Here is a 118999-nt window from a genome sequence, read left to right as displayed (position 1 = left end):
TTAGCTAAAGAAATTCCTGTTCTAAGGGGATGTCCTTCCATTCTGAGGCCGTGCCCACTAGTCCTAGACTCACCTTTCTGTATCAATGGTAACACACTCAAAATGCTGGAGGAACTCAACAGGTCAGGAAGCATTTATAGAATGGTTTTGGAAGCCTAGTCTTTTCAATATTCAATAGATTTCATTGAGATCCTCCTCATCCTCTTAAACTTCAGCGAGTACAGGCCCAGCACCATCAAATGCCCCTCATACATTTACCCTTTCATTCTTGGAATCATTCTTGTAAATTCCTCTGGAGCCCCTTTCTCAGATAAGGGACTTGGACACTATTCACATTGACACTACACTTGTACAGCAGTGGTGGTAACAATCGGTGAACAAAAACACACTGGATCAGACCACATTGCAGAGGCAAAGGGACAGAGTTTGGGGGGTGAAAGGTGAAACAAGATGAAGAGGGAATGGGGGAATGATGAAATGAGGTGTGGGAGGCTGTAGAGTCTAGGGTGATTTAAAATGGGAACAGAATGAAAGACCATGGGCGGACAGGCAGAAGGCAGAAAGGAACATGGGTGGGGGTGGGATTGGTACCTGAATTTAGGAAATACGGAAGGGACAGAATAATGGTTCACCACAGACTAAGTGAGTTGAAGGGCCCCTTTCTGTACTGGAGTGCTTTATGACTTCCAGGGCAGTTTAGATTATTTGGAATGCTTGTCTTCCTAGGCTGAAACATCAAGCTGCAAGGGTCCTGTTACAGTTATACAAGACTTTGGTTAGACTACACTTGGAGTACTGTGTACAGTTTTGGTCACCACACTACAGGAAAGGTGTGGGAGCAATGGAAAGAGTGCAGAAGAGATTCACTGGGACATTGCCTGGAATAAAGGGCAGAGATTATGAGGAGAGGTTTGATAGACTGGGGTTGTTCTCACTGGAAAATGGGAGGTTGAAGGCTGAGTTTATAGAGGTGTAAAACATTACAGGGGTATAAATCTGACCTCAGGTGTGGCACAGTTAAGGTGAGAGGGGAGATATTTGGAGGAGATGTGGAGGGTAAGATTTTCATAGAGAAGGTGGTAAGTATCTGTAAGTCAGTAAAACTCCATCTTCCCAAAACATACTGGTTCATTTCGACACTGACAGACATAGAGTATCCTCGCATCAGCCATTACTCTCACAATATGCAAAGACTACAACGAACTGTCAGGTCATTGCCTGCGGTCTACAATCACCGCAGGATGTGTTTGTGTCCAGGACAAAGAAGTGGGCAGGAAAATCATTGTGGACCCCACCCACCCTGCAAACTGCCCTTTACAAAATCTCCCTTCTGGAAAGCACTTAAAGGCTATTGAAGCAAAAACTTCACACCTTCTTAAGTTTCTTCCCCCACCATTCTAGTCAGCCTCCCCCGGCTTCCTTCCAAATATTATCTCAATCACTGTACTGCAAATACCAAAACTACTTTTTATAATGCTACCTACATTGTAAATAAATGCAAGTATTTTTGCACATTTTATTCATATCTGTATTTTAACATCAAACACAATTTTTATATCATTCTTTATAATTGTTAAATATTGGTTTTTGTTGAGCCTTGACCAAGCTGCCAGAGGAGGAAGTGGAGAAGATAGTTACAGTGTTGAAAAGGCGTGTGGACAGGTAAGAGGGTTGGAAGGAACTTAGAGGGTCATTGGCATAATCTTTCCTTATAACTCAGGTACTCCAGTCCTGGCAACATCCTCGTAAATTTTCTCTGTACTCTTTCAATCTTATTTAAATCTTTCCTGCAGGTAAGTGACCAAACCACATACAATACTCCAAGTTAGGCCTCACCAATGTCTTATACAACTTCAACATAATATCTCAACTCCTGTACTCTATACTTTGATTTGCTGATCCAGTTTACCATATTTTCTTCTAGATTGTTGATATAGATGACAAACAACAATGGACCCAACACCGATCCCTGCGGCACTCCACTAGTCACAGGCCTCCAGTCGGAGAGGCAACTATCTACTACCCCACTCTCTGGCTTCTCCCACAAAGTCAAGATCTAATCCAATTTACTACGACATCTTAAAAGCTGAGCAAATGAACATTCTTGACCAGCCTCCCATGCGGGATCTTGTTAAATACCTTGCTAAGTTGATGTAGACAACAGTCCTTCCCTTAATCAATTTTCCTGGTACTTTCCTTGAAAGCTCTGTAAAATTAGTTAGACGTGACCTACCATGCATTTTGACATTCCCTAATCAGTCCTTGTTCATCCAAATACTCGCATATCCAGTTCCTTAGAATACATCCCAATAACTTTCCCACTACTGATGAGGTCACCGGTCTATAATTTCCTGTTTTATTTTTAGAGCTTTTCTTAAACAGTGGGACAATATTAGCTATCGTCCAATCCTCCAGCACCTCACCTGTTATTAAGGATGAATTAAACCTCTTTGCTAAGGCTCCTGCAGTTTCTGCACTTGCCTCCCATAGGATCCAAGAGAACACCTTGTCAGTTACTGGGGGTTTATCAACATTAGTTTTCTCCAAGACAGCAAACACCTCCTCCTCTGTAATCTGTACAGAGTCCATGAAGTTGATGCTGCTTTGCCTCACTTCTATAGACTCTGTGTCCATTTCCTAAATAAATACAGATTTTTTAAAAATCCTTTTAAGATCTCCCTAATGTCGTTTGGCTCCATGGATAGATTACCATTCTGATCTTCCAGAGGGCTAATTCTATCTCTTGCAATCCTTTTGCTCTTAACATAACTGTATAATTCCTCAGAATTATCCTTCACCTTGTCTGCTAAGACAACTTCATGCCACCTTTTAGCCATCCTGGTTTTTTTTGTAAGTGTTCTTTCTGGTATTACTTATACTCCATAACTACCTTGTTTATTCCTACCTGTCTGTTCCTGCTATATATCTCCCTTTTTTCTTAACCTGGGCCTCAGTAACTCTTGAAAACTAAGGTTCCCTTCACTTGTTATCTTTACCTTTTATTCTGACTGTCACATATAAATTTGGTACTCTTAAAATTTTACTTTTGAAGGCCTCCTACTTACCAAGTACTTCTTCGCCAGAAAATGCCTGTGCAAATCCACACTTGTCAGATCCTTTTTGATAACATCAAAATTGGCCTTTCTCCAATTTAGAATCAAAACCCACAGACCAGACCCATTTCTTTCCATATTTACTTTGAAACTAATGGCCTCATGATCACTAGATGCAAAGTGTTTCCTTACACAGACTTCTGTCAGTCTTAATCGCCGATCAAGTATCACACACTCTTTTATCGGGACTTCAATGTATTGATTAAGAAAACTTTCCTGAACATATTTGACAAACTCTATCCCATCTGGTCCTTTTACAGTTTGTGTTCCCAGTCAACATGTGGAAATATATGCAGCTTAGGATATTAGTTGCACCATGCTCAACTTTTGATTCCTAACTTTGTCTTGAGGTCTTAACAACATCTGTCTCCAAAACTGTGGCACAGGTAGCAATCCTGAGATCACAACTTTGGAGCTTCTGCCCTTTAACTTAGCACTTTGAACTCCCTGAACTCACTTTGCAAAACCCTGTCACTCTTCCTACCTATGTCATTGGTACCTACGTGGACCATGACTTTCAGCTATTCACCCTCCTATTGAGGTCTCAATCTGAATAGTTCAGGAGCCTGGCTCCTGGGAGGCAACATACCATCTAGGAATTTCATTCTCATCCACAGAACCTGCTGTTTCCCTAAGTGTTTAATCCCTTTTCCCTTCCTGACCATCACCCAGTTTCCAGTGTAACTACCTCTATATGTCCTATTATACCCCCCAGCCTCGCGAATGATCCGGAGTTCATCCAGATCCAGCTCCAACCCCTTAACGTGGATTGTTAGAAGCTGCCACTGGATGCACTTCTCACAGTTGTAGTCATCGGGGACACTGGAGGTCTCCCTGCCTTCCCATATCCACCAAGAGCAGCATTACACTAACCTGCCTGGCATCTCCTCTGTCTTAACTGAGAAAATATAAAGAAGGAAATACAATAGACTGTGGGGGAAAAAATGACCTGCAGCTTTTCGCTTTCTCTGACTGAAGCCTCAAAGAGCTAAAATCTCAAAATCCCCACTCTAACTCTATCCACTCCAACAGCCCCTGCTCAGAACACCAAAGTAGAAAGGGTGAGCAATTTCAAGTTCCTAGGTGTCAATATCTCTGAGGACTTGTCCTTGGCCCAACGTGTTGATGCAGTTACAAAGAAGGCCCTGCAACAGTTAGGAGGAGATCTGGCGTATCACAAACAACACTTGCAAATTTCAACAGCTGTACCGTGGAGAGCATTCTAACTAACTGCATGACATTCTCATATGGAGAGGGAGCACTGTACAGGATTGAAATGAGCTGCAAAAAGTTGTAAACTCAGCTCCTTCATGGCACTGCTATCAGATTTCTGAATGGCCATTGAACCCATGAACACAACCTCACTACCTTTTTCCCCCTATTTTCCACTACTTATTTAACTTTTTAAATATACATACACCCTTACTGTAACTTACTGTACTTATGTGTTATTATGTATTGCAATGTACTGCTGCCGCATTATAACACGTGCCAGTGATATTAAACCCATTCAGACTGATCAGCTCATAAGATCCATCCTTTTCTGCAGAATGGAAATACAATAGTCCACTGCTAATTAAACATGTCTTTAACTGATCAGTTAAGTAGGGAGAGGGAGTCTGATTCAGCCACACCACTTTCCCACCATAGGCATAAGATGTATTTTCAAGCCAGGCAGCTTTAGCTAGGTGAGGAAACCAACACCAGTCCCATCACCACTTGACAGCCACGTGTTAACAGGTGGGAGAAACGCAAAATCAGAGGAAGCCCATCATCTCTTGGGCCGTGACTTGGGTCTACCCATGGTTCTGTAACAGTCAAAGAAACTCTGATCAGTCACTCCACGCTCTCCGTTTCACACTCCTCTTTACTTCCGACCACATCACACTGTGCTGGGTCCCCTTCCTCTGAGTTCTCACTCGCCCCACAGAGAAGGATCTTTTAAACCTGACGAGCTTCCTCACCCGGTTCTCCGTGGCTCCTGTTGCAAAAGTACCTTCCCAGTAGCAGTTACACTACCTCCAGCTGCTGGGAGCACGTACCCCTGCCAGTTATCCCCACTTAGTCCACTCCAGACTCCGGACCAGGGTACCTTCCCTTGACAGCAACAGTGGGAGTTGAGTCTCCACTCATTCACCTCCTCTTCCACTTTCAACTACCATTTTCTTTTATCTTTGCTTCAGTAAGTACTTTCAGTTCTTCTATTATCCAGGTGGACTTTCATGGTTGTTTTCCAATGAATTTGCTGAGATGATTGGAACAAAGAGCAGTACAGTTCAGGAACAGGCCCTTGTGTCCAACTAATTAAGCTAGTAATGAAACGCCTATCTTAACAGTTCCCTTCTGCCTACATGGTGCCCACATCCTCCCATTCTCTCTATGCCTATCTTATGAACCTCCTAAACACTTTGTACCTGCCTACTCAACTACCTCTAGCAGTAAGTTCCAGGCACCCACCAAACTTGCTCTGCACATCTCCTTTCAACTTACCCCTCTCTAAGTGCATACCCTCTGGTATTAGACAGTTTGACTCGGGGGGGGGGGGAGGGGAGAGATACTAGCCTCTCATAATCCTATTAATATCTATTAAATCACTCCTCAGCCTCCACCAGTCCAGGAAAAACAACCCCAAGTTTATCCATCTTCTCCTTACAGCACATGCCTTGCTCCAGACAGCATCTTGGTAAACCTGTTCTGCACCCTCTCCAAAGCCTCCAATTCCTCTCCACATCAGAATGCAACACTCCACAAGTGGCCAAATAGAGTTCTATAAAGAAATAATATAATTTCCTGACTTTAACTCAAAGCCTCAACTCAGTAAGGCAAGCATGCCATATGCTTCCTTTACCACCCTATTAACCTGTGCAGCCGCTTTCAGGGAGCTGTCAACTTGGACCCCAAGATCCCTCTGTGAATCAATGCTGTTAGTGTATTGTCATTTTACATTTTATCTCTGAAGTGCAACACTTTACAATTGTCCAGATTACCATCTGCCATTTCTCCACCCACCTCTGGCAATCTTCTATACTATCCACAACGCCACCAATCTCTGAATTCACCAACCCACCTGACCGTATTTTCAAGCAAGTTGATTATACTGTTATGTACCCCTAGGGTTCATTTTTTCTGTGGTCTGCCACTTTAAAATGCTGGGAGAATGAGACTGACTTGTGCTCTATTGGATTTCTACTGACTACAGTGTGCTTGGACTTATGTAAGGACACTGCCTGCTTCTGAGTTGCTATGGCGAAGAGAGATGGAGTTATTTGATGGACAATCAATATTATGGTTTCTCTGCAGCTTGTTTACATTTTTCTTGCAGCTTGTTTTGAATATACAAAGACAAACAGAAGTATACAGTTAGAGTCAAGATGGATTCGGTCAGTGGAAGACACCAGTGAGTCGGTCACTGGTTTAAACTTTCAGTAGCCCAAAAGGGGTGAGTTGAGATCGATCCTGAGTATTGATAAATGACTCTCACAAGTTTTCTGCAACTAGAACAAGATTGCAGGGAGAGAAGAGAGGAGAGGTAGAAACCTAGTGACAAAGAGATCACTGTTTGGACTCTCTCTCTAAGTAGCCCGTAAGGTGAGTTTGTTTCCATTCGGCTATGGAAGTGTGATTGTAACTTAGTTAATCCACAGGAGTGGGTTCTCTGGTGAGGGGAAAACCTTTGTGAATACCACGTGTTTGTTTACCCTTTGTCTGGGTGTGGTAGTTCACTCCTGTGGCAAATCACTGTTGGAGTTATTTCCTATGTTGGGGAACTGGATAAGTGGCTATCATGTTATGTGTTTGAGGTAACCTTGTTGAATCTACCGGTGTGTGTTGACCCTTGCCTGGGTGGTGGTTCCCTTGAAGATGGTCCCCTTTGTGATAATCCATACGTGGATTTTGTTTGAGTATCCTGTGGCCACCACTTTCAGATGTCCCTTAGCTGAATTCTGGTGTGGTACCACTTGTGTTGAAAGGATATTAGTTGAAGATCACTGTCAGTGATGCTTCATGTGTGTAGAGTGGAACAACTTCGGAGATAAAACCTACTGCTATTGTTATTTTGTATTGCTGTTGTGGAATCTGTGGAATATCAATGTAATTGCCTTCTCATAACATACGCCTTTGGATTACAAATCTCTCTCTCCTATTCAACTCAATATCACGAACTGAACTGACTTCGTACCTATACCATCATAAGACTGTATCATTTACCACCTAAGCTCGAGGAAGTTTGGGGTTTTATATTTACACACTTACATGTGCATATACTTTGCTAACTTATTAGCTTTATCTTGTTTTATATTTATTACATAGATGCTAATAAAATAGTGTTTGTTAACAGTAGACTGACTCAGACTCCAGGTGTGTTCCATTTCTGCTGGTCCTTTTAACCCGTTACGGGGATGTAACAATACACATCACAACCAGCAGAGGTCTGAGCACAGATCTCTGCAGAAGATGACTAATTATGGACATCGCCCTCTTTGGGCAAGGCCTTTTGAATCCAAGTAGCAAATTCACTGCATTTTCACCTTGTGGATGAGAGACCATGTCAAACACTTTACCAAGACCTATGTAGACAACAACCACAGCTCTACCTGCATCAATCACATTCATCACCTCCTCAAAATCTCTATCAGGTTAGTAAGACATGACCCAGGCTGCATAAAGCCATGCTGATTGTCCCTAATTAGGGATATGGACCACGTGTGTACAAGCAGATGTGGTGTTAACCTGCTATTACGGTTTGGGCTGAAGGGCCTGGTTCTGAGCCCCAGTGGTCTTGGCCCAAAACGCCAGTTGTTCGTTTCCCTCCATAGATGCTGCCTAACTTGCTGAGTTCCTCTAGTACTGTGTTCGTGTGTGTGTCTAGATTTCCAGCATCTGTAGAATCTCTTATGTGGGACTGTTTCTGTTCCCTGTTGTGTACTTAGTGTAGTGGCAGTGACATAAGAGAAGTCTGTGTCCAACTGTGTAGAATGAGGCAGGAAACTGTTTCTCTTCTGTCCACACCCCCCCCCCCCCCACCACCCCAACTTCTGTAGCAGATCTGCATGATCCAGTTAAACTCATTCAAGGGTGGAGGTTCATTATGCACAGACTGGAACAGCTTTCTTTAGTCCTCGCCCTGCTTCGACCCTTACTTGGAGGAGCTTCCAAACCAGCTCAATGGCTCGCAATGCCAGGAACATCTGGCTGCGTTTGGGGGCACTGTTCCCAGGTGCACAGTAACTGAAATGCTCCTGCACACACAGCCTTCATTGCTGCACAGCTGGGATTTTTTTAATATAATGTGGTGCACAGTTTTCAAGCCGTGTAAAAGCTTCCTGCAGTGGTCAGTCTACTCAGTTGTAAATAAAAATGAGAGGGTGTGTTGGTCGGGGGTCAGTGGGAAGAGCAGAGCCCTCTCTCACTCTGCAGCTCTCGATCCTGGGCTTGGAGAGGTCCAGCCACTCCTGGGTTTCCAACAGGGCCACAGTTCAGGAACCAGAGCTGTTGGTCATTGTTATTCCTGCAGATTCAGTGGGTGGGATCCCATCCTGTCAGTCTGTCAAGGGGTATTACAGTGATTCATGTGTCCAACGGCAGGCAAGCGCACAAGCAAACGGAGAAGTTAATTCAATGCCCTCCTCATTTTACACAGTCTGTTACCTTCCCCTACTCCCGGGCGCTTAGCTATGATTATTCACTTCACTCTGGACACTGGTGAGGGGTGTTGTCAATGACCCGTCTGGATGGAGAGGGAAATGAACATGGGGCAATGTGGAGCAGAGAGGCTCTGGGCTCTTCCCGCTGTGACTGCTGGCACCAGCTTCACCAGTGGCTGCAAACATCCCGGTGGCAGAATTCCAGGATTTCTGTGGAGTAACAGGATGGGAGATGTGTTTGAAATCTTTCCGAGGGAGATGATTATTACCCATTGTGATAATCCTGCATGAGGATGCTACCTGAGTGCGTGCAGCTGAAGACAGACTCGGCCAGGCTGACAAAAGCATCGCCCAGGATGTCAGCGTAGCTCAGGTGAGCCGCTTGGCTCAAAGACCGGGTTGCATCCTTGAAGAGCAGGTCACTCTCTTTATATTTTTTGGACTGGAAAAGCTGGAATTCAGAGAGGGAGCTGGGCCCAAAACGTTCCTGAAAAAGATGGGAAGGAACTGGTGAGCAGCTCTTGAAAGCAGTAGGTCCTGAGACAGCAGTAATATTTGTACATGGGGCAGCTTGTGTCACTGGGGCTGTTAGTATCACTCTACCAGTCCAAAACAGTCAAGTGGGCAACTAACAAAGTTTTCTGACCATATCTCAAATCTTACAAATAGAAACTTAGTACTTTGGCTCAGTTTTCTTTTGTGCTTATAAGGAGGAGGGTGAGCATATTCAAACGGAGGGGAGGCTTTGTAGGGTAGAGGTTTATGTAATGATGTATGGTCACTGGAAACAGGTACGTAGAAATCTCTTCTCTCAGAGGGGCTGGATCTCTGAAGATACAAGGCACAGAAGAATCTGGAAGTAAGGGATTACTTCTCAAGATTCAGAGCAGTCAATCTGGAATGGAGATTAGAAGAAACTGCTTTTGCAAAAGAGAAAAGAATCTGTGGGGTTCCCTGCCTAGGGATACAGTGAAGGATACACGAGACACAGTTAGACTTTTGCATAGTAGGGAATTAAGGGTTCTGGGGGAAAGGCAGGAAGGTAGAGCAGAGTCCATGGTTACCTAAGCCTATTGAACGGCAGAGCTGGCTTAATGGGCCAAATTGCCTACTTATGAATCCACCTGTTAAATCTTTCTGCTATAAAATGTACATAAAAATGCTTCTCAGGACTCTCAGATACCGCTGGTACAAGAACCTGGCACAGTTACAAAAGAGTTTGATGGAGTAACGTAGCAAAGAGCTCTCTGCATGCGAGAGTGGAGACACAGGGGAAAGTAGTAAAGATCCACTGGGGGATGTGAGACAGCCTTCCTTTCCCAGAGTGCATGGCGCAGCAGAGCAGAGCACATCCAGATGGAAGAGAGATAGGCAGTAACGTCAACCTGGCTGCATAAAGAGTGACGAGTGGAGGCAGTACATAGTTGTTGGGATGAATGGCCTTTTCCTGTGCTGTAAGTACTTTGTGAGGGTGAAGAAGAAGCTGCTTTCTCCGCACCTTAGACAGTGAGCTGACTGCTGCTTGTTCAGCCATGGGAATGTTCCTCTCTGAGATTAAATACAACAATATCTGGAGCTAAAGCATTGGGATACACCTGTGTTGTCTCTCCCGAAAACTAGGGCACCTGGTCAACCATCTGCATTGCAAACCTGCCATATAGTCAAACTCAGCTACCCTGTGCCAAAGAGTGGCTTAAACACCCACACATCATGGTACTGAGATCTGTGCTCCACAATTAGTTGCACATCTGACAATCTGGTCCCATCCACTTACACCACTGGATCTACTAGACAACATGGGAAGTTTCCCCAGGAGTGTCCTGATCACATGATGCTGGACATGTGATGCACACCAATCGTTGGCAATGTGATGACTGTGGTCATCAGAAATCAGCACTCACTCTCCAATAATCTGCTAACTGATAGCTAGTTTGGATTATTTGAGCCACTTGGCTCCAGACCTGACCATAACCTCAGTCCAGATGTAGACTCAGAGTTACAGAGACTGCTTTCACAATAGTATGCCCTGATAGAGCCAGAACACTCCAGTGGTTGGAGTCACACGTCGCACCAAGGAAGATTCCAGCTCTGTTACATCACCACTGTTCCTCAGAACAGTGTCCTTGGCTAAACTTTCCATCAGTCAGGAGTGGGGAAGTTCTATGACAATTATACAATGTTCAATTCTGTGCACAGCTCCTCAGTTCATGCATGAAAGGAAAAGGGAGTGGCAATCTCCAAGAGAGGGTTTAACCACCTTAACCATCTACCTGAATATTGAATGGTATTATTATTACCAACCCCTCGCCTTCAATATCCTGGGAGGTCATAATGGGAGAGATTTGTTTAACAGTGCATGGTTATTGACAACCGAGGTATGTAGAAACTTCTCTCAGAGAGGCTGAATTTCTGGAGATATAAGGGACAGAGGAATCTAGAACTAGAAGACATAGCCTCAAATTTCAGGGTGAGTAGACTTGGAATGGAATTGACAAGGAACGGTTTTTCCACCATAGAATAATGAATCTGTGGAATTCTCTGCCCAGGGAAGCAGTGGAGAAAAACATTCGACTGGCCAGTCATATTAACGTGGTGGCCACAGAAGCACACCAGAGGCCAGGTCTCCTGCAGCAGGTGAGCCAAGACCAGAGTGTGATGGGATTCTTTCAATTTACCTGAGTGAGTGCAAATGCAGCACCTCTTGAGGAGCTTGGCATCACCCACTCAGAGAGGGGAGCCACTGCGGCAGAGGGAAGGGCTAGAGGAAGCTGACATGTCCCAGGATGTGAAAGCAGGTTCCTTCACCCTGCCAGTGGAACAAGGCCAAATTACATGTGGTTGGTGAAACAGTATTATAGCAGGGACTGCTCAGGGCACAATTCATGCTGCCCCTGTCCAGTTGTTCTCTTTTGACCTGATAGAGGTTTATAAAATCTGAAGGTTATAGATAAGGGGGATGGTCACAGGCTTTTACTCCAGGTAGAGAGTCCGAAACGAGGGATAGAGCAGCACAGTGAGAGAGGAAAGATTTTAAAGCATCCTGACGGGCATCTTTTCCAAGCGGAGGAGTGCAGGTAGGTAGAATGAGGTGGCTATAATTACAACATTCCGACAAGTTCAAGAATATGAAAGGCTTAGAGGCCTAATGCAGGCAAATAGGACTAGCTCAGTAAGACAACCTAGCGTGAATGAATTGGGCCGAAGGGCCTGTTTCTGTGCTGTACATCTCCATGACTCTATTTTTGACTTTCTAACCTATTCATTATCCCCTCTTTTTGGTGGCGATGACAGACCTGGTCATGACAATGTTTGGAGGGACAGCTCCCAGGTTACACAAATCCCACTCTGTGAGTGGGGCACGGCTTCCACCCGGACAGAGCAGCTCGAAGTCATCGGAAGTCCAACCTGTGGCCCAGCCACTCCTGCCCAGAGCTGCAGGGGAAGGGTCACAGTTAATGAACATCTCATTTGAAAGCTGAGAAGAATTTCAGTAATTCCTAATTTCTGTCCTTCAGGCTGTGCCAACATGAAACTGTTCACAGAGGTGAAATCACAGTGAACCCCTGAAATGTGTGATGCTGGCTCTGGGAAGACATCGGCCATTAGTTCCAATTCCTGTTCACCCTGTCTATATCCTTGTTATCCTTTCCTGTCCAGGTATCTGTTCCAACATTGGAATAGAATACACCTCCATCATTCAGCCTTCAGGCTTGCTTCACATATCCAACACAGTGTGTGAGAGAAACTGTCCAGATCGCCTTTAAATTTCTCCTTACACATGTGCTCTCTTGCTCTAGCCTCCCCTCCTGTGAGAAAAAGACTCTCTATCTACCCTATCTATGTCTTTTATAATATTATAAATCTCTGCAAGGTCTCCTCTATCCTCCAACGTTCCAGTGAGAACAAACCCTCTGTATCTAAACTCTCCTTATATCTACTGCCCTACGTTCCACTGGTTCTGAACACTGTAACCCCCGTCCCAATCTGATCATCACTATACATTCCCAACCATTCACAGTTGACACATTTTCATTTTTAACCTATTTAGAACAGAAGCTGAAATCTATCTTACCCTCAATGTTTTCCATTAAGTTGTGATGCTCCAGAAAGGCGACATCTCCAAAGTTTTTCTGATTGGAATTCCCAACTAAACACCTGGAGAAACACCAGCAGTTAATCTCTCCCTCTGTTCATAGTGATACTTCTTCCCTATTCGACTTCGTGTCCTATGATCAAACTTACACTCTACCATTCAGACACCATCCACCACTTCCAGTCTGTCACAGCTCCATCTCCGGTGGCTGATCTGGGTTCCCTGGGAAGGCTGACTGATGAGCAGCATGTGGGCATGACCCATGGAGACGGAACAGGAGAGACGATAAGGGAATGAGATACAGCCCCTCAATGTCCAGTAACAGCAGAACCCCAGACAGTTGTTCTTCCCCAGCAAAACCTTAACAATGGTTGCACTGAGCTTGAGTGCATCCCCCAGCATGTCCTTATGGACATCTCGATGAACTGGAAGACCAACAGGCAGACCAAAGAGCATCTTTCACTGAGTTGAGGATCTTCCAGCAGCACCTGATGTCTGTCTGTGTGTACGTCCCTAGGAACAGCCCATAGATCAGCTGTTAGGCAGCAACTCTGGATGACTTGGGACAGGGATCCTTGCATCCCTCTCCAAAGCCTGTGGGGAGATAGACGTTAATCTCATCCCCGACGCAGCCGTTTGTGAACAGTGCGTGTTGTGGGATGAGACTTGGACAGGCATTCAGAAGCGAGCTTACTCTGGGACTGAAGGTCTATTGCCCCAGGTATAGGAGAGGTAGAGATGGCATCCGTCTATGCCCCCCACCCACGTAGGGGAAGGATTCCAGATGGAGAACTCTGATGTCTTCTCCCTATGAGGATGAGAGAAGGAGGTGGACCCAAAGGGTCAGGTTCATGGCCTCTGCATCTTTTCACTGTTCAGATTCAGATGCATTTATCACATGGACATCGAAACCTACAGTAAAGTGTGCTATTAGTTTTAACAGCCTGCAAGTGTTGCTGTACATTCCAGCGTCAACACAGCATGCCCAGAGTGCTCAGTGGAACAATAAAGAACTCAATGAAACAGAACAAGCAGCAAAACAGCAAAGCAAACCCCTTTACCACCCATGTACACAGACAGTCTTCCAGTGCCAGGGTATGGATTGACTTACAGGCTCCGATCTTCAGTATCAACCACTGGACTAACCAATGATGGGACCCCAAACTTCAGGCTCAAACTCTGGACGTGCCAATTAGACAGCCCTTGGGCTTTTTGCTAGTGTGGACTCCAAGCTCATTTGAGCTCAGGTTAAGACCTAGACTGATACCCTTCACCTGTCTGGACTCTGTCACGGAGCAGAGTGGAGGCCTGACCCCGAACCTCCCCACATTCCTGTCCCTAATCTGACTTCTAACTACTCTCTCTGTCCCAAAAACCATTCCCCTGCCCCTAAAAATAAACAACTAGCTCTGAGCCACAATCTTGATGGATACCACAACTTGGTGCCATCCTGAAAAACTGAGCGAAGACAAACAACACTTTCACGGTCTGTCTGGGTGGTCCAAGTGCTGCCCAGGCAGCTGAATTGAATAAAAACCTCTTCCAGCAGGCAGAAAATACAAAAGCCCGAAAACACGTACAATCACGCGCAAGAAGAGCTTACATTCCACTGTTATCTGACTCTTGAATAGGCCTTTTGTACAATAAGAGGGACTCTCGACCTCACAATCACCTTTGTTATGATGTTGCACCTTATTGTCTAGATGCACTGCACCTGTTCAGTACCTTTTACACGTTATTCTGCGTTGTTACTGTTTTCCCTCATACACTGTGTGATGATTTGATCGTATGCAGGACAAGCTTTTCTCTGTATCTTGGCATAAGACAATAATAAACCAATACTAATAATTTGGGGAAGGAAGTCTGAGAATCAGAACTGGAGTGCTGCAGGAGCCATTTTGATTTTTTCTTCTCGTCGGGGTTAAGAGATGAGACTGCACAGGCGTGTGACATCGGGCAGTGAAGCGTGGAAGATTTAAAAGGAACACAGCCTTATACAGTGGGCAGCATCATTTACAGGCAGCGGTGTGAAGGCTTAAGGGCTTTGGCTCAATGGGCTTAGGCAGAAACAGGCAAGGCAAGGTAGGTTTAGTTTTCAGTTTCTTCCTGTTATTCGAGGAAAGGGGGAATTATGAGTGTGAGGGCAGCTTGTTGTTCTCGGTGTCGGATGTGGGAGGTCCTGGAGTGGGAGCTGCAGCTCAATGACCTTCATGTCAGGGAGAGTGAGGAGTTGATAGAGAGGAGTTACAGGCAGGTGGTCACACCAGGGCCACGGGAGACAGACAAGTGGGTCACAGTCAGGAGAAAGAAGGGGAAGAGTCAGGTACGAGAGAGTACCCTAGTGGCTGTACACCTTGACAATAAGTACTCCTGTTTGAGTACTGTTGGGGGGCACAGCCTACCTGGGGGAAGCAACAGTGGCCGTGCCTCCAGCACAGAGTCTGGCCCTGTAGCTCAGAAGGGTAGGTAAAGGAAGAGGAAGGCAGTAGTAATAGAGGAGTCGATAGTTAGGGGGTCAGATAGGAAATTCTGTGGATGCAGTCAGGAGACCTGGATGGTAGTTTGCCTGGATGGTGCCAGGGTCTGGGATGTTTCTGATCACGTCCAAGATATCCTGAAATGGGAGGGTGAAGAGCCAGAGGTCATGGAACATATAGGTACCAATGACATAGGTAGGAAAAGGGAAGAGGTCCTGAAAGGAGAATATAGGGAGTTAGGAAGGGAGTTGAGAAGAAAGACCACAAAGGTAGTAATCTTGGGATTACTGCCTGTGCCATGCGACAGTGAGAGTAGGAATGGAATGAGATGGAGGATAAATGTGTGGCTGAGGGATTGGATCAAGGGGCAGGGATTCAAGTTTCTGGATCATTGGGATCTCTTTTGGGGCAGGTGTGACCTGTACAAAAAGGACAGGTTGCACTTGAATCCTAGTGAGACCAATATCCTGGCAGAGAGATTTGCTAAGGCTACTGGGGAGACTTTAAACTAGAATGGTTGGGGAGTGAGAATCAAATTGAAGAGTCTAGGACAGAGGAGGTTAGTTAACAAATAGAGAAAGCTTGTAGGCAGCGTGTGAGGGAGGATAGGCAGGTGATAGAGAAGGGGAGTGCTCAGACCGAAGATGTAGAGAGAAGGAAGAAAAAGAAGATAGTAAAGTTGTTTGCACTGTTAGAGATAAACAGAGAGTAAGAGGTGGAGAATTTCTTAAATGCATCTATTTTATTGCTAGGAGCATTGTAAGAAAGGTGGATGAGCTTAGAGCATGGATTGATACCCAGAAATATGATGTTCTAGCTATTAGTGAAACATGATTGCAGGAGGGGTGTGATTGGCAACTAAATATTCCTGGATTTCGTTGCTTCAGGTGTATTAGAATCGGAGGGGCAAGGGGGGAGATGTTGCATTGCTTGTCAGAGAAAATATTATAGCGGTGCTTTGGCAGGATAAATTAGAGGGCTCGTCCAGGGAGACTATTTGGGTGGAATTGAGGAATAGGAAAGGTGTAGTAAAACTTATAGGGGTGTATTATAGACCACCTAATGGGGAGCGAGAATTGGAGAAGCAAATTTGTAAGTAGGTATTTGTAGTAAGCACAAAGTTGTGATTGTGGGAGATTTTAATTTTCCACACATAGACTGGGAAGCCCATTCTATAAAAGGGCTGGATGGTTTGGAGTTTGTAAAATGTGTGCAGGATAGTTTTTTGCAGCAATACATAGAGGTACCAACTAGAGAAGGGATCTCCTGATAGGGAATGAGATAGGTCAGGTGACAGAGGTATGTGTTGGGGAGCACTTCAGGTCCAGTGATCACAATGCCATTAGTTTCAATAATAATTATGGAGAAGGATAGGTCTGGACCCAGGGTTGAGATTTTTGATTGGAGAAAGGCTAACTTTGAGGAGATGTGAAAGGATTTAGAAGGAGTGGATTGGGACAATTTGTTTTATGGGAAGGATGTAATAGAGAAATGGAGGTCATTTAAAGGTGAAATTTTGAGGGTACAGAATCTTTATGTTCCTGTTAGGTTGAAAGGAAAGGTTAAAAGTTTGAGAGAACCATGGTTTTCAAGGGATATTGGAAACTTGGTTCAGAAAAAGAGAGAGATCTACAATAAATATAGGCAGCATGGAGTAAATGAGGTGCTCGAGGAATATAACAAATGTAAAAAGAATCTTAAGAAAGAAATTAGAAAAGCTAAAAGATGTGAGGTTGCTTTGGGAAGTAAGGTGAAAATAAATCCAAAGAGTTTCTACAGTTATATTAATAGCAAAAGATTGTGAGGGATAAAATTGGTCCCTTAGAGAACCAAAGTGGACAGCTATGTGTGGAGCCAAAAGAGATGGGGGAGATTTTGAACAATTTCATTTCTTCAGTATTCACTAAGGAGAAGGATATTGAATTGTGTAAGGTAAAGGAAACAAGTAGGATAGTTATGGAAACTATGATGATTAAAGAAGAGGAAGTACTGGTGGTTTTAAAGAATATAAAAGTGGATAAGTTAGTGTAGAAATAGCAGGGGCTCTGACAAATATTTCAAATGTCATTAGAAATGGGGATAGTGCCAGAGGATTGGCATATTGCTCATGTGGTTCCGTTGTTTAAAAAGGGTTCTAAGAGTAAACCTAGCAATTACCGGCCTGTAAGTTTGATGTCAGTGGTGGGTAAATTAATGGAAAGTATTCCTATAGATGGTATATATAATTATCTGGATAGACAGGGTCTGATTAGGAACAGTTAACATGGATTTGTGTGACAAATCTTACTGAATTTTTTGAAGCAGTTACTAGGAAAGTTGACGAGGGTAAAGCAGTGGATGTTGTCTATATGGACTTCAGTAAGGCCTTCAACAAGGTTCCACATGGAAGGTTAGTTAGAAATGTTCAATTGTTAGGTATTAATATTAAAGTAGTACAATGTATTCAACAGTGGCTGGATGGGAGATGCCAGAAATGAGTGGTGGATCACTGTTTGTCAGGTTGGAGGCCGATGACTAGCGGTGTGCCTCAGGTTTCTGTAATGGGTCCAATGTTGTTTGTCATATACATTAATGATCTGGATGATGGGGTGGTAAATTGGATTAGTAAGTATGCAGATGATACTAAGATAGATGGCATTGTGGATAATAAAGTAGGTTTTCAAAGCTTGCAGAGAGATTTAGGCCAGTTAGAAGAGTGGGCTGAAAGATGGCAGATGGAGATAAATGCTGAAAAGTGTGAGGTGCTACATTTTGGTAGGAACAATCAAAATAGGACATACACGGTAAATGGTAGGGCATTGAGGAATGCAGTAGAACAGAGTGATCTAGGAATAATGGTGCATAGTTCCCTGAAGGTGGAATCTCATGTGGATAGGGTGGTGAAGAAAGCTTTTGTTATGCTGGCCTTTATAAGTCAGAGCATTGAGTATAGGAGTTGGGATTTAATGTTAAAATTATACAAGGTATTGGTGAAGCCAAAGTTGGAATATTGTGTACAGTCACCAAATTATAGGAAAGATGTCAACAAAATAGAGACAGTACAGAAGAGATTTACTAGAATGTTACCTGTGTTTCAGCACATAAGTTACAGAGAAAGGTTGAACAAGTTAGGTCTTTATTCTTTGGAGCTTAGAAGGTTGAGGGGGGACTTGATAGAGGTATTTAAAATTATGAGGGGGACAGCTAGAGTTGACATGGATAGGCTTTTTCCATTGAGAGTAGGGGAGATTCAAACAAGAGGACATGATTTGAGAGTTAGGGGGCAAAAGTTTGGGGGTAACACGAGGGGGAACTTCTTTACTCAGAGAGTGGTAGTTGTGTGGATCGAGCTTCCAGTAGAAGTGGTAGAGGCAGGTTCAATATTGTCATTTTTAAAAAATTGGATAGGTATATGGACAGGAAAGGAATGGAGGGTTATGGGCTGAGTGCAGGTTGGTGAGACTAGGTGAGAGTAAGCGTTCGGCACAGACTAGAAGGGCCGAGATGGCCTGTTTCCGTACTGTAATCGTTATATGGTTACCAAAACACAGCTGAAGTGGTACTTACCGCAGTGCCCCCAGGTTTCCATAGTAGAGTTCATCATGGTTGGCAGCACACCGCAGACCGGAAATCTTTGAACCAGCTTGCTCCCTGCCAACGCAGACTTTACAAAGTTTGCCCATAGTTCTGGAGCCAGGCATGCAGGCCTTACGGAAGTAATTTGTGTAGGCTGTGGGTCAGTGAGAGAGAGGTGTCCGGTCAGAATGTGCAGAGGGCACCTCTGGGAACGTTGGCTTGTTGAGTATGATTGAGGCTAACCATCTGGTGCCTTGGGTTTTCCCAGAGGCTGAAGGGGCAAAGTTCATTTGGTGCTTCATGCCTCCTGCCTACTGCCAACAGTACCTCTCCTGAAAGTGGCTGGATGGTATCGGGTTAATTGTGAGAATGTGGAAAGTGTGTATGTGCCCATTTCACCGCTCGGTGATTCGAATGACCAGGCCTCCTATGCACGCAAGGCTCTTATGCGTGGGTATTCGACAGCGTATATTTTCATCTCTGTGGGCCTAGTTCATCACTGCCACACTGCAAGTTGCCCTGTGTGTACCGTGGTTAACATGATTTAGTAAATGTTTAATCCTGCTTCTCCATTGCCATTCTTGCTCCAAGTATACATAACAGTAGCGTGTGTGGGTGTCAGGATAATGACTTCTGCAGTGCAACAGTCTGTATGAAGACACCCTCTGGACTCAGGGCTGGGCTAGGAATGGGAGGGGGATAGGGATGGACACAGGAGGGAATAGAGAACCTGGAGGTCTTGCCACTCCCACCCTCAAAAATGTTTACATATTCCACACACAAAATGCTGGTAGAACACAGCAGGCTAGGCAGCATCTATAGGGAGAAGCGCTGTCGACGTTTCGGGCCGAGACCCTTCAAATGGTCTTGGCCCGAAACGTCGACAGCACTGCTCCCTATAGATGCTGCCTAGCCTGCTGTGTTCTACCAGCATTTTGTGTGCGTTGTTGTTTGAAACTCCACCATCTGCAGGTTTCCTTGTGTTTACCTATTCCAACTACCTTTCACCCATCTCCAATCCAATTCCTCTATGATCAAATGTATTCGGATAAAATAAAAAAGCAGCCACAGAACCCTGCCATCACTCCTGTGACTTTACTCCTGGGTGTTTGGTATGGTGCACTGGAGTTTCACCTGTAATGCCCTGGGATGGCCGCCTGATCAGTGGACCAGGTGTTGGGTGACCATAGTCCATCCTAAGGAGCAAAAAGGCAACCGGAGTGAAAGGGTGTGGGCAGCAGCATGAGGACTCCCACAACAGTTTCTGAATTTTCTCCCCATTCAGAAAATAGTCTAATCCTTTCTTCCTTCTATCAAAGTGAATGATCATACACTTCTCTACACTATATTCCATCTGCTTCTTCTTTGCCCATTCTCCTAATCTGTCTAAATCAGGGGTTCCTTGGTTAATGGACCCCTTGGTTAATGGTAGGGGTCCGAGGCATAAAAAAATTGGAAACCCCAGTCTAAAACTTTCTGCAGACTCCTCACTTCCTAAACACTACCTGTCCCCCCAACTATCTTCGTATTGTCCACAAACTTGGCCACAAATCTATCTATTGTATCATCCAAATCATTGACATATAACGTGAAGAACAGCTGTCCCAACAAAGACCCCTGCAAGACACCGCTAGTCACCAACAGCCAACCAGAATGAGGGTGAAGTGTCGCCTCACCTGGAAGGACTGTCTGGGGCCCTGAATGGTGGTGAGGGAGGAAGTGTAAGGGCAGGTGTAGCACTTGTTCCGTTTACAAAGATCGCTCCCTATGCGACTCCCTTGTCCACTCGTTTCCACCTCCCACCCCATCCCTTCCCACCAATCTCCCTCCTGGCACTTATCCTTGTAAGCAGAACAAGTGCTACACCTGCCCTTACACTCCCTCCCTCACCACCATTCAGGGCCCCAGACAGTCCCTCCAGGTGAGACGACATTTCACCTGTGAGTCGGCTGGTGTGGTATACTGTGTCCGGTGCTCCCAGAGTGGCCTTTTATATATTGGTGAGACCCGACGCAGACTGGGAGACCATCTCATTGAACACCTATGCTCTGTCCGCCAGAGAAAGCAGGATCCCCCAGTGGCCACACATTTTAATTCCACGTCCCATTCCCATTCTGATATGTCTATCCATGGCCTCCTCTACTGTCAAGATGAAGCCACACTCAGGTTGGAGGAACAACACCTTATGTACCGGCTGGATAGCCTCCAATCTGATGGCATGAACATTGACTTCTCTAACTTCTGTTAATGCCCCTCCTCCCCTTCTTACCCCATCCTTGATATATTTGTTTTTTTCTCTCTCTCTGCCCATCACTCTGCCTGTTCTCCATCTCCCTCTGGTGCTCCCCTCCCCCTTACTTTCTCCCTAGGCCTCCCATCCCATGATCCTTTACCTTCTCCAGTTCTGTATCACTATTGCCAATCACCTTTCCAGCTCTTAGCTTCATCCCACCCCCTCCAGTCTTCTCCTATCATTTCGCATTTCCCCCTCCCCCTCCTACTTTCAAATCTCTTACTGTCTTTCCTTTCAGTTAGTCCTGACAAAGGGTCTTGGCCCGACAGTGCTTTGCCCTATAGATGCTGCCTGGCCTGCTGTGTTCCACCTGCATTTTGTGTGTGTCATGTGTGGCACCTTATCAAAGGCCTTCTGAAAATCCAAGTAAACAAAATCTACTCACTCTCCTTTGTTTATCCTGCTTGTTATTTCCTCAAAGAATTTCAGCAGATTTGTCAGGCAAGAATTTCCCTTAAGGACATGCTGTCTTTGTCTATTTTATCATGTACCTTGAAGTACCCTGGGACCTAATCCTTAATAATGGGCTCTAACACCTTCCCAACCACTGAAGTCAGGCTATCTGGCCTATAATTTCCTGTGTTTTGCCTCACTCCGTTATTAAAGAATGGAGTGCCATTTACAATTTTCCAGTCCCCTGGAACCACTCCAGAATCTAGTGCTTCTTAAAAGATTACTAATATCTCTTCAGCTACTTACACACACAAACACAACTCTATCTCATGAGATACAGAGACAGAGCCTACAGAGTTCCTCAGGGCACCCTCACCTTCATTGATGTCGCAGGTATCCGTGTCGTTGTGAGAGCGAACAGTGAACTTTGCCAACAGCAGCCATCCAGCAGGGCTGTACACGTGGCTGTGACAGCTTCGCCTCCCCGCCAGGTTAAATAAGTTCTCACCCCTGGACACCTTCTTCACCACTGAGACTGCGTAGACAGGAGGTGGACCTACAGTGGGATGCCAAGGTAAGAGAAACATAGAACAGTAAGCACAGGAACAGGCCCTTTCACCCACTGGTCATTATACTAGCAGCGAGAAGGGTAACAACCATTACCACTACCTCACCCTGTGATGGGCACCTGTCATCAAGCACTGACTCACCTGAATCAGCAAGTTATCTGCCCACTTTCAGTGCTCTGATATGTCAGTGGCTCCTCCATCCTCAGCCTCCCACTGACCATCCACCAGCCCCAGCTCCCTTCTCCTGTCATCATTGCACTGTATCCCACCTTTCCCTCTGTGGACACCCGGCTGCAGATGATCCTGCCTTTGCACACCAAGCAGCTGTCAGAAAGCCATAGAGTATGGAAACAGGCCCATCAGCTCACCCCCTTGGTGCTGACCACCAACACCTATTTACACTAATCTCAGGGTGGGCTGAGCAAGCTAAAACTTTTCTCTCTGGGTGATGGAGGATGAGAAATAGAAACATAGAAAACCTACAGCACAATACAGGCACAATACTGGGCTTACCCATAGCCCTCTATTTTTCTGAGCTCCATGTACCTATCCAAAAGTCTCTTAAAAAACCCTATCGTATCTGCCTCCACTACCGTTCCCGGCAGCCCATTCCACACACTCACCACTCTCTGAGTAAAAAAAACTTACCCCTGACATCTCCTCTGTACCTACTCCCCACCACCTTAAACCTGTGCCCTCTTGTGGCAACCATTTCAGCCCTGGAAGAAAGCCTCTGACTATCCACACGATCAATGCCTCTCATCATCATATACACCTCTATCATCCTCCGTCGCTCCAAGGAGAAAAGGCTGAGTTCACTCAACCTGTTTTGGCATGCTCTTCAATCTAGGCAACATCCTTTTAAATCTCCTCTGTACCCTTTCTTAAGAAATGTCTTAACAGAGGTGTGCAAGATGATCAGAGCCACAGATTGAGTGGACAGCCAGAGATTTTATCAGAGGGTGGAAAGAGCAAATAGGAAGGGCATAATTTTAAGGTGATTGGAGGAAAGTATAGGGAGATATCAGAGCTAAGTTCTTTACACAGAGAGAGGAGTGGTGGCAGAGGCAGATACACAAGGAACATTTACAATTATCTCAGATAGACATATGGATAAAAGAAAACTGGAGGACTATGTAGGTTAGATTGATCTTGGAGTAAGCTAAAAGGTCAGCAAAGGGCCTGTACTGTAGTATTCTATGTTCTATGACACACCGAGTAGTTTTGATGATAGAGAAGTTCTGGATATACAGGCAGTCTCTGAGGCACTGAGCATTTTGTATTTATATTCAATGTTCTGTTCATTTTGCATCACGTCGGGAGGAAAGAGCTGAAGAAGGTGATGAAGCACAAGGAGAACATGGACATCTCTGAGCAACCATAAGCTGGAGATATTCCAGTGAAACTCCGCACGAAACCGGGATATTGTCAGAGAGGATAGGAACATCCATTATACATAGAACACTAAAGCACATTCCAGGAGCTTCAGCCCATCATGTTGAGCCAATCTTATAACATAATTCAAGATAAATCTAAGTTTTCCTCCTACATCCTTCTACCAATCTAAGAATTGATTGGCACAATCTATCACCACCCCTGGCTGGGTGTTCCATGCCCACACCAATCTGTGTAAAGAACTTACCCCTGACATCCACCCTATAACTTAAAATTAGGCCCCCCAGTATTAGCCATTTCCATCCTGGGAAAAGGTCCCTGACCATCCCCTCGATCTATGTCTCTTATCATCTTGTACACCTCTATACAAGTGGGACTTCAGCCCACTATACCTGCATTGGACAGTTTTGCTGCATAGTCAAATGGGACTCATTGAAAATGGTAAACAATGAGTCAAAGGCAATGTCCATGTTACTCAAACATTCAGGCTCAACATGTATAGTATATAATTTAGATTCCCCAAGTACTCTACCTTGTCAACTTCCCTGTTGATCTCACTGGCTGATGCACAGCTCCCCCAGAGAAGACAGAAGCAGCATCCTATTAACAGTGAATTCTCGGAGTGGGCACATAATCGGGAGCCTTTACACATGACTTACTTTGCTGCCACTCTGTCTGATATGTTAAGGTGTTCTTTGTGAGAATGTACCCATGACACAGAGCTATAGAATAATTAAGGGCAATCAATAATTGGTATATTCTTGTCACAGGGACCAAGAAATTGCATAAAGCCTTTGTCTGCATACCATGCAAACAGATCATTCTGAACATAGGTACAAAAAATAACTAGAAAAGGGAAAACAATAACAGAATGCAGAGTTACAGGTACAGAGAAAGTGGAGCACAGGCGTTTGACAAGGCTGACAGAGAGATCAAGAGTTCTTCTTTTACTATACGAGAGATATGTTCAAGAGTCTGATAACAATGACTGAATTTTTCATACAGGGGGTAGTGAATATCTGTAATGACCTGCCTGAGAAGAAGGTAGCGGCAGATACAACTACATTACCAAGGCATTTGGACAAGAACCTAGATTGGAAAGGAGTCGAGAGATATTGGCAAACATGAGGAAATCTGCAGATGCTGGAAATTCAAGCAACACACACCAAATGCTGGTGGAACGCAGCAGGCCAGGCAGCATCTATAGGGAGAAGCGCTGTCGACGTTTCGGGCCGAGACCCTTCGTCAGAGATATTGGCAATTGGGATTAGCGTGTTAAAGTCAAAGTCATGTTTATTGTCCTCTGCACAAAAACATGTATGCACCAGTGCAATGAAAAGCTTACTTTGCAGCAGCATTGTTGGCACAGAACATTACAGAACAGTAAAAGCCCTTCAGCCCATGATCTTATGCAACCTTTAAATCTATTTTAAGATTCCTCACCTTTCTCTCCTTTAGAGCCCTCCATTTTTCTATCATCCATGTCCCTAACTAAGAGTTTCTTAAATGTCCTTAATATATCAGACCCTACCACACCCCTGGCTGGATGTTCTATGCATCCATGTTGAGTGTGTAAAAAATCTAAAAAATCTACCTCCGAGATCCTCACCATACTTTCCAGCAATCACCTGAAAATTATGCCCCCTTGTATTAGCCATTTCTGCCCTGGGAAAAAGTCTCTGGCTGTCCACTTGTTCTATATCCCTTGTACTCCTTCTCTCTAAAGAGAAAAGCTTAAGGTCACTCAACCTTTCCTCACAAGACATGTGCTCTAATCCAGCCAGGATTCTGATAAATCTCCTGTGCACCCTCTCTAAAGCTTCTAAATTCTTCCTATAATTGTGCAGGGAGGAGGGATTTGGGGGTTGATAATCATGCTGCCATTCTTTTCTTTCTTGGATTTGTGGCTATCTGGAGAAGAAGAATTTCAGAGTTGTAATAAAGTAACCTTTGAACCTTTGAAATACATTAGACATTAAAGTCAGTATGGGATAGGTGGGCCAAAGGGAAAGCTTCAGTGCTGTGCAACTCCATGACTCCATACTCTTCAGAGTATATAGATCCACACACTTCATTCTAGGGGGAATGGTATCAACCTGGAATCCAAGGTCTCTGCTCTGCTCTATGTATGTACTTTGTACAGCATAAACCTTTCAATCTCAATGTGCCTCATGTTGATGTCATTCACAGTTCAATTTCCACCACAGCATGCACTCCCCATTCTGTATATACAGCTCCTAATCTCAATGAGAGCTGGTCACTCTTCTATCTGTTAGAAAATTGTAATATCAATGTAATTGCATTCATTTGAAGAAGACTAGAATATAAAACCAAGAATGCAATGCCAGGACTTTATGGGCATTGGTCAGACCACATTTGGAGTATTGCGAGCACTTTCAGGCCTCACATCTAAGAGAGGATGTACCGACATTGCAGAGGAACAGAGGATGCTCGTGAGAATGATCCCAGGAACGAAATGAGGGAGCATATGAGGAGCATTTGTTGGCTCTGGGCCTGTACTCATTGGAGTTTAGAAGAATGGGGCAAGGGTCTCATTTCAAGAATCACTAGATTCTGGATTAGTTCCAGAAGACTGGAAAATCGCAAATGTAACTCCACTCTTAAAGGGAGGAAGGCAGAAAAAAGGAAATTATAGATCAGTTAGCCTAACTTCAGTGAAGATGTTGGAGTCCATTAATAAGGATGAGGATTTAGGGTTCTTGGAGGAACATGATAAAATAGGCCAACAGCAGCATCGTTTCCTTAAAGAGAAATCTTGCCTGACAGATCTATTGGAATTCTTTGAGGAAATAACAGCCAAGACAGACAAAGGAGAGTCAGTGGAGGTTGCTCACTTGGATTTTCAGAAGGCCCTTGACATGTTAAATGTCAATGAGTTGGATGATGTAATTGATGGCTTTGTGGCTGTTTGACAATATGAATTCTGGTAGAGGAACAAGTAGTATTGTGGAAATAGGGAGCCTGCAGAAGGACTTATAGAAGTTGGGAGAATGGACGAAGAAGTGGTAGTTGCAATATAGTGCAGCAAAGTGTATGGCCATTCATTTTAGTCAAAGGAATAAAAGTGTAGACTATTTTCTAAATGGGAAGAACATTCAAAAAGCAGAAGTGCAAAGAGACGCATAGGATTTCCTAAAGGTTAATTTGCAGATTCAGTTGGTGATAATGCAAATGCAATGTTTGCTTTCTTTTTGAGAGGACTAGAATATAACGGCATGGGATGTAATGCTGAAACTTTAATTAGACTGCATTTGGAGTATTCTGAGCAGTTTTGTACCTCCTATCTCAAAGGTTTGGTAGCATTGGAGAAGGCCTACAGGAGGTTCACAAGAATGATGCCAGGAATGAAAAGATTAACATATGAAGAACATTTGATGGCTCTGGGCCAGTATTTGCTGGAGTTTAGAGGAATGGGGAGGGGTAGAATCCCATTGAAACTTATTGCATATTGAAAGGTCTAGATAGAGTGGATGTGGAGATGATGTTTCCTATAGTGGGGGAGTCAAGGACCAGAGGGCCTCAGAGTAGAGGGACATTCATTTAGAACAGAGATGAGGAGGAATTTCTTTAGCCAGAGGTAGTGAATCTGTGGAATTCATTTCCACAGACGGCTCAGCAGGCCACGTTATTGAGAACATTCAAAACAGAGGTTGATAGGTTCTTGATTACTCCAGGTGTCAGAGGTTGTCAGGCCTATACAGGCAGGCAGCACCCGGTCTCCACCCAGCTAACACGTCACCTGCCTCTTGTTTTCAACTCATCACCTTCAACCTATTTAAACCCAGCTCCTATCCACAGTTCTTGAACCAGCCAGCCTCAACCAATTGCTCCAAGCCTTCAGTTACCTTGTGTTAATATCCATTCTCTCTTATCTTGTGACCCCTCATGGCTTCTTATTTTGCATTTTATTGGTCGCTCGCTGCTGAACAGTCTCTGTGGCTCTGCTTTGGGGTAAGCCTCCTCTACATTTCCTGATAGGATGGGTGAACTAGCAATTGACCAAGCAGAGTTTGCTCACCTAAAGGAAGTCATCTGCCTTAATGAGTATACAAACCAGAAGCGGCAGGAGACCATCGACCTTCTGTTCACCACTCTCAATCAACCTTCCATCTCATTACAGCAAACCCTCACCAGTCAGCCTCCTCCCTCAGAACCTCATACTGCGGTGCCCGAACATTTCAGCTGATCCTCAACCCAATGCTGCAACTTCCTGTCCCAGCGCATCTTGCACTTTGAGATGCAGTCATCTCTGTGTTCTACAGACTGGGCCAAGTTTGCCTTCATCATTTCTCTTTTAACTGGGCAAGCACTGATTTGGGCCACCACTAACTTGGAACAATTAAAGTATAATCTGCAATAAGTCAGGAGCTGAGATGTGCCAGGTTTTTGACCATCTGGGAAATGGAAGCGAGACAGGAGGTAGGATAGCTCACCTTCATGTATGGAGCTGGATTGCGCCATAGAATTCAGGACACTTATGGCGGAGCACGGCTGGAGCGCAAAAGCACTCCTGGCCCATTACCATCACAGCATCTCTGAGTCCTTGAAAGATGTGCTGTCTACACCAACCATGAAAGCCTCGTCACTCAGGCCCTCCGTGTTAACAAATATCATATTGAACGACCGTCCAGGTCACCAGCCAGAAGCCCAGTTCCATTTCCCAAACCATTTCAGGCTGCAGGTCCCATGCAGTTAGGGAGAGCTCCCTTATCCTGCTCCTACCTCCCAGGAGTGTGAGCATTGGAGAAACAACTTGTCTGCTTACTGTGCCCACTGCATCTGGAAAAACAGCATCACCAGGTTCCAGCCAGCCCCTCGTTCCAGCACCATTGTCCAACTCGCTTTCTCTGTTCTCCTCTACACCCCAACTGCTCTACGTGCACAGGAGGCTCTGGTGGGTTTCAGCACAGCAAGCAACTTCCTAGACTGGACTCTGTGTGTGCAGTTTGGACTCCCAATTGAGCCCATCTTTCACCCTGTCCACATCACAGCCATTGATGGACATCCCTTGGGGTCTGGGATGGTCAGAGCATGCACATTGCCTGTGCACATGGGCATCAGGGAGCACCACAAGTCCATCCAATTCCTCTTGATTGACTCACTCAACACTCCTCTCATCTTGGGTTACCCCTAGCTCTCCACTCACAAGCCTCACTTCAACTGGTCATTCAGTTCACCGCTGAGTTGGACACCCACCTGCCTGCAACCTCTGTCAGCTTCAGCTCATAAACCAGTGGAGACAGAGCTCACCAAACTCTCGCAGGAATACCATGACTTAGCCATCGCCTTCAATAAAGGCAACACCCTGCCACCTCACACACCACACCACACCAGCTAGTGCACAATTCTTCTTTGTCAAAAGGAAAGGTGGGGGACTTCGTCCTGGTATTGACTACAGTGGACTCAATAAAATCACCAGTAAGCACTGCTACCCTCTCCCCTTGACAGGTAGCACATTCGAAAAACTCTGCTGAGCCCAAATCTTCACCAACCTGGATCTACAGAGAATTTACAACCAGATTTGCATCCACTGGGGGGGGGGCAGGGGGATGAGTGGAGGACAGGGTTCATACACACACTGGCCACTAAGAATACTTGTACTTTTGTACTTTCCAACAGTCCAGTGTTCTCCAGGCTTTCATTTACAAGATCCATCATGGCATGCTACACAGCTATGTTTGTTTACCTCAAATACATCCTCATCTTCCCTAAGGCCATATCTGTCACATCTGCTCGGTCCTTCAGCATCTCCTCGAAAACCAGCTGTACTGCAAGATAGAGAAATGCCAGTTCTACACCCCAGTCATTTCCCGTCTGGTTTACGTCCGTAAACATGCGGAAAAGTGAGAAAATAAGCATATTGTAAGTTGCAGAGAAAGGGAAAGGGATGCAAGGAATATGTGGAATAGTGTCAGGTCCAGGGTTCTGAAATAAGGAGAGTAAAAGCTGACAATACTCTAAGTATGATAATAAACCAGGATGCCATTTAGAATCTACACTCTCATTCCCTCCATTATCTCTGATGACCAAACAGACTTTATTAAAAACCGTTTCCCTTTTTTTAACATTCGGCGTTTATTTAATATCTTATACTCACCTCCAACTGGGATTCCTGAATGTGTTATTTCCTTCGATGTGGAGAAAGCATTTGATCATATAGAGTGGAACTACCTTTTTGCAGTTTTAGAAAAAATTGACCTTGGCCAAAGTTTCATCTCTTGGATCCAATTGTTGTACCTGTATCCTACTGCCTCTGTTTTAACCAACTTTCAGAAATCCCAAGTATTTAATCTCAAACGTGGCACCCGCCAGGGATGCCCCTTAAGTCCCTTTCTCTTTGATTTGGCTATGGAACCTCTGGCAATAGCATTTCGAAACTGCCCTGAATTGACTGGGATTTGGAGAGGGGGTGTTGAGCATAAAGTTTCTCTCTATGCTGATGACTTATTACTCTTTCTCTCAAATCCGTCTACATCAAAACCTCTAATGTTTTCACTTCTTGACCAGCTTAGCCAGATCTCTGGCTATAAACTTAATTTACATAAGAGTGAACTTCTCCCAATTAATAAAGAAGCACAAGAACTAACATTTCATGATCTCCCTTTTAAAGTAGTCCATAATCAATTTACTTATCTTGGAATTACAGTCACAAAGAAGTTTAAAGATCTCTTTCGTGAAAACTTTGCCAATCTTTCATATGCTATAAAACAGAGTCTGGAACAATGGTCACCTCTATCTATGTCTTTGGTAGGTCATATTAATGTTGTTAAAATGTATGTTCTCCCCAAACTTTTATACCTATTTCAATCTATCCCAATTTTTATTCCTAAATCTTTTTTTGATTCCTTAGACTCTATTATTTTGTCATATCTGTGGCAGAATAAGCGCTCTAAAATTAATAAAATCCATCTCCAAAAATCTAAAAAAGAGGGTGGCATGGCTTTACCTAACTTTCATTTATATTATTGGGCAGCTAATATAAGTTGTGCTACCTTCTGGTCTTTCTTCCATGGCCAACCCGAGTGCCCTAACTGGGTGGCGATGGAGCTGAGCTCCACTAAAGAATTATCTATCTCTGCACTTCTTGGCTCTGCACTCCCTAGTAGTCTGCCCAGATCAATAGCTAATCCTCTTGTTAGACACACTTTGCGTATATGGGCTCAGATCAGGAAATGCTATGGTTTCCAGGGGTTTTCCATTTCCAGCCCTATTGCTCATAATCACTTTTTTTTACCTACTACATACGATTCAGCATTCCAGGTTTGGTATAGGAAGGGCATTAGACATTTTGAAGATCTTTTCATTGATAATCGCTTCGCTTCTTTTCAGCAGCTCTCTGTTAAGTTCAATCTGCCCAATGCTCATTTTTTCAGATATCTCCAAATCCGACACTTTATTGCTCCTTTAATTCCTAACTTTCCTGAAAGGCCTGCGAAAAATGCTATGGACCTATTTCTTTCCATGAATCCACTAGGTAAAGGCTTAATATCAATCATCCGAGATAAACTAGCAGCCTTACGACGGGCCCCCATGGATAAAATCAAAATGGCCTGGGAGCAGGATTTAAATATCTCCTTATCTGAGGAGAGCTGGGATTCAGTTCTCAAATCGGTTAACTCAACCTCTCTTTGTGCTTGCCACTGCCTTTTACAGTTTAAGATTGTTCATAGAGCCCATTTGTCTAAATCTAAACTATCTCGATTCTACCCTAGCGTTAGTCTGCTCTGTGATAAATGCAAGAGGGGCGTGGCCTCTCTCATCCATATGTACTGGTTCTGTCCGAGCTTGGAGAAATTCTGGAAAGATGTCTTCACTACGTTATCGTGTATTCTGAATCAGCACCTAGAACCAAACCCCTTAATTGCTCTGTTCGGTTTTTGGGGCGAGACAGATTTATGTCTGGGTCCGACCAAATGCCGAATACTATCCTTTGCCTCTCTCCTGGCTAGACGCTTGATCCTCCTCAGATGGAGAGATGTTGCCCCGCCCACTCATGCTCAATGGCTTAACGACATCATGGCCTGTTTGGACCTCGAAAAAATTCATTATTCAGTTCTCAATTCGGATCTAAAGTTCCATAAGTTCTGGGGACCTTTTATCGAGTACTTTCATAACCTTCTTGACTAGGTTTTTTTTTTCTTTTCGGTCCCTTGCTTTCAGCTCCTTTTTTTTTCTAGTAGAAGGCATTATCACCCTCTGTTGCTGAGTGTATTCACAGTCTGGGAGTTTGGCTGTCCTGACTTATACTCTCTATATTGTGTTGTGGTTGGTCTGGAGTTGCTGTTGTTTTTTCTTGTGTTGTGGGGCTTGGGGAGGACACTAAGCTTACTTGTCTTTAATTCAGGTGCTTTTTTTTTTGCTAAATTCTCTTCCTTTGTAGTATATTGTTATTGTATGCTTAATTTTGCACTGTTTTAATGTTCCTCATTGGGATTTGGGGTTTTTAATTTGTAAAATGTTTTGAAAAACTAATAAAAAAAATTTAAAAAAAGAATCTACACTCCACTTCTATGTTTAAATCATTCATGCATGCTGATAATATGGTGCCTATAAAAACTATCCACTCCTCTTGGAAGTTTTCATGTTTTATTGTTTTACAACATTTAATCACAGTGGACTTAATTTGGCTTTTTTGACACTGATCAACAGGAAAAGACTCTTGTGTCAAAGTGAAAACTAAACTCTATAAATTGGTCTGAATTTATTACAATTCTTAAACTCAGAATAATTGATTTTGTAATTATTCATGCCCTTCAAGTCAGTATTTAGTAGATGCACCTTTGACAGCAATTGTAGCCCTGAGTTTGTCTGGATAAGTCTCTATTTGCTTTGCACGTCAGGATACCACAATATTTCCCCATTCTTCTTTGCAAAACTACTCAAGTTCTATCAGATTGCATGGGGATCGTGAATGAACAGTCCCTTTCAAGTCCAACCATAAATTTTCAATTGGATTGAGGTCTGGACTCTGATTTGACCCCTTCAGGACATGAATTTTGTGTTTAAACCATTCCTGTATAGCCTTGGCTGTATGCTTAAGGTCACTGTCTTGCTGGAAAACAACTCTTCTCCCAAGTCGCAGTTCTCTTGCAGACTGTATCAGTCTTCCTCCAGAATTTCCCTGTGTTTTGCTGCATTCACTTTGAACTCTACTTTCAAGCCTCATCCACGAAACATCCCCGCAACATGATGCAGACACCACCATGCTTCAGGGTAGAGATGGTGTGTTTTTAATGATATGTGGCATTTGACTTACACCAAACATAACATTTAGTCTGTTGACCAAAAGCTCAGTTTTGGTTTCAGATCAGCTGATTCCAGAGTCTCCCACATTCCTTCAGGCAACCTGTAGCTGAGATTTCATTTGTTTTTCCCAACAGTGGCTTTCTCTTTGCCTCTCTCCCATAAAGCTGTGACTGGTGAAGCAGCCAGGCAACAGTTGTTGTATGTGCAATCTCTCCCATCTCAGCCACTGAAACTTGTAACTTCTCCAGAGTTGTATGAGTCTCTTGATGGTCTCCCTCACTAGTTCCCTTCTTGCACAGTCACTCAGTTTTTGAGGATGGTCTGTTCTAGTCAGATTTACAGCTGTGCCATATTCTTTCCATTTCTTGAAGATGAGCTTAACTATACTCCAAGGGATATTCAGTCACTTGGAAATTTTCTTGTATCTTGTGCCTTTCAATAACCTTATCGCAGAGTTGCTTGGAGTGTCCTTTTGTGTCCATGGTGGAGTTTTTGCCAGGATACTGACTCACCAGCAGCTGGAGCTTCCAGACACAGGTGTATTTTTACTCCAATCAGCCCTGACTGCACACAGGTGATCTCCATTAACTAATTATGTCACTTGTGAAACCAATCGGCTGCACCAGTGATGATCTGGTGTGTCGTATTAAAGGGGGTGAATACTTATGCAGTTGATTATTTTGTGTTTTCTACTTGTAATTCATTTAGAGTTGTTTGTTATATCTCCCCTCTCGTTGGAAAATGGAGTCACCTCTTTCTCCCTTATTAGGAAAGAGTGAGCCTGCAGCATGTTGAATTACTGCGTAAATAATGTAGCGTCTGGGGTAACTGCAAATCTGTGTCTTTGCTATTACTTTGCTCACGCTTGAGTGCTGGTAGCGGGTGCACTTTAGTTTTGCTGGTGGAGGGAGGGGAATCGTTGCTTGCTGCCACTTACACAAGGGAGGGAGGGGAGCTGGGGGGACTTTGGGGTTCTAACATTTAAGTATCATTCATTCTTGGGGTACTCTGTTTTCGTGGATGTTTGCGAAGAAAAAGCATTTCAGGATGTATATTGTATACACTTCTCTGACATTAAATTGTACCTTTGAGATTTCTTTGTAGAAATCTGTCAAAAACGTCACCTTGACATGAAAGTGTCTTTTTCTGTTGATTAGTGTCTTAAAAAAGCCAAATTAAATGTAGTAATACAATAAAATACAAAAACTTCCAGGGGGTGGGGTGAATATTTATTTAAACACTGTATATTTTATTCCACATTTGTAATTTAACATCTAACTTTGTTTTTATATAATTCTCTATTCTTTATAATTTTTGAATATTAATTACGTGTTTACTTTTTTTTACTATTTACACTATTTGTCCTCTTGGTCCTTGTGTGTGGTTCCTCATGGATTCTATTGTGTTTCTTTATTTTGTGGCTGCCTCCCAAGGCTGTATATGATAGACATACTTCAATAATAAATTTGAACTTTGAATGTTGTTTTTTGTTGCATGTTGCACCCTGACCAACTCACTACAGCAATTTCCTAATACATGTGGTGCAGAAAATTGATCCTGGATCCTCCAGCTCAGTCCAATGGTTGCGTTATTCACAAGTATTTCTTGTCATTGAGGGAGTTTGTCAAAGGGACCAGTTACTCACCGTAGTTCTCTGTTACCACAGGAACCAGACCACATTTCCCAGCGATGTAAGCATGAGTAGCATCAAAAGAAGCTGCGTCCACCTCATCCCTCTGGAAAACAGAAGGAAATTCTGTGGCTAACAGTTTCCCAGTCTGGGGGAAGGCATTTTTCCACGTAAATAGGAATCAAACACTACACATGCTGGAAAGCCGAGATAAAATCCAGCCAACATCTGTGGTTGGCCTGGAATCATTCCTGGAGAGCGTGGCCATGGTTATTCCTGGCATGCAAAAGCCGTGAAGCATACACTGATGGATGAACTCTGCTGGCAGGTACCTGGATAAGGCAGCTTAGGTCCAGGCCCCACAGGATGACAATGCCAGGCTCCTAGCACTGGCTCAGTGAGACCTGCTGCTAACTAGAGACTGAGTGAATGACATTAAAGGGAACAGAGGCAGTGTAGTGGGTAAATTACTGGTAAACCCAGGCAGAACATCACAGGACCCAAGTTTAGATAGTCGGGGGAACGTAACAAAGTTTCCCACAATGAAAAAGAATTCTCCGATGACTCATGAGGGGTTGAAACCAGGAGAGGGTCTCTCCTTGGTGGGTGGGATGCAGGGGGTAGATCTGAGGAATAAGTTCTTTGGAACCAAGAGAACCTTACGGAATAAGAGTGAAGGATGAAATATTTAAGAGGAACCTGAAGAAGAACTTCCCCACTCAGAGGGTGGTGTGAGTGTGGAATGAGCTGCCAGTGGAAGTGGTGGATACAAGTTCAACTGCAATTCTTAAGAGAAGTTTGGATAAGTACATCGATGGGGGATGGAGGGTATGGAGGGCGATGGTACAGGTCAAAGAGACTGGGCAGAATAATGGTTTGGCATGGACTAGATGGACTAGGGGCTGAAGGGCCTGCTTCTGTGAAGTCATGCTTTATGACTGTATGTGCAGAACTATTTTCATCAAAGTGTGGTACAGTACACTTATGAAGGCGTACCACAGGGTCCTTTAGAACCAGTGGTGGATGTTGCATGGACTAAATTACATTCTCAGAAGTCAGTACCTTTATCATTTCTATGCAGTGGCTCGCTGATGTTGCTCTGATGCACACCAGGAGTGTGGATTTTGCATTCAGAGCCCAGTTCTCGCACTTGCTTTGCTCCGCTGTGCTTATACAGCACCACCGTACAATGCTGTTCTCCAGAGAGCTCCCTGACAAAAATCACAGCACAAGGTCACCATCAGAACATGCTCCACACAGCCCTCAGGCCACCAGGCTGACCCACAGCAATGCCCTCCCCCAACTGCTAATTCTGGCTGTATGAACTCCAGGCAATTCCATCATGGGATGTCCTCCCCACCCCCAACAAGTCTAGGGCATACACAATGATTGGTAAGACCCCAGGTAAGACTGAGTAACTGATTGGTTAGCTCACCTTGTATCCCATATATCAATCAGACACAAAATCAGTTTGGTGAAAGGAGTCAGAGGTGTTGGCAGGGGGTTCTTTATCAACTTGTCATTTGAAGTCAGAATACAGGGTTAATGGCAGGATTCTTATTAGTGTGGAGGAACAGAGAGATCTCAGGTCCACGTCCACATCCCTCAAAATTGCCATGCAAATTGATAGAGTGGTTAAGAAAATGTATGGTGTAGGAGATTTGAGTTCAAGAGCAATGAGGTTACATTACAGCTCTATAAACCAGACATGGAATAGTGTGTCAGTTCCAGTCACCTCATTATAGGAAGGGTGTGGAAGCTTTGGAGATGGTGCAGAGGAGATTTACAAGCTTACAAGAAAACAAAGAATATTTTCATTTCAAGGTTCAGAAATCCATTTTTTTGATAATTTTCCATGTGAAATTGTGAAACAATGCACTGCTTTTGGTCCTTCCATGAAACTAGCTTTTCAAAAGAAGCTTTTTCCATCACTACAGTACCCAGCGAAATTAAGGATCATTATTAAAAATTCTGGAATTCATATTTTCCATGATCCAGACGAAGCATTGCATTTTATTAACTCTTTGTCTGATGAGTCCGATGGTGAATCTGAAGTTTGAAGATTGAATGATTTATAATGGTTTGATGGTCTCATGGTGTAAAGTGAAGAAATTGAAAGATTTGATGGTTATAAATGTTTTTACCTTAAAATGTATTTTTATCTCTGAAAAAGTCTGGTTTGGAGGGTTTTAACCGAAGATATAGCGGGAGAACTGTTGAAAGATCGTAGATAATTCTGAACCATTTAGACCTTTCTTTCTGTAGCATCTAAATGTACCAGCTTTTTTTTTGTTTCGTATGCTTTTAAAGTTTCTTTTAAGTAATTATCTGGATTTTCTTATGTTTTAAAGAAAGACTGGACAATTTAAAGATAGTGATTTTTTTCTTCTGTGCAAATATTTCAATGACAATGAATTTGAAGTCTGAAGTTGAATGACTTATAGTGGTTTCAGTGTCTTGCAGTGTAAATACTGATAAAATTGGAAGATTTGATGGTCACAGAAAGTCTATTTTAAAATGTATTTTTATTTTTGAAAAAGACTGGTTTGGAGGGTTTCAACCTTAGAAGATATAGTGCGAGAACTGTTGATAGGTTGTAGTTAAGTTTGAACCATCTAGAACCTTTTTTTTGCAGTATCTAAATGAATCAATTGTTTTTTTTTATTCCGTATGCCCTATTGAAGATATTTTAAAATAATTATTTGGATTTCCTTGTGTTTTAAAGACAGATTTGACAATTTAAGAATGGCAATTGTTTTTCTTTTGTGAAAATATTCCAAGAATTGTTTTGGATATGTTTTTCTTCCCTTATCTAATATTATGAAGGTTACTTTCAAATTGAAGGTTATTTGCTTTCACAAGAAAAGCACTATCCTTCCAAGTTAATTATACTGAGATATAGGTTGACTGAAATGAGATTTATATTCAGTAGAGGGAGATACAGATTACTTTTTAAAAAATTTTTTTACTCAGCTAGGAGGAGCTGTATTCGCGACTATGCTTTTCTTGGGACTTGCGTCGATTGACATTGACTTGTTTCTGGGCTTTGTAGGTTGGGTGGTATTTTTTTTCTTTTTTTTAATCCCCATTATGGAATCCCAGAGAATACGCAAATTATTTTTATTGTTGTTCATCTCCGCCATTTTCGATCACTTTATCCTGACACGAGTCAAGCTACTTTTTTTAGATACGAAGTTTCATGATGACATCTAAACCATTAAATGTTTTAACTTGGAATGTTCGTGGTTGGAATCGTAAGAAAACATTTAAGGTTATAAATCAATTCCAGCTTGATATAATTTTTGCTCAAGAGACACATATCAGGTTATGTGATAAAAATCGATTTTTTTAAATTTTGAAAGGACCCTCTATTTCATGCAAATTCACAGAGTAAAACTAGAGGTATCTCCATTTTTATCAATTCTAATATTCCTTTTAGTTAGGAGGATATTATAGCTGATATTAATGGTAGATTTTTAATTGTTAAAGGAATAATTTGTAATAAGAAAATGGTTTTGGTTAATATTTATGGACCAAATGTTGATGATCCCTCATTTTTAAAAGCTGTTTTTGCTCTATTACCTGATTTAAATGAATATATATTATTAATGGGTGGTGATTTTAATACTTGCTTAAATCCTTTAATGGATAAGTCATCATCCAAACATCAACTTCCTAACTGTTCTGCATCACTTATTAATTCCTTTTTAATTAATTATGGTTTAATTGAGGTCTGGAGGCATATGCATCCTAATGATAGAGAATTCCTTTTTCTCACATGTTCATAATAAATATTTGAGAATTGACTATTTTATAGTCGACCCTCGACTTTTATGTAATGTTCAGAAATGTGAGTATGATGCGATTGCTATGTCTGATCATGCTCCTTTAAATTTAATAATTGAAAGATGTTGTTTCTACCAGACCAGTTTGGCGTTTTCCAGAACATTTTGTTACAAAGTGCAGAATTTGTTGAGTTTATTGAAACTCAGATAAAAGCGTTTTTTCTCTTTAATAATACAGGAAACATCTCCAAGTTATTAATTTGGGATACATTGAAAGCTTATTTACGTGGTCAAATTATATCATATATAGCTAAATTGAAGAAACAAACAAGAATGGAATTAAATAAAATTTCTAAACAAATTAAAGAACTGGATAACATTAATGCAATTTCTCCAAATGTTGTTTCATTTAAAAGAAGAGTAGAACTATAACCACAGTATAACTTATTACTAACATATCCTATTGAAGGATATTTGCTTAAATTGAAAAGTCAATTTTATATCTCTAGGGATAAAAATAATAAGCTCTTAGCTTCCCAACTAAGAGCAGATAGATCTAAAAGACAAATTTTAAAGATTCGTAAAAACAATGGAGATATAGTAAGTAACTATGAGGATATTAATAATACTTTTCAAGATTTTTACTCTATAAATCTCAATTTCCTGCAGATTCCTCCAAAATGGAAGCTTTTTTACGTATTAAACGTCCACAAATTTTGATGAAAATCAACAGAAGCTTGATGCTCCAACTTCCGAGCATGAAATTCAGAAAGCTATTTTATCAATGCAATCAGGTAAAGCTCCCAGACTTGATGGTTATTCGGTGGGATTTTTCAAAAAATTTGGAAGATTACTTTCTCCATATCTTTTGGAAATGTTTCATGAATCCTTTGAGAAGGGTAATTTACCTTTTTATGAAGCATCTATTTCCTTAATTCTTAAAAAAGATAAAGACCCTGTTGAATGTTCATCATATAGACCTATTTCACTATTAAATGTGGATGCAAAAATTCTTTCTAAAATAATGTCTAACCGCTTGGAAAATATTTTAATTAAAATTATCTCTATGGACCAAGACGGGCTTTATTAAAGGCCGTTACTCTTTCTCTAATGTTTGGAGATTGATGAACATTATTTATTCACCATTATCTAAGCAACCTCAATGTGTTATCTCTCTTGATGTAGAAAAGGCATTCGATAGAGTTGAGTGGCCATACTTGTTCAAAGTATTAGAAAAATTTGGTTTTCGTAATAATTTTAATAGATGGATTCAAATGATCTATAAGAACCCTATTGCTTCGTCATTACTAACAATTAGAGGTCTTCTTTCTTTTCACTTTCTCGTGGTACTAGACAGGGATGTCCATTAAGCCCTTTATTATTTAATCTTGTATTGGAGCCTTTAGCTATAACATTATGGGAGGCCAAAAACATTCATGGTATTTCTATAAATGGAACCATACATAAGATTTCTCTTTATGCAGATGATCTTTTGATTTTTATTTCGAATCTTGAGGAATCAATTCCTAATCTTTTGGAAACACTTAAAGATTTTGGAAAATTTTCAGGATATAAACTTAATTTGAATAAAAGTGAATTGTTTCCATTAAATACTTCTGTTAGTACATATAGTGATATTCCTTTTAGAATTGTTAATACATTTAGATATTTAGGTATTATAATTACTAAAAAATATAAAGATCTTTATAAAGCCAATATAGTTCCTCTAGTAGACTCCATGAAATTACTATTTTCTAGATGGAATCCACTTACTCTTTCTTTAATAGGTCACATCCATGCTGTGAAAATTATGAATTTACCTAGATTTTTATATATTTTCCAAAATATACTTATCTTTTTAACTAAAATATTTTTTGATCAAATTGACTCTCTTATTTCTTCCTTTATTTGGAACAATAAGAGACCAAGAATTAACAAATACTATTTACAAAAACCCAAAAAAGATGGTGGACTTACACTTCCTAATTTAAGACTGTATTATTGGGCTGTAAATATTAGACAATTATGTTTTTGGTTATACTGGCTTGATAAGAGCCAAAAACCACTTTGGGTTGATTTGGAATTAAAAGCTGTTAAACAATTTTATTTAACTTCAATATTAGGAGCTCCATTACCTTTACAGCTCTCTAAAATTCCAAATTTAAATTTTTACCCGGTTATTAGACAATCTTTATGGATTTGGATTCAGTTTCATAATTTTTTAAATTTTAAACAATTTAAGTTGTCTAGTTTTTTATATCGAAACTTTTCATTTAAACCTTCAATAACCGACCCCATTTTTCTCCTATGGAAAAATAAAGGGATCCGTTTCTTCACAGATTTATTGTATAATGGTTGACTGATGACTTTTGAAGAGTTAATTAATAAACACTCTCTTGCTCATACACATTTTTTGCAATATTTTCAGGTTAGACATTTTTTTACAACAATATTTACCTAAGTTTCCATACTTACAAGAAACTGATTTGTTGGATACCATGTTGAAAGTGAAAGGTTCCATTAGCAGAATTTATAATTTACTCTTGTTACAAAAAGAGAACCTATCACTAAAGATTAAACAAGATTGGGAGAGAGAACTTAATATGACCTTTGAGAATGAAGATTGGGTTCGAATTTTGAAAAATGTAAATTCTTCTATATGTGCCAATCGCTGTCTAATTCAATTTAAAATTGTCCATCGTTATTATTTAACAAAGGAGAGACTATCTGAAGTATTTCCTAGTGCAGATAATTATTGTGATAGATGTAAAGCAGAAGTAGCTACTTTGTCACATATGTTCTGGTCATATTCATTAAAACTGTTTTGGAAATCTTTATTTTCTACAATCTCTAAAGCTTTGAAAATTAATTTACAACCTAATAGATTAACTGTTCTATTTGGAATAGTTTCACATCATATTCAGGGTATTTCATCTTCAGATCAACATGTAATTGCATTTGTTACATTGTTGGCAAGAAGGGCTATTTTATTAAAATGGAAAGATATATCTTCCCCTACATTAATTGAATGGTTTTCTCAAGTAATGTTATGTCTCAGCTTGGAAAAAATTAGAAGTAGAACTTTTGAAACTCGATTTGATTTTGAGAGAAGATGGGGTTCTTTTGCCAAATATTACTATTTAATTTGAATTATTCTATATGGTTTCCTTCCAATTTTATTATCTTTTTTAAAAAAAAATGTGAACTGGCAGTTGATGAATTTTTTTCTATATATCTAGAAGATGGTTAAATGTATTGCTTCTGGGGGTTGATTCTTTTTCTCAGTTAGATGGGGTTCTTTCTTTTCCCTTTTTTCTATATAATTTTATTTTCATTTTTATATATTATGATTAGTTTTTTCTTCAGCTCTATTAATTGTATTCATATTAATTTGTTGAAATTTTGTATTATTCTATAGTTGTAGAAGATTATGTATTGATAAAAAGATTTTTAAAATGAAAATGAGATTTAAAAGGATATTGTCTGGATTACAAAACATGTCTTATGAGAATATATGGAATGGGCTAGGGTTTTTCTCTCCAGAGCGAATAAGGATGAAAGATGATGTAATAGAGGTAAACAAAATGATTTGAGACATAGTTTGAGACTTTTTCTCAAGGCAGAAATGGCTAATACAAGGGAGTATAGTTTTAAGGTAATTGGAGGAAAGCATGGAAGAGGGGAGAGTGTCAGAGGTAGGTGTTTGACACAGAGTAGTGGTGCCAGAGGTATTGGTCAAGATAGATATATTAGGGATATTTAAAAAACTCTTAAGTAAGCACATGGATAAAAGGGAAAAGGAGGACTACCTAGGGCAGGAGGGCTAGATTGATCGTAGAGTAGGTTAAAAGGCTGGTACTACATCACGGGCCAAAGGGCCTAGACTGTGTCGTAGTGTTCTATATTGGAGACCTGTGACCGGTGGTGTGCACAGGACTTGGTACTGGTGCTTGTCTACATATGATCTATTTGGATGAAAGTGCAGGTGTAATGTTTAGTCTGAAGCTAACACCAGAATTAGTGGAGTCATGGACAGTGAAGAAGATTGTCTAAGATTCAACCGGGGAATTTGGGCAAAGAAATGGCAGATGCAATTTAACTCTGACAGGTGTGAAGTGAAGCATTTTCAAAAATGAAACCAGGACAGGTCATACACGGTAAATGACAGGGCCCTGGGGAGTGTTGTAGAATAAGGAGACCAAATGGTACAAATACATAGTTCCTTAAAAGTGGTGATACAGGTAGACAGGGTGGTAATGAAGGTGTCTTTATCAGACAGGGAATTGAGTACAAGAGTTGGGGCATCATGTTACATCTATTCAGGATGTTAGTGAGATCACACAGCCTAGAAACCAGTACTTCACCCCAACTCATTCATGCCAATCAAGATGTGTATTTAAGCTCGTCCCATTTGCACGCATTTGATCCATATCCTTCTTATCCATGTATCTACCCAAATGTCTTTTCAATATTGTTGTACCTGTCTCAATTCTTTCCTCATTCCAATTACATATGACCCTCTGTGCAGAGAAGCTGCCCTTCTGGAGTATGGTGTACGTTAGTGGTCACCATACGTTGGGAAGGATACGATTAGGCTAGGGAGAGCACTGAACCAATTCATATGGATGTTACCAAAATTATCAGGGGCATACATATAGTGGATGATCACAGTCTTTTTCCCTGGGTAGGGGTAATCTAAACGAGAGGGTGTAGGTTTAAGGTGAAAGGGGAAGAATTTAAAGGGGACCTGAGGGACAGAAGGTGGAGAGGAACAGTATATGGACTGAGCTGCCACTTGACTGAGAAGCAGGTTGAAAGACTTTAGGACAGGTACATGGATAGGAAAGGTTAAACATGGAAAACGGGAAGGCACCTTGGACAATCTGGGCCAATGGGCCTGTTTCCCTGCTGTATAACTCCCTGACAGCAAGGACCAGCCAACACAAGATAAAACCTCCAAGGAACCTTGCCTACGGATGAACCATTCTGCTTTAGTGAGGCTAGAACTCTTTCCAAAGGATTTCATTTCCAGCATTTACTAAATGGGAGCGGGAACCTCAGCAATAGGACCAATAGGCCATTGGATAAAGGTAACAGTATCGACCTTCCACTCTGCCATCCACCAGCATGGCTGAAATAACCCGTAACACCCAGTCCTCTCCGAACTGCCTCCTCCCCAGGTTGCAGTCTTCTGGTTCTTTGGTACCTGGCTTCAATGGTATGAGGTCATAAGGCAAACAGTTCCAATCTTTATAGATAATACAAGAGGCAATGTTTGGTCAACACCAATGGCATTACCTTGATGGCCCAAACCCTTCAAGAGAGTGATGTAGTCTAATCCCAACACCTGGCTGATGTCTGTGTTGTCGGCAAGGAGCATCAGCTTCACTGTGGCATCCCGAAACATGAGGTTCTTCCTGTTGAAACCAGCTGAGCTGAACAACTGGAAAACTTGTCGGTGCTTTCCTTTCAGGCCGAAGAAATACTGCAGTGGGGAGTGACAGTTCCCAGTATTATTCATTTATTCTCATTATTTGCATAATTTATCTTCTTTTGAACATTGGTTGTCTGTCTTTATTATTTATAGCTTTTCATAAATTCTATTGCATTTATTTTCTTGTAACTGCCTGCAAGAAAATGAATCTCAAGGTAGTATACAGCAACATATATGCACTTTGATAATAAATTTACTTTGACAGATTCAAGGCAGAAGACTTGCGTCAGTGCTGCCTCCTCACCACTCTGGAGACCCAGGTTTGACCCGACCTCAGGTGCTCTCTGTGTGGAGTTTGCATGCACTTCCTGAGTGAGATTCCTATGGGTGCTCCGGTTTCCTCCAAATTGTACAAGTCAATAGATTTAATTGTGCGCTGTATAGTCCTCGTAGTGTGTGGGTGAGTGGTAGAATCGAGGAGGAGGGTGTGGGGGCCAATGAGAATGCGGGGAGAATAAAATAGGCTTTGTGGACAGTCGGCACAGACTCAGAGGGCTGAAGGGCCTGTTTCTGTACTCTGTGACTATATGGACCATCATAATTCCCCCCTCCACTGCAAATTCCTCACCATCCCTGAGGTTCATCAGGCTGGCAACACACTCATTTTTAAAATATTTCTTATTGGAATTTATAGTATTTTTTATGTCTAGCTCTGTACTGCTTCACAAAACAACAACGTTCACAACATGGTCGGTGGCAATAAACCTGATTCTGATCACAGCAACTAGGAACTTAAGGAATATTAACTGTCCTCCAAAATGGCTCAACTGCTACAGTACAAAGGAGAAAGAATAAAACAATGTGGATCTTCAGCATCAACCTCACCGCTGGATAGTCACTTCTGAGACATGCTTAACTCGATCAACTTCGCAAATTAATTCTCATCAATATTTGGGGATTGATAAGTAAACAGAATTACCCTGAAAGTGAATTAAGCAACATCCTGGTAAACTCAGATATGTTGGACCAATGTCATCACTATGACTGGGCACTTGGATTTGACAGCTTAATGATATGCATGTAGGAAGGGGTTCCAAGCATGCATTAGGAGTCCCTCAATTACTATTCAATTAAATCACAACTGATCCATTTGCAACCTCAACTCCGCCACCCTAACTTCCCATGGTAACCTTTCTCGATTATAAAACATCATGTATTCCTGCCTCAAAAGTATTCAAAGACTTGAAAGATTCAGCTCCCTCTGATTTGATAAAGAGTTAGAAAACCCAATGTAAACCAAAGAAATGAACTGCAGGAGTGATTGCTTTTGAGATCAGGGCACCACTTGATGGCTCAACCAATGACAGATGGTGCCTGAGAAGGGGGCATCCATCACAAAGAATCCACCACCACAAGTTTCTGGATGGTCCATCAAGCCATGAACACTAATTCATTATTCCTCTTTTGCACTATTTATTTTTGTAAATTATAGTCATTTTTTACATCTTGCATTGTACTGCTGTCACAAAACAACAAATTTCATGACATTTCCATTCCCATTCAGACATGTCAGTCCATGGCCCTCTCTACTGCCATGATGTTTGGAGGAGAAACACCTTGTATTCCATTTGGACGGCATGAAAATAAAATTCTCTGGCTTCTGGTAAATTTTCACTCTTCCTCCTTCCCTCTTCCATTCCCCACTTTGGCTCCCCTCCTACCACTTCTCTTCACCTGCCTATCACCTTCCCCTGGGGCCCCTCCTCATCCATTGTCCACTTTCCTCTCATATCAGATTCCTTCTTCACCAGCCACCTTTCCTAGCTTCTCACTTCAACCCCTCTCCCCCACCCACCTGGCTACACCTATCACCTTCTAGGTTGTACTCCTTCCCCTTCACTACCTTCTTATTCTCCTTCTTCCCCCTACCTTTCCGGTCCTAATGAAGGTTCTCAGCCCAAAATGTTGACTGTTTATTCATTTCCATAGATGCTGCCTGACCTGCTGAGTTCCTCTAGCATTTTATGTGTGTTGCCCTGGACTTCCAGCATCTGCAGAATCTCTTGTGTTTAAAATTTCATCAGTGATTATAAAACTGATTCTGATTCTCACACTGAACAGCAGACAAAATGTGGTTTGAGGATATTTTAAAAGAAAAGGGAGAAGTAGAGGAAGGTGACTGCGAGGGCTTTGGTCAGTGACAGAAGGTACAATCAGCCCATATATGGTAATATCCAGGGAAAGGGTCTCACCCTACCCAGCCAACAAGCCCATGAACACTACCTCAGTATTTTACCCTCTCTTTCTGCACTACTTATTTCATTTAAACACACACACACACACACACACACACACTTCTTCTTCAGCTGTCCATCGGAATCTGATGACGACGTCCACTCCTTTAACGGTGAGATCTTTTATGACTATACAGTCCTATCCTGGACCCTCAAGTTCTATTGCAGGTGGGACATGTATATGTGGTAGTCATGGTCGTGATGGCAACCATGGCTGCATTTCTCCTGGCTCTCTTCTTCTGTCTTCTGGTTGTTCTTTCCATCTCCAGAATACAAAAACCATCCCTACACAGCTGTCACCAAGTGTTACAGTCAGCAGCAACATCCTCCAGGTTGTCAGGTCTGATCTTGCACTTCCTTAAAGCATTCTTCATCTGATCCTTATAGCACTTCTTCAGCTCTCCAGCTGACCGTTGACCATGATGTAGCTGGCCGTATAACACTCTGCGGGGTAGCGGACATGGGGGCATCCTTATCACATGCCCCAGCCACTGCAACTGTAATCATGGCCTCAATACTTCTGCAGTTGGTTTTTACTAGTATTTCAGTGTGAGGCACCCGCTCACACCAAGTAATTCCCAGGATGTGCTGATGGCTTATGTGGAAGCACTCCAAGGACTTGATGTGATGGCTGTAGGTTACCTAAGCTTCACAGCCATAAAGGAGGGTGGTGACATAGACCACATGGTGTACAGCGACCTTTGTGGAGGGACGAAGGCTCCTGTTCTGAAAGATTCTATGCCAAAGTCTCCCAAAGGCAGTTGATGCCTGCTGAATGCGGCTCTGGATGTCGTTGTCAATGCCGCTATCCTCAGAGAGAATGCTCCCCAGATATTTGAAAGAGACAATAGACAATAGACAATAGGTGCAGAAGTAGACCATTCGGCCCCTCGAGTCTGCACCACCATTCTGAGATCATGGCTGATCACTCACTATCAATACCCAGTCCCTGCCTTGTCCCCATATCCCTTGATCCCCCTATCCATCAGATATCTATCTGGCTCCTTCTTGAAAGCATCCAGAGAATTGGCCTCCACTGTCTTCCGAGGCAGTGCATTCCAGACCCCCACAACTCTCTGGGAGAAGATGGCATGACTGACAGGTTTCCATCACCAACAGTGAAGGCAGGTAGGGTGGGTGGGACACTAGTACTCCATTGGCAAACCACTTCTGCCTTGGTGGTATTGACAGTCAGCCCCCATCCTGCTGTATGCTCTCACTGCCACAGCAAAGACAGTCTGAAGATCCTCCGGAGTATGGGCCACAAGAGCACAGTCATCTGCATACTGCAGCTCCAGGACTCGTTCTCTATGGAGCTTGGTGGTTGCTTGGAGCCTCCTGATGTTAAAGAGGTTGTCATTTAATCTGACTTCCACTGCCACATCGCGGCTAACCTCAATCTCGTTGTGGAGAAGCTTGGTAACACACAAGAGGAAGATGTTAAAGGGCACTGGTGCTAGCACACACTCCTGCCACACCTCCGTGCATAGGAGGAAGGGCTCGGACTTTTGTCCTCCTATGGTCACCCGAGCAGCATGGAACTGGGAATGTTCACACACACACACACTTATTTCAATAAACCTGATTCTGAAGTTAAATAAAGTGGCTCTTGAGGAAATATGGTCTGCCTCAGGAATTGCTGCTGCAGTTCTACACTGCAGTCATTGAGTCTGTCCTGTGCACCTCCATCACTGTGTGGTTTGGAGCCGCCACCAAGCAGGATAGAACCAGACTACAGCGCACAGTGAGGACTGCCGAGCGCATCATTGGAGCCTCCCTGCCCTCTATTGTGGACCTGTACTCTTCCAGGTTGAAGAAGAGGGTGGGGAACATCATAAAGGACTCCTTCCATCCTGCGCACGGACTGTTTGAACTGCTTCCGTCTGGTAGGCACTTCAGATCCCTCCAGATTAAGACTAATAGGCACTGGAGAAGTTTTTTCCCTACTGCAGTCGCTTTGCTGAACAGTTAACTGCCGGCTAACTATTACTTGGATTGCACTACCTGTATGTATAATCTATATTTTCATTTATATTTATCATTATTATTGTTATGAGCAGAGAGACAACATCTGCCGGAAGTAAATTCCTTGTATGTGCACAGGTACTTGGTGATTAAAGTCTGATTCTGATTCTGATTCTGATTGAGGAACAAGTGCAAGTTTTCAGAGTCCAGTTATTCTGCAACAACAAAGGCAGATACAACAGAAGCATTACATGAAGGTGCAGAGAATGTAGAGATATGGACATTGTTCAGCTAGATGGGATTAGTGTAATTTGGCATTATTAGTTTAATTAGTTGTGCTGAACATGGGCCTGTTCATGGTCACTGTGTTCACTGCATTTACTAACATTTACCAGACCCCTTGCATTTTCAGAAAACAGTGCAGTTGTCCTGTGCTGTAAGCCAATCAATCATTGATCAAGGAAATAAAGTCCACTCACATATGAATCAGTCTGTGTGTCTGTGAACAGCCCAAGTCCTGTTGCCTAGATGGGTTTAGATATCTGAGTCAAACAGTCCCAGATGTCTAAACCCCTCAGCAGATTAATGACAGTCCTCAACAGATTAACAAAACTGACTCCAATGCGTGAAGGAGCATGAGAGGTGACTTGCTAGAGATATACAAGATGGTAAGAGGCAGAGACTGAGAGGCCAGAGAAACTTCCTATTCTCTCGGTTCTAATGGGCATCTTTTTAAAGTGATTGGAGGCAAGTCAAGGGGAAATCAGGGGTGCAGTACGATTTTTTTTTTACACAAAGAATGGTGAACACTTGGAACATGTTGCCAGGGATGGTGGTAGAGGCAGATACATTACGGACATTTAAGAAGACGGATGATAGAATAATAGAGGGTTAGATTGATATTAGAGTATAAAATTATTAGAGTACCAGGTTATAAGATCAGCATATCGTGGGCATTTACTGCACTGTGCTATGTTCTATATTTCTATAACTCGGTCACACATGGGGGCAGCAAGTGAATGAAATAAAAACATCTAATCTAAACGGAAAATGCTGGAACCACTCAGCAGATCAAGCAGCATCTGTGGTAATTGTTGTTTCAGGTTGAAGTTTGAAGTTTACCCTGTTTCTCTTCCCACAGACACTGTCTGATCTGCTGAGCATTTCCAGCATCTTTCTAGTTTTACATGACACAGAGGAAGAGATGGGACCTGGGCCAGGGCGAGGAATTTCCGAGTGCTCTTCCGGGCGTTGTATCTAGTCACGACTGCATTCCCAGGACCGCGACCCAGGTGGCATGTTCTCCAGTCCGTAACGTTGGCCTGTGTTCCGTCGGTGCACAGCAGTCTATACTTGGCTGCTTCAGATACTGAGGAGAACAAAGGAACAACACTTTGTTAGGTCTAGAAGGCATAGCACTGTTGTGGAAATACCTACAGATGATTGTAAACAACTGTGGTGAATTACGTGTGCCTGTCTGGACACACCCCCTGCTGACTGCTCCTGTGGCTCCTCCCACAGGCCCCTGTATAAAGGCGATTCAGGTCTAATCCTCTGCCTCATTCTCCAGGATGTAATATGATGGTCACTCACTGCTGGTTCCTTCTTCAGTCAATAAAAGCCGATATCTCGCCTTACGTCTCAGAGTGAGTTATTGATGGTGCATCAACAACTTAATCTCCAGTCAACCTGATCTCTACATTCACCTTTGTGTCCCAATTACACCCATGTCACCTATTAACCTACTGTCCCTTATGTGTCTGAAATATGGGAGGAAACCCCTGTGGTCTTGGAGAGAAAGTATAAGCTCCCTACAGACTGTAATTGAATCCAGGTGTTATGGTAACTGCTACACTCTCATGCTGCCCCTAAATAAATTTGGTTTATTATTGTCACATGTACCAAGATACAGTGAAAAGCTTGACTTGCATGCTGTTCAAGTCATCAAACAGTGCATTGAGGAAGAACGAGGAAAAGCAATAACAATGCAAAAATAAAATGTAAAAATGCAACAAAAGTGAGTGCAGGGAAACGATAAAGTTCAAGGTCATAACGGGGTAGATTGTGAAGTCAAGAGTGCATCTTATCGTTCAAGAGGTCCATTCACAAGAGTCTAACAGCAGGAAAAAAGCTGTCCTTGAGCCTAGTGGTATGGCTTTCAGGTTTTTCAGGTTCCAACACTGCCCAATGGAAGAGGAGAGAAAAGTGAATGTCTTTAGCCCTAGATAAAAATGTGGAAAAATTCAAGGAAAAGGAGGCAAGCTGTGGTGAGTAGCCGGTATTTATCCAACACTTAACACTACAGAACTATTACCACGCATTGGGCCCCATTGGGCTTCCAGACAGACAGCAATTCTAAACAACTCCAAGGGATTGAGATGCTGGGACATGCTGAGTTTAGGGAAGGTGCAGGACAAATGTAAACCATTTTTGCCTCTGGAACGGTGCCTTGAAGTGCTGTTCCCTGCAGTATTAGGAAAACATTTATCCACTGTATCTCATTTACTAACAACTGATGGTGACATCTTAGTTCCTTTTACTACTACAACAGTGCAATGGTGAAATTGACCTCACCAACACTGCCATAACAGATACACTATTGAGAGCACCCTGACGGTTGCATCATAGACTGGTACAGCAGTTCTAAAGCACAGGAGCCCAAGAGACTGCAGAGAGTAGTAAACACAGCCTGGTTTATCAGGGATGCAACCACCTCCATCACCGACAGCATCTGCAGGAGGTAGTCCCTCAAGGAGGAGACATATGCCATCAAGGACCCTCACTATCCAGGCCATGCCCTCTTCTCACCATTATCAGGCAGGAGGTGACGAGGCCTGAAGTCCAACACCACCTGGTTAAAGGACAGCTACTTCCCTTCAACCATCAGATTCTTAAACTGAACTGCACAACCCTATCCTTCCCTCAGCAAAGGGCCAGCTTTTGTACTATCATGGAATTGTCTCTGATTGTATTTATTTTTCACTAGTACCTTAAGGACAACAAAGAGGTGATCGCAGGAGGCAGAGGAATGGCTACAAATCGATAGACCTGGCCTTGTTCAAATATCAGAGGATCTGAACAACTATGCCATGGTTGTCATGGACTTCAGATAAAAAAAATGTCGAAGACGAATATGTCCCACAAAATCATTCAGCGTCTTCCCCAATTAGAAGCTCTGGATGAACCAAGAGATCCACAATCTGCTGAGGGGCGGATCAGTGGCATTCAGGTTTGGTGCTCAAGTACGATGCAAGTGGTCCAGATACACTCTCCAGAATGTCATCTTACTTGCAAAGTGGCAATTCTGGACCAAATCTGAATTACTGAAGGATATTTGGCAGCTGTGGCAGGGCTTGAATGCTTCCACCTCCAAAAGAGTGAAACCAAGCGACACAGATGACAGCAGGGCTTTGCTCCCAAATGAGCTCAATGCTTTCTATGCACATTTTGACCATCAAAACATGGAGGAATCTTCACAAACTGCCACAGCCCTTGGTGACCCTGTGCTCTTAGTCTTGGAGGCTGGTGTAAGAGCAACCTTTAAGAAGGTGAGCCCACGGAAAGCATCCGGCCCAGATGGGGTACCTGGCTGAGTACTAAACACCTGTACTGATCAACCGGCTGGAGTGTTCACCAATATTTTCAACCTCCTGCTTCGGCAGTCTAAGTTACCCACCTACTTCAAGCAAACTTCAATTTTACTGGTGCCTAAGAAGAACGTGGTAACCTGACTCAATGATTATTGCCCAATAGCACTTACATCCACTATGATAAAGTACTTTGAGAGGCTGGTGATTAAACATGTCAACTCTTGCCTGAAAACCAACTTAGATTTGCTCACTGACACAACAGGTCAACAGCAGAAGCCATTTCATTGGCTCTTTACCCAACCCTGGAATATCTGGACAGTGAAGACACATACATCAGGATGTTCTGTACAACTACAGCTGGGCATTCAACACTAACATCCCCTCAAAATGAATCAATAAGGTTAAAGACCCTGGCCTCAATGCCTTCCTTCTGTAATTGGATCCTTGATTTCCTCACTTGTAGACCCCAGTCAGTTCAGATTGGCAAAAACATCTCCATTAGCACAGGTGCATCACAAGGCTGTGTGCTTAGCCCCTGCTCTACTCGCTTTACACCTATGACTGTGTGGCTAATACCGCTCCAGTGCTATATTTACATCTGCTGATGACACCACTTTTTTTTGGAGAAATTAAAGGTGATGATAAATCAATATACGGAAGGGAGATTGAAAATCTGGCTGAGTGGTGTCAGAACAACAACCTCTTAACCAGTCAGCAAACCAAGGAGCTGATTATTGACCTCAGGGGGAGGAAATTAGAGGTCCATGAGCCAGTGCTCATTGGGGGATCAGAGGTGGAGAGAGTCAGCAACTTTAAATTCCTCACTGTTATCTTTACAGAAGACCTGTCCTGGGTCCAGCACACAAGTTCCATTATGAAGCACAGCAGTGTCTCTGCTTCCTTAGAATTTTTGGAAGGTTTGGCATGATATCTGAAGCGTTTACAAACTTCTATAGTTGTGTGGTGGAGAGTGTATTGACTGGTTGCATCATGAGCCTGGTATGGAAACACCAATGCCTTTGAAAAGAAAACCCTACACAAAGAAATGGATATGGCCCTATCTATCATGAGTAAAGCACTGTCGCAGGAAAATTGCATCCGTCTTCAAAGACATATCCCACCCAATTTCGAGGCCATGCTTTCCTTTCACAGCTGTCATCAGGAAGAAGGTACAGGAGCCTCAGGATCCATACCACCAGGTTCAGGAAGAGTTATCACCCCTCAACCATCAGGCTCTTGAAGCAGAGGGGATAACTTCACTCATCCATCACTGAACTGTTCCCACAACTGTCCCCACGACTCACTTTCAAGGACTCTGCATCTCATGTTCTCAATATTTGCTTATTTATTTATTGTTACTTTGTTTTTCGTTTTACTTGCAGCTTCTTGTCTTTTGCACATTGGTTGTTTGTCGGTTTGTTGGGTGCGATCTTTCATTGATTCTACTGTGTTTCCCGGATTTACTGTTTTTGCCTGCAAGAAAATGAATCTGAGGGTTGTACAAGGTAACATATAATACTTGATAATAAAGTTATTTTGAACTTGTTCAGCAGTCTTTTTCCCCCATGTTCTGTGTTGTTTGAACCTAAACACTGAATATAAATTGTACATAATAAAGAATATAAATTATAAAATCATAAGACCATAAATATAGGTTCAACAGAACCACACGGACAAGACAAAACAACAACAGCAAAACAAACACCATTCCTCCATCACACCAACTTGATCAGCATGAATGAAACATAGAATCATAGAAAACCTACAGCACAATACAGTCCCTTCGACCCACAGAGCTGTGCTGAACACGTCCTTACCTTAGGAATTATCTAGGGTTACCCATAGCCCTCTATTTTCCTAAGCTTCGTGTACTTATCCAAGAGTCACTTAAAAAGACCCTATCGTATCTGTCTCCACCACTGTCGCCGGCAGCCCATTCCACACACTCACAACTCTGCATAAAAAATTTACCCCTGACATCACCACTGTACCTACTTCCAAGCACCTTAAAACTGTGCCCTCTCGTGCTAGCCATTTCAGCCCTGACTATCCACACGATCAATACCTCTCATTATCTTGTACACCTCTATCAAGTCACCTCTCATCCTCCGTTGCTCCAAGGAGAAAAGGCCGAGTTCACTCAACCTATTCTCACAAGGCATGTTCCCCAATCCAGGCAACATCCTTCTAATCTCCTCTGCACCCTTTCTATGGTTTCCACATCCTTCTTGTCATGAGGTTACCAAAATAGTACTCCAAGTGGGGTTCGACCATCCATCATGGGATTGAGTTTAGGAGCCAAGAGATAATGTTGCAGCTATATAGGACCTATCTCAAAACATGTGATGTGACTACACCTATAGCAAAGGACATACCTGAAAAGAAGGCCAATGCACCGTGTGCCTTCTTAACCACAGCATCAACCTGCATAGCAGTTTTGAGTGTCCTATGGACTCAGACCCCAAGATCCCTCTGATCCTCCACACTGCCAGGAGTCTTGCCATTAATACTATATTCTGCCATCACATTTGACCACTTCACACTTATCTGGGTTGAACTCCATCTGGGATCCCTTTGGATCCCATGCCTCCTTACTTTCTCAATAAGCCTTGCATGGGGTAACTTACCTTACTAAAATCCATATACACTACATCTACAGCTCTACCTTCATCAATGTGTTTAGTCACATCCTCATGTCACATGTTATGAGTGATGGAGATGAACACTGCATAGCCTTTGCATTGCATTACCTTACCACTGCAGAGAAAAATTACACACAAATTGACAGAGAGGCCTGGAGTCTGCTTTGGGATGTAAAGTGTTTCAACCAGTACTTGTATGGGAGAGAGTTTACCCTCATTATTGACCATCAACCATTAGTGTCCATTTTCAATCTAGAGAAAGGTGTTCCACTAACAGCAGCAGCACGAATGCAGAGATGGGCTCGGTTTTTTGGAGGACACAATTACAAATTCAAGAGGACAACTAAGCATAGAAATGGCAATGGATTAGAGTTTACCCTTAGAAAAGGAAATACCTGAAATATTTACAAAAGAGGACACTCCTCTTAATGTGTTCTCTCTAATGCAAATCAAAAGTCTCCCTTTTACAGCCAAGATGATCCAAAGAAAAACCATAAAAGAACCCACACTGTCTCAGGTCTACCTTGCCACCCAAAATGGCTGGAATGTGCAGCAGAAATTCCAGTTCCCCCATTTTTACCAGTGCCAGGATGAACTTGCTCTTGACAGGGATTGAGAGTTGTGGAGATTGAGAGTTTTTCCACCATCCATGCTGAGAGCCAAAGTGATGGAGGAGCTACGTGCAACATTTAGGTTTGATCAAAATGAAAACATTGGCTTGAAGCTTTGTCTGGTGGCCTGGGATAGATCAGCAGATCGAGCAGCTTGCCATGAACTGTGCGGGATGCCATCAAGCCCAAAAGATGCCAAGAGCAACACCTCTCCATCCCTGGGAATGGCCTCACTGCCCAGGCAGAGGATTCATGTGGATTTTGCTGGATCATTCATGGGCACAAATTTCTTAGTAGTAGTGGATGCAGCAACCAACAGGTCAGAAGTGATCCCAATAGCCTCCATTACAACCTTGTACACTGGTGATGTGTTGAGAAGCCTCTTCTCAAGGAAAGGTGCTCCAGAACACTTAGTCAGTAACAATGGGCCACAGTTTGATGTGGAACAGGCTCAGTCATTCTTGAAAATCAATGGAATAAGACATAATACATTTGCACTGTACCACCCAGCTACGAATAACTTGGCAGAAAGGGTTGTCCAGAGTGTAGAGAATGCACTGCAAGCAACGTCAGCTACACTGACACTGAATCAGAAGTTCACCATTTCCTCCTTGCATATCACAATGCAGCACCCTCCACAACCAACAACTCACCAGCTATGGGTTCTGGGTTCCTATGCTTACCCTTGTGTTCACGCTTGGATCTCCCCAAACCCAATCTCAGGAGTATGCAGGAGAAACAGCTGAGACAAACTGAGGGCCACTCAAATAAGATTCAAGGTTTCACTTCAGGACAAGAGACGGACTACAGAGGTGATCAAAAGTGGGTACTTGGAAAGATTAAGGACAGAACCGGACCACTCTCCTACACAGTGGGAAGTGCATCTGGAAAGAATACATTGGTCGATTGAGGAGAGCAGAGTCAAATGTTAGAGAAGAAACGTGTCCAGAGCTGTCAGAACCACTTCCTGCAGACCCAGAGTCAATTCCCACAAGCACCACAGAGGAGGCCCCATGACCTGAGATTGTTTCACAGCCATAAGTCTCACCTGCCAAGCAGAGTGACCCCCACCCCCGCCAGCCAGGAGAGACATTATCTACAAGAGAAATCCTCCACTGTGATTAAATCTTTAGGGCTGAATGGGATAATTAAAAATTGGATGTCTCTATAGTAGCTGAATTATGCAGTATACTGTATATATACGTATATAGATTGAGATGCATTCTGGAGTTTATGACTAAGCAGGGAGGATTGCTGTGTATTTAATATTTCAGTAGTATTTGAGTAATATTGTAAATATATTGTTCAATTAAACATTCTTTCTTGTTTATATAATTCATTACAGATTATATGAATAGTATAGGTCATTATGCCCCCATCCTCACTAAAAGTAAAAAAAAGTTTACACGCATTGATTAGTTTTATGTTTTGAAGTTACAAAACATAACACTTTCACATAACCCTCCACCTTCCTTGCTTAGGCCTGCTTCTGTCAGGTATGACACTATGAAATCCGCCATTCAGAAGCAGAGCTTCAGACGTGGTGTGACCATGCTTTCTGCAGCAGAGTGGCAATCTCTCACTTCAGCACTGGCAGGAAGAACACGATTGGTGGGCACGTTTCTCCCTCTTCATTCTTCTGCTGTCATGGCAACCGTAGGAGAAGCAGACTCACCGCTCATGCTGGCAAAGGCCGAATTGTCCAGAAAAGCCACGTCACTGGTCCCCTGTTCCAAACACCTGCAAGGAAACATTAGCACGTCTTAGAATGAGGCCCGTCTGCCCAAACTCGCCCACCCCTGTTGAAGGCCTGTTGCGTGCAGGGTTGCCATCTTGGTGCTGTGTTACTATGGTACTGGGCCTCCGTGACAATTTCTTGCCCCAAGTTTGGGTGCCTCTTCTCCTTCGTGGCCTCCCTTCCAGTTCTGGAGGAGGAGAGAGGCCAGTAACAGAATGAACAGCTACTGAGGTAGGGCAGACAGTCTATGTCATTGTCTCACTGAGGTCTGACACCCCACCCAATAGACCAGGACTCAACCTTGGCATGTAGCTCTGCAGTCCGACAGGCTCCCGGGATCAAAGACCCTTTATTTGCCATATACATTTGCATGTATTAGGAATTTGCTGTGGTGTTCTGGTGAAGAAGGCAACAGGAAGAACAATATCCATCAATTATAAAGAATAAATTATATACAGTACACTATAAATAAAGTTAGAGGTTAAATACCAATATGGAATACAATGTGCATAAATAACAGTGTGTATTTATAATGTAAACAGCATTATACAAAATTGTTTCAAGTTTTGACGGTGCATTGACTGAGATAATAGAGTTGGGGGGGGGGGAGAGTTAACTAGAATGTGATGACTGTGTTCTCTGACTAAACAGCCTAGGAGTGTGGGTGGGTTTGTCAGGTGAGGTACTAGGTCAAGCTGAAAGCATGATGGGTCCAGGTGAGGGATAAAGCTTTCTGTAACATTTCAGTGTACGTTTGAAACTGACTGCTTCACTGCCACATGAGTGGTAAGGTGCCTCGTGTAAAACTAGCAACTTATAATAGCGCAGAAGACGTCGGACTCACTCAGCCCAGGATCTGGAGGGAGAGACAGGCAGAATGATTCTTTCACTTTGTTTGTCACGTACATATCGAAACACACAGTAAAACCATCCAAGATTGTGCTGGGGGCATCCCCCATGCTTCTGGTGCCAACATAGCATCCCCACAACTCATTTACCCTAACCTGGCGTGTGAGAGGAAACTGGAGTATCCAGAGTGGACCCAGGCAGTCACAGGGTGAATGCACAGAAAATGAGGATACCAGAACCCTGCTTGGTGATTGCGCTAACCACTGCACTACCCTATCGTGCATCGAGACTGTGAAGAAGAGGCAGGGTCACTCATATCTCCCTCAGCCTCCTGCATGATGATTCACTGGCCTGTGTCCACATGAGGAACCCCAAGGTCGAAGGGGTTAACAGTCAAGTATTTGTGCATGGACAGTGTGGCACCCAGACTTCATCCAGAACAGAGTCCAGTAGTAAGAGAAGGAAGGATGTTTACAGGAGAGGAGGAGAATCTAAGGCAGAAATTGACTGTTTTTTGAATGAGAAGGGATTTATGAACTATGGGAAGAAAGTGGGAGAATGAGGTCGAGAAAACAAAATCAGTGGAGCAGATTCAACGGGCCAAATGGCCTAATTCTGCTTCTATAAGATCCAAGGCCAATGGTCTCATCCACTGTGGCACCTAAGATAGGCTATCTGGGTTTCCCCACACTGTTTGACACCCGATACGCTTTCATTGGGTGGTCAGTGTGGTAACACAGAGAATGTAGCAGCTGATGTGTGCACAGCAAGACCTCACAAACAACGGTTTGATAGGTTTCAATGACTAGATTATGTTGGTTGGGAGAATTATTGTTCAGGATGTTTGGGGGAGTATTTCCAAGTCACTCTTCAAGATCTCTCACGTCCACCAAGGAGACCATAAGACTATATGAACAGAATTAGGCCATTCATCCCATTTGCTCCTCCATTTGATCATGGTTGATTTATTATCCCTCTCAACCCCGTCCTCCTGCCTTCTCCCATAACTTTTGGTGTCCTCACTAATCAAGAATCTATCAACCTCTGCTTGAAATATACTCAACAACTTGGCCTCCACAGCATTCCGTGGCAATGAGTTCCACAGATTCAACAACCACTGGCTAAAGAACTTCCTCTTCATCTCTGTTCTAAAGGGTTGTCCTTGTATTCTGAGACTGTGCTCTTAGGTCCTAGACACTTCCACTACTGGAAACATCCTCTCCACATCTACTCTACCCAGACCTTTCAATATTCGACAGGTTTCAAAGAAATCCACCCCTCCCCCCAATTCTTCTAACCTCCAGTGAGTACAACCCACAGCCATCAAACTCTCCTCATACATTAACCCTTTCATTCCTGGGATCATTCTCATAATCTTCCTCGCCAATGCCAACAAATTAGACTCAAAACTACCCACAAGACCTCAAGTGCAGTCTGATCAATGCCTTTTTAAAGCCTCAGCATTACATCCTTGTTTTTATATTATAGTCCTCTCAAAATGAATGTTAATATCGCATTTGCCTTCCTCACCACCGATTCAACCTGCAAGTTAGCCTTTAGGGAATCCTGCATGAGGACCCCCAAACAAGAGAAAATCTGCAGATGCTGGAAATCCGAGCAACACACACAAAATGCTGCAGCAATTCAGCAGGCCAGATAACTTCTATGGAAAAAAGTACAGTCCTGCCAAAGGGTTTCAGCCCAAAACATCGACAATACTTTTTTCCATAGATGCTGCCTGGCCTGCTGAGTTCCTCCAACATTTTGTGTGTGTTGCAATGACTCCCAAATCCCTTTGCACCTCTGTTTTCTGAATTTTCTCCCCCATTTAGTTCAGTGTCTGATCCCAAACTGGTACTGCTGGAGACGTTCCATTTGAATCACTGGACAGAGAACAGACCTCGGGGAGGAACTCAAAAACTTGCAGGAGCTGGAGATGGGAAATAAAAACAGGGAAGTGCTGGCAAGCTCAGCAGATCAGGCAGCATCTGTGGAGGAAGAACAGAGTTAATGTTTCAGGCCACAGCAGATCAGATAGCACCTGCGGAGGGAGTTAATGTTTCAGGTCACAGAGCCTTTTATTAAAACAGGGTAAGTTTTAGGTTGTAGAGAAGGTGGCGGGGATGGAGAGATGGGGCAGTATCTGAGATAGGGTTTGCCCGATCATTTATTTTACTGGGGACAATTATGTAGTAACGCACATATAGGTGCTCCTTCCTATTGGACAGAGGAACACCACCCCCATCACCAATATTCCCTTTGTCTTATCCATTCCTTTCCTGGAGCTTGAAACAGCACTTTCTGGATCCTCCCTTCCCATTTACGATGTACTCACATCGCCCAGTAGCACTCACATCAACAGTGATGAAATGCTTTGAGAGGTTGGTCATGACTAGACTGAATTCCTGCCTCAGCAAGGACCTGGACACATTGCAATTTGCCTATTGCCACAATAGGTCAAAGGCAGATGCAATCTCAGTGGCTCTCCACACCGCTTTAGACCACCTGGATAACACAAACACCTATGTCAAGATGTTGTTCATCGACTATAGCTCAGCATTTAATACCATCATTCCCACAATCCTAATTGAGAAGTTGTAGAACCTGGGTCTCTATACCTCCTTCTACAATTACATATCCTCCTCGCTGACAATCAACACTGGCACACCCAAGGTTGTGAACTTAGACCACTGCTCTACTCTCAATATACACATAACTCTGTGGCTAGGCATAGCTCAAATACCATCTATAAATTTCCTGACGTTGTTGGTAGAATCTCAGGTGGTGACAAGAGGGCGTACAGGAGTGAGATATGCCAACTAGTAGAGTGGTGCTGCAGCAACAACCTGGCATTCTACGTCAGTAAGACTAAAAAGCTGATTATGGACTTCAGGAAGGGTAAGATGAAGGAACACATACTGATCTTCATAGAGGGATCAGAAGTGGAGAGAGTGAGTAGTTTCAAGTTCCTCGGTGTCAAGATCTCTGAGGATCTAACCTGGTCCCAATATATTGATGTAGTTATAAAGAAGACAAGACAGCAGCTATACTTTATGAGGAGTTTGAAGAGATTTGGATATGTCAACAAATACACTCAAAAACTTCTATAGTTGTACTATAGAAAGTATTTTGACAGTCTGCATCACGGACTGGTATGGAGGGGCTACTACACAGGACCAATAGAAGCTGCAGAAGGTTTGGAAATCTAGTCAGCTCCATCTTGGGTACTAGCCTACAAAGTATCCAGGACATCTTCAGGGAGCAGTGTCTCAGAAAGGTAGCGTCCATTATTAAGGACCTCCAGCACCCAGGGCATGCCCTTTTCTCACTGTTACCATCAGATAGGAGGTACAGAAGCCTGAAGGCACACACTCAGCGATTTAGGAACAGCTTCTTCCCCTCTGCCATCTGATTCCTAAATGGACATTGAATCTTTGGACATTACCTCACTTTTTAAAAATATACAATATTTCTGTTTTTGCAAGTTTTTAAAAAATCTATTCAATATACATAATTGATGTTCTTGTTTATTTATTACTATTATTATTTTCTCTTCTAGATTATGTATTGCATTGAACTGCTGCTGCTAAGTTAACAAGTTTCATGTCACGTGCTGGTGATAATAAACCTGATTCTGAAATGTCAGCCGGTTCTCTCTCCACAGACAATGCCTGACCCACAGAATGTTGTAACAGTAAGGACCACAGGGGATGGCTGACACATTATGTGGGAGAACAGTTGGGCTAATCAGAACAGAGCCAGGACCAGTCCCCTGGGTATGGAGACACATTCAGGAAATTCTAACCTGCAGGGAGCAGGTGGCAATGGGTCAGGTTTGGATCCGGACCCTGTCATGGGTACATACCTGAGAGCCCCTTCAGAACCGTAGTATGGCTCATTGTCGGTGGCTTCACAGAAGTAGTTTCTGGCCATGTTGTAGGACTTTTGGCCCCGGCAGAGTGCACAAAGATTCGGGAACAAGGCACCGGCTCCAGGAGCACAGGAGGCACTGAAGAAGCTGCTAGCGGCTGTGGGAGCAAAACACAAGCAATTACAGGGTCAGGCACACATGGCATTGTAGTACAGGGACACATAACACAGATTCATTCCTGGTTTATTTACTAGGACTACTGATAATTACCAAGTTAGTGAGTTGGAGGCCAATGGAATGTTCACTATTGTCCTGCTTGTGTTGCAGATAGTGGGGACACTCTAATCTAGCTGGGGTCTGACCACAGGAGTTCCTCAATACTCCAACCTGACGAGAATCCTTTGGCTTCACTGTTCACGTGGTTGAAATCCGTCACTTCAATTGACTTCAGTTTTGCAATAATCCTGGCACAGCATTATGACTGAAACTGGAGCAGGGGAGTGGAAGAGAGTTTTAAAAACATTCTCTGTGTTGACAGGGTGAGCTACACTATTTCTTCTGTTGAGGATTACAGGTGAACTGCCATCAATTTAAAATTTTCACCTGGATAATGCGTCTGCATGATTTTTAAAGTAGTCAGTAAGAATGTAAATACTTTGGCCAAAGGATCACATCTGTGTATGGTTAAAGGAAATAAAGACTGGCGTGTTTGTGCAGAGAAGAGAGTGTGTTGGCTCAGATCCATGCTGCGTTGTGTTTGGAGTCTAACACAATAAATCATGTTGTCAGAGACGACTACCAGACATTGTCCAGAAACTAAATCACTTAACTGGTAACTGCAAATCAACACACAGCAGATGTGGGTAATCTGAGATAAAAACAGAAAATGGCAATTACTCTGCCCGACACCACGACAAACTACAGAAAGTCATGAACACAGATCGACACATTACAGAACCCGTGAACAACTTCTCGCTGTCTCTGGACCCCGTTCAGCTCCTGTTGGGCAGAAGATACAAATCCCTGAACACGTATGACCGGGTTCAGGGATAGCTTCTATTCCAAAGTTACAAGGTTCTTGGAGAATTGTTCTATACAACAATGGTGAAGTCTTGGTCCCCTAGTCTGCCTTACCATGGTCCTCACACCTCACTGTCTACCTGCACTGCATTTTATCGGTAACAGTAACATTACATTCTGAATGCAAACACTAGGAAATCTAGATGCTGGAAATTCAAGCAACACACACAAAATGCTGGTGGAACACAGCAGGCCAGGCAGCATGTATAGCAAGAAGTACAGTCGACGTTTCAAGCCAAGACCCTTCGTCAGGACTAAGTGAAAGAAGAGATAAGAGATTTGAAAGTGGGAGGGGGAGGGGGAAATGCGAAAAGATAGGTGGAGGGGAAGATATTGTTGAGGAAGCAGGGAGTCTGATTCCCATTCTGATATGTCAATCCATGGCCTCCTCTACTGTCAAAGTGAAGCCACACTCAGGTTGGAGGAACAACACCTTATATTCTGTCTGGGTAGCCTCCAACCTGATGGCATGAACATTGACTTCTCTAACAACCGTTAATGCCCCTCCTTCCCTTCTTATCACATCCCTTATTTATTTATCTATATTCCCCCTTTTTTTCCTCTCTCTGTCCCCCTCACTCCTTGCCGGTTCTCCATCTCACTCTGGTGCTCCCCTCCCCTTTTCTTTCTCCCTAGGCCTCCCGTCCCATGATCCTTTTCCTTCTCCAGCTCTGTGTCCCTTTTACCAATCAACTTTCCAGCTCTTAGCTTCATCCCTCCCCCTCCTGCCCCTCACCCTCCCACTTTCAAATCTCTTATTATCTCTTCTTTCAGTTAGTCCTGACAAAGAGTCTCGACCCAAAATATCAACTGTACTTCTTGCTATAGATGCTGCCTGGCCTGCTGCGTTCCATCAGCTCTTTGTGTGTGTTACTACATTCTCAATCCTAACAACAGACCATAAATATAAAATTCTGAGCCATTATCAAAAGGTTTCAAATTTAAAATAACATCTATTATATTGTTATCCGGGCTGGTAGGAAATATATGTAGTTTAGATCTTAAAAAATCTCTAATCTATAGATATCGATAAAAGTGGGTATTTGATAGCTTATATTTCACCAAGAGCTGCTCAAAAGAAGAAAGATTCCCTCCTACAAACAGATCCTGAAATCGTTTAATGCCTAACCTATCCCATTCTCTAAAAAACGGATCGGTCATAGATGGTTTTTAAAAAATTAGAGAAATATTGACTAGAAAGGTATCTCAATAAACCATAATGTTTTCTAAACTGTAGCCAGATCCTCAAAGTGTGTTTAACCACAAAACTGTCAGTTAATTTATTTAAAGATAAAGGAAGAGAGGATCCAAGAAGAGAAATAATAGAAAATTTCGTAACAGAGTTGGCTTCCAAAAAGACCCATATTGGACAATCCTCACGATTAATATAATATAACCACAATGGAAGATTTTGTATGTTAATTGCCCAGCAATATAACCTAAAATTAAGTAGAGCAAGGCCTCCATTCTTTATTATTTTTTGAAGGTGGGCTTATTTAATCGGGGTTTTCTGTTCTTCCATATATAGGAAGAAAGAATTGAATCTAAAGAATCAAAAAAAACTTAGGATTAAAAACAGGTACATCTTGAAAAAGGTATATAAATTTAGGTAAAATATTCATTTTAATAAAATTGATTTGACCAATCACGATAGAGAGAGGCAACCAATTCATTAATTCATTAAGGTTAGAAAATTTTCTTTGAATAGATCTTTATAATTCTTAGTGATTGTTACACCCAAATATGTAAATTGTTTTCTTACAATTTTAAAAGGAAGGTTAATCACTCTTACGCAAATTCAATTTATATCCTGAAAACTGACTAAAATTAATCAGTAAAAGACTAATATCGGAATGTGTGATTTCTCTGGATGCGGAGAAGACCTTTGATCAAGTTGAATGGAATTACCTATTTAAAACCTTGGAAATATTTAATTTTGGCCCAATTTTATTTATTGGATGAAATTACTTATCTCCCTCTGCTCAGATCCTTACTAATTTTCAGATTTCTAAACCAATTAAACTCCAACGTGGAACCAGACAAGGATGTTCGTTGAGTCCTTTGCTTTTTGATTTGATATTAGAACCTTTAGCAATTGCCTTTCGAGAGTCTAAAGATGTCACCAGTATCTTAAGGAAAGGTACTGTTCATAAAATTTCACTTTATGCTGATGACCTATTGCTTTTTATATCTGATGTTACAACTTCTTTACCTCTGTGTTACTACATTCTGAATTCTGTTTTACTCTTCAATATACTGAGGTACAGAATAATCTGCCTGGATGGAAAGCAAACAAATGCTTTGCACTGTACCTTGGTGCATAAGACCATAATAGAAATATGAGCAGAATATTAAGTCTGCCCCACCACTCATCATGGCTGATTTATTATCTCTCAGCCCCAATCTCCTGCCTTCTCCCTGTAACTCTTGTTATCCTTACGAATCAAAAAGCCATCAACCTCCACTTTAAACACTGTACACCCAGTGACTTGACCTCCACAGCCTTCCGTGGCAATGAATTCCACAGATTCACTACCCTCTGGATGAAGAAATTTCTCAATTCTGTTCTAAACACACATCCTTTCTTACACAAGGGGCCCAAGCTGCTCATAATACTCCAGTGGTCTGACCAGGGCCTAATTAAGCTCCAGTATCACATCCTTTCTTTTATATTGTAGTTCTCTCAAAATTAATGCTAACATTTACCTTTTTCACATCTTATCCAACCTGCAAGTTAACCTTTAGAGAATCTTACACAAGGCCTCCCAAGTCCCTTTGCACCTCTGAACTTTGAATTTTCTCCCCATTTAGAAAATTCTCTACACCTTTATACCTTCTATCAAAGTGCATGATCATACACTTCTCTAAACTATATTCTATCTGCCACTTCTTTGTCCATAAGACCATAAGATATAGGAGCAGAAGTGGGCCATTCAGCCCATCGAGTCTGCTCCACCATTCAATCATGGGCTGATCCAATTGTTCCAGTCAACCCCACTCCCCTGCCTTCTCCCTATACCCTTTGATGCCCTGGTCCATTCTCCCAATCTGTCTAAATCCTTCTGCAGACTCCCTGCTTCCTCAACACTATCTTCCCCTCCACCTATCTTTACATAGTCTGCAAACTTGGCCACAAAGCCAAAGCCAAAGTGGAAACACTCAGCAGGTCAGGCATCGACTGTGGAAAGAGGAACAGAATGAACAAGACTTTGATGAAAGGCCATTGGTAGAGGGGTTCCCAACCTGCTTGATGCCATGGACCTTTACCATTAACTGAGAGGTCCGCAGACCCCAGATTGGGAACCCCAGTCTAAAATTTTGACACTGTTTCTCTCCCTTTGGCTGCTGCCTGACGTGCTGAGTGTTTATCAAATCAAGTTTACTTATCATTCAAACCATACATAGATACAGCTGAATAAGACAGTGTTCTTCAGGAGCCAAGGTGCAAAACATTCAAACTAGGAAGCACACATTCTAAAATAGTGATTTTACGTCACTGACAGGTAGCTGTATTGGAAGAGGCAGCTAGGGATTGGAGAATTGTGTGATGTGTGCCTGAGAACTGTGTAGGCATGCCTGATGCCAGATCTCTCTGGTCATACAAACCACACTTCATTGGCATATGGAAACCCTGCAGACGAGAAATAATCTGTGCTTAGCAAGAGGCATAACAGGGCTGTGTGGGTGACTTGCGCCAGTGCTATTGTGTTCCATTTGCTTTGTTGCAGGTACGTGCTGATCACAATCCACTTTGTTATGCAGGAAACAATGGACACTGTGAGCCTATCAGGACGAGTTGTCAGTTCTTGGCCACAAAGTCAGAATGTCAGAGTTCTGGCCCCTGCAGGAACCCTGTCCACAGGAACATACTGGGATCCACATTAACCGATCCCTCAAAGTTGCTGCTCAAGTTGATAGGGCTGTTCAGAAAGCACGTGGTGTGTTCATCTCTGATTGTTGGATAATTCAGTTCCAGAGCCACAAGGCAATGTTGCAGCCCGGTTAAACCACACTCAGAGTGGTGTTCAGTTCTGGTCACCTCATTATAGGAAGGATGTGGAAACTTTAGAGAGGATGCAGAGGAGATTCACAGGATTCTGCCTGGATTGAAGAGCATGTCTTACGCAGAGAGAATCAAAGTTCAAAGTAACTTTATTATCAAACTACATATATGTAACCATATAGAACCCTGAGACTCATTTTCTTGTGGGCACACTCAGCAAATCCAAGATACATAATAGAATCAATGAAGGAGTGTACCCATCGATTCGGACAAACAGCCAGTGTGCAAAGCACAACAAACTGTGAAAATACAATAAATAATAATAAGTAAATAAGCAACAAATATTGAGAACATGACATGAATAGTCCTTGAAAGATTGTCCATAGATCGTGGGAGCAGTTCAGCGATGGGGCAAGTGAAGTTAAGTGGTTATCCCCACGGATTCAAGACCCTGATAGTTAACTGTTAGTGAACCTGCTGGTGTTGGTCCTGAGGTTCCTATACTTTCTCCCTGATGATCCACAGGCTTTTCCCCAGGGTGGAAATAGCTAATACCGGTGGCCATAATTTTAAGGAAAGTGTAGGGGAGATATCAGAGATAAGTTTTATTTTTACACAGAGGGTGCTAAGTATATGGAACACCTTGTCACAGTGGTGGTAGAGACAGATACATCAGGAATATTTAAGAGACTCTTAGATAGGTACATGGATGATAGAAAACTGGAGGGCTATATAGGAGGGAAGAGTTAGATAGATCTTAGAGCAGGTTAAAAGGTCAGCACGGTATCTGGGCCAAAGGGAATGTTCTGTGTTGTAATGTTCTATTCATACTCACGTGCACAAACACACACTCTCACCACTCCCTGAAGGGCTGAGTAGAGGCCTCAGAATCACAGGGTAAAACAGCTCAGAACCAACACCTTCATCTCACCATGTCCAAACTGATCATCTAATTGATCCCACCTGTCCACATTATGATCATAGCCTTCTATGCCTTGCCAATACAAGTCTCTGAGAACTCCTTCTCCAACATTGCACTTCACCATTCTCTCTGTAAAAATCTCACCCCTCATTAAACCTGCGCCTTCTTGTTTTTGATTCCCCTACCATGGAATAAACTTCTGACATTGCACTCTCTTTCAATAGTGCACTTCAGGCCAGCTTGAAAATGTCTCTAAATAATTATCACCAACTTGTGGATCCAGAGGAGCCAACAGACTGGACCACTGTTACACCACCATCAAAAGCACTTGCCGTGCTATCCCACACCCACACTTTGGAAAGTCTGATCACCTGGCTGTACTTCTACTCCCTGAGTACAGGCAGAGACTGAAGACCACTGCACCAGTAGAGTAAACCAAGAAGGTATGGACGAGGAAGGCAGAGGATCACTTTACAGGACTGCTTTGAGTTGCTGGACTCAACTCCATTCAGGGATTCATCTTCAAGTCTGAATGAATACGCCAGAGCAGTCACTAACTTCAGAATCAGAATCAGGTTTAATATCACTGGTGTATGTCATGAAATTTTTTAACATAGCAGAAGTAGTATAATATGCTGATAATATAGAAAAAAGTACATCAATTACAGTAAACATATATATGTATATTAAATTTAAATAAGCAGAGCAAAAACATAAATAAAAAAGTAGTGAGGTTCATGGGTTCAATGCCCATTCAGAAATCTAATGGCAAAGGGAAAGAAACTGTTCCTGAATCGTTAAGTGTGTTCCTTCAGGCTTCTGTATCTCCTTCCTCTCAGTAACAATGAAAAGAGTAAACATAAAATACTCTGCAGATGCTGGGGTCAAAGCAACATGCACAACACTCTGGAGGAGCTCAGCAGGTCGGGCAGCATCCTTGGAAATGAACAGTCAATGTTTCGGGCTGAGACTCTTCCTCAGGACAATGAGAAGAGGGCATGTCCTGGGTGATGGTGTCACAGCAACAACCTTGCACTCAACGTCAGTAAGACTAAAGAATTGATTGTGGGCTTCAGGAAGGAGAAGTCAAGGGAACACACACCAGTCCTCATCAAGGGATTAGAAGGGGAAAGAGAGAGCAGTTTCAATTCCTGGATGTCAACATCTCTGAGGATCTATCCTGGTCCCAACATATCGATGCAATTACAAAGAAGACATGACAGCAACTATATTTCACTGGATTTCTGAATGGACTCTGAATCCATGAACACTACCTCACTACTTTGTTTTCTTTCTTTTTGCACTGCTTATTTAACTTTTTAAATATATACTGTATAATTCTTAATATAATTTACAGCTTTTACTATATACTGCAGTGTACTGCTGCCACATAATAACAAATTTCATGACCTATTCATTCTTATTCAACGATTCAGATATCAGGTCACCCTTCCAGGAAAAACAGTGTCATGCAGCATTGAAATAGGCCCTTTGGCCCATCATGACCATGCTGACCAGTAGGTACCCATCCATACTAATCCCTCTTTCCACCACATGACCCTGATGCCAGGGTCTCACCTAGACCCATCTGAAGAACTACAGCCCTTCATGTTGCTTGTCCATGTAGAAACACTGTAATAGAGAGCATTAAGAAGAGGTCTGTTATAAATGGGACATTGCTCAGATTCTCTACACCAGAAATGCCTGGAGAGGGAGGAGCCATTTTCCAAGCTGTGCATGAGACACTTCGGCTGCTCTCCACTGCCGGATGACTCCATAGAGCTGAGAGAGCCAGGGTTTCCACCCAGCCACCTCTGGCTGAGAGCCCTGTGCTGGTCCAGGTCCCATGCTGCCCCCTCACTGTGGCCCCAGTCTGCATGCACACATATTTAATGGATTAATGTGGACAATTTCCCAGTTTCTGTTCAATGACTTCATTTCCATAAGACCATGAGACATAGGAGCAGAATTAGGCCATTAGGCTCTGCCATTCCATCATGGCTGATTTATTATCCCTTTCAAACCCTTTCTCCTCCCTTCTCCTCATAAACTTTGATGTCCTGACTAATCAAGAATCTATCAACCTCCGTTTTAAGTATACTCAATAACTTGGCATCCATACCTGTTGGTGGCAAATGAATTCCATACATTCATACCATCTGGCTAAATAAATTCCTCTTTATATCTGTTCTAAAGGGATGTCCCCCTATTCTGAGGCTGAGCCATCTGGTCCTAGACTCCCACACTAGGAAACATCCTCTCCACATCCATTCTATACAGGCCTTTCAATATTCAAGATCCCCTGTCATGTGTGCACAGCAAGACCTCACAAACAACGGTTTGATAGGTTTCAATGACTAGATTATGTTGGTTGGGATAATTATTGTTCAGGATGTTTGGGGGAGTACTTCCTAGTCACTCTTCAAGATCTCTCACGTCCACCAAGGAGACCATAAGACTATATGAACACAATTAGGCCGTTCATCCCATCTGCTCCTCCATTTGATCATGGTTGATTTATTATCCCTCTCAACCCCATCCTCCTGCCTTCTCCCATAACTTTTGGTGTCCTCACTAATCAAGAATCTATCAACCTCTGCTTGAAATATACTCAACAACTTGGCCTCCACAGCATTCCGTGGCAATGAGTTCCACAGATTCAACAACCACTGGCTAAAGAACTTCCTCTTCATCTCTGTTCTAAAGGGACGTACTTGTATTCTGAGACTGTGCTCTTAGGTCCTAGACTCTTCCACTACTGGAAACATCTTCTCCAGATCTACTCTATCCAGACCTTTCAATATTCAATAGGTTTCAAGTATATTCCCTCCTCTTTCTTCTAAACACCAGTGGTTACAGGCCTAGAGTCACCAATCTTTTCAAACCTTTTCAATCCAGAAACATTCTCATGATCTTCCTCTCGACCCTCTCCAATGCCAGCACAATGTTTCTTAGAAAAGGGGCCCAAACATGCTCATAATACTTGAAGCACAGTCTGAACAATGCCTTATAAAGCCTCAGCATGACATCCTTGCTGTTATACTATATCCTCTCAAAATGAATGCTAGCATTGCATTTGTGTTGCTGTGTATATAAATCAATCTCATGTATTTGTATTTATTGTACTTCTTATGTTTTCATTACACTTATTACATATTTTTATGTTGTATCAGATCAGAAGTTACAATTGTCACATACCCCGTGACGGGTTAAAGATCCAGCAGAAATGGAAAACACATTGGAGTCTGGTATTGCTATAAACTAATAGTGTTTATTAGTAACTACGCAATACAGTACTAAAAATGCAGATATTTTATACAGGTTAGCAATGTGTGTGTATGTATATGTGTGTGTATGTATGTGTATATATATATATATATACACACACACACGCACGCATGTATATACACACACACACACACACACACACACAAGTGTGGAAACAGGAACAAATCTAGGCTCTTTCAAACCTAGGGGTGGATGGATATAGTCTTATGATGATGAAGAGAGTTCAGTTCAGTTTGAGATAGTTAGTTGAGTAGTTGAGTAGCATTGGAGAGAGAGAGGTGAGCTGATGCCGTCGATCTTCCTGTTGTCTTCTGAAATCCCCATTGTAGTCGCCAACTATGACCACAATGTACAACTGTTCTTCAGTGATGGAATTGTCACCCAGGCAAGGGCGGACACACAAATAATTCCCCACCGGCCACACCTTTTCACACTGCTAGAGCCACTGATCAATTTCCCCGAATCGATCCTCCAAAAACCCCACCTTCCTGTGGGTGCAACAAAGCTCGTTCAGTGTCCAAAACTGTGTGTCTGTCTGTGTAACAGCAGACCTGGTTTTTATTTCCACATGTTGGACACCAGCTGTCCATCAACTTGCTCCGCCCTCCTCTTTCTGCAAGAACTTTGCAAACAGGCAAAGTTTACCTTGTGGAAAGGTAAACAACTTGTAGAGAAACCATAACATCAATCTTTCGAGCAATTTCTGGCGCTCTCTCTCTCTTAATAACAAAGTCTCCGTGTTGGTCACCTCCCTCTCTCTCTCTTAATAACAACTCAAACAGTATCGAAAAGCCAGTCTCATTCTCCTGACATTTTAAAGTGATAGTCCACAGAAAATATGAACCCTAGGAATACATAACACAATCACCTCGCTCTCCTTTACACTTGTGTACTGAAGAATTACAATATTGATCTACTAGTGCTGTCAAAATGAATGCTAAAACCACATTTGCCTTTTTTACCACTGACTCAAGCTGCAAGTTAACCTTTAGGGAATCCTGCATGAGGACTCCCAAGTCCCTTTGCAGCTCTGGTTTTGAGTTTTCTCCCCATTTAGAAAATAGTCTACGCCTTTATTCCTTCTACCAAAATTCATGATCATACACTTCCCGACACTATGTTCCATCGGCCACTTCTTTGCCCATTCTCCCAATCTGTTGAAGAAGCAACTCCCTGCTTCCTCAAAACTACCTGCTCTTCCACCTACCTTTGTATCGTCTGCAAACTTGAGTGCAAAGCCATCAGTTTCATCATCCAAATCACTGACATGCAATGTGAAAAGAATCAGTCCCAACACAGACTCCTGCTGAACACCACTGACCAACCAGAAAAGGCCCCCTATATTCTCACTCTTTGTCTCCTGCCAGTCAGCCAATTTTCTATCCACACTAATATCTTTCTTGTAATACCATGGGCTCTTAGCTTGTTACAGCACCTTGTCGAAAAAGGCCTTCTGAAAATCCAAGTAAGCAACATCCACTGACTCTCCTTTGTCTATCCTGCCTGTTACTTCCTCTAAGAATTCAAATGGATTTGTCAGGCAAGATTTCCCCCTCAGGAAACCATGCTGACTTCGGCCTATTTTATCATATACCTCCAAGTGCCCCAAAACCTCATCCTTAATAATGGACTCCAACATTGTCCCAACCACTGAAGACAAGCCAACAAAAAGCTCATTTCTTCTGCCTCCCACCCTTCTTAAACTGGAGCAACATTTGCAATTTTCCAGTCCTTTGGCACCATTCTGGAATCTAATGATTGTTGAAGATAATTATTAATACCTCCACAATCTCTTAGCTACCTCCTTCAGAATCCTAGGGTGTACTCCTTCTGGTCCAGGTGACTTATCTACCTTTAGACCTTTCAGCTTCCAAAGCATCTTCTTCTTTGTAATAGCAAATACACTCAACTAAATCAGCAAGGCTCAAACTTCCTTGGGAAAGTAAAATGAAAGAACAAAGAGTGGCACAAGGAAAGATGTTTTTAAGCAGTGAGTAGTTATGGTCTGAATTGAACTGCAAGATAACATTCAAAAGGCAGCTGAATCACTATCTAAAAGGGAAGCGAAATTGCAGAGCTATGGACAGAGTGTAGGAGAATGGACTAGTTAGGTTGCTGTTAGACACAGCCAATCTCTGGTTTTACATTTCACAATTCATGGATTGTATGGATAAATACTCCGCTTTGCCCCATGTATCTTGTGTGGTTCTAGGTAACTCTGTTTATATTTCAAGTTACTAGCATTTATATTTTGGTATTGTTGTAATTTTTCTTCCAATAAATATTATAATTCTTGAATCCATAATAACTGATCTCTCCAAGTGCAGTATGCACCATTGAGTGTAATCCTAGTACAAGTACAACACTTAAAAACACATATTCTACCTGGCTCAAACTATTCATTATGATAGATTTACAAATTTTAAAGTAGAAGGTCTGACTATCTCAGAGGAAGGTGATAATTTTAGTGCAATGCACAAAAATCTGAAAATGACAATTAGCTAGTGTGAAAACTGTCTAGGAATATTACTTTTTATCTGCTGTACAACTGTGGCAACAGCAGCTCCGAAAATAAATTAGTGTGTGCCATACAGCAAAATGTTGTCTTTACAGTGCCATCAGCTTTACCAATTCTGACAGTCATTTGTGGATATTGATTTAACTGCACATCAGTCTAAAATTTCATTTGTCTATAAGTAATGGAAAACACATGAGCCTCAATATGGGCATGCAGGAGAGAAGCTGCTGATGCTGGAAATCTGCAACAAAACACACCAAAAAAAATCTCAATACTTTGAGAAATGTCTTGTGTCTAAATATTTTCACAGCAAAGTATGATCAAGCTGATGATGTTTCTATTCATGATACTGATGATATAAATGATGAAGACAGAGGTAAGAGTTCAAGGTAGTTAAGAAGTAATTCAACTCTTATTTAACAAGCATAAGTCCAGAAGTCAAGGCTCAATGACCGAACCCCCGTCTCGAAACTCTGCGAATCCACTGAAGAAGTCAAGGGTCACAAGTCTGCTGGATCTAGAGGATGTGTATGTGCATGGGTGGATGGGAAGGAGGAATAGGGCTTGTTTAGCTGTTGTTGTTTTGTCACTTGGCATGTTTTGTTTTGCTGTGTTCTGAGCTCTTTTGCTGAACACTGTGGGCATGCTATGTTGGCACCAGAATGTGCGGCCACACTTGCATGCTGCCCCATCACATCCTTGGGTTGGTTAATCCAAATGACACATTTCACTGTATGTTTCAATCTACATGTAATAAATAAATCTGGATACAAAGAATTATATTGTTGATGTGTACTTGTAGGTGATATGTAAAAATGTAGATTAAATTCAAGAGCAGGGAGGTCATGCTGCAACTATACAGGGAACTGGTGAGGCCGCACCTGGAGTACTGTGTGCAGTTCTGGTCTCCATACTTGAAGAAGGATATACTGCCTTTGGAGGCAGTGCAGAGGAGGTTCACCAGGTTGATTCCAGTGATGAAGGGGTTAGCCTATGAGGAGAGATTGAGTCGTCTGGGACTATACTCTCCGGAGTTCAGAAAAATGAGAGGGAATCTTATAGAAACATACAAAATTTTGAAAGGGATAGATAAGATAGAAGTAGGAAAGTTGTTTCCATTGGTAGGTGAGACTATAACTAGGGGATATTGCCTCAAGATTCAGGGGAGAAGATTTAGGATGGAGATGAGGAGAAACTTTTTCTCAGAGAGTGGTGAATCTGTGGAGTTCTCAGGGAAGCAATTGAGGCTTCTTCACTAAATATATTTAAGATACAATTAGATAGATTTTTACATAGTAGGGGAATTAAGGGTTATGGAGAAAAGGCAGGTAGATGGAGCTGAGTTTATGGACAGATCAGCCATGATCTTATTGAATGGCAGGGCAGGCTCAATAGGCCAGATGGCCTACTCCTGCTCCTACTTCTTGTGTTCATATGTTCTTATGTTATGTCCCCTGCCATTCTCGAATTTCTGGCATATCACTGGTGTCCTCCACAGTGAAGACTGATGAAGACAGTGAATATTTGGTCTGCTATTTCTCTGTCCCCCTATTACTACCTCTCCAGCATCATTGTCCAGCGTTCTGATATCCACTCTCAGAATCAGAATCAGAGTCAGAATCAGGTTTATTAACACCGGCATATGACATGAAATTCATTAACTTAGCAGCAGCTGTTCAATGCAATACATACTCTCACATACTCTCTACTCCCTTTCATGAATAAAGGAACAACATCCACAACCCTCCAATCCTCTGGAACCTCTCCCGTCCCCCATTGATGATGCGAAAATCATCGCCAGAGGTTCAGCAATCTCCTCCCTCGCCTCCCACAGTAGCCTGGGGTGCATCTCATCCGGTCTCAGTGACTTATCCAACTTGATGCTTTCCAAAAGCTCCAGCACATCCTCTTTCTTAATGACTACATGCTCAAGCTTTTCAGTCCGCTATAAGTCATCTCTACAATCACCAAGATCCTTTTCCATAGTGAATACTGAAGCAAAAATCCATTAAGTACCTCTGCTATCTCCTCCGGTTCCATACACACTTTTCCACTATCACACTTGATTAGTCTTATTCTCTCACGTCTTGTCCTCCTGCTCTTCACATCGTAGAATGCCTTGGGGTTTTCCTTAATCCTGTCTGCCAAGGCCTTCTGGCTCTCCTAATTTCATTCTTAAGCTCCTTCCTGCTAGTCTTATAATCTTCTAGATCTCTATCATTACCTAGTTTGTTAAATCTTTCATAAGCTCTTCTTTTCTCCTTGACTAGATTTACAACAACCTTTGTACACCATGGTTCCTGTACCCTACCATCCTTACCCTGTCTCATTGGATCATACCTATACAGAACTCCACGCAAATATTCCCTGAACATTTGCCACATTTCTTCCGTACATTTTCCTGAGAACATCTGTTTCCAATTTATGCTTTCAAGTTCCTGCCTGATAGCTTCATATTTCCCCTTGTTCCAATTAAACACTTTCCTAACTTGTCTGTTCCTATCCCTCTCCAATGCTATAATAAAGGAGATAGAATTGTGATCACTATCTCCAAAATGCTCTCCCGCTGAGAGATCTGACACCTGACCAAGTTCATTTCCCAATACCAGATCAAATGCAGCCTCTCCTCTTGTAAACTTATTACATATTGTGTCAAGAAACCTTCCTGAACACACCTAACAAATTCCATCCCATCTAAACCCTTCGCTCTAGGGAGATGCCAATCAATATCTGGGAAATTAAAATCTCCGACCACAACAACCCTGTAATTATTACACCTTTCCAGAATCTGTCTCCCTATCTGCTCCTCGATGTCCCTGTTACTATTGGGTGGTCTATAAAAAACACCCAGTAGAGTTATCGTCCCCTGTCCTGGTCCTAACTTCCACCCACAGAGACTCCGTAGACAATCCCTCCATGACTTCCTCCATTTTTTGCAGTCAGGACACTATCTCTGATGAACAGTGCCACTCCCCCACCTCTTTCACCTCCCTCCCTGTCCTTTCTGAAACATCTAAAGCCTGGCACTCGAAGTAACCATTCCTGCTCCTGAGCCATCCAAGTCTCTGTAATGGCCAAAACATCATAGCTCCAAGTACTGATCCATGCTCTAAGCTCATTCACTTTGTTCATAATACTCCTTGCATTAAAATAAACACATCTCAAACCATCGGTCTGAGCGGGGATGTTGTTTACAAGGATGTTGCCTGGATTGGGGAGCATACCTTATGAGAATAGGTTGACTGAACTCTGCCTTTTCTCCTTGGAATGACGGTGACCTGATATAGGTGTATAAGATGATGAGAGGCATTGATCATGTGGCTATTCAAGGCTTTTTCCCAGGGCTGAAATGGCTAATGTGAGAGGGCACAGTTTTAAGGTGCTTGGAAGTAGGTACACAGGAGATGTCAGGGGTAAGTTTTTTTTATGCAGAGAGTGGTGAGTGCATGGCATGGGCTGCTGGCGACGGTGGTGGAAGCAGGTATGATAGGATCTTTTAAGAGACTCCTGGATAGGTACATGGAGCTCAGAAAAATAGAGGGCTATGGATAACCTGAGGTAATTTCTAAGTAAGTACATGTTTGGCACAGCATTGTGAGCTCTAATTCCCTTTACTGTACTGTTATATTTATACATCTGATTTTAGCTTCTCCCTCTCAAACTGCAGGGAATTCCATCATATTGTGATCGCTCACTCCTATGGATTCCATCACCTTAAGCTCCCTAATCAAAGCTGGTTCATTACACAACACCCAATCCAGAATTCCCTTTTCCCTCATGGGCTCAACCATGAGCTGCTATAAAAAGCCATCTCATAGGCATTCTACAAATTCCCTCTTGGGATCCAGCACCAACTTGGTTTTTCCAATCTACCTGCATATTGACAACCCTCTCAACACCAGGTCTGCCACAAATCTACAACAATGGGCTCAGAGGGAAACAAAAGAGAGCTCTTAAAGAGGAACTGGTTTCCTAATGAAGAAGGGTCTCAGCCAGAAGTATGGATATTGCCTGACCTGCTAAGTTCTTCCAGCATTTTGTGTGTGTTGCTCTGGATTTTCAGCATCTGCAGAATCTCTGGTGTTACGTGTATTATAGATTTGCCGTGGTGTGTTGGCACAATATGCAAAAGTCAAAAAGCAGAGATTGAGTTACCTTCGGCCACAGACTGATTCTCTCTCCACTGGAGGTAGCGATGGGACAGCAGGAAGCCCAGTGGGATATTCCAGCCTGCTGTGCGCCGAGCACCATCATGACAGCTTCTCTTCCCCCTCAGCTGCCAAATGTTGAGGCTCTGGTCCTGCGTGACTGCCACGGAATACAGACACCCTCCTGCAGATAGGATGGCAGGTCAAAGGAGTGAGCTCATTCATATAAGGAGAGACAAGTGGAGAGGGCATGTTGGAAATGATGAGGAGTTGAGAGCAGTAGTTGTTCAGAGGGACAGAGATGGCCTTGTTGATAAATCACTAGAACCCAATAGCAAGCTATAAAGGCAGCAAATGGTACATTAGCCTTTACTAAAATGGCATTTGATCATTAAAATAACAACGCCTTACTCAGTAAGAATAGGTAGCCCCAGAATATAGTGCACTGACTTGGCCTCCCTACCTTGTGTTGGAGGGATTGCAACAAAAATCACTGGATTAAAATCAAAACACGCTACAAATTGTAGGAATGTGAAATTTAAAGAGAAAATGCTGGCAACTCTCAACGCACTTGAATGGTATTGGATCAATTTTGAGAATGTGGCTCTGGCAAAGGGCTCTGGTTTTTGGTGTCGGCCTTCGAGGTGCGCCTTTCCATCGCTCCCGCACTATAAACTGTCCATGCTAACATGACTCAGTAGAAACATCTAATCTCAGGACTCCATTGTCGTTCTTGCTCCGCTCATACGTAACAGAGGCAGGTCAGTGTGTTGTGAGAAGGGGTTTCAATAGATTAGGAAATGCTGATTGACAAAGAGACTTGTTTGGTACTGTAATTGGTGGAAACAACTACTGTACCAACTTTGAGTTATGGTTCACTTTAAGAGTGACATAATGACATAATTACATTAAGGATTTTACATGCTTTGTGTTCAGTTTTTCAAAGTTCGATAAATGAGTTTTTATAGTTTTTTTTTTAAACATAAAATGCCTCTCCTCAAAACATGCACACAGGATAACAGTGCAATTACATTGGGCCATGGTTCTGAGAGGGCTGGACATCATAGGTGTAGAGAATATGTTTTTCCTCCTGAGTGTCCAGAACACAAGATAAAGAAAAAGGGGATTTGGGACTGTGAAAAAAAGTATTTCTTCACTCTGAGGGTTTAGCCCATGGAACTCACTCGGATTGTGGACAGGAGATGCTTGCTGCAGAGTATATTTAAGAAATAAATTTCTAGGTGGCAGAGGCACCAGGGTGTATGGGGAGAGGGGGTCAATATGGGGCTGAGATGGAGGACCTGCCATCAGCCAGGACATGGAAGGGCCTAACCCACTTCTACTTCTCATGTTTCTAGGACAGAGCTTCTATCCTATGACCCTCCATGGCACCGAAAGCGTCTTTATGAGTGCCCACTTCTCACAGCTACTGTGGGGAATTCAGTACGTGAATTGTGTCTCTTTCATAGGAACTTTGGAAGGATTAGGTGGAGATGTCAACGCACAATATCAGATATCTGTGTGTTCTGGGCTCTCTGATTGACGCCCTAAGTTTACCTTCTCCAAGAATGTTGAACCTGAGGTGACCTGGGCATGGGGTCATGCCATTGATGAGGTGACAGTGACAATCAGCTAAGGGTGAACGGCTGTGGGCATCCTGACTGGCCAATCCCAATGCTGTGTGTTGTCAAGTTAGGCTGTCCTTGTCCAGTTACTGTCTCTCTGCTGGGCTGTCAGAGTCGGGCCTGTGAGACCTGACCTTCTCCTCATCGTCCTCTTGTAACGTATCCTTCCTCCTTTCCCACAGCTCCCGGGCAGTTCAGAAAAGGGTTCTGTCTGACCCCATTGTAGGCTGTGAAAAGGGAGTTGGCCCTCTCTGGGAGTGGGAGACAGCAGGGTAGCCCAAGATGATGCAAGTACAGCTAACACACCTGGGTTCAATTCCTACCGCTGTCTGTCAGGAGTCTGTACATTCTCCCCGTGACCACATGGGTTTCCTCCAGGTGTTCCGGTTTCCTCCCACATTCCAAAGATGTAGCGGTTAGTCTGCTAATAGGTCATTGTCGATTGTTCTGAGATTAGGCTAGGGTTAAGTTGGGATTGCTGGACAGCGCAGGTCAAAGGGATGGTTCTGCCCCGTATCTCAATAAAAATAAATACAACACCAGGATAGGGTACCGTCTGTCCAAGAGTGACATTGGTGCCTTGTACATAGAACGTTGGAGTTGAACAATCTACCCCATTATGACCTCCCTTACATTTATAATTTATTCAGATTTATTTGTCACATGTACATAAAATACACGTACAGTAAAATGTGTCATTTGCATTAATAACCAGCACACCCAAACATGTGCTGGGGTCAGCCCACAAGTGTCACCACACATTCTGGCATTAACATAGCAAGCCCACAGTGTTCAGTGAAACAACACAAGCAGTAACAGCAACACAAAAACAAAACAAACCCCTTCCCTATCCATTCCAGCCAACCACCCGCACACTCAGACAAGGCTCCAGCTCTAGGACTGATCATCTCCAGACCCAGTCCTTGTCTAAATAATATTGGTATTGGAATTGGTTCAATATGTACTGATATACAGTGAAAAGATTGTCTTACGTATTGTTCAAATCATTACACAGTCACAGTGCACTGAACAAGGTAAAGCAATAACAATGCAGAATAAAGTGATAGACTCTTGACCTCACAATCTACACTCAGTGGCCACCTGTACATTAATGCAAATATCTAATCAGCCAATCATGTGAAAGCAACTTAGTGTATAAACGCATGCAGACATGGTCAAGATGCTTAGTTGTTGTTCAGACCAAAATCAGAATGGGGAAGAAATGTGATCTAAGTGACTTTGACTGTGGATTGATTGTTAGTGCCAGATGAGGTGGTTCGATCATTTCAGAAATTGCTGATCTCCTTGGATATCCACTCACACCAGATCTAGAGTTTATAGAGAATGGCGCAAAAAACAAAAAACACCCAAAAACCACTGTCAGTCCTGTGGGTGAAAACACCTTGTTAACAAGAGAGATCAGAGGATAATGGCCAGACTGGTTCAAGCTGACAAATTTAGAAACATAGAAAACCTACAGCACAATACAGGCCCTTCAGCCCACAAAGCTGTGTCGAACATGTCCCTACTTTAGAAATTAATAGGTTTACCTATAGCCCTCTATTTTACTAAGCTCCATATACCTATCTAAAACTCTCTTAAAAGACCCTATTGTATCTGCCTCCACCACCATTGCTGGCAGCCCACTCCACACACTCACCACTCTCTGAGTAAAGACCCTGATATCTCCTCTGTACCTACTCCCCAGTACCTTAAACCTGTGTCCTCTTGTGGCAATCATTTCAGCCCTGGGAAAAAGCCTCTGACTATCCACACAATCAATGCCTCTCATCATCTTATACATCTCTATCAGGTCACCTCTCATCCTCCGTGACTCCAAGGAGAAAAGGCCAAGTTCAATCAACCTATTTTCATAAGTCATGCTCCCAATCCAGGCAACATTCTTGTAAATCTCCTTTGCACTCTTTCTATGGCTTCCACATCCTTTCTGTAGTGAGGCCCAGAACTGAGCACAGTACTCCAAGTGTGGTCTGACCAAGGTCCTATATAGCTGCAACATTACCTCTCACCTCCTAAATTCAATTCCACGATTGATAAAGGCCAATACACCGTACACCTTCTTAACCACTGAGTCCAACTGCGAAGTTGCTTTGAGCATCTATGGACTCGGACCCCAAGATCCCTCTGATCCTCCACACTGCCAAGAGTCTTACCATTTTTTTTTTGAAGGAAAAAAAACAAGATTTACAGAGTGCAATACATAGATACACCTCAACATGACTTGTGTACATTCATATATTGTAATAAAATTGATCAAAATGTTATAGCATATCACATAAAGGTATACCACTCTGTAATCAAAAATTTAAAGATAAGTCATACATCATAAAAGAAATTTTTTATATAAAAAAAGTCAACCCCCTACCAACTACCAAAGAAAAAAGCTGATGGATGACAATGGATAACTAGAAAAAAAAGACATATTCACTTAAGAAGAGAAGATAAAACTATACATAAAAGTCTGTGCACTGTTAAACTTTATAAATTGGAAAAGTAATTTAGGAAAGGTCCCCAGATATCATAAAAAGATTGTTTCATATTTAAGACTGATCTTTTCTAAATTTAAATAAAACATAAAATCACGTAGCCATTGAAGATGTGTAGGAGGAGTAGACTCCTTCCATTTAAGCAAGATTGCTCTTCTTACTAAAAGAGAGGTAAAAACTAAAACCTGTAGGTTAGGAGTATTTAAAGTTATATCTTCATTTGCAATAATACCAAACAAGGCAGTAAGGGGATTTGGGTCAAATTGGACCCTAAAAAGTTGTGAGAAGGTATGAAATACTTACCACCAAAACTCTTAAATTTAGGGCAAAACCAAAACATATGAATTAAAGAGGCATCAGCAGAGTTGCATTTATTACAAAGTGGAGAAACATTCGGGTAAAAACTGGACAGCTTCTGTTTAGAAATGCAAGCTCTATGAACCACTTTAATTGTAGAAGAGAATGACGAGCACAGAAAGATGATTTATTAACCCGTTTTATTCCATCTATTGTCAGAAATCTGACAACTTAGGTCATCCTCCCAAGCTTTTTTTATTTTATCTAAAAAGTCTTGTCTAGAATCAATCAACAAGTTATAGATACCGGTAATAGAACCATTAACAAAAAGTTTTAAACTTAAAAGATCATCCAGTAAATTTTTATCAGGACCTATAGGAAAAGTAGTTAATTGGAAACGTAAAAAATCTCTATTTTGAAGGTATCTGTAATAATGTGTTTTTGGGAGTGCAAATTTATTTGACAATTGGTCAAATGAAGCAAGAGATCCTGAGATAAACAGGTCCCAAAAACACCTAATACCTAGTTCATCCCAATCTTTAAAGATTTTATCTGTCATGGAAGGGATAAAAAAATAATTAAGGAGAATGGAAAATGATAATGAAAAATTCGCTAAACCAAAAAATTTCCTAAATTGAGCCCAAATCCTTAAAGTTTGCTTAACAATTATGTTATCTGTTATTTTATTTGCTGAAAAAGAAGAGTATGATCCAAGAAGAGAGACAATAGAGGAATTTTTTTTTACAGAATTAACTCCTAAGGAGACCCATGATTTGCAATCTTTACGATAAATATAATAGGACCAGAAAGTAATATTCCTTATATTGGCAGCCCAATAGTAAAACCTAAAATTGGGTAGGGCTAGTGCACCCATCTCTTTATAGGTCAACTTTACTTAAACGAGCTTGTTTATTATTCCAAATATAAGATGTTAAAATTGAATCTAAAGAATCAAAGTACGTCTTAGGAATAAAAATAGGTAAGGCCTGAAAAAGATATAAAAATTTAGGAAGAATCTTCATTTTAATCGAATTAATTCGGCCAATTAGGGATAAAGAAAGAGGGGACCATTTAGAAAGTGTCTTTTTCACATAATTCAATAAGGGGTTTAAGTTTTCTTTGAATAAATTCTTGAAGTTTTTAGTAATTGTTACACCTAAATATGTAAATTGACTTGTAACAACTTTGAACGGAAATTTGGCATTTGATGACATTAGGTCATTTAAAGAAAATAGCTCACTTTTATGTAGGTTCAGCTTATATCCTGAAAAAGAACTAAACTGGGAAATTAAAGAAAGAACCAAAGGTAATGAAGTTTCAGTGTTAGAGATAAAAAGTAAAATATCATCAGCATATAATGAAATTTTGAGTCATACCTTCCCTTAGTATACCAGAAATGTCCTTAGATTCTCGAAATGCTATTGCTAAGGGTTCTATAGCTAAAGCAAAAAGTAAAGGACTAAGAGAGCAACCTTGTCTAGTTCCCTGCTGTAATTTAAAGGGCTTAGAAATTTGGGAGTTAGTTATAACCTGAGCGGTAGGAGACAAGTAGATTAATTTAACCCAATGAAAGGCCCAAAATTAAACTTTTCTAAGGTCTTAAAAAGATAATTCCACTCAATCCTATCGAAGGCTTTTTCTGCATCTAAGGATAATATACTCTAATTTTTTTTTTGGATGGTGAATATATCACATTCAATAACCAACATATATTAAAATGTGAGTAACGATTTTTAATAAATCCTGTCTGGTCATGCGATATAACAGATGGTAAAATATTTTCAAGTCTTCGAGCTAAGATTTTGGATAAAATTTTTGCATCAACATTTAATAAAGAAATCAGTCTGTATGAAGAACATTCAGCTGGATTTTTATATTTTTTTAAGAATAAGAGAAATAAAAGCTTCATTAAAAAGATTGAGGGAGTTTACCTGATTTAAAGGACTCTGATAAAACAGAGGATAAATAAGGTGTAAGTAACATAGTGAAAGTTTTATAAAACTCCCCAGGAAAGCCATCGGGTCCTGGGGTCTTACTAGAATGTAAAGCACGTATAGCCTCAACCACTTCTTCAATGGAAATAGGCTGATCTAACTGTGTTAGACTATCAGCAGACAATGTAGGAATGTTGATATTACTGAAATAAGCATTCATATAGGTATCATCTGAAGAAAAGTCAGACTGATACAACTTAAGGTAAAAGTCTTTAAAGACGTTGTTAATTTCAGAATGGTCAGATGTCTTAGTTCCATTATCTTTAAAAATTTCTGTGATGTTACGATTAACTGTAAAAGATTTTAAGCGATTGGCTAATAAACTACCAGTTCTATCCTCGTGAATGTAAAATTGAGTTTTATCTCTCAACAGCTGTCGTTCAATTGGGTAAGTCAGCAGAAGATTATACTTGGATTGGATTTCAATACGCTTATGATATATACTTGGATCTGGAGATAAGGCATACTTTCGATCAAGATCTTTTAATATCACTGCTAGGTCCGACCTTTCTTTGTCAGCTTTTTTCTTTATATAGGTAGAGTAAGATATAATTTCTCCACAAATATGCTTTAAAAGTATCCCAGACTATTTAGCCAGCAGAATCTCCTTTACAATTTTCTTTAAAGAAAAAAGTAATATGGTTTTCCAAAAACTTTAGAAAATTTTTATCAGATAACAGTAAGTTAAAATGCCAACTTCTATTTGGTACAGAGTAAACAGGTAGTCTTAAAGCCAGAAGCAAAGGTGCATGATCAGACAAAGCAATCTCCTTATAATCACAGGATCGTACCAGTGGAAGCAAGTTTCTATCTATAAAAAAATAATCAATCCAAGAGTACATATGATGAACCTGAATATTCTTTTTCTTGGGGGTGTAAAAAAACGCCACACGTCAAGAATACCACATTGAAATGAAAAAGATTTAAAAAGTAGGACTGATTTATTAGTAACAGGGGTTTTACTTGAAGAGCAGTCTAATATAGGGTCAAGCCAAAAATTAAAATCTCCACCCATCACTAAGGAATACCGATTCAAATCAGGCAGAAAAGAGAAAAGCCATTCAAAGAACAAGGAGTCATCTGTACTTGGAGCGTATACATTCACAAATATGATTAGTTTATTCTCAAGACTACCTGAAACAATAACAAAGTACCCATTTGTATCAGAAATTACATTATGTTGAATAAAGGATACATTCTGATCAAACAAGATAGAGACGACTCTCAATCTAGATTCAGAGGGTGAGTGAAAATGTATACCCTTCCATCCTTTGAAAGAACGTGAAATATCATCTTTACGAATATAGGTTTCTTGGAGAAGGATTAAATTAGTTTTAAGTTTCCGGATATAAGAGAAAATCTTATTTCATTTAACACGGTTATTTAGACCTTTCACATTAAAACTGAGTATATTAATAAAAGAATCCATCAAGTATCCTTTAGTAATGTATAAAAGGTAATCACAGACATGTAGATAGTGAATAAATAAAACAGTAAAAACATCCAATCAGCTTTATGGAAGAACCCTTTTCCCCCCTCGCTCCCCCCAAAGAGAGAAATCAGCCAAGGGAGGCTGAAGACTAATTCTAATGTTCTCAACCCAAAACTCCAGTGGCTCCAGAAAATATATATGTGCTGAATAAATGATTGTATATATATATATATATATAAACAACAAAATATCAAAGTAAATAAGTTCGATAATTACAAAAAAAACCATGGGAAAATGTAAGTATTAGTCTCAGTAAAAAAAAAGGAAAGACAGATAAGGAAAATCAATAAGTAAAACAACATATACTCGCGGGTGCAAAAAAAAAGGAGTAAAGAAACAAATAGAAGATAATTAAAAAGGGAAGCGGTTTAGATAGCTTCCTACATGACTAATTTAAGGCATTCAAGGGAGGAAAAAAAGACAAAATGGCAAAATAATGAAAAAAAACAAAACCCAGCAATAAGTAGTATAGAATATTGTATACCATTGAAAAATAGTAAAAGACCAAAAGGTGTAGAAATAATCAAAAGATAGGAAAAATCTGAGTGAATTTATGGTAAAGCAAAACACCCTAGTTTCATTCCTCAGTAATTACTACATGTACACCCTACATAATTACTTTCAGTCAAATTACTAAAAGGAAGGTAAAAATCAACATAACACTGAGAGAATATAACGTATTGTTTAAAAAGAGCTGCGAAAAAGTAACATTAGAGGACCCATATAAAGGCAGAAAACAGCAAAAGAGAAAATGGATGCAGTCTGCCTGCATGTTTTGCATAGTTTGAAAGATAACAAGGCGCCAGTTACTTAATCAAATAAATGATTAAGACTTTGTAAAACCAAGAAACCTTGTTATCAACAAATCGCCAATTACTTGATTGAACACCTGAAATTAAAACTTTTAGCATAAAGCAACTCAAGGTTGAACTTAAGCATGGAGACTATGTAAAAATTTCTTAGCTTCTTCAGGCTTTGTAAACCAAGAAACCTTATTATCAGAAGTAGTAACCTTGAGTTTACACGGATCTCTGAGAGAAAGGCGACAGCCAAGCTTAAAAAGATCAGACATGAGACATGACCACTTTAAAAGCCTGTCTAGCTCTTAGAACTTCCGGTGGATAATCTTGAATGATCCGAAACTGTTAATCATGAAATTGTAGTATACGTTTCTTCCTTGATTCACAAAGGATCTGTTCTTTAATCTGATAATTATAAAAGCGAATGATAATAGAGTGAGGTTTGGCAGGATCCCAATTAGGCGGGGTAACTCGGTGAACGTGCTCAAATTTTGGTAGTTCCGATAATATATCAGGGAATAAATCTTTCAGCATTTGAGCACAAAAATCGGTAGGTTGATTACCCTCCAGTTTTTCAAGAGGCCCAAGAATTCTGATATTGCACCTTCAGTTCCTGGTCTCCAAATCTGTAAGTTACTTCAGTAATGCGTCGTATTTTTAAAGTTGTTCCTTAGAAATTTTCTTGAAACCTTCGACATCCTTCTGCAACACCGGCAGAGATTCTTCGTGTAGCTTAATACGAATTTCGTGGTCATTCACAGTCTGCTGTATACTTCCAAGTTTCCGATTAAGCGTTTTCAGTTCAGATTTAACCAGGTCGAAGGAATTCTGTAACAAGTCAAACTTGGATTCCAAGTCGTCCAGCTTATCCAATTTTTCGAGTTTCTCTGACATTTGTTGAAACATTTCCATCAAAGTCTCTAAAGTAGTCTCTTTTTTTGAGTGTTTTCTACTCATGGTGCTCTCACCGAGATAGGTTTAAATAGCAAAGTAAGCGAATAATTTCAGAGCACGTAGCTACTGCAACCTACTCCATTACAGCCACCGGAAGTCCATGAAGAGTCTTTCCATTAATACTATATTCTCCATCATATTTGACCTACCAAAATGAACCACTTCACACTTATCTGCGTTGAACTCCATCTGCCACTTCTCAGCCCAGTTTTGCATCCTATCAATGTCCCGCTGTAACCTCTGACAGCCCTCCACACTATCCACAACACCTCCAACCTTTGTGTCATCAGCAAACTTACTAACCCATCCCTCCACTTCCTCATCCAGGTCATTTATAAAAATCACGAAGAGTAAGGGTCCCAGAACAGATCCCTGAGGCACCCCACTGGTGACCAACCTCCATGCAGAATATGACCCCTCTACAACCACTCTTTGCCTCCTGTGGACAATCCAGTTCTGGATCCACAAAGCAATGTCCTCTTGGATCCCATGCCTCTTTACTTTCTCAATAAGTCCTGTATGGGGTACCTTATAAAATGCCTTGCTGAAATCCATATACACTACATCTACTGCTCTTCCTTCATCACAGTGTTTAGTCACATCCTCAAAAAGTTCAATCAGGCTCGTAAGGCACAACCTGCCCTTTACAAAGCCATGCTGACTACTCCTAATCATATTATATTTCTCCAAATGTTCATAAATCCTGCCTCTCAGGATCTTCTCCATCAGCTTACCAACCACTGAGGTAAGACTCACTGGTCTAATATTTCCTGGGTTATCTCTACTCCCTTTCTTGAAAAAAGGAACAACATTCGCAACCCTCCAATCTTCCAGATCCTCTCCCATCCCCATTAATGATGCAAAGATCATCACCAGAGGATCAGCAATCTCCTCCCTCACCTCAGCCTGTGATACATCTCACCTGGTCCCGGCGATTTATTTAACTTGATGCTTTCCAAAAGCTCTAGCACATCCTCTTAATTAATATCTACATGCTCAAGCTTTTCAGTCTGCTGAAAGTCATCACACCAATCACCTAGATCCTTTTCCATGGTGAATACTGAAGTAAAGTATTCATTAAGTACCTCTGCTATTTCCTCCAGTTCCATACACACTTTCCCACCATCACACTTGACAGGTCCTATTCCTCCACATCTTGTCCTCTTGTTCTTCACATACTTGTAGAAAGCCTTGGGGTTTTCCTTAATCCTGCCCACCAAGGTCTTCTCATGGCCTCTTCTGGCTCTCCTAATTTCCTTCTTAAGCTCCTTCCTAGTACCCTTATAATCTTCTAGATCTCTAACACTACCTAGCTCTCTGTACCTTTTCTTTTCTTCTTGACTAGATTTATTACAGCCTTTTTGCACCACTGTTCCTGTACCCTACCATAACTTCCCTGTCCCATTGGAATGTACCTATACAGAACTCCACACAAATAGCCCCTGAATATTTGCCACATTTCTTCCGTACTTTCCCCTGAGAACATCTGTTTCCAATTTAAACCTCCAATCTCTTGCCTGATAGCCTCATAATTCCCCTTACTTCAATTAAATGCTTTTCTAACTTGTCTGTTCCTATCTCTCTCCAATGCTATTGTAAAGGAGGCAGAATTATGATCACTATCTCCAAAATGCTCTCCCACTGAGAGATCTGACACCTGACCAGGTTCATTTCCCAATACCAAATCAAGTACAGCCTCTCCTCTTGTAGGCTTATTGACATATTGTGTCAAGAAAACTCCCCAAATACACCTAACAAACTCCACCCCATCTAAAACCCTTGCTCTAGGGAGATGCCAATCGATACTTGGGAAATTAAAATCTCCCATCATGACAACTCGGTTATTATTACACCTTTCCAAGACCTGTTTCCCTATCTGCTCCTCAATATCCCTGTTACTATTGGGCAGCCTATAAAAAATACCCAGTAAAGTTATCGACCCCTTCCTGTTCCTAACCTCCACCCACAGAGACTCGTAGATAATCCCTCCATGGCGTCCACCTTTTCTGCAGCCTTGACACTATCTCTGATCAACATTGCCACACCCCCACCTCTTCTGCCTCCCTCCCTGTTCTTTCTGAAAAATCTCAAACCAGGCACTTGAAGTAACCATTCCTGTCCCTGAGCCATTCAAGTCTCTGTAATGGCCACCACATCATATCTCCAAGTACTAATCCAGGCTCTAAGCTCATCCTCTTTGTGCATAATACACCTTGCATTAAAATAGACACATCTCAAACCATCAGTCTGAGCACATCCCTTCTCTATCACCTGCCTATTCTCCCTCACACACTGTCTACAAGCTTTCTCTATTTGTGAGCCAACCTCCTCTACCCCAGTCTCTTCAGTTCAGTCCCCACCCCCCAACAATTCTAGTTGAAATTCTCCACATGATAGGACTCTCCCTTCCTTGATAGGAAGGAGACAGTAATTCAAATGACCAAAGTGCAGGAGAGCATCTCTGAATGCAGAACACGTTGAATTTCAAAGTGGATGGGCTACAGCAGCAGAAGACCATGAATGCCACTATATTAGATAGAGGACGCACCTAATAAATCGGCCATCAGGTGTATTTTCAAAGCAGGGTAGACAGGTTATCTTTAAACTGGGGCAGAAGGTTGCTGAAATATGGAGCTGAGGTGACAAATCAGCTCATTAGAGAGCAGAGCTAGACTTGATGGGGCATGTGTTCCTTCATTCGTCAAAGGGGTAGGTCAAACATTGTACAAGTAAAGATGTGCACCTACTGCTCTCCATATGTGTATTATATCATGCATGTCTGCTAACATACAATATACATGGAAGAAGCAGCTGCAGCTTTTTGCCTTCTACGGGTATTATTTAGTTACTGAGTTAGCATGGTTAACACACACAGCCAGATGTTTGCCTCGTTCACATTGTAAGAACTTAGAGAGAAGGCAGCATCGATCAATGGGGTCCTCCACTACCTTAGCCAATGCATGCCCCCCTCTCATTACTACAATCAGGAGGTACAGCAGCCTGAAGCCACAGTTTCTTCCCCTCTGGCATCAGATTTTTGAATGGACAATGAACCAACCAATGCACATTACCTCACTTTTTTACTCTCTTTTTGCACTAAATTTACTTAATTTTTATATATATTTGTATTTTCACATGTATATTTGTTGATTTATGAGTTTTTGATGTACTGAGCTGCCTTGCTGCCGTAAAACAACAGATTTCATGACATATGCCAGTGATATTATACCTGGTTCTGATTCTGAGAGGGCAGTCAGCCATTTGTGTTTATCCTGCTGTTCATTGAGAAGCAGGAGACGGGACCTCATCAAAGCTTACAAATGACAATGTGTCGGACTGAAGAAGGAGATAGAGAGCTTAATGACGTGGTATTGTAACAGCAAGATTGAATCTGTCGCTGCGATCTACGTAGCACCGGCTGTGATGGCACAGGTGCTGGGGGTGATTGCACCAGAGACGGTGGTTGTGCTGGCTCCGGCCTAACTGGAAGTGTCAGCCCACTAGGCGTCAGTGATCCCTCATGCGTGTACGAGGCGCCTAGTATATGCATGTGTGAGATGCCTGGTATAGGAGTGTCGTGAGGAGTCTGTGTAGGGCTCGGTGTGTGCAGTGTCACCTCGGGTACAGGGTTCATAGTTACCGTGGACTGTTCGGGGTAGTGGTCTGCTGCTCCTGCGGGCGCCAGGTCGCGGACGGAGACCGTGTCCTCCCGCCCATCAGGTAAGACCACGTAGGCATACTGGGGGTTCGCATGTAGAAGGTGAACCCTCTTGACCAGAGGGGAGTATTTATTGCTCCTCACATTGTTCCGGAGCAGCACTGGCCCTGGGGATGTCAGCCAAGCCAGTAGAGTGGTCCCAGTGGCAGACTTCCTGATCCCCGTAACATAGGCGTCTTGTACTAGCAGCTCCACATGTTGTTCCGCCGTCAGTCCTTTGCAGTCGCAAGCTTGCATGAGTGTCTGCAGGACTCGGAGAAACTGCCCGCTCGACTTGTTGGGTCGCAGCCGCCGCGTCGCTAAGCGATGTCTTGCGTAGACAGTGTTCACTGGCCGCAGGTATTGTCTTTTAAGGGTGGCCAGTGCCCCTTGGTAGGTCGGCAGGTCCCTGATAAGGGAGAATACTTTCGGACTTACTCTAGATAGTAGTATTTTGTACATTGTGGCAGGCTCAGTCACTGGAATCGCTTCCAAGTATGATTGGAAGCATACAAGCCAGAGTTCAAAGGCAAGAGCTGCTTCTGGTGCTTGGGGGTCCACGTCTAATTTTTCCGGACGTAAAATACTTCCCATGTTTTAAAACTTCCAGCCAATAAAGTTGATGCACCATCAATAAATCTCGGAGACGAGAGGCGAGATATAGGCTTTTAATGGCTGGAAGAAAGAACAAGCAGCAATTGACCACCACACTACATCCTGGAGACTGAGGCCGGGGCTCAGGCTCCAATCGCCTTTATACCGGGGTCCGTGGGAGGAGCCACGGTCAGTGGGAGGAGCCACAGGAGCAGTCAGCGGGGGGGCGTGTCCAGACAGGTATATGTAGTTCACCACATATTGTATTGTAACAGCAATCTTTCCCTCCATGTCAACAAAACAAAAGCTGTTCACTGATTTCAGGAAGGGAGACCGTTCTTTAGGAGGATAAAGACTGTCGATTCTTACAAATTTTAATCAATGCACTGGATGTACAGTGGCTGGGTAAGGCTACGAAAACAGCAGTGCGGACGCAGCTCAGAACATCATGGAAACCATCCTTGTCTGGATGGACTCTGTCTATACTTCTCGCTGCCTCAGTGAAACAGCCAGCATAATCAAAGACCTCACACACACTGGGCATTCTTCCTCCTCACCCTCCCATCAAGCTGAAGATGCAAAAGCACATAACAGAAGGCTCAAGAATTGCTTCTATCCCACTGTTATCAGACTCCTGAACTTATCGTTTGTACAATTAGATGGCCTCTTGGCCTCTCAATCTGCCTCGTTATGATCTTGCATGTTGTCGTTTACCTGCACTGGACTTGTTCTGTAGCTGTTACACTTTATTCTGCATTGTTATTGTTTACCCTGTTCACCCTCAATGCACTGCGTAATGAGTTGATTTGTAGGCAAGACAAGCTTTTCACTGTATCTCGGCAGGATGCATGAGGCAATAACCAAAATCAAAGCCCTTGACACAGCTGGAGAGGTGAGCTGCAGGAAGGATGTTTCTGATAGAGCAGAGGGATGGAGTCAGGGGTCACAGGCATAGGATACCAATATGGAGAGAAAATTCTTCACCCAGAAAATGGTGAACTGTACAGTTCTCTAATACAAGATGTAGTTAAGGCCAAACCTTCAGAAGGGTGTAGTATTCATGGTTAAAGAGACCAAAGGATAGGAGAAGAAGACAGGAAGGCAGTACTAACTTGGAAAACCCACCATGATCCTACTGAGTGGTGAAGTAGGTTTCATGGGCTGAAATGCCTACTGCTGCCCCATCTTCTGCGCTCCTACAAGATAATAACACAACTTCCAGTTCAGTGTGCCTCCCTGCCTTACATTTCAATTGAATTTCTGATCGATGTCTTTTAATTTTACTTTTCATCCCAATGGTTCAACAGACCATGCAGCAGGATAACCCCTTTCTCCACACCTGTACTTCTAACAAGATTATTTCAGAGGCAGAGTCATACCAGTATATGCTGTTGTTGACCTGAAAATGCACAAAACATCTTCTTCAGCAAAAATAAGCTTCCAGAGGACTTGTTTGAAGAGTAAGGCAGGGATCAGGAGGTGCCTGGGTCACTGGCCTTTGCTATTGGGAGAGTGTGAACCTCAGTGGATTATGAATAAGGAACTCACCGTCTGGATACATTCCCTTTGCCACAATAGTGAGGTCATAAAATGTCGCTGCAGTGTAGGCGTCAGTGGCATCCAAAGACATTGCATCTGCCACATTTCCCTGCAGAAGGAACAGTCTGTTTAGTTCTCTCGCTATGCCTGACTGCAAGAACAGAAGAACACAGTATTGTACTGGGCTCAAAATAATCAGGGATAAGCTTGCAATCGAGCAAACATTTCCAAGAGATTCAGAACCATTTTTTACATAAAGTACTTTACAACTAGGTACTTCATAGTCCACTATTATCGGCATCCATCATTAGGATGCCACCATCCAGGACATGTCCTCTTCCCATTCCTACCATCAGGGAGGTGGTACTGGAGCCTGAAGACACACACTCAACAATTTAGGAGCAACTTCTTCTCTCCGCCATCAGATATCTGAATAGACAATGGACCCATGAAAACTAATTTTGCTACTTCTTGCACTACTTATTTAATTTTTTATATATTTTCTTATAATTTCAAGTATTTGTTATGTATTGCTCTGTACTGTTGTTGCAAAACATGAAGTTTCACCAAATATGTCAGTGATAATAAACCTGATTCTGATTATATAGTTAAAGGTAATTGAATGAAACTAAACCGCTCTGCATTACAAACATCCAATTAGTCTGCTTGAAATACTTGGGCTTCTTTGTGATACAGTGGGCTCCAATTAATCAGGGTTAAGTTTTACAATGAAACAAAAGGTTCCAAGTGGATCTGAACCATTCTTTACATAGGAGCACTGCTTCTCAAGGCTGGGCCATCATTCTGTATGATCATGGCTGATTGATGCTGGCTTCAATTCTTGTGCCTTATTGTCCTCTATTGCTGATAGAACATAGAAATCTACAGCACTCTACAGGCCCTTCAGTCCACAATGTTGTGCTGATCATGTAACCTACTCTAGAAGCTGCCTAGAATTTCCCTACTGTGCAGCCCTCTACTTTGCTAAGCTCCATGTACCTATCTAAGAGTCCCTTAAAAGACCATATTGTATCTGTCCTCTACCATGCCACCAGCAGTGCATTCCACGCACCCACCAATCTCTGTGTGAAAAACCCACTCCTACATCCCCTCTGTACCTACTTCCAAGCACCTTAAAACTATACCCCCTAGGTTAGTCATTGCAGCCCTGGGAAAGAGCCTCTGGCTATCCACATGAACAATGCCTCTCATCATCTTATCCTCCGTCACGCCAAGAAGAAAAGGAGAAAAGTTTTTGTGAAAATTTATTTATCACCACTTTAAATATTTATAATGATCTAACCACCACAATCCTCAGAGGAGGAAAATTCTGGAGATTCAAGTCAAGTTTGTTGTCATGTGTACAAGTACAGTAAGGTACAGGCTCCCCTGTAGTGTATCTGCCAAACTCTGCCTTGACTAATGCAGCAGACTTACAGCTCTCTGGAGAAGAGAATTCCACAGATTCACCAAACACTGAGAGTCAAAGTTCTGGGGTCGAACAGCACAGAAACAGGGTTCTCCATGCGACTAAACAAAATGCCAATTGCACTGGCCCGCTTTTGTTCCATATCGTTATACACTTTTCCTGTGACTGTACACACTCACCCTCTATGACCCTCACGATCTTATATTTCTCTAGAAGGTCACCTTTCACTCTACTGCAGTCCAGAGAAAAAGGTCCTAAACTGCTCAACATTCAGGCCAGTGTTTCCAACATCTTCATCACCATCCTGTCTACCTGTGACACTACTCTCAGAGAACCACGTATTTGGCTCCAAGATCATAAGACCATAAAACATAGGAATAGAATTAAGCCATTCAGCCCATGGAGTCTGCTCTGCCATTCCATCATAGCTGGTTTATTATCCCTCCCACCCCCATACCACGCAGCCGAAGACTTGGTCTCCACAGCCGTTTGTGGCACTGAATTCCACAGATTCGCTGTTATGAGATGCTCCCAACTATACCGGCATCTGGGCTTTAGACCCTCTAACTCTCCAGAGTATGGATAGTCCTCTTTAGGAGTTCAGGACGGTCCCACTAATTGGCAATCATGCTTAGTGGTGGGGGGAGGGGGGGAAAGAGTCCAAGAATTGAGTCCTTAGCAGCTAAACTGAGGCTCATATCTCAATCGTAAGCCTTACTGGTGTTTTGATTTTGCTCAGTTCTCATTCCAGCTTTATACTATGTCTCAGTTCCAGCCTCAGATACCTCAGCATTTGGAATCCAAACCATCCTCGCCAAAGTACGATTGAGCCAACATGGATTCAGCGGGGTATCAGAGTCTCTTGGCCACTAGCATGAGGCTGGCCTCAATCCACTGCAGTTCCACTCTGCTGATCTTGGACAATCTCCGTAAGTCACAGGAGCAGAAAGGGGCCATCGAGTCGGCTCCGCCATTCCATCATGGCCGATCCCATATCCCACTCAACCCCACACACCTGCCTCCTTGCCAGATGCTTTGATGCCCTGACTGATCAGGAAATTATCAACTTCTGCCTTAAGTATACTCATGGATTTGGCCTTCACCACAGTCTGTGGTAGAGCATTCCATAGATTCACTGCTCTCTGGCTTTAAAAAAAAATCCCCCTTAACTCTGTTCTAAAAGATCACCCCTCACTTTTGATGCTGTGCCCTCTAGTTCGGGATACCCCCAGCATAGGAAACATCCTCTCCACATCCATCATATCTAGTTCTTTCAGATTCCCACATATTCTTGGAGTCATCCATCGCGAATGACCATTCACCCAGGGATTGCCTGGGCGAGTATCGGTGGCCCAGAATGACAAGAGGTTCAACAGTACGTGCAGGTGTGCACCAGGAACAAAAGCCCCATGCCAGACCTCAAGGGCACACATCTCCATGGACTTTGTCATGGGTCTTCCACCATCCCAGGGGAAGACTGTCAACATGGTAATTGTTGATCGGTTTTCAATGACCTCCAAGTTAATTGCCTTGAAAAAGCTACCTTCTGTGACGGAGATGGCCAAAATTGTCCTGGATCAGATCTTCAGGATCCATGGATTTCCGATGGACGTTGTCTCAGATCGTGGTCCATAGTTTGCATCATGTTTCTGGAGGGCGTTCTGTAAGCTGATAACAACTGCAAGCCTTTTCTCTGGGTTTTACCTGCAGACTAATGGCCAACGTGCCCGACGCTGGCTCCTTAGGCCTGAGTCGATGTAATTAACTAATGGCCAGACAGAGCAAACCAACCGGGACCTAAAGTGTCCTAAGATACCTGGCTTCAGAAAGGCCTGATGAGTGGCGGGACCATCTGATGTGGGCAGTGGTCACCCACAACATCTTGCAGCATTCTGCATTAAGGATGCTATTGTTCGAGTGCCAGTTTGGTTGTACTCCGCCCATTTCTGGAACAGGAGACCAAGGCTGGGGTCCCTGTGGCCAAGGATCTCATCCAACACTGCAAGCAAAATGGACTGGGGCAAGAGATTTTGCTGGCCTCCACCCGGAAGGTGAAACCCAGGCAAACTGAAAGATAAAGAAGGGACCCACTTTGCAGCCCTGGCTGTCCACACCCAATTTGGTGGTCTAGAGAGTTGGCACCCAAGTTCATTGGACACTTCAAAAGCCAGGGGAAAGTAAAACCAGGAGGGTTGCGCCTCTAAACTCCCAAAGACCCTCAAGATCAATCGCACCTTCCACATCTCTAAATTAAAGCCTGTCACTTAACCCTATCACCGCCCAGATTTATCGAAGGAGACCAGCGCTTCACGGTGAGAAGATTTTTGGAGCCCCGTACTGTTTGGGAACACCTCGTGGACTGAGAAGGATTCTGATGCAAGGGAGAGTGCTGGGGGCCTGGAAAGGACATCTTGGATCCCACCTCTGATCCACGGCCATTATCACCGTCTCTCCGGGCAGCCAGGGCCATCAGGAGCTGGCCGTAAAAGGAGGGGGCCCTGTTATGAGACACTCTCAACGATGCCAGCTCCCGGGATTTAGACTCTCTAACTCATTGAAGTACAGACAGCTGGCATGGTCCAGCTATCGGCAGTCAGGTTTTGGGTGGCAAGATTTGAGTATTTAAAGAGCACCTGAACTGAGATTCGATGCTTATTCATAAGCCTGGCTAGAGATATTGTCTAGTGTTTTTTTTCTGCCTGTACTCAGTCCAGCTTTATACTGTGTCTTGATTCCAGCCTCGGATACTCCAGCACGTGTCCAAACCTTCCTCATAAAGGGGTCTCTTCATATTCACCACCTTCTGGCTAAAGAAATTCCTCCTCCTCTTTGTTCTGCAGGGACGTTCTTGTGTTCTGAGGCCGTACCCTCTGGTCCTAGACTCCTGCACTATAGGAAACAACCCGTAATGTCTGCTCTACCTAGACCTTTCAATATTCAATAGATTTCACTGAGATTCCAACCCCCCCCCCCCCCACCCCCAATATTCCTGTAGACCTTCCCGTTCACTGTGAAGAAACCCCATTCTAAAAGGTTAGCCTTTACCCTGAATTCTTTGAGGCTGTTCTGGCACTTTGTTTTCAAGTGCTTCCTCTGATGAACTTGAGAGGTGCATTTTGTCACCTGCATCATGCTTTCTGACTTCTCTTTCCTCCAGTACAAAGGGCGTAGCCACGTGGTGGGGGCATTACTGGGGTAATGGCTAGCTTCATCCCCTTAACTTTCGACTCCTGATAAAGGGTCTCGGCCTGAAACGTTGTTTGTTTATTCCGCTCCAGATATGCTGCCTGACCTACTGAGTTCCTCCAGCACTTTGTGTGTTCTTAATGGCATAATAACCAGGATGTTGTTACGTGTTTCTGGAGACCCGAGCTGAAAGTTCACTGAGGCAGCTGGTGGACTTGCACACTGGTAACCTGTAGCTGAAACAAAGGCAATTTTGTGAGCATGACCACAAAAATGGGGACTGTTGGTCCAGGGAGAGAATTGGGGTCTATGTGTGATTCCTGCCCACCAATATCTACCTCAGTGACTCCTCGAGGAGGAATTGGGGTGGACAATAAATCCTGCCATTGAGTGACTTCAACAACCTGAGAAGGCAGAGTACCTCGCCACTCTCTGGGACCCCCTCAGCAGTTGTGCATTCCATAAGACAAAGGAATAGAACTAAGCAATTTGGTCCATTTAATCTGCTTGACCATCCTATCATGGGATTTATTTTTCCCCTTGACCCTATTCTCCTGCCTTCTCCCTGTAACTTTTGATGCCCTTGCTAATCAAGAACCTACCAACCTCCACTTTAAATATACCCAATTGTTGGACTCCACAGCCATCAGTGGCAATGAAATCCATAGATTCTCCACCCTCAGGCTAAAGAAATTTCTCCTCAGCTCTGTTCTAAATGAACGCCCTTGTACCCTGAGGCTGTACCATGTGGTCCTAGACTTCTGCACTATTGGAAACATCCTGTCAATGTTCAGTCTATCTAGGCCTTTCAATATTTGATGTTTCAGTGAGATTCCACCCTCCCCACCTCATTCCTCTAAGCGTCAGTGAGTACAGGCCCAAAGCCATCAAATGTTCCTCGTATGTTAACCCTTTCACACCCAGGATCACACCTGTGAACCTCCTCTGGACCATCTCCAATGCCAGTATATCCTTTCATAGATGAGGGGCCCAGAACTGTTCACAAGACTCCAGGTGAGCCGCGCTGATAAGCTGCCTGCTACAATGATGGAGAACCACGAGGGGTATAGTGGAGCATCAGATGCAAACAGGTTCATTTCTCCAAGAGAATATGCTCAAGGGTCTTTCTTTGACCTTTGCTTCCTTACCCGTATCTTTTTGATGCAGTCCTCGACATTACGTGCTTTGATGCAGGACAGCTTGGTGAGGGAGTTCCTTGCTCTGGGAGTCAGCACTGCCTGGAGAGCATTGGAGAGTTCAGCACACTTCCTCTGTTCCATGTCTGATATATTACACCATCTGAACTTCTTTGCTGCAATTTCAGAAAGGAGATTGTAACTAGAGAACTCTGCTCAAAATGGACAACATCCTGTCTGTCTCATTCTCTATCCCCCACACCCCAGCCCTTTCTCCTATCACCCACCTGCACTGAGGGGCATTTTTAAGCTGCTAACTACCTACCTGGATGTCTTTGGGATGTGAGAGGAAACTGAAGCATCCAGGAGGAAGCTACGTGGTCATGAAAAACTTTCAAACTCCACACAGACAGTGTCCAAGGTCAGGACCCTGGAGTTGTAATGGTGCGGCTCTACATGCTGCATTTCGGTGCTGCCACAATTCAGTGTTGTTTCTGGAAGTCCACCACCAGACATATTCTCCTCACCCTTTCTGAAGAAACTGTTCCCCCTGCTCCTCGCAGTCGCCATCCCCCCCACATCTCCACTGACCACAGTTTCTCCCCAGTACATTGGAACTGGAGAGGGACAAGAACTGTAGGACACAGCTGGTTCAAGGGCTGAACGCCCCCTTTCCACATGGTGACCAATGCAAATCAAAAGCATTAAAATTAAATTTGCATAATTACTTTGGAGAATGCTGGAAGTACCCAGCAGGTCAGGCAGCATCTGTGGAGAGTTAACGTTGCATGTTGATGGCCTTGCATTGGAAATGGAAAAAGTTAGAAATTGCAGAAGTTTTAAGTTGCAGGGAAAAGACAATGTGGGGAGAAGAGAAGTGATGGAATTGGGACCTGGAAAGATACAGCTGGAGATGGAGTTAAAGGACACAGAAAATGGAAGCCTCAATCAGTCATGTTGGATTAGGGTCTAAATTCGTATTTTATATAATCATGAGATGCACTAGTAAGGTCTTTGTTCCAGGGAAAGGGAAACAAAATCTAGAGGAGAGGGGTTTAAGGTGAGAAGGAAAAAAAAAAGGACCTGAAGGGCAATTTTTTTCCCCACACAGAATGATGGGTAATAGAACAAGATACCTGGGAAAGTGGTTGAGGCAAGTACAATGACAACATTTAAAAGACATTTAAATCCAAAAGGTTGACTGGTTATTCCTCTTCATGGCTGCTGCCTGGCCTGCAGAATTCCTCTGGCATTCTGAATATGTTGCATATACTTGGTGCATTGGGCGTGGAGCTTCCCTCTGTGGATATTGATATGCTAAAGGCAACTGATGCAAAACCTTGTTTGATCCAAGTTCCCAGTGTGCACACATGGTCACCTAATGTGCAAACACAAGAGATTCTGCAGAAATTGGAAAGCCAGCGTAACACACACAAAATGCTTGAGGAATCCAGCAGCAACTATGGGAAGGAATAAACAGTCGATACTTTGTGCTGAGACACCCAGTCTTGATGAAGAGTCTCAGCCTGAAATGTCGATTCTTTATTCCTTTCCATTGATGCTGCCTGACCTACTCAGTTCCCTCGGCATTTTGAGTTGACCTAGCCCTTTTGAGGCATCGCTCCTTGAAGATGTCTTGGATACTAAGGAGGCTAGTGCCCATGATGGAGCTGACTAGTTTTACAGCTCCCTGCTGCTTATTTCAATCCTGTGAAGTAGCTCCACACCCCCCCATACCAGACGGTGATACAATCTGTTAGAATGCTCTCCATCTGTACAAATTTGCCAGTGTTTTTGATGACGTACCAAATCTTCTCAAGTCCCCAATGAAATATAGCTGCCATTGTGCCTTTTTTCTAGCTGCATGGATATGTTGGGAAGTCTTCTCCTCCTCCCAGTGAATACAGAGCTTACCTGTTTAACCTCGCCTCATACGACAGCTCTGGAGCTGTTCAATGATGTCCAATCCCACTCTCCCCAACAGAAGCTCTGTCAGTGGGTAGATAACTAGATTGATTTCAACACCTCCTCTCTACCTCCCAATAACACTCCTGACCACAACACACGTGGTTATTTTAGAATCATCAGTGTATTGGGGAGGAAACGGTGCACCTGGAAACCGTCAGGAAAGCTGAAGCCCATGCCTTCTCTGTTCTTCTCTTGGCAAAAGCTGTCTGATTGCGAGCAGTTAGTACAATCACTTTTCAGCACTAGCAATCACCCAGTGGGGTTCGATCCCTGCCGCTGCCTGTAAGGAGTTTGTACATTCCCTCTGAGTGCTCCAGTTTCCCCCCACATTCCAAAGATGTATGGGCCAGGGTTAGTAAATAGTGGTATGCCATATTGACATGAGAAGTGAAGTGACACCTAATCCAATTAACCGCTCAGACCTCCTTTAAATTTCTCCCTTTTCTTCTTAAACCCGGGTCTTCTAGTTCTAAACTTCCCTGTCCTGGCGAAAAGGCCCTGTCTATCTTTTTATCTATCCACCTAAACCAGTCTTGGTGACATTTGGGAAAAGATGCTGTGTTTCAATCCAAATGCTGATTTGAATTGACACAAAATAACACCATCCTCTGTACAATCTTTCAATGTATAAGTCACAAATAAAACTAATCTGAATGTTTCCAGCAGTTTCTTGTTTTTTTTTAAACTTTGCAATACTCAATAAGCTGTATAAAATCCTTCTTATTCTACTTCATAACCAGTGTGTCTTTGAGCCTTAGTTTCCTGTCAATGTACAAGGGGTGATTGATAAGTTTGTGGCCCAAGGTAGAAGGAGTCAATTTTAGACTCCTTCCGCCATAGGCCATGAACTTATCAATCGCCCCTGATGAGTTATTAACTTCAAACTTTCTGCACAATCACTCAAAGAGTTGAACTGCATGTGCACATAACGAGAGCTGTATAATTCATCTCCTTCGTCCTTAGGCCACAAACTTATCAATCAACCCTGCTGTGGACACTTTCTGGAGATCCAAGATCCATATGCTTCACGACCGCTGGACTAAGGGTGTAAATGTAGGAGGGGACTATGTTGAAAAATAAATGTGCTAGGTTTTCTAAAATTGACTCCTTCTACCTTAGGCCACGAACTTATCAATCACCCCTCATATTTTTGCATATTTTGTCACAATTAAACATTGAAATGAAAGCTCCTTATTCCACAAACATGTACCACACTTCAACTGCATTGCTTAAGCCATTCAACGTCAGAGGGAATCCACCCAGAAACATGTACAGTATGTGTCGACATGTTTCCTTTACACATCACAGCTTGTATCTCCACACAGAAAATGCCGGGGGAACTCTGCAGATTCAGATTCAGATTCAGTTCATTGTCATTTAGAAACCACAAATGCAATGCAGTTAAAAAATGAGACAACGTTCCTCCAGAATGATATCGCAAAAAGCACATGACAAAACAGACTACACCAGGAAATCCACAATCCAGAGTCCGGAGAGGCTGCTGCGTATTAATATCGCGCTACCATCTTTTCGTGTTCCCGGAAAGGAGCTCCAAAACCACCAGACTAAACAAGACCAAAAGCTAAAGCTACAAGACCTGAACAAAACCACATAGTTACAACATATAGTTTCAACAGTGCAAACAATAGCATAATTGATAAAAAAAAACAGACCATGGGCACAGTAAAAATAGTCCAAAGATGTTAAAAGACTATAAGTTCGAAAGAAACCATCACACAACTTTCACAAGTCCTCAGGGTCCCGATAGACTCATCATCCCACGCAGGTGGCAGAAGGGAATACCCCCGCTATGGACTTCCACAGCGCCACCCGACTCAGCCTCGCAGACGCAGCACACAGTGAAAGCGACCTGACCGCAGCGGATTCCAAGTCTGTTGAACCTCCAACCATCCCCTCCGGCACAGCTTCTCCAAGCACCATCCTCTGCCGAGGGTATTAAGACGCCCCCGCCAACAGCCATTGGCAATGTGATCCCGAGGACTGGGGGCCCATTCTACCCAGCAGAGACCCGGACCTCACAGCAGCAGCAGCAATGGATCAGGCAGTTTTCAAAATGGGGAGTTTTCAAAATGCCAATCTGTGTTGATCATGTTACTCACCGGCATATTTCCCATCCTTGTCAGACTTATATCTCTCACAGGGAATGTTTCTTCACAAATGACAGTGCTCAGATCATTTCCCCATTGCAGATACTACCCTGTACTTCTACCATCTTCTGCTCTGGCATCTCCAGCCTGGCAGAATAAACTTTATCCCCTTTCAGCCCAGCCCAGCCCAATCTGCCCAAATAAACTTCGTACCCTTCCAGTCCCAGCCCAGCTGCCAGAATAAACTTCATCCCCTCCAGTCCCAGCCCAGCCTGGCAGAATAAACTTCATCCCCTCCAGTCCCAGCCCAGCCTGGCAGAATAAACTTCATCCCCTCCAGTCCCAACCCAGCTGCCAGAATAAACTTCATCCCCTCCAGTCCCAACCCAGCCTGGCAGAATAAACTTCATCCCCTCCAGTCCCAGCCCAGCCTGGCAGAATAAACTTCATCCCCTCCAGTCCCAACCCAACTGCCAGAATAAACTTCATCCCCTCCAGTCCCAACCCAGCCTGGCAGAATAAACTTCATCCCCTCCAGTCCCAACCCAGCCTGGCAGAATAAACTTCATCCCCTTCCAGTTCCAGCCCAGCCTGGTAAAATAAACTTCATCCCCTCCAGTCCCAACCCAGCCTGGCAGAATAAACTTCATCCCCTCCCGTCCCAACCCAGCCTGGCAGAATAAACTTCATCCCCTCCAGTCCCAGCCCAGCCTGGCAGAATAAACTTCATCCCCTTCCAATCCCAGCCTGGCAGAATAAACTTCATCCCCTCCAGTCCCAGCCCAGCCTGGCAGAATAAACTTCATCCCCTCCAGTCCCAGCCCAGCCTGGCAGAATAAACTTCATCCCCTTCCAATCCCAGCCTGGCAGAATAAACTTCATCCCCATCCAGTCCCTTGCACACTAACTCAGTCGAGCCCACAATTTCTATCACGTAAAGTCAAGGTTGAGTTTGTTGTCATTCGCACAACCACACATGTGCATGGTGGAATGAAAATCATTCTATCTCCTGCCCGCTGGTACTTCTCCCCCTCCCTCCATCTTCTTATTCTGGTTTCTGCTCGACCTGTTTGTGAGACCTGACTGACCACAGCAATGATCAATGTTTTCTTAGATAACCATTTACTTTTGGGAAAGGGGAAATCTGACCAGGAGCAATGATGAGGTGGGCCTGAGATTACCCACAAAGGCTCTTACCTAGAGCCATTGTTGGCACAATTGGTCAAACATTTCAGCTACACAGCAATTTTGTTCAGTGATGAAGAACAGGTCACTGTTCTACCAGAGGAGACAACACACAGAAACTATCCAGAATGGGACAGATACAGATACCCCCAGCCACTCCTGGTCTGTTCTTCAGGAGAATCACATAGAAACTATCCAGAATGGGACATAACCCCCAGCCACTCCTCATCTATTCTGTTCTGCAGGAGACATCACAGAGAAATTATCCAGACTGGGACCCCCAGCTACTCCTGGTCTGTGGAAGCTGTCACATTAATCTTCATTTTCCCTGTATCATTCTAACAGACAGCCCTTTAGGTCAATGTAAGAAACAAATAGTGCATCTATATTCTGCATAACACAACATCCAAATGTCTCCACCCAGTTATAGATGTTTATAAACATAGTCACTGTTATAATTTCCATGATAAAGGTGAACAATGAAGTGTAATTTTCAGAGAGGGTGCAGAGAGGGTAATTAGGATGCTGCTGGGATTGGAGAGCATGCCTTGCAAGGAAAGGCTGAGCAAAGCGTGGAGTTTTCTGTTTGGAGCAAAGGAAGCTGAGTGGCAAATTGACAGAGGTGTACAAGATGATAAGAGGCACAGTTCAAGTGCACAGTCAGAGACCTTTATCCAAGGGCAGAAACGAACAATATGAGAGGGCATTTTTTTTTAAGGTATTTGGAGGAAAGTATAGGGAGGATGTCAAAGGTAAGTTTTTTTTTACACAGAGAGTGGTGGCTGTGTGGAATGCCCTCCGAAGTGTGATGGTAGAGGCAGATACATTAGTGGCATTTAAGAAACTTTAGATCGGCACATGGGTGATAAAAAAAATAGAGGGATGTAGAAGGAAAGGGTTAGATTGACCTTAGAGCTGGCTAAAATATAGGCATAACACCATGGGTCACTGGGCCTCTGGTGTGTTGCAGTGTTCTCTGTCGATGAATAGGCAGAAATACCTGTTGGAGTCACAGAGAGAGTTAAACAACACAGAAATGACTAAACTGACAATAAATCACACATGGCCAGCTCTGGTCAGAGGAAAACAGAGATGCAGCTTCAAACTTACCCAAAGCTATTGCAATGAAGAAGACGAGAACAATTCCTCCCTTCATGGTAGGGCTATCAATGTTTGCCTCCACTTCCCGTTAACTCTGCGCTCCAGTAAAAGATCTCAAGCAGAGCTTAGCGAGAGAGCGACAGTGTACCGATAACGTCACAGTGAACGCCTGGCAGCCGCTGGCTCCAACAGTGGAAGGCTGTGCTCCATCCATTGCTGGGAAATAACACTTGGAAGCTGCTGGTGTTTGAAATTAACAGTCTTCATGTGGAAGCAATTATCTGCCTCCTTGTATTATATTCAGATGTTTCTCAGAGGTTAACATAATGGAATCTGGCAGCTTTGTATCCACTTGTCAAAGCTCCACAAGTGCTCCGGTCTGCAGCCTTTAACTGTCTCCGACCCACGGACTCCATTATAGAGCACCTGGAGGAAAACACACACAGCCATAGGGAGACCTTACAAACTCCTTACAGAGAGCAGCGGAGCTGAACCCGGGTCACTGGTGCAGTAACGGCCCCACACTACCACCTGCTCCAACATTTAAGAGAAGTTCGGATAGGCACATGGATGAGAGAGATATGGGGAAATGGTTAGGATGCAGGTAGATGGGCTAGGCACAGACTAGATGGGCCAAAGGGCCTATGTTGTAGTGCTCTATGACTCTATAACACAAGCCAGTGTTTGGAAAAATGAAATAAATACGCCTCAGGAACATCTCAACCAGTTATGTCATTCAGACAATACTCCCTAACATAAATTTCATCATATATCAGCCAATGAGACACCGTACCATACACTGACTTTCTCTCTCCACAGACCTGAAGATTATTTCCAGCATCTTCTGTATTTATTCCAGATTTACAGCATCTGCATGCTTTTATTTTGTTTTTCAAGTACATTGCGCTGTCTGGCTGAGATGATACTTCCCCAAACAATTATAATAAAATAATTCTTCTCCACTTTAAGCTCCTCTCTTGTAAAGATGGAATGGAAATCCCAGCGATCAGACAGGTAAAGTTCCACCAAAGGTCTCCATTTCAGCTGAAATCTTTATAAGGTATCTCTTATCACCTCTTACAAAGTAAAATCAGGCAATATAGGGGACAACAGGGCTTTGCTTTCAGATGAGCGCAATCTTATCATCACTTTGACCATCAAAACATGGAGGAACCTTCACAAACTCTCCAAGTCCCCAGATGTCCCTGTGTTTTCAGTCTCCGATGCCGGCATGAGAGCACCCTTCAGAAGGGTGAGCACACAGAAAGTATCCGGCCCAGATGGGGTACCTGGTACTAAAGACCTGTGCTGATCAACCGGCTGGAGAGTTTACTGAGATCTTTAACCTCTCACTGTGGTAGTGTGCAGTCCCCACCTATTCCAAGCAGGCTTCGGTTATACTGGTACTTAAAACAACATAGTAACTTGCCTCAATGACTCATCCAGTAGCACTTACATCCCCTGGGATGAAGTCCTTTGAGAAGTTGTTGATGAAACATATCAACTCCTGCCTGAGAAGCGACTTGGATTCACTCCATTTTGTCACTGTCACAATAGAACCACAGCAGATGCTATCTCGTAGGCTCTTCACTCAACCCTGGAACATCTGAACAGCAAAACAGTGGCATGCAAAAGTTTGGGCACCCCGGTCAAAATTTCTGTTACTGTGAATAGTTAACTGAGCAGAAGATGAACTGATCTCCGAAAGTCATAAAGTTAAAGATGAAACATTCTTTTCAACATTTTAAGCAAGATTAGTGTATTATTTTTGTTTTGTACAATTTTAGAGTGAAAAAAGGAAAGGAGCACCATGCAAAAGTTTGGACATCCCAAGAGATTAGAGCTCTCAGATAACTTTCACCAAGGTCTCAGACCTTAATCAGCTTGTTAGGGCTATGGCTTGTTCACAGTCATCATTAGGAAAGGCCAGGTGATGCAAATTTTAAAGCTTTATAAATACCCTGACTCCTCAAACCTTGTCCCAACAATCAGCAGCCATGAGCTTCTCTAAGCAGCTGCCTAGCACTCTGAAAATTAAAATAAATGACACCCACAAAGCAGGAGAAGGCCATAAGAAGATAGCAAAGTGTTTTCAGGTAGCCGTTTCCTCAGATCGTAATGTTATTAAGAAATGGCAGTTAACAGGAACAGTGGAGGTCAAGTTGAGGTCTGGAAGACCAAGAAAATTTTCTGAGAGAACTGCTTGTAGGACTGCTGGAAAGGCAAATCAAAACCCCCGTTTGACTGCAAAAGACCTTCAGGAAGATTGAGCAGACTCTGGAGTGGTGATGCACTGTTCTACTGTGCAGCGACACCTGCACAAATATGACCTCCATGGAAGAGTCATCAGAAGAAAACCTTTCCTGCGTCCTCACCACAAAATTCAGCGACAGAAGTTTGCAAAGGAACATCTAAACAAGCCTGATGCATTTTGGAAACAAGTCCTGTGGACTGATGAAGTTAAAATAGAACATTTTGGCCACAATGAGGATGTGACTAAACACATTGATGAAGGAAGAGCAGTAGATGTAGTGTATATGGATTTCAGCAAAGCATTTGGTAAGATACCCTATGCAAGACTTACTGAGAAAGTAAGGAGGCATGGGATCCAAAGGGACATTGCTTTGTGTCCAGAACTGGCTTGCCCACAGAAGGCAAAGAATGGTTGTAGATGGGTCATATTCTGCCTAGAGGTCGGTCACCAGTGGAGTGACTTGGGGATCTGTTCTGAGACCCTTCTTACTCGTGATTTTTATAAATGACCTGAATGAGGAAGTGGAGGGATGGGTTAGTAAGTTTGCTGATGACACAAAGGTTGGAGGTGTTGTGGATAGTGTGGAGGGTTGTCAGGGGTTACAGCAAGACATTGATAGGATGCAAAACTGGGCTGAGAAATGGCAGATGGAGTTCAACCCAGATAAGTGTGAAGTGGTTCATTTTGATAGGTCAAATATAATGGCAGAATATAGTATTAATGGTAATACTCCTGGCAGTGTGGAGGATCAGAGTCCATAGGACGCTCAGAGCAGCTGCACAGGTTGACTCTGTGGTTAAGAAGGCGTATGGTGTATTGGACTTCATCAATCATGGAATTGAATATAGGAGCCCAGAAGTAATGTTGCAACTATATAGGACCCTGGTCAGACCCCACTTGGAGTACTGTGCTCAGTTCTGGTGGCCTCACTACAGGAGGGATGTGGAAACCATAGAAAGGGTGCAGAGGAGATTTACAAGGAAGTTGCCTGGATTTGGGAGCATGCCTTATGAGAATATGTTGAGTTAACTCTCCCTTTTCTCCTTGGAGCAAAGGAGGATGAGGGGTGACCTGATAGAGGTGTACAAGATGACGAGAGGCATTGATCATGTGGATAGTCAGAGGCTTTTTCCCAGGGCTGAAATGGTTGCCACAAGAGGACACAGGCCTAAGGTGCTGAGGAGTAGGTACAGAGGAGATGTTAGGGGTTAGCTTTTTACTCAGAGAGTGGTGAGTGCGTGGAATGGGCTGTTGGCGATGGTGATGGAGGCGGATACAATAGGGTTTTTTAAGAGGCTTCTAGATAGGTACATGGAGCTTAGTAAAATAGAGGGCTATAGGTAAGCCTAGTAATTTCTAAGGTAGGCACATGTTCGGCATGTGGGCCGAAGGGCCTGTATTGTGCTGTAGGTTTTCTATGTTTCTATGTTATCATTTCAATAGATTTGTCCTGGGACCAGCACATAAGTCCTATTACAAAAAAGGCACAACAGTTTGCACAGATTCAGCATGTCATCTAAAACTTTGACAAACTTCTGTAGATGCACAGTGGAAGTGTCCTGACTGGTTGCATCATGACCTGGTATGACCAGTGACCTTGAATGGAAAAGCCTACAAAAAGTAATGGATATAGCCCAGTCCATCACAGGAAAAGCCCTCTACACTACTGAGCACATCGACAAGGAGCAGTGTCACAAGAAAGCAGCATCTGTCATGACAGAACCCCTCCATCCAGTCCAGGCTCTTTACTCACCGCTGCCATCAAGAAGGTGGTACAGAATCCCTGGGCCCTACACCAACAGGTGCAGGAACAGCTGTTACCTTGCAAACATCAGGCTCCTGAACCAACATGGATAACTCCACTCACCTCAACTCTGAACTGATTCTACAAACTATAGGCTCAATTCCAAGGCATGACAACTCATGCTCTCAGTATTATTTGTTTATTTATTTATTTGAACATTTTGTCCTTTTTTCTTACATATTAGTTGTTGCTGCTCTTTGTTATGCATATTTTTCAGAAGTTTATTGTATTTCTTTCTGTTCCTTTGAATGCCCGCAGGAAAATGAATCTCAGGGTAGTGTATGGTGACATAGACGTACTTTGACAATAAATTTACTTTGAACTTTTGAACTCTTGTATGATAACACAAGGAAATCGGAAGATGTTGGAAATTCAAGCAACACACACGAAATGCCGGTGGAACGCAGCAGGCAGGCAGCATCTATAGGAAGAAGTACAGTCGACAGTTTGGGCCGAGACCCTTCATTAGGACTAACTGAAAGAAAAGATAGTAAGAGATTTGAAAGTGGGAGGGGAGGGGGAGATCCGAAATGATAGGAGAAGACAGGAGGGGGTGGGATGAAGCTAAGAGCTGGAAAGTTGATTGGCAAAAGGAATACAGAGCTGGAGAAGGGAAAGGATCATGGGACAGGAGGCCTAAGGAGAAAGAAAGGGGGAGGGGAGCACCAGATGGAGAGCAGGCAAAGAGTGATTGTGAGAGGGACAGAGAGAGAGAAAAAAATTATAGATAGATAGATAAATAAATAAGGGATGGGGTAATAAGGGGAGGAGGGGCATTAACGTATTTCGAGAAATCAATTTTCATGCCATCAGGTTGGAGGCTACCCAGATGGAATATAAGGTGTTGTTCCTCCAACCTGAGTGTGGATTCATCTTGACAGTAGAGGTGGCCACGTATAGACATATCAGAATGGGAATGGGACGTGGAATTAAAACGTGTGGCCACTGGGAGATCCTGCTTTCTCTGACGGACAGAGCGTAGGTGTTCAGTGAAACAGTCTCCCAGTCTGCGTAGATCTCACAATCTAACTCATTATGGCTTTGCATCTTTTGGTTTACCTGAATGCACTTTCTTTGTAACTGACACTGCAGTCTGGGAATGTTTTCCCTTGTATACATTGATGTACTGATATGGTGAAATGATCTGTATAGATGGTATGGAAACAAAGCGTTTCATAAACCTTAGTACATGTGACAATTCTAAACCAATTACCATTCACAAATCCTCTGATACTTCATTAGAAGACAGAAGTTTCCATGTGGGAGACTCCAATTGATGCAAGGTAGAATATGGAAGTCTTTCCCAAGATTCTGATTGGAAGGTTGGACATAATACTCGTTGATGCAGGATTCCATTCGCACAGCTGACATGATGCAGAAACCAAGTCAGATGAGCAAGAGAGATCAGTCAGAGGATGGAGGTAGGGTGGAGAAGGATCACATTGGCACACCCTGTTCTATGTTTTTTATTGATTTGCACTAAGTCAAAACTAAACCTTTGGAGATTTGCCCATGATAGAACATAGGACAAAACTGTCTTTTGGCCAATGATGTTGCGCTGACCTTTAAAAAGATCAATCTAAGCTTTTCCTCGTACATTGCCTTTCATTTTCTACCATTCATGTGCCTATCTAGGAATTTCTAAATGTCCTTAATGTTTCTAGCTCTACCCACACCCCTGTCAGGGTGTTCCATATATTCACCACACTCTGTGTAATAAAAAAATCTATTTCAGATAACCCCATTATGCTTTCCTCCAGTCACCTTAAAATTACCCCCCAACCCCACCACTATATTAGCAATCCTGGGAAAAAGTCTATCCATTCAATCCGCACCTCTTATCATCTTACACCTCTATCAAGACACCTTTCATCCTCCCTCACTCCAAAGAAAAAAGCCCTATCTCACTCAACCTGTCCTTATAAGACATGCTCTCTAATCCAAGTAGCATCCTGGTAAATTTCTTCTGCACCCTCTCTAAAGCTTCCTATGAAGTGACCAGAACTGAACACAATAGTCCAAGTGTGGTCTAACCATTGGTTTATAGAGCTGCAACACTACCTTGAGGCTCTTGAACTTAATCCTCCAACTAATGAAGGCCAACACACTAGCTGGCCAACATAACATTTCAGCTAAACCCCATCATCTTTGGGTCCAATTGTATGTTTCACAATTATAGAGTAATATGGCATAGAAACATGACCTTTGGCCTGACTCACTCCTGCCAACCAAGATGCCCATCCCAGTAGCTCTCACTTGGCCTGCATCTCTTGACATTTGCTGCAAACCAACACATTTCACAACACAGGTCAGATTTAATAAATCTGATTCTGATTCAGGGTCCTGCCCATGCACTGGAAAAAGTGGTTTAATTGTGCATATATGTCATTGAGAGTTTTGGTATTTTTTGCTGTATGTTAGATATTAAAAAAAAGAATATTAAAGCTATTACAATATAAAGCTATTAATAGTGATGCAGCTGGCAGAGCTGCCACCTAAGACTTCCCAAAACTTAGATGCAGTTCTGATTTCTGAGGCTGTCTGTATTCTCCCTGTGACCATCAGGTTTCCTCTGAGCTCCCTCTGGAACCTCCATAAACTTCCTGTTGTGTGCTGGTCACAGTATCATACAGCTGCGCCTAACCAGAATTTACCAAGATTCAACATAGCATTTCTGCTTTAGAAACACCTCAGGTGTAAGCTTGCACATTATTGCCCTTCAAAAGGTCCACGCACATGAACCCCACACTCTCTTTACACACAGACCGCCTCTTCCCCTCTTTATGTCTGAATGCATCATGACATATCTCTGTACTAAACTCCATTCCACTCACCTGTTCCACAATGTTGTCTTTAATTGGTATCATTTTCATCATTTGTCATTCCACAAAGTTTGGCACCTTTGGCTAATTTTGAAATATTCCAGCATCCAAGTCGTTAACATATGCAAAGGAAGCAATGGTCAGAGATCCAATTAGAGAATGCCACAAGCTGACATCTTCAGTCAGAAAACAACAGTTTACCACAATTGGTTAATTGTTAATTAATTGGTTAATTAACCCAAGCCAACACTTATCTCTGCACCCTAGGACTTGATTTTGTGAATCATTTTGTTAATGGGATTCTGTCAAATGTTCTCTTAAAATCCATTCACACACCTTTTAGTTGCTGTTATTTCAAAAATAGATTCATCCAGTTAAATCAAACTGGATCTGATCTGCCTCTTACAAGTGCTGCCCTCTCCCTAAATCTTCTTAAGATTGCCACTTTGACAGTGATCAGCTCAGTAATCTCCATTAGCCCGTTAGTTTCTTCTGAAATTACAGTCACAGTTGTTAATGCAGGTCATATTGTAATTCAGAAGATCGGGCAGTATGGGCCCATGATTTCCTGAAGTGAATAACACTGTAAGTGGTCAAACTATTTTAAAATTTCCAGAGATCATATTCCTAATCACCATACAATGTTGAAGTTTGGCTGTAACATACTCCACAGTCAAGTGGAAGCCAACTCACTAAATAGAAACGCAAAGTGTGGTCCAGATGGATTGGCCAGTGACTTTATTTTGAGTAATATAACAAAAAGTAAACATCCTTCAAAGAAGGAGAGAAGCACCAAGGCAGAGGAACAAATCTCTTCCAAATTCAGATTGGTAAATTGCTTTATTTGTACACTGAAATCTGTGTGAAGTTAAATGACCCACTCTGCTCATTAGTTTAATGTTAAAATATGAAGAAGAGGAGAGGAAGGAAGAGGGGTATAATTGCACTGATCAGAGGATAGTGGGAAGCACAAACACAAGGAAATCTGCAGAAGCTGGAAATCTAAAGCAACACACACACAACGCTGGAGGAACTCAGCAGGCCAGGCAGCTGTAAATAGTTGACATTTCAGGCTGAGACCCTTCATCAGAATGTGGGAAGCTTTTGACACTGCAGGACCTGTAGGAAATAAATTTGATTGCAATTTACAAAAGCAAATTAGGGATATACTTGCAAATGTCAAAGCTTTTGAAGGAAGGACTGAGCTAGGAACTTGGATAAAAGACAGAGAATGCAGGGAAGTTGGATAGATGTCCTTTCCTCAGGGAACTGTGAGGTTGCCTAGTAACCTGTTGTGTATGTGGCCGTTTACACAACAATATCATTAATAAAACTGCTGGAGACGGGAGCTATGTTAACAGGTTTCTTTACTAACTAAAACCAAACTGAACACATATATACAGATCAATATGCGCCCAATAGTGCATGCTCAATAATGTGTTACTACGACATAAAATAGTCCCATATAGTAGACTATATGGTACACTCCTCCCCTTTTATTTAAGTGTATCAACTGTTCTTTTTACGCTAAACAAATACTGTATTAATATACAAATGCCTACCCACTGTTTAGTTAAGAACTTAATGATATGAAATTATAACAAAGTAACGTAATAATAATAATTATAATAATTATAACTCGTCTTTGGGGGGGGGGGGTCTTCTTGGCCTCTCTGGGTAAAATCTGCCTTGCAATGTTTGCTTTGGGGAATTAGTCTCCACAGGTACATCAGATGGGTCCTCTGCACTGGTGACAGGCTTATCTGTGGGCGAGGCTGAGGTGGTCACATCAGGAGTGTTTTCTTCTATGTTCAGGGAGTTAGGGTAAGATGTTATTGTGTTTTCCACTGAGCATTCAGGATTTGATCCACATGACATGCTTCTATGTCATGGGAGTCCGGGCAAGGTGTTGTTGAGTTTTTTACCTGAGCATCCAGGAACTGATCCACATGACATCTCCATATATTCTCTCCCACCCGTACTCTATACATCAGTGACCTGTCAATGGCAGAAATCATACCCGGCTGCCACTTTTCAGTTTGGTCATCCTGTGCAAGAATTGACTGTCCCACATGGAAGGTCCATGTTGACTTAGCATTCAAGTGTTTGAACTGTCTGTTCTCTACGTCATGCCGTACATTTGATTTGAAAAGATCCATGTGGGATCTCAGGTTCCTGTTCAGAAACATCATCGCTGGAGTCTGATTAGTGGTTGCATGTACTGCATTACGATGGGCAAGGAAGAAGTTGTCTATCTTGTGTTGCAGTGGTCGATTTTCGCTGTCCATTGCCTTGATGGTTTTCTTGAATGTCTGCACAAATCTTTCTGCCAAGGCACTTGTGGATGGATGGTAAGGGACAGATGTAAAGTGCTTGATTCCATTGTTCTTCACAAAACTTTGGAATTCTTCAGAGACAAATTGTCATCCATTGTCTGTGCAGATTTGCTCTGGTATGCCATTCCTGGGGAACATGGCCTTCAGAACTGTAATGGTCTTTTCCGATGTGGTTGTCTTCATTTTGATGACCTCTGGCCTTTTGGAATGTGCATCAATGGCGATTAAAAAGATAGAATCCACGAATGGTCCAGCAAAGTCGATGTGCACTCATTGCCATGGTGATGAGGGCCACTCCCACAAATGGACAGAGGCTTGTGGTGGTGTATTCGGGATCTTTTGACATCCAGAGCAGTTCTTGGTCGTCCTCAATTTGGCCGCCACACATAGGCACAGGCAAGACCTTTCATCTTCACGATACCCAGGTGCCCCTCGTGCAGTTCCTCCAGCACGCTGGTGTGTAGCTTGGGAGGAATCACAACCTGTGAGCCACACATTAGTGTTCCCCGACACACTGACAACTGCTCCTTCCTCGCTGAGAAGGCTGGAAGTGTGTTATCCCAAGTTGGCCATCCCTTTACTGTGATGTTACTTTTGACATCATAGGGTCATTATGTGTTTCCCTTTCAATGAGGCTGTTTGTTCAATTATTGTCATGTGAAAGATCTCTACTGAGTCCATTTGTGTAGTTACCTCAGAAGTGGGCAGTGGTAAACGTGACAAACCATCTGCTTGGCCGTGTTGCTTGGTCCCCTTGTGTTCAATGTTATACCTGTGACCTCCTAAGAAAAGGGACCATCGCTGCAGCCTTTGTGCTGTCGTCACTGAAATGCCTTTCCTTGGGTTGAAGATTGACACAAGAGGCTGATGGTCAGTCAACAGAGTAAACTTCTGACCCTACAGGTAGTAGCTAAATTTCTTGACTCCCCACACAAGGCTTAGGGCCTCTCTGTCAATCTGTGTGTAGTTGCGTTCAGCTGAATTTAGCATTCTTAAGGCAAAGGCTATTGGTCTTTTGGAGCCATCTGGAAACTTATGCGATAAACAGCTCCTATCCTTTCCAGTATGTGCGAAGTCAGGGCGAGCACAATTGTCCCTGATGACTACACCTGTAAAAGATGCATCCAGCTGCAGCTCCTGACAAACCGTGTTAGGGAACTGGAGCTGGAGCTGGATGAACTTCGGATCATTCATGAGGCAGAGGCAGAAATAAACAGGAGTTTCAGGGAGATAGTCACCCCTAAGAGTCAGGAGACAGGTAGCTGGGTGACTGTCAGGAGAGCGAAGGGGAATAGTCAGGAAGATCAGAGCACCCCGTGGCCATTCCCATCAATAATAAGTATACCGTTTTAGATACTGTTGGTGGGGACTACCTACCAGGGACAAGTTGTAATGGTCACATCTCTGGCACCAAGACTGGACCCTCAGCCCAGAAGGACAGAAAAGAGGAGAGCAGTAGTGATAGGGGATTTGATAGCTAGAGGGACAGATAAGAGGTTCTGTGGGAGAGATTGAGAATCCCAGATGGTGTGTTGCCTCCCTGGTGCCAGGGTCCGTGATATCTCGGATCGTGTTCTCCGTATTCTCAAGAGGGGGTGAGCAGCCAGATGTTGTGGTCCATGTAGGGACCAATGACATGGATAGGAAGAAGGAGGAGGTCCTGCAAAGAGAGTTTAGGGAGTTAGGTGCTAAGTTGAAGGACAGGACCTCCAGGGTTGCAATCTCAGGATTGCTACCCGTGCCACGTGCTAGTGAGGCTAGAAACAGGAAGATAATGCAGCTAAATACTCGGCTAAGGAGTTGGTGCAGGAGGAAGGGCTTCATGTTTCTGGACAATTGGGCCTTGTTCCAGGGAAGGTGGGACTTGTTCCAACGGGATGGGTTGCACCTGAACTGGACGGGGACTAATATCCTTGCGGGAAGGTTGGCTAGTGCTGTTTCGGGGGGTTTAAACTAGATTTTCAGGGGAAGGGGAACCAGAGTGTTAGAGCAGACAGTGAGATGGAGGATAAAGGTCAAGCAAGAACTGCAAGTTTGGTGCATGGAGTAAAGCCAGATTTAACATATAAAGAGGCTTTGAGGAAAGAGAAGCAGAATAAAGGGTGTAAAGGTATTAAGGTAGAAGGGCTAAAATACGCGTACTTCAATGCAAGAGGCATCAGGAACAAAGGTGATAAACTGACAGCTTGGATACATACATGGAATTATGATGTAGTGGCCATTACAGAGACTTGGCTGGCACCAGGGCAGGAATGGATTCTCAATATTCCGGGATTTTAGTGTTTTAAGGGGGATAGAAGGGGGGAAAGGGAGGAGGGTGGCATTACTGGTCAGGGATACTATTACTGCTATAGAAAGGGTAGGTAATGTAGCAGGATCCTCTTTTGAGTCAGTATGGGTGGAAGTCAGGAACAGGAAGGGAGCAGTTACTCTATTGGGAGTATTCTATGGACCTCCTGGTAGCAGCAGAGATACCAAGGAGCAGATTGGGAGGCAGATTTTGTAAAGGTGCAAAAATAACAGGGTTGTTGTCATGGATGACTTTAGCTTCCCTAATATTGATTGGCTCTTGATTAGTTCCAATGGTTTAGATGGGGCAGAGTTTGTTAAGTGTGTCCAGGATGGATTCCTGTCACAATATGTTGACAGACCGACTCGGGGGAATGCCATACTGTATCTAGTATTAGGTAACGAATGGGGTCAGGTCACAGATCTCTCAGTGGATGAGCATCTGGGGGACAGTGACCACTGCTCCCTGACCTTTAGCATTATCATGGAAAAGGATAGAATCAGAGAGGACAGGAAAATTTTTAATTGGGGAAGGGCAAATTATGAAGCTATAAGGCTGGAACTTATGGGTGTGAATTGGGATGTTTTTGCAGGGAAATGTACTATGGACATGTGGTTGATGTTTAGGGATCTCTTGCAGGATGTTAGGGATAAATTTGTCCCAGTGAGGAAGATAAAGAATGCTAGGGTGAAGGAACCATGGGTTACAAGTAAAGTGGAAAATCTAGTCAGGTGGAATAAGGCAGCACACATGAGGTTTAGGAAGCAAGGATCAGATGGGGCTATTGAGGATTATAGGGTAGCAAGAAAGAAGCTTAAGAAGGGGCTGAGGAGAACAAGAAGGGGGCATGAGAAGGCCTTGGCAAGTAGGGTAAAGGAAAACCCCAAGGCATTCTTCAATTATGTGAAGAACAAAAGGATGACAGGAGTGAAAGTAGGTCCAGATAGAGATAAAGGTGGGAAGATGTGCCTGGAGGCTGTGGAAGGGAGCGAAGTCCTCAATGAATACTTCTCTTCGGTATTCACCAATGAGAGGGAACTTGATGACGATGAGGACAATATGAGTGAGGTTGAAGTTCTGGAGCATGTTGATATTAAGAGAAAGGAGATGTTGGAGTTATTAAAATAAATTTGGATGGTTAAGTCCCTGGGGCCTGACAGAATATTCCCCACAAGGCGCACCACAAGGCGAGGGAAGAGATTGCCGAGCCTCTGGCTAGGATCTTTATGTCTTTGTTGTCCATGGGAATGGTATCGGCGGATTGGAGGGAGGTGAATGTTGTCCCCTTGATCAAAAAAGATTCTTAGAGATAGGAACTCTGGGCATTTAGAGAATCATGGTCTGATCAGGGACAGTCAGCATGGCTTTGTGAAGGGCAGATCGTTTCTAACAAGCCTGTTAGAGTTCTTTGAGGAGGTGACAAGGCATGTAGATGAGGGTAGTGCAGTGGATGTGATCTACATGGATTTTATTAAAGCATTTGAGAAGGTTCCACATGGTAGGCTTATTCAGAAAGTCAGAAGGCATGGGATCATGGGAAGTTTGGCCAGGTGGATTCAGAATTACCTTGCCTGCAGAAAGCGGAGGGTCGTGGTGGAGGGAGTACATTTGGATTGGAGGATGATGACTAGTGGTGTCCCACAAGGATTGGTTCTGGGACTCCTACTTTTCATGATTTTTATTAACGACCTGGATGTGGGGGAGAAGGGTGGGTTAGCAAGTTTGCAGATGACACAAAGGTTGGTGGTGTTGTAGAAAGTGCAGAGGATTGTCGAAGTTTGCAGAGAGACATTGATAGGATGTAGAAGTGGGCTGAGAAGTGGCAGATGGAGTTCAACCCGGAAAAGTGTGAGGTGGTACACTTTGGAAGGATAAACTCCAAGGCAGAGTACAAAGTAAATGGCAGGATACTTAGTAGTATGGAGGAGCAGAGGGATCTGGGGGTATATGTCCCCAGATCCCTGAAAGCTACCTCACAGGTAGATAGGGTAGTTAAGAAAGCTTATGGGGTGTTAGTTTTCATAAGTTGAGGGATAGAGTTTAAGAGTTTCAAGGTAATGTTCTATAAAACTCTAGTTAGGCCACACTTGGAGTACTGTGTCCAGTTCTGGTAGCCTCACTATAGGAAGGATGTGGAAGCATTGGAAAGGGTACAGAGGATATTTACCAGGATGCTGCCTGGTTTAGAGTATGCATTATGATCAGAGGTTAAGGGAGCTAGGGCTTTACTCTTTGGAGAGAAGTAGGATGAGAGGAGACATGATAGAGGTATACAAGATATTAAGAGGAATAGATAGAGTGGACAGCCAGCGCCTCTTCCCCAGGGCACCACTGCTCAATGCAAGAGGACATGGCTTTGAGGTAAAGGGTGAGAAGTTCAAGGGGGTTATTAGAGGAAGGTTTTTCATTCAGAGAGTGGTTGGTGTGTGGAATGCACTGCCTGAGTCAGTGGTGGAGGCAGATACACTAGTGAAATTTAAGAGACTACTAGACAGGTATATGGAGGAACTTAAGGTGGGGGAATATATGGGAGGCAGGGTTTAAGGGCCGGTACAACATTGTGGGCTGAAGGGCCTGTAATGTGTTGTACTATTCTATGTTCTATATGTTCTAAACATCTTTACATTACATCTCCATCTAAGTATGCAATCTTTGTAATTTATAATAAATAGAACAATCAAGGTAACATATAAGTACACTCAAATCAGCATGA

At 42.8% G+C, this 118999-nt stretch overlaps 1 protein-coding gene across 1 annotated transcript; it reads right to left on the bottom strand.

The window, feature by feature from the left end:
• Positions 1-8924: 8924 nt before the first annotated feature.
• On the bottom strand, positions 8925-104835 carry sxph (saxiphilin). The gene is given in 17 exon segments (XM_059981334.1): positions 8925-8968; positions 9059-9245; positions 10708-10711; positions 11983-12190; positions 12831-12913; positions 18875-19037; positions 21946-22125; positions 34446-34536; positions 35493-35641; positions 43514-43700; positions 49120-49277; positions 56427-56491; positions 61204-61366; positions 77176-77352; positions 92677-92776; positions 98431-98594; positions 104790-104835. Coding segments are annotated over 17 exon segments (2169 nt in total).
• Positions 104836-118999: the final 14164 nt, after the last annotated feature.

Source organism: Hypanus sabinus, chromosome 10 (genome assembly GCF_030144855.1).
Source record: "Hypanus sabinus isolate sHypSab1 chromosome 10, sHypSab1.hap1, whole genome shotgun sequence".
Lineage (NCBI taxonomy): Eukaryota > Metazoa > Chordata > Chondrichthyes > Myliobatiformes > Dasyatidae > Hypanus > Hypanus sabinus.
Note: the sequence above shows the minus strand (reverse complement) of the source record. Positions and strands in the feature narration are given on the sequence as shown.